We start from the raw sequence: 119,713 nt of genomic DNA, 5'->3' as shown, positions 1-119,713 counted from the left end.
GAGTTCAGTGTCACCTCAGAGAACCTGGTGCTTGTCCTATACACGAAGAAGCCCTTCATTCCCACAAGGAGCAGCGGGTGCAGTGAAGATTGTGATCTGGTCACATAGATTTCCTGTCCAGAGCTGGGTGCCCTGCCTTGCCCTCCTCATACCCATAAGTCTTTGCTCTTCATCACCGTGGGTTGGAGCAACGTGCTCCTCCCAGCAACAGAACCATCCTAGCTCACAAAAGAACCCATGCTCTTCTCTGTGTCTTCATTTGAGGGGCTGCCCAACATCCCTCTCCGGAAAGGGAAAAGAGTTACTCTCTAGTCAGAACAGTAAAAGTTCTGAATAAGCCATTCCTCAGACACATTCCTCCTGTCCCCTCCCTGTAGCATTAGGTAACCCTTAACTCCATAGAGAATTTTAAGAACCGCTCTCTAGGAACTGAAGCTGTCGCGCTAACCCTGTTGCCAGGCAATGGAGAGCAACGTCCTCAGTCGATGCTTGCGGAGTGCCTAAAATACTTCCCCGTGGCTCTTCAGACATTAATGCATTAGCTGGGTTGCATTTGGGTGACCTGTGCGCAGGAACAATCCTGGGAGCTGCCTTTGTGTCTTTCTCCAAAGGGGAGCAGCCCTACCCCAGCCTCTCCACTTCCTGTTCATGCGCAAAGAACCAAGAAGGAAGTAGCCCTGTGTTGTGTACAGCGTCAAGGAAGCCCCACGTGACCCTCTTCACAGGCGCTTCCCTTACTTGAGCAATGTTGCTTCACACACACAAACTGATGAGTTTTCTTTCTTCTGAGTATCTGTCAGGGTCCTTCCACCTAAACACGGAGTCAGTCAGGGCCTTTCTTGTTGTGTGTGGGGTACACGTGTGTGGAGTATACCCTTCTGTGTATGTGTACACGCACGTGGTGGTATACACTCCTGAGCATATTTACATGTGTGCACACTCATGTGTACATGTGTGGGGTATACGCTCCTGAGTGTGTACGTGCATGTGTGTATATTCTTGTGTGTGTGCCAACACTCACCAGAGGTTGGCCTTGGATATATTTCTGTATCGCGTCTCAATTTTATGCTTTTGAGGCAAAGTCTCTCACTGAACCTGGAGTTGTTTGGCCCGATTGGCTGACCAGTGAGCCACTGGGATCCTCCTGTGTCCTATGTTCCCAGTCCTGGAGTTACAGGTGTGCTCCACCCCACGCAGCTTTGTTTGTGGATGCTGGGAGCCGGAACCCAGGCCCTCAGGCTTCTACAGGAAGCACTTTACCCCACCCCAGCACTTTCTTATTTTAGTCCTGGGGGAAAGTTCTGGCTTCAGAAAAAAATAAAGTTTAATTTTACTTCAGTTCCTCGAATCAACAAGGCTTTCCTTTTTTAGTTGTATTTTCTTTTCTTATAGTTGCCGGGATGGAAGCTGGGGCCTTGCACATGCTTGGCAATGAACCTTATCCCCGCCCTGCCCCCCTCCCCCCAGCTGCTCAACAAGAATTCCCCTCAGGGGGCTGTGGGCGTGGCAGGGTTGGAAGAGGAGGAAGATTAAAATAAAACAGCTACGAAAACACAAATAACCCTTCTTGGTTTTGAGACTCACCAGCAACCTCTATAGATCTGGACAATGTGGTCTGACACTTCTCTATTTATGACAGGCAACGAAAATAACACGGTTCTTAACCAATTATTTTAAAAGGTGGAAGCACAGGATTTCTGTGAATGTCAAAAGAAAAAAAGAAAACAAAAATAGAGCCTTTAAGAATTTCTCCCATCTGCCGTCCTGCATGCACACTGGCTGAATAGAGACGTAAACAGTACAGGCGCTGTAGAACAGGCCTCCCTGCCCTAGATAGAAAACACAGGCCAGGGCTCCTGTGTGGCAGGCAGAGAACTGGATCCCGATGCTTCCGCCACCCTGCACCTGCTAACAATCATGGACTCACTCTAACTGGGTGGCAGTTGTGGCCCTGAGATATGCAGTTGCGGTGACCTTTACAGACATGAGCACAACCAAGGCCCTGGGGACGACAGCCTGTCCCAAACTGAGGCTGCAGGGTGGAGGCCACCAGAATGTCCTGCAAGCCATTTGTTCGTTTCAGGGACTTCTCTTTGAAGGAAGAAATAAGAGGCAAGAACTGGGTCGTAGTCTTGAGGTTTCAAATGTCTGTTTGGATTGGAAAGTGCTCAAAAGGAAACGGGCATTTTCTGGAGTGAGTGCGCCGAGCTAGGCTTGAAAAGAGAGGAGAGGCTTTTGCATTGAGACAGTTTATTCCACCGAGACAGTGAGTGGGGCAGTCAGAACTGGGGGGGGGGGGGTCTCTATACCTAGGAGTTTGCTGAACAAGGAGAGAAGAAACCTGTATGCTGATTTCTCCCTAGTACTAAGAACATTGTAGCTGTCTTTTGCTACTTTGTGGGTCATTTCCTCCACCCTTCTCCACCCCTTTCCACCTCTCAACCTGCTGACACTAGATAGGACAGAAACAAGGATAGAGGAGAAAGGGGGTGATGTTGTCCTAAGACTACTTCCTGCTGATTAGGGACGCTGAGTTTCATGGGGCAGGGTTGATCTTCCTCATCAGGAAATCTAAATTCTTCTTGTTGTTTCTTCTTTTGCATCACCTCTTAACAAACCGTGACCAACCAGCAACCAACCTACAGCCACACCTCTGGGTGTGTGTGTGGGGGGGGGGTGGTGGCTAGCGTCTATATACCCTCTAAAGAGTTCCCAGAATTCCAAACACTACATCATTGCAGCTGACAAAATCACAAGGCAAATCTTAATTGGCTGCTGTTCTGAAGCAGCTCATATTCCCATACCTGGAATTAAAATGAAAGTTCCCCCCCCCTCCCTCCTCCCTCTTCCCTCCTCCCTCCTCCCTCCTCCCTCCTCCCTCCTCCTCCTCCTCCTCCTCCTCCTCCTCCTCCTCCTCTTCCTCCTCCTCCTCCTCCTCCTCCTCCTCCTCCTCCTCCTCTCTTCTTCTTCTTCTTCTTCTTCTTCTTCTTCTTCTTCTTCTTCTTCTTCTTCTTCTTCTTCTTCTTCTTCTTCAGAAAACAGAATTCTTGCTACAGAACAGCCAGGAGGAAGCCCTGTCTTGGAATTAGATTTGACCAAAATTCAAGATCTCAATGCCACAGCTTCTTCAGGGTCACTGCATAGCTGAAGGAGAGGTATCGTGGTTGGTGGTGGCTCTTTGGAAGTGAGAGGCACTGAAGTCCTGTTTGTTATGTAACTGGACTCTGGGTGCACAGCAGGGAAGGGAGCACAGTTAGAAACACATACTGTCCAGGTGAGAAGCAGGAGGCAGCTTGGTGTACTGTGTTGTTTGAGATGAGGCAAATGTCTCTTTCTTATAGTGCTGCACCAGGAGTCTGAGACTCGGTGTCCTCAGAAGGGCATGACTTTAAAGAGTCACTTTAAAAGTAGTGTCCTCCTTGGGGTTGGGGATTTAGCTCAGTGGTAGAGCGCTTGCCTAGGAAGCGCAAGGCCCTGGGTTCGGTCCCCAGCTCCAAAAAAAAAAAAAAAGAAAAAAAAAAAAAAAAAAAAAAAAGAAAAGTAGTGTCCTCCAGAAGATCCCCCATGACAGGAAAGTGAGGCTGGTGACTGCCGTGCATCTGGGAGGGGACCCTTTTGACGGAGGTTAGATGTTTCCTCTGCCTGGAATTCTGGGCACGACCAATTTAGCATCTAGTATATGGTTTCCCCCCTCCCCCCATACTTGAATTTTCTCTTTGCTTTATAAGATCCACGAGTATGCTGATGCTGTTATAGCGTGGAGACAGGACAGCAGTGGAGAAAGTGGCCTTCTGTGCATTACCTTGCTGGCAGCCAGGATGAAGAACATGGATCTTAGGGAATCAGTCTGCTCTATACCTGCATATTTCTCCCAGTCACTAGGGAAAACAGTGTCTTAGTTAGGGCTTGACTGCTGTGAACAGACACCATAACCAAGGCAACTCTTCTAAGGACAGCATTTAATTGGGGCTGGCTTACAGGTTCAGAGGTTCAGTCCATTATCATCAAGGCGGGAATGTGACAGCATCCAGACAGGCACGGGGCTGGAGGAGCTGAGAGTTCCACCCCACCTCCCACCCCCAGGCAGCCAGGAGAAGAGTTGCTTCCAGGCAGCTAGGACAGGGGTCTTAAAGCCCATGCCCATTGTAACACACCTACTCCAACAAAGCCACACCCACTCCAACAAGGCCACACCCACTCCAACAAGGCCACACCTCCTAGTAGTGTCCCTCCTCGGGCCAAGCATATTCAAACCATCATACAGAGCCTTAAAAGGGGGGCTGTAAAAGACATGGGCACTGTGTAAATACCCAAGAAAGGGCCATTCTTAGCGTTCCCTCAGCTGAGGAGTTACAGGTGTGCACTCTCCACCTCCCTGGTCTGACAGCTCAGTTGCAGCAATGCTTCCGGAGGCTCTGGCATCCCTGGATCTGCTTCCTGCCTGTTTAGCAGTTGTCACAGCCACTGGGTGGAATCCCTCGCTCGAGGCCTTCTCTGCACGTGGTGGAAGGGCCGCCTCACTCGCATGCTGAATGAGCAGCTCCTGGATCCTGGCAAAGTCAGGGCCCCACACTCTAAGAACTGACTCCCCAAATCCCTCAGACTTTCCCCTGCAGCTCCTGGGTTTGCCCCTCTTTAGAAGCCTCCTCGCTCAAGCTGTCTCGTGGGTGGCAGTGGAAACTAATAGGAAGACAACCAGAGAGACACTGTAACCCAGGTGTCCTTGGGTTCACTGTGATCCTCCTGCCTCGGCTCTTGGGCTCTCAGAATCTAGCCGACTGCTCCCTGGTACAACTGATTCTAGAAAAAAAAATTTTTTTTGGGTTATGCTTTGGCAAATTCCAGTTTACTCTCATGTAGACCGCACTGACCTTTAAGATTGCGTGAGCGGAATCTTTCCTTCCTTGGTAGCCACTTTGCTCACGGTTCCTTCACTCTTCCCTCCGATCCCTCAGTCGCCATTTTGTCGCTGGTAGGGCTATGGCCACGCTGTACTCTGCCAGGCTGAGTTCTCTTATACCCTCCCCCACGCTTGCCCCCTTCTTTGAACTGACTCTTACTCATCCTTCGCCTTAGCCATGACGTCATTTTCAAGAAGTTCCCACACCCGGTGTCTGTGATGACTATCCCCAGGACAGACAGTGTGTGCCGTCTTCAAAGGACGTGACTCAGCACCTGTAACTGGCTCTCGACTTGTCCATCCCAGCACCACGCTGCGTTCCTTAAGAGTAGGAACTGTGTCTGCTGTTAGTATTGTTTGTCACTTTATCACAAGAGCACAGGATTGCAAATTAGTTGTTAAATTTGTATCTCTTAGGTGTCCTGCACAGACAGGTTCTCCCGCTGTGGGAGCAGTCTCAGTCATACTCACGCTCCTGAGAAACTTATCCCCACCTCCCTCGATCCCGAGTCCTCTGAGTGTCTATTAACGATATGAAAACCCAAGGTGTCTTTTTTTACTGTCATCAACCATCCCTCCTCTGACGCCTGATAAATGAGTTTCCTCCTCACACACCAAGCAACTCTGATGCCAGCTCCCCAGCAGATACCAGCCGATTGTCCCCTGGTTCAGCTCTGACACCACCTCCCTGAAGGGAGAGAAGGATCCCACAGGTGGCTCAGCCCAAGTATGACCTCTCCAGAGGTCTGGTGGCACAAACTGACCAATCTGGCTCAGACTTGCAGGCTGCTTTTGCTGACTCTTCACTTGGGCCTGCAGGTGATCTATGAGAAACTAACAGCGTCTCTGCCGCCATTTTGCAGCTGTCTTCTTTGCTCTGGATATTTCTGTTCTGCAGTCACCTTAGGTGCCAGGAACAACAGGTTCCTGAGCAACATTTGTGACTGGAGTGGAATCTACCACTTTCTTCTTTCTACAAGGCCCACTTGACTAATTCTGAGAGGCTGGAGAGATGGCTCAGAGGTTAAGAGCACTGACTGCTCTTCCAGAGGTCCTGAGTTCAATTCCTGGCAAACAAAAGGTGGCTCACAGCCATCTGTAATGGGATCTGATGCCCTCTTCTGGTGTCTGAAGACAACTACAGTGTGCTTATATATAATAAATATATCTTTTTTAAAAAATAGACTAATTCTGAGATAATAATCTGCTAGCTGGCGCTCTGAGGCGCCAGACATGCCTTTTGTCCTGTTTCTGTCTCGTCCTTCTACGTGAATAAAATCCTTTCACCACCATCTCTTCTTATTTGGCTTTTTTTTTTCTTCCTTCCTTCCTTTCTTTTCTTTTTATAGATAAGGGTTTCGCTCTGTGGTCATGGCTGGCTTGGAACTTGCTGTGTGCACCAATTATTTTGTGTTTAGGCAAGTGGCTGAGCCTGATTTTGGGGGTTTTTTCTCGTGTTTTGTTTTGTTCTGTTCTGTTTGTTTTTGAACCCTCAGGATAGCCAGACATCAGAGTGTGACACTATCTCAGAACAAACAGTGGAGGGTGAGCAGGTTGAACTGAGGTGGGGGTCTGAGCTGCTACTAGTCAGTAACACAGCCCTTGAGTGACAGGTCATGAAGCAAAGTCGTGTGCACTTCCTTTCCACTGACTCCAGGATTCTGACCTTTAAGTGCCAATTGCACGCACACGCGCGCGCGCACACATACACACACACACACACACACACAGACACACACACACACACACAGACACATTCATACACACAAACACGGACACACACAGACACACACACACACAGACACGAATACACACAGCTTCTTAGGGGTGTTCCCTTCACTGAGTATGCAGAGGTATTAAGTGGATTCTTTTTATTTCTTGTCCAGTGTTCTTCTCCCTTGTTTGTGTAATCTAGAGTCTATTAAAGCTCAAAGCTCTTTCCCCAATCTCCCTTGATGCTCTGGGAGCACACAACACAGAGCACAGAGCCAGGGACTGCAGGGAATCCTTGTTGTCTTAATTAAATGCTGGTCTCATAGTCTAAGCAGAACTTGTTACAGCAGTAGTCAGGTCAGCCCAACGTCTGTGGGTCAGCCTTTCTCCTCCTCCTTTTCCTCCTCTTCTTCTTCCTCTTCTTCCTCTTCATCCTCTCCCTCCTCCCCCTCCCCTTCCCCTCCTCCTTCTCCTCCTTCACCTCCTTTTCCTCCTCTTTGTCCAAGATAGGGTCTCTCTGTAACCCTGGCTGTCCTGGAACTTACCCTGTAGACCAAGATGGCTTTAAACTCAGAGATCCTCCTGCCTCTGGCTTTCTAGTGCTGGGATTAAAGGTGTGCACCACCATGCCTGGCTTACACTTCTTTTTAAATGTTTTTTTTATGTGTATGGGTGTTTTGCCTGCATGTATATCTGAGTACCATACGCATATGGTGCCCACAGAGACCCGAGAAAGGCATCATATCTGAAACTAGAGTTGCTGCCAGTTGTGAGCCACCATGTGGGTGCTGAGAGTCAAACCCGAGTCCTTGGACGTGTAGCTGGTGCTCTTGACCACCGAGGCATTTTCTCAGCCCCTCTTTCATATTCTCACTTCATGGTCATAGAATAACTGCTGAAAGGAGATCAATCATCTCTCAATATTTCCAACAATATCGTTATTTTCAAATGATTTTCTTGAGATTTATCTATGCGTATTGTCTGCATGATTGTTTATGAGCCGTGTGTGTGGTGTCCACAGGGCAATAAGATGGTGTTGGATCTCCTTAGGACCGGAGTTACAGATGTTTGATAGCCACCACGTTGGGTGTTGGGGATTGAACCCTGAATCTCTGGAAGAGCAGTTAAGTTCTCTTAACCACTGAGCTATCTATCTCTCCAGACCCTCAGATTTTCTTGATCGCAAAGAGATGTGTCTCCCGGACACCGGGTGGATATAAAGGATTGCAGGGAAATTGTTAAAATCACTGTTGCCATTAGTGATAAGTTCTAAAGCTTTATGTTTATTTTCATGTTAAGAAGCAAAGATGTTGAGGGTGTGGCTATTGGACTCACTAATTTGCAGCTGAACTTTCTCTTATCGCCAAGATGCCTTGAGCAAAAGGGCTGCCCATCTAACAACTACCCACTTGGACACTCCATCGATGCCTCGAGACAACTCTGCAGAAGACAGCAGCTGAGAGACAGCGCCTCAGTCACTGTTTGGACAGTTTGTGTCAGATGTGCGCAATCGCCAAGCCGGAAAGAACAATTCTTGACTTGGCCACAGGGGGGCACACTTATCCAGTAGCGGGACTACTATGACTGATGAGACGCTCGTGATTGGTCCCAAATCAAAGCCTTAAAGACTGGTTGATGCTGTATGACAAGCTATGGATGAAGGCTGCAATGACTGGTCTAAGCAAGCCATCTCTGGATATGTAAGCAGGTTACTTAAGCTCACCTAGTACACTGACGCGGAGACATTTTCCTATGTTGCCTCTCCTGGAAATAAAACATCGTCCTGGAGGGAGGCACCTTAAGATTCACGAAGTCCTAAGGTGAAAGTTCCTTTTGAGAAGGAGCCAGGAGCTTCACATGAGACTCAGGAGGATACAAACTTCACTGTCTGGGAAAACTGTAACTCACACGATTCAAGACATAGAAGCAGAAAGCTGACTCAGGCAGTGGTGACACATGCCTTTAATCTCAGCACTCAGGAGGCAGAGGCAGGAGAGTGTCTGTGTCTGAGTGATACTAGCTAGACCCAAAGCCCAGTTGCTAAGGACCACCCTATAGGTATCTGGCTCCCAAATGCTGTCCTAACAAAGGCAAGAACCCCTAGTTATCCATCCTGCTAGCAACTTTGGACACCTAAAGGACCAGCTGAAGGTTCAACTGTGACCAAGAAAAAGGAAGGGGAGTGGAAGAGAGGTGACAAAAAGATGTTGAAGTGACAACACTGGCTGTGGCCCAGAACCAAGGGACCTGATACTTGAGGCTGGCACGCCAGCTGCTGCTGGAGAAGACACAAGCTTCTGGGGACCAGCACGTGAGCGGCTTTCTTCCCGTCTACCCAAGATGTCTCTCTAAGCGGAGCAAAGGTGAAGATGACAGCAGTATTTTCTACCGTTGGTTCATTTGAATAAGAGTCTACTTTGTTTGTTTGGATAGTACAACACATTTCAAGCTCTAGACTTTTTTTTTTTTTTTTTTTGGTTCTTTTTTTCGGAGCTGGGGATCGAACCCAGGGCCTTGCGCTTCCTAGGCAAGTGCTCTACCACTGAGCTAAATCCCCAACCCCAGCTCTAGACTTTTTATGCTAAGACCAAAGCTGTTTGTGTAGGCAAGCCTTAGTAGAAGTGTGTGTTCCTTACAATACACACAGAATGTACAGTGTGTGATAAGTTTTTGTGGGGTACGTGCTGGTTAGTTTTTGTCAACTTGACACAAACTGGAATCCCCCGTGAAGCAGGAGCCTCGGTTGAGGGACTGCCTCCATCAGATTGGCCTGTGGTACATTTTCTTGGTTGATGACTGGTGTGGAGGGGCTCAGAACAGTGTGGGCGGTGCCATCCCTATGCAGGTGGCCCCAGGTTAAATAACAAAGCAGACTGAGCAAGTCAGGGGCAAGCAAGCCAATGAGAAGCACTCCTCCATGCTTCCCCCCCCCCACTTCGGTTCCTGCCACAAATTCCCTCAATGAGGGATCACCGTATACCAAATTAACCCTTTCCTCCCCAAGATGATTTTGTTTAGCTTTTCATCGCAGCAATAGAAAGCAAACTAAGACGGGGATAGCATTAAACTACGTAGCCCAGGCTAGCCCAGAACGCCTGTGCTCCTCAGATCTCCTGCTTCAGCTTCCCAAGTAGCTGAGACTGCATGCACCACCCCCTCCACACATACACACACTCACCACACACACCACACATACACACACACAAAGCTAGTTTTTAAGTTATATTCTCATTAACAAATTAATACACAGTGTTTGTAGAAATCTTTAAATCATGCTGTGTTTTTCTCTCCTCTCCTATTGTGACACCTTGATAATACAGTACAATCTGTCCTTTTTGATTACCATTTTTTAAAAAAAAAGCACGTTGGGGCTGGGGAGATGGCTTAGTTGTTAAGAGCACTTGCTGCCCTCGTAAAGGACCCAGGCTTGGCTCCCAGCAGACACACAGTGGCTCACAATCATCCCTAACACCAGTATAGATGATCTGATGCCCTCTTCTGCCTCCCACTGACTCCAGGCATCACATCACACACATGCATGCATCCAAGCAAACACTGTCACATACAAAGTAAAGTAAGTTTAGAGAAAACTTCAGTTAAGCGCGTTCTATGGTAATCTGGGTATTCATGTTTTAGCTACTCCTACATCTCTAAGAGGCAATGTTTATGCTTGTTAGACCAGTCCCCAGGTCTATACCTTTGTACAGGATTTGTTTTAGCTGCCATAAAAATTTGCTATAGGACCTCTTCTTCTTCTGAGCCTGGCTGGAATCCAGACCTCACACTTGCTTGGCAGAGCTCAACCTCTGACCCCCTCTAGCCCCAACCAACCTCAACTGTGAATGACTGAGGCAACCTTTCCCATGGTGGCTCCGCCCCAGCAGTGCCTAGCTGATCCTCGTTCTTCAGCATCGCATGGACTCACCTCTGTCCTTCGAACTGTTTCTTGCAGATTTCCAGGGTCAAATGATCCCTGGTCAAGAAAACACGGTCTCCAGATCGAAATGGGAGGAAGGCTTACAAAACCCGCCAGACATTTTCAATAATTCACAGGAATCCTACAAGGTTCATGAGGCCCCTCTCTGAGCTCATAGGACTGTAAACAACTTCCAGAGAGAAGAGACTCTTCTGGAGGAGCTGCCTGGACGCTGTTTGGGAACTCCAAAAGCCAGCTTTGCTGAGGTCTCACCCGTGCTGGGAAAAGGACTCTTAACTCAGGCGCCTGTAAATAGTCACAGTAAGCTAGATTCGTTAACCTAGACTGGATTGCTAGATTGTGTTTTAAAGGTCTGTCCTCTGTGTCCTATCTCGGGGAGACATTAATGTGCATCTTCTCAGGGTAAGTCACGAACTGCCACCAGAAAATCAGGAGCAGAGATAAAGTTAGGTCCAATGACTAGGGAAGGACCCATCTGAGTCTGAGGGATTGCTGCTTTGGAAGCAGAGTTATGCTGTATCAAGGTCACTGTCATCAGCGTGCCAAACTGGAAATGTCACCACTACCTGGACACTTGGACATATTTTATTAAGAATATAATTTTCTCCTCGTTTCTATGCTCTGTAGTTTGAAAGTGATCTCAGTCATCAGAATATGAAGCCTTTTCGGCTGGGGAAACCGGAAGGAGGGCGGAGGGCGGAGGGCAGAGGGCAGAGGGCGGGAGGCCCAGGCAGTTTCCCTTACAGAAGAGCGTTCTGATGTATCAGCACCTTTAATGATGGCTTACTTGGCTTACAGACCATCATGCACCACCATGCTGCCTGGTTCTGCCCTTGCTCCTCCACCTGGCTGAACCCAGAAACAGCCAGGAGAGCCAGTGTAGGGCGGGGAGGGGTTGCCTGGTTGTAGCCATGGCCCTTCAGCACAGCTCTGTGGTTCCAGCTAAAGATCCGAGCACTGCAGACGCTGCTTTGCTCCTCAAGGGCTTAACCGAAGAGCGGCTTCTTTTCCACAATTATGTAGACAAACAACACAATAAAGAAAATCCCAAGGATGGCCAGCTTCAAGCCCCATGGGTCGCTGCTCTCGGGGTTCTGGCTTAGGAAGTAGTTCCTAGGATACTGGTCTAGGAAGCTGCTCTCGGAGCATTGGTTGTAGTCGGTGACGCATTGGTTGTAGTCGGTGACACACCGACGCTTGTTCCTCGGACTTGGTCTTGCAGCGCACCTGTGGAAACATGTAAGAGGCTTTTAAGGTTGTAATCAGCTGTTTCCTGATCATCTCTGAGGGTAAATGTGTGCAACTCGGAGGCCCTAGATCCACTGAAAACATGTTAAGTGTCCATAGCTTTAAACCTACATCTGGGCGTGGGAGGGCTCTCAGTGCTGCAGAGTATTTCTATCCACTCTTACCTGCCTTTGCATCACTCAGTACTGGCAAAGTCTGGCTCCAGGAATTTATGGTCTCTGGGTCCCCAGTGGAAAGTTTTACAAGAAATGGGGACGAGCCATAACAGACCCTGTACTTCTGTTTGCACAGGCTCAGCACGGCCTTCCTGGGCGGACATGCGAGTGCTTTTCCATTCTCCTTAAAATTGACATTTAAAAGAATAGGAGGGGTGTTGGGGATTTAGCTCAGTGGTAGAGCACTTGCCTAGCAAGCGCAAGACCCTGGGTTCGGTCCTTAGCTCCAGAAAAAAAAAAAAAATAATAGGAGGAGGGTTAGCGCTCAGTATCTGCAGAATCGTCCGTGTGACCTTTGATCTTATGTTCGGGCTTCTCTAATCCTGCCAGACCAGCTGAAGTTTCTTCAGAAGTTAGAGAACCTCAACCAGAGAAGGCAGAAGGACCAGAAGTTCAAAGTCATCCTTAGCTAAAAAGCACCCTGGGTTGCATGTGACCCTGTCTTAAACCAGCCCCCAAAAACAGGAGTTATGGAATTTTCTAGGACATTAGGGGTTGTTGTTTGGTTGAGTCATTGGCTGGTATTTGGAGCCTGAACCGAGGGCCTCATGCCCTACCCATGACTTGCACCTTAAACCCCACGTCTGAGTAACAGAGTCACTGTCATTTAGCTTTTATCAGAGCCACGTCCCTTCTTTTTTTTTTTTTTTTTTTTTTTTCGGAGCTGGGGACCGAACCCAGGGCCTTGCGGTTGCTAGGCAAGCGCTCTACCACTGAGCTAAATCCCCAACCCTGCCACGTCCCTTCTAAAATATGAACTCTTAACCAGCCTCAAAACAAACAGCAACGTCTCCAAGTGAGGGTTTGGGTTCTGATCTGTGCCCCTGGAGACTTTTCACATCTCCTTCCCCCTGCCAACCCCTGTTTTCTTTTCTTTTCTTTTTTTTGTTTTGTTTTGTTTTTTCTGGAGCTGGGGACCGAACCCAGGGCCTTGCATTTGCTAGGCAAGCGCTCTACCACTGAGCCAAATCCTCAACCCCCAACCCCTGTTTTCTTATCTCCAAATACGAACGATAAGAGGTAGACTTTGGCGTTGATGTATTACAAGCCTGTCCTCTTTCCAGCAGGTTCTCTCCACGTTCAAACTCTTCACAGACATCTGAATAACGAATTTTACCCCCCATTAAATATCTATGTCTTTTTGTGCCACATAAGATTTTGCTTGAGGCTGGGAATGGCCTTCAGGGCAGAGCTCTTGGCTAGCATATCCAAGGCCCTTGGACACAGAGGTATCAGCCTTTACCTGACTTTCTTTGTGGGCTTCTGGCTCAGGTAGCAGATGTCTAAGATTCTTCTTTTATTAGTAGAAGCCTCAAGTCTCTGCTATAAGCAGAAAGAAAATGCCAACAAGAATTTATTTGCAACATCTTGTAATTTAGTTGTTACACTAGAAAAAAAAGAATCAATCTATAAACTTGCCTAAGTTTTAAGTATACCAGGTGGTTTAATAGTCGTTGGGTTTGTCTTTCCTCAATGGTCAGAGAAAGTGCCCAGTGCCACGAAGTGGTATTTTACTTCAGTGACTCACAGGAGGACAATAGATAGTCACCGGGGTGGCTAAGGTCACGTGGTGAGAACAATTACTGTTACTGTGTGTCATTTTCATGTAAATCATAAAGTTATTGAAAAAAGCTGTCTGTGAACAAGTACTAGAAAAACGGCTTAAGAAAAGAGCCGTTTCTCTTTAAGAGCATGACTTGGGACAACTGTATTCTCTTTTTCAAAGATTTGTCTTATTTCTATTCGTGTGTGTGTGTGTGTGTGTGTGTGTGTGTGTGTGTGTGTGTGTGTGTGTCAGGTGTGTGTAGGTACTCAAGGAGGCCAAAAGGGGGCGCCAGATCTCCTGGAGCTGGAATGAACTGCTGTGAACTGTTGTGAACTGCAAGGCATAAAAGTTCTGGGAACGGGGGCTGGGGATTTAGCTCAGTGGTAGAGCGCTTGCCTAGCAAGCGCAAGGCCCTGGGTTCGGTCCCCAGCTCCGAAAAAAAGAAAAAAAAAGAAAAAAAAAGTTCTGGGAACTGACCTGAGTCCTCTGAGAGCAGGATACATTCTTAAATGACAAGCCATCTATCCAGCCCCCATCTTTTCTTTTTTTCTCTTATTTTCTTTTCTTTTCTAATTAAAAAGTAGTCTTTGTGAACCACTGAGATGGCTCAACAGTGAAGAGCACTGACTGTTCTTGCTGTGACCTGGGTTAGGTTACTAACACCTACATCAGGTGCATGTAAGCTCACATAGGCGTGCGCGCGCGCACACACACACACACACACACACACACACACACACACACACATAAATAAAAATGAGAAAAATAAATAAATATTTTTAAAATTACAAATATGTCCTTTATGGCATCATATTTTCATGGAGATGTGTGCATGGTAAATTCACACATTTGTATTTATGTATCTGGATGCATGGGTGGGGTGCTTGTGCCAATTGCGCTAAAGGTTGGTGCTGCCAGAGGCTAACATCAGCTGCCTTCCTCACTTGCTCCCCGCCCCATCCCCGTGTATTTTGGGGCAGGGTCTCTCAAGTGAACCCACAGTTTTTACTCTCTATGTGGATGCCTGACCCCTGACCCCTGACCTCTGACCCCTGACCTACACTTGTGTTGCGAATGCTTTACCCACGAAACCATCTTTCCAGCCCGTATTTGCCAATAAAATGAAAAGCAGTAGCCTTTTGTTCCTTGTTTGTGAGACAGATCTGTCAAGATTGAGGCATTAACATACACAGATTGCTAAAATACATCCTGGTAAGGAAGGAGTAGTCAATAAATATTGATAGTAACAACTGTGTTCGTTATTGTTAATTCTGAAGCAGAAATACACGGCACACAGAGACATTTTCTTCTCAGCCTTTTATAACTCAGGGACTGGAGTTTCTAGTTGTTTGCTGGCCACGAAAAGCCTCCACTGAGGCAGGCTTCAGGGCCTTGTCTAGGAGTGAAATTCGGGACAACGAATTTCTAAAATCTCTTATTATACAGGAAGCTTAGAGAACAACGAAATCCCTTACCACGTCCTAAATCTTAACTTTAACCCCACACAGAAATGTGTGGCTGCCACCACTCAGCAAATAAGAGACCATCACAACAAATAGAAAACCATCACGGAAAACCACAGCTGGACACAGTTCAGGGAGGGACAGATTGTGAGAGCCTGGCTCCTGTGGGTACATCGACAGCACGACCCCTGTGTCTGCTGCTGAGGGGCAGCTCAGGAGAGGGATGGAAAGCTAGTAGAGTCAGGTTAGCAGGAAGTCTGCTGTGAAGCAGTCTCTCACAGAAATGGCTGCACAAACAACACATAAGCCATGGCAACAGCAACAGACATGCTAACACAAAAGCGGAAGCATCCCATGGGGTCACACCTCTGGACAAGGAGCTGCAGGCTGACAGCTGAGAGAGGAAGAGCTATTAGTCTGTGGGTGAGGCCCCTAACTGATAATCCAACACAAAGTGAGCCTCCACACCACACACACACACAACAAAATTGACTCAGTGGGTTGTGTTCATGCATTTTGCGCACACACACACACACACACACACACCCATGTAACAATAATTATTGGGAAGAAGAGGGTATCGATTTGAGACTAGTGGGGGGACAGACATGGAAGGAGTTAGAAAAGACTGAGGAGGGGCTGGAAGAAGGGAAGAGAAGAAGAAAGTGATATAGTTATATTTTAATTTCAAATAATTTATTGGGCTGGAGAGATGGCTCAGTGGTTAGAGCACTGACTGCTCTTCCAGAGGTCCTGAGTTCAATTCCAGCAACCACGTGGTGGCTCACAACCATCTGTAATGGGATCCGATGCCCTTTTCTGGTGTGTTTGAAGACAGCGACAGTGTACTTACTCATATAAATAAAATGAAACTTTAAAAAAAATAATTTATTGCAGAAAGAGGCCTTCAAAAGAGGGTGCTTGGGGGGTTGAGGATTTAGCTCAGTGGTAGAGTGCTTGCCTAGCAAGCGCAAGGCCCTGGGTTCGGTCCTCAGCTCTGGGGTGGGGGGAGGAGAAGAGGGTGCTTGGAAAGTCAGATTAGCATCTTGAGAGGAGCCCCTGAAGGGAGCTGTCCCTGAGCTTCGTGGAGGCTTTCCTTCTGCTCACCGCTCCCTTACCCAACCAGCAAGGTGCCCAAAAGCAGTTTGCACACTGCTCACCAAGTTAGGAGAGTAGTCATGCTTTGAAATCCCTGCTGGCTAGGTGTTGACCTTGGCTGGCCCGATAACTGCCAGCCTTGGCCACCGTGGCTGATCCTGACCTTGCAGAAGCTGCTGATTCCCGACCTTGGCAGGGTCTGCCGGCTGTCAGCCTTAGATGCAGCTGCAGCTCATATTGGGCTCCTTGTCTAGGGGTCCAGGGTGGCCCCCTTCCGGGAATAGGTGGAAACTTTACACAAGCTGTTTTTGTGCCTACAATGTAGAGTATGTAGAAAAGGTAACAGGCGTCTACATGTGTTTCTTGTGGGACATCGTGGTTGCTGGTGTCTGCAGGCCTTCCGCATCCTGGTCACCCAGGTTACCTCACACCCTCACACCTAGCTGCAATCCTTTTTATTTCTCATCCCTAGTGTTTCCAAACTGACTTTTGAAACCAAAATACCAGTTTTTACTGTAATAATTTCATTTTACTGTTTATTTTTTCTTCCTCCCTATTGTGGTGCTGGGGAATCAAGTCGTTCCTCACTTGTCCATAGTTATAATTTAATCCTCAAGGAATATCTGGTCTATTATTTGAATATATATATATATTCGTATTCCATATAGTTGCTGGGAATTGAGCCAAAAATCTATGGAAGAGCAGTTAGCACTCTTTTTTTTTTTTTCCGGAGCTGGGGACGGAACCCAGGGCCTTGCGCTTCCTAGGCAAGCGCTCTACCACTGAGCTAAATCCCCAACCCCTAGTTAGCACTCTTAACTGCTGAGTTTTTGTTTAGTTTTGTTTTGTTTTGAGACAGGCTCTCTGTATAGCCCTGGCTGTGCTGGAACTCGATTTGTAGACCAGGTTGGCCTCAGACTCAGAGGTGCGCTTGCCTCTGCACCCCTAAGTGCTGGGATCAAAGGTATGTGTCACCACCACCTGCTCGTTAACTCCCATCCACCCAGCACAGGTCCCATGCACCCCAGACTGACAGAGATCTGCTCAATGAACCATGCCCCCTTTTTCTGATAAAGCTGTTAGTCCATTTTGGAGATGAACTGAGACACAGAAAGGTTAGGAGCCCCGACTGGAGTCATACAGTGTCATACAGAGAATCCTGTACACAAACACAGGAACAGCCTCCTTTGTACCTCTCGGTCTCCAAGACTAACTTCTGTAGGGATCTTTGTTACTTGTGTCCGTGCATGCTGCTCCTTTCTCTGTGTTCTGAGGCCCTAACCCACTCATGCTATGGCACACTTAGGGATCACTCTTATTTACCCACTCAGAAAACATGTGGTTCCTTTTTAAAGGTTTATTCATTCATTTAATGTGTGCGTATACATTCCTGAGTTTGTGCATACACACCATGTTTGTACCTTGCCTAATTAGGCCAGAAGAAGATATCAGACCCCTTGGAACTAGAGACAACTATGAGCCATCATGTGGGTGCTGGGAGATGAACCCAGGTCCCCTGGAAGAAAATCACTGAGCCACCTCTCCAATATGATTCGTTGTGTTTCGCTGACATGCCGGAGTCCGCAGATACCGAGGCTACCACACTATCCAAGCCACAGACAGCTAAGCAGGAAAAGATACTGCGTAAGCACTGCATTGGTTGGACCTTGGTCAGTTGGCTCTTACAGCACTACGTCCTGTTTTGCTTATTCCCTGGAATGTTGGGAGCTGAACAAGAGTAGGCCTCATGTCAGCATTGTGCCGCCTGAGGCCCAGAGCAAACAGCCAGTCACTGACTGAAGAAGAGGATTGGCTACCTCAACAGAACAATAATTCAAGGCTACCCAAGTGGACATCTGACCACAAGACCAAGAGGCTGGACCTGGGTGTGTCACATGGGACAACAGAGGTGGACACTGGCTTCTTGAGGTTACCACAGCCAAATGCCTTGGTCTCTGAATGCTGTCATAATGCTCACTTGAGCACCTAATTCTTGTGACTAGACTGTCACAGACCCATCAGCTGATCCAAGGGCTTTGGCCTGATAGGGCGAGATGATATGAACCAGTTCTGACCACACCCACGGGAAGGCTGCAGTCTGTCTGCTACACCTTCCCTGTCCTTCTCAGAGGCACAGGGCCTGCAGCTGTGTCTCTTCTCATGGGCCTGCTGGTTCAGTCACCTCCTGAGCAAAGGTTCTCAGGGTCAGCATTCCTCCAAGATTCCCTCAGCCATGCATGCTCAGCAAGAGGTGTTTCGTGCTGTTCCCAGGGGTGCTGGAAAATCTCTTTATTGAGCAAATCCCATTTTTAAAAGCCTTTGATTTAGAGAAAATTTTTAACATACACAAGAGTAGACAATAGTGTAGGTAGCCTCCACACATCTGTCCCATGACACTTTTTCTCTTGAGGTTAGAAATAGAAATGTTTAATAAAGCACTTAAGATAAAAGTCTATTGCAAAATAAAATTATAGGATTTCACAGCTCTTAGGCAATCAAATACTCCCCCCTTCTCTTCCTGTCCTAGGTAGGTTTAGCTCCTTTGTTCCTTCCCTTCCCTTTGTGTTGAGATGACATCCTGCAGTGTTGCCCAGGATGGCCTGAATCCCTGGACTCAATCCACTCCTGAGCCTTAACCTCTCCTGACAAACTGGAGCTACAGGTGTGGGACACTGTGCTTCCCTACCCTATTTTCTGTTTGTTTGGAGACAGGGCCTCTCTATCTAGCCTGGGCTGTCCTAGAACTTGCCTTGTAGACTAGGTTAGCCTTGAGTTCACAGAAATCCTATTGTCTCTGCCTGCTGAGTGTTGGTCTACCCTATTTTTTAATAAATTGTTTATGTATATATGTGTATAAATATATATATATATGTATGCACATATATACATATATGTATGTGTGTATATGTATATACAATTCACATATAGAGTTCTCGTATAGTATGTAAAGGGTGGACATTTTTCCCAATATAGAGCAGTTATCTATCACCTGTCCCCTTGACTATGTAGCCACCAGAATCATTACTACTCTATTAATAATGTCGTAAACTTATATCTCAAGGAAAGGGTCACCGATATGTCAGCTGGTGAACACTAGAAAATCTTATGTAAACATCAGTGCCAACTGTCTACACACTGGATCTCCACACAAATGAATCTAGAAGGAAATAGCAAAACCAAAGCCAAGCCAGATTTTGCAACAATTGGCATCTTACGATTCGCTGTCTACACTATTAGCTGATTTATAATTTTCTTTCTTTCTCTTCTTTCTTTCTTTCTTTCTTTCTTTCTTTCTTTCTTCCTTCCTTCCTTCCTTCCTTCCTTCCTTCCGTCCTTCCTTCCTTCCTTCCTTCCTTCTTTCCTTCCTTCCTTTCCCCTTTGAGACAGGATTTAGCCCTGGCTATTCTGGAACTCACTCTGTAGACCAGGCTGCCCTGGAGCGAAGGGATCTGCCTGCCTTTGCCTCTCAAGCGTTGCGCTTGGAGACATCACCATCACCACTCCCTTTATATTTCATCTTTTTAAAAATCCCTCTTAACGTTCTGCTTTGATCTCCACCACAAACACCATTTACAATGTAACAAAATATACCGGACTTCATTGCAATGTCAGCTGGGCCAGGGTAGAAGCCCTGGGGGAGATAGAACGTCTTTGCTTCCTTTTTCGATCTTTATTTTTATTTGAGAGGAAGTCCTACTACGTATCTGCAGCTGAGCCGAAGCACAGGTAGAGTAGGCTGACCTTGAACTCACAGACCCCTGCAATTAAAGGCATGCACCACCATGTCCAGCATATATATCCATGCTTCTCTCCCCCAGTGTCCAGGGCTGAGCTCTATAACACAATCAGAGTCCAGTGAAGCCCTGGGTACAGTGAAGCACACTTTGAATGCCAATTCGTGAGAGGCTGAGGCGAGGGTATCCCTTCAAGTTCAAGGCCAGCCCTGACTGTATGTGGAGGACTGGATCTCTTTATGTAGGCCTGGCTGTCCTGGAATTTGCCCTGTGAGGCTGACCTCAAACTCACAGATATCCACCTGCCACTTCCTCTATGCTGGCATGACGATTGTGAGCCACCACCGTGCTGGAGAACAAACAACAAGGGAGGTGTCGAGCAGGGGGAGTGTGTGGTCTCCCCTATTTCACCCTCTTCACCCTGCACTCGAGGCAGAGGAGCCCCGTGCTGACCACGGCTGTCACGATAAATACGAGAAGTCAGAGATGTGCCGATACAATAAGTCACGTGCTCTGTAACACTAGCAACGGAAATAAACCCAATCTCAAGACTAGCCTATGAGAAGGGCTTCTGTTAAGCTCGTCCACAGACAAGGAAACATAAGCACAGAGCACATCAGCAGCTTGTTGTGGTGACCTAGCTGGTGAGGGGGCCATGCCAGGAAGCAGCCCAAGCTGTACACTGAGTCCTGGCTAGGCATCCCTGTACCAAGCAGTAGGACAGTGCCGCTCCGTCAGGCAGTTAGAAACGGTGCGTTCCGAACATCTATTATCTTGGGTATGCGGCGTACCTCAATTCCCTTAGTCCTTCTAAGATCCCAGGAACTAATTATAGACACTATTTTGTACATGGAAAAACAGAAACTGAAGACATTAAACGATCGGTCCTAACACAATCAATAAAGAGCTAGTTAGATTGTGAGGTTTGGTTTTGTTCTTTCTTTTTCTTTTAATTTAATTTATTTATGTGTGTGAGTACACTGTAGCTGTCTTCAGACACACCCAGATCCCATTACAGATGGTTGCGAGCCACCATGTGGTTGCTGGGAATTGAACTCAGGACCTCTGGAAGAGCAGTCAGTGCTCTTAACCGCTGAGCCATCTCTCCAGCCCGGTTTTGTTCTTTCTTTCTTGTTTGCTTTTTGTTTTGCCGCTAAGCATAGAAGCCATAGCCTTGAGCATGCTGGGAGAAACTTTCTGACTGAGCTCGGCAGCCAGTACGTCTTAAACCCAGATATTATGGCTTCAGACCTTTGAGACCTTTTTTTTCCCCCCGCCTATTAGGAAAATTTGTCATTGAAAACAGGTCAAAACATTTCTTAAAACTTTCCATTAATTAGTAAATCATCAAATCATTATTTTTCCTGTGGAAGCACTACATGCAGCCATTAGTTCTGTTCCTACGTGTTTCTGGAACTTCTGAGAAGTAGCTTTTTTCTTAAGATTTTCCCAGGTGGACTGTTTTGTACTAATTCTGCATATATATATATATACATATATATATGTACATATGTATATATATATATATATATATCCTATTGACTCTGAAAGTGGATCGTATATAAGATACTGAGTCACACTGTGTTATATTCCAATTAACCACAAAACACTGGGCTACCACCTAGCGCCAGAATGAACAATAATCAGCCTGCAGTCTCCTTAAGTCACATTTGTGGCTGAGAGACAGCTAAGTGTAGAAATTGAGTAGCCACCGGCTGCCACCAACACAAGGCACAGGCAGGGCGGGTGCCACTACTGTAAGTATGTGTTTGAAAGATAAGAGAGAAAGAGAAGCAGACAGGTTTGTGCACTATGAAGAGAGGTGGAACTGGAAACATGAAGGCTGTAAGAAATGACGTGGTGTGAGTAGTCTGTGCTGCTGCCTGAAGCCATGGTGATGTCCCAGCCTGGGCTGCTACTGGGGGCCATATTGGGTCCGTGGGCCTGCGGCAGCAAGGGTCTATGTTGATGTCCATGGTCCATGTTACCACCAAAGGCCGTTCTTACATCATTAGTCTGGGCTACCGCCTAGGCCCTGTTGATGTCCAAAGGCTGTGCAGAGAGATAGCCCCACCTCTTGCCAGGGCAGTCGCCCCACCTCTTGCCAGGGCAGTCGGAGAGAGCTGGCTATAGTGTGGGTGCAGGAAAGCTGGCCCCAATGGCTCCAGCCCAGGAGAGTTAGTCCTACCCCTTGCCAGCTGCCACTGGTAGGGGAGCTGACCCTTACCTGGACAGAGTGGAAGAGCTAGCCCTGGTGACATGGGGCAGGAGAGCTGGTGGAGTGAACACCACAGCTACTACCCAGCCCCAGATCCAGGGCTTTGAGTTAGCCCACCCCAACATCTAACCCATTTATGAACTGTGTGTAAGGGGCCAGTCCTATGGAACCAAAGCTACAGGATCTCCATGATACAGGGCAACAACAGGATATCTGAGAGGAGTCTCCGTGAAGTTCCTGTATTGATAGTATAGCAGAAGTGTACACACACTGCAGCTTCCGTGCAAGATTTTTGTTGCTGTTGTTGTTTTGTTTTGATTTGGTAGAAGTTATAAGTGGGGAGGTCAGATATTGGAGGCGTGTGGAGATTAGTGGGATTGGGGTGTATGATAAGAAATTGACAAAGAATCAATAAAAATGTTTTTAAAAGGAGGGTGGGTCAGTGTTAGATTCCCACCACCCATGTCACAACCATTGTTAACTCCAACTCTAATAGAGCCAAAGTCTCTGGGCTCCATGGAATCAACTTACAACCCCCCATCATCCCCCTGCACATAATTAAAAATAAAAATAACTCTATTAAAAGAAGAATTATGAGCTGGAGAGGTGGCTCAGCAATTAAGAGCACTGAGTGCTCTTCCAGAGGTCCTGAGTTCAATTCCAACAACCACATGGTGGCTCACAACCATCTGTAATGAGATCTGATGCCCTTTTCTTGTGTGTCTGAAGATAGCTACAGTGTATTCATAAATGAAATAAATAAATCTTAGAAGAGGAGGAGGAGGAGGAAGAGGAGGAGGAGGAGAAAGAGGAAGAAGAAGAGGAGGAGGAGGAGGAGGAGGAGGAGGAGGAGGAAGAAGAAGAAGAAGAAGAAGAAGAAGAAGAAGAAGAAGAAGAAGAAGAAGAAGAAGAAGAAGAAGAAGAAGAGGAGGAGGAGGAGGAGGAGGAGGAGGAGGAGGAGGAGGAAGAGGAAGAGGAAGAAGAAGAAGAAGAGGAGGAGGAAGAAGAGGAGGAGGAGGAAGAAGAGGAAGAAGAGGAGGAAGAAAAGAATTGCACTTGATTTTTTTTTCTTGATACAGGGTCTCTCTATGTGGTGCTGGCTCTCCTGGCACTTGCTATGTAGATCAGGCTGGCCTCAAAGTTAACTGCCTGTCTCTGCAGCATAAGTGCTGGGATCAAAGGCATGGGCCATTACACCTAGATTACACTTGATTTTTAAAAAATGGTCTAACTTGACTAAAGTCACCACTAACTGTCTACAGAAAAGCACAAGGCTGGATTTTTAAATGCTTTGTATACCTCGGACACAATGCCAGCCAACATTTTACAGGCGGATACCTGCAGTTACAGATGAGAGGAAAGAGCTGGACAAATTGCTGCCCTCTCTGGTTCCTGTTCTTCTAGGGACTTCTTGCCCTCGGACTTGCCAGGATGCTCTAGTACTTAGACACGGCAGTCCCTGCAACTGAAACAGCACACAGTCCTGCCCTCCCCCAGCTCATTAATGCTGTACATGTGTATGGCTTATATGTAGAATCGGGCACTTTCATAGATGATGTCGCAAACCTGAAGTTATAACCAGAGATAGCAACAACAAAATGTCCTTCTGATTTACAGCTCTTTAAAACTTGGCTAATCCTAGCCCTAGGGAGGCAGGAGCAGGTTGATCTCTGTGAATTTGAGCCAACCTGGTCTACGCTGTAAATTTCAGGATAGCCAGAGCTACATAGTGAGACCCTGTCTCAAAAACAAAACAAATAAAGAACGGGTCCATCTCAAATCCCTGCTTTACTAACATGATTATCGCAAAAGTTCTCATAGTAACACCACACTTTTACTTCAGTGGTTTTACCTGAATCTTCTTAAAAGCGAGTTTCATTTAGAGGATAAATTCACGCTTGTAATGGCAGCACTGGGGAGGTAGACGCTAGAGGATGAATTCAAAGACAAGGCAGGATACGTAGTAGGTTGATGCCAGCCAGGGACAAGAGTTTGGATCCCAGAATCCACATCACAACAAGCCAGGTTTGGTCCCACACATGACTGTAACCAAGGCAAATGAGACAGAAGGATCCCTGAGGCTCACGGCCCTACAGCCCAGCCAAAAGAAGTCAAATTTCAGCTCCAGGAGGAGAGCTTGCCTCAAAGAAACATGGCAGAAAGTAATAGAGAAAGGAACCTGGCACCCTCCCCTCCGAGTGCGACTTGTGCACAATCCCACACACACTACACTCCCACACACGCACAATATAAATAAATCAACAAGTAAGAACGATTTATAAATAACTATGTTGCAAACAACCAGATGCAGTGGCACGTACTTGTAATTCTAGTACTTGGGAGGTGGAGCGGGAGGGTCAACAGTTCAAGGCCAGCCTTGTGTATATAGCAAGCTCAAAGCTATCCTGAGCTGGTAAGACTCCATATCCTCAAAACCAAAAGCTTATGTATCACGGCTCGAGGGCACATGTCTGTAATTCCAGAACTCGGGGTGGAAGCAGGAGAACATCAATAAAGTCAGTTTAATCTATGAATAGGTAGATCTATGAATCTATGAATATGTAATCTATGAATATGCAATCTATGAATACGTACCCTTTGAGTATGTCGATCTCATCTTAGAAAAGCAAAAGCGAGCTTTCTAGCTTGGAATGGTGACTCATGAAGAGAAGAGTCATTCTCCCACTGAGGAGATGGTGATGTGAGAATGACCATGGAGTGGCCTTTCAGGAATGTGACCCCCCCAAAGCCCTGAAGAAATCCAGTCATTTTCCACGAAAGATACAGAGATTCAAATGGTGCATCCACACCAGGCTCGGCAAAAGCTGTCTTGGACAAAGAAAAAAATGTCCCATACCATATCATACCTGTGTACATTTATCAAAATAAAACCATCATGAGGACGAGGGCTCACCGAACGAGCTCTACACTGTGGTGACCTGCTACCATGGTCAAAAACCTATAGTCAGTGTGGTTGGGAATTAACGCTGGGTATCAAAGTATAAACCTGTCAAGGCAAATCAAACTAACGAGTGTATCTATGGAAAATTGACATGTGTCAGGCACAATACTAAAGATGGAAACGGGTGGAATATTCCATGATAGGATAGATGGATATCTTGGGCAAAGACAGACCACATCTCCAGATATCATACGTGAGACAGGCATACAAAAGTTCCTGTGGAGAAAAGGCACTGGAAGGTAGCCTGCAGGAGCAGAGTGCTAGCGATCTGTGAGCTTCTTAACCTCGGATATCCAGGAGAACATGATGGAGCAATTGTCACCTTAGAGATGACAACGGATGAAGTCCTCCCAAAATTGCCCTCAGAAAAGCCATGAAGAAAGGGTCAGTCTGGTAAACTAGAAAACTTTCTGATAGTAACTGCCCTGTCCCAGCCAAAGAGACCATCAGTCAGAGTGAACAGAACCTGGGATATCATATCTGTGTGTGGTACCTTCTGCACACACCCACATGCACTCATGCACATGCAGCATGCCATGGCTGTCCCCAGTGTTGAATCTGGACTTTTACCCGTGCCTGGCAGATAGCCACCTCAAGGAGTCAGAGAGGACTGCCAGGTAGGTGCTCAGCAGGAGAATTGAGAGCTCCTGGCCTCCGCTACAGAACCCTATAAACACTGACTAAATAGCCATCAGTACCAGGCTAGCACAGACACCGCTATTATCTCACTAGGGGTTTGAAGCAGCCATCATAACATGCCTCACTGAACATGTCCGAGCCAAACAGAAAGACTCTCTATAGAGAAACACAAGCTGTGGGAAGCAGCCAGGTGTAGGCTCTAGAAATTAATTAAAAGAAAAGAAAAAAGCCTCACTAGATGAATCAATGAATTCTAAGACAGAGAAAAAGAAATCACCCAGCAACAGAACTGACCAAGAAACATTAGTTGGGTCTCAGAGCCACAGGGAGCCTTAGGCAAATATCTCACACCCATCCCATCAGAATCCCTGAAAGAGAAGGATAGAGTGATCCCAAAAGGAATGTTTGAAGAAATAATGGCTGAAATTAACCAAACTTGATTAAAAGACTTCTTGATTTAAGAGGTGGAGGGAGTCACAGAGAGGAGATGGCTGAAGACATCCAGGCACAAATCATCACGTGATTTCTGCACCAAAAGGCATCAGGAAGGTGAGGTGGCAGGTTTCAGAGTGAGGAAGAATACTCAAGTCATATCCCGACAAAGACCCACCATATGTAAAGAGCTCTGACATCCCAACAACATAAGAATAAAATCCCCTTTTAAAGATGAGTGGAGGATTTGGAAGGACTTTCTTTCTTTGAAAGAAAGAAAATATTCAGTATTGGAGAGATACTGAAATGCACAATGAGCCCATAAAGACATATTCAATACCATTACTAATGAGGGAAATCCAAATCACATGACTTCATCATTAGGAGTACTTACCTAGCACACACAAAGCTGGGCTCAATTAAGAACTAGGCATCCCGGCACACATCTCTAATCCCAGCACTCAGGGATGGAGATGGTCATCCTCACCTATACAGCCAATAACAGGCCAGTCTTAGCTCCTCGAGAATCTGTCTTTAAAACCAAGCAAGCAAACAAGCAAGCAAAGGGATAACAGGGCAAGCAATGAAGACAGATTAGGTGTGTTGGCACACACCTGCAATCCCAGCACGTGAGAGGTGGAGGCGGGGGCGGGAAGCTTTCATGAGTTCAAGGGCCAGCCTGGCCTACAGAAACAAAACTAAACGAACCAGAAACCACAAGGACTCTCAAAGAGGAAGAGGAAGAGAAGGGAGAAAGAAGGGAGATGGACATTGTTAACATGTGCTGTACACATTTACAGAAATATCGCAATAGACCCCAGGAAACCGAGCAATTAATATACAGTGGCGATTGTAAGATAATTATGATATGAACAATAGAGAGGAGAACAACAACAGGTGCTGGCAAAGAAGTGGGGTCATCCGTAACTTACATGTTATTGGTGGGAATGTGACCTATGACAGCAGCTCAAGAAAGGAGCTTGGCGACTCCCCTGAGAGAGTAAACACACAGCTACCATGTGCCCTTGTGTGTCCTCTGCCAGGTCCCAATGCACTGCAGTCGGGCACTCAAACACTTGAGCAACAACGTTCACAGCAGCACAATTTGCAATACCCCAAACATCAAGACACCTAAATGTCACTGAAGGGTCGTTGAATAATAAAGTGTGGCTTATACTTGTAACAGAATATTCCAAGCAAGGAGGTGCTGAGGAAAATGCATGTAACTATGTGGACGGAGCTCAGAAACCCGGTATAAGGTTAAAAAAAATCACACACTGAAGGGTTACTTGAAATATACAGAGGAGATAAAGCCAGGGAACAAAAGGCAGGTCTGCAGTTGCAGCGCAGGCAGGGAGGAGACTGGGGAACTCAGGTTGCACTGCACACCAGCCTTAGGTGTTTTAAGAATGAAGGTTGCCTTCTCTACGGTAACAACAGTACTGCATAGGGAGATTTTAGATCAAGGTGTTGGTTCCACATTCTGAATGCACTAACCGCCTATAACTGTGTGCTGTAAAGCCTCTAAGCTTCATCACAATAACACATTCCTGTGTGGGGCTAGGGAGATGCTCCATGAATGTTTTCGTTACTTTTCTATTGCTGTCGTAAGATGCCATGACCAAGGCAATTTACAGAAGCATTTACTTGGGTCTTACAGTTTAAAAGGTTAGAATTCATGACCATCATGGTAGGAAGCATGGCAGCAGGCAGACAAGCGGGCGGGTGGGTGGGCAGGCAGGCAGAAAGGCAGGGAAGGTGCTGGAACAGGTAGCTGAGAGCTACATCTAATCCATAAGGCTAAGGCAGGGAAAGACTGGAAATGGCATAACTTCTAAACCCTCAAAGCCTGTCTCCAGTGACACACCATTCCCAACAAGGCCACATCTCCAGAGCCTTTCCAAATGGTTTCACCAACTGGGGAACCATGTATTCAAACATAGGGAACCTACAGGGAGCCTCATTCAGAACCACCACACTGGGCAAAGTGCCAGTCATGCAAGCCTGACGACCCATGTTCAGATCCCTAGCACCCATGTAAAAAGCCAGGTACAATGGCTGTCTGTAACCTTAGCCCTGAGAAGGCAGAGAGACGGGCAGATCCATGGAGCTCCTGGGCAGCTACTGTAGTCAAATGGTCAGCTCCAAATGGTGATGCAGGTTCAGAGAGACCTTGCCTCAGAAAATCAAGGCCCAGAGCAGGAAGAAAAACATCCAACATCAACTTCTGGCTGGTTTGCTTCTCTCTCTCTCTCTCTCTCTCTCTCTCTCTCTCTCTCTCTCTCTCTCGTTCTCTCTCGTTCTCTCTCTCTCTCTCTCCCCTCTCCTCTCTCTCTTTCTCTCTTTCTCTCTCTCTCTCTCTCTTACACACACACACACACACACACACACACACCTATCACAAATAATCAAAAAACTATGGGTAAATCTGGATTAGTACCATATAGACATTCTTTAAAAAAAAAAAACATTTTTGAGGGCTGGAGAGATGGCTCAGTGGGTAAGAGCTCTTCCAGAGGTCCTGAGTTCAAATCCCAGCAACCGCATGGTGGCTCACAACCATCTGTAATGGGATCCATGCCCTCTTCTGGTGTGCCTGAGGACAGCAACAGTGTATTCATACATAAAATAAATAAACATTTTAAAAATATTTTTGAAAGGCAAGAAAAGAGTGGAAAGAAAAGAAAAGCAAATAGAGGGTATCGCTACATTCATTGCAAAGAAATAACAGAAATCCACAATATCTAAGTCACACCTATTAACCAATAAGGTAAACAATCTACTAAAAAGGACAAAAGACATGAACAGGCATTTCATAAATGTGAAAGTACAAATGAAAAATTAATGAGAAAAGATGCTCAATCTTATCAGAAATTAACAAGAGAAATTCCATTTACAATCACGAACAACACATCCCATCACCACACTTATAAAATTAGATCTCTGTCTCTGTCTCTGTCTCTCTGTGTGTGTGTGTGTGTGTGTGTGTGTGTGTGTGTGTGTGTGTGTGTGTGTGTGTGTGTACGCTTGCATTCTCACAGCTTTAATCCCAGAACTCTTGAGACCAAGAACTCTCTGAATTCAAGGCCAGTCTGGTCTTCAGAGCCAGTTCCAGGATAGCAAGTGTGTTACACAGAGAAACCCTGTATCAAAAAACTAAAAGTTAAATTAAGTTAAATCTAGCAATGCTGAATTTCCTTGTTGGCTTGTTTTGAAACAAGGTGTCACTATGCAACCCTGGGTGTCCTCAAACCAGCTTCATAGACCAAGCTGTCTCTGCCTCCCAAGAGCTGGATTGAAGGACTGTCACCACATCCCACTTAGTAGAACTCAACTTTTTTACTCTCCACTTAGGCAAATTCCATCTCTTGATTTGCATATTTAGATGTGTCGACCTGTGTCCCATAGCCTTGGTCTGCAACTGGACGGGTCCACCATCAAAAAAAACCAATAATCCTAAAGAAGCCTTTGCTGCCAAATCCTCCTGCACTGCCTAAAGTCAGACACCAGGGGGAGCAATTTCATCACTAAGACAGCCTTTCCTCCCCTTTGGTCATTTAATACAACTGGATGAAGATTGGAAATAGAAATTCTATTCCAGTTTTTCTTCCGGCTTTCTATGTGTTCTTGGGGACATCACCTCCTTCCTGTACATTTCCTCATCTATAAGGAGAGCCAAGGAGCTCTTTCAGGGAGGAAGCCCCATGATCAATAATTATCTCCAATAAATCATGCCTAAGTTCATGAGTTATGATGAATGGTATCTACTGCCCATGAAGCTGTCCCGTGAATGTCCTATGGAGAGGACAGCAGGAAATTCCTTTCGATAAAATGAAGACAGATGTATGTTCTCAGGAAGGAAATGATAGGAAAGTCCATCAGTAATTAAGAAAAGGCCCCAACAGGCTTCCCTACAGCCCGATCTTATGGATCCGGGTTCCCGGTTGAGGTTCCCTCTTCTCAGATGACTTTAGCTTGTGTCAAGCTGACACAAAACTATCCAGAACACTATGCCTGAGGTCTGTCAGTCATTCTCACCAATTACCAGGTCTATGAAAGGGTTCGTAGGAACCAAGGTAGCTGGTCCATCAGAAGCACAGTAGAGTCAAGGATTGGGGTCGGCACCTATGACAAAAGCCCTTTGGGAGACTGAGCTCTCAACCTGTGGGCTCTGATGCTAACGGCAGGGAGCGGTCAAAATTGAGTCGAATTCTCCATTTCTTTTTGAAAAGAGTATAGGTCTCTCTCTCTCTCTCTTACACACACACACACACACACACACACACACACACACACACACAGTTGGTACTGAGAATAGTTTGTAACTGAATTAGAGCATACTAACCCAACAGAAGGGAAGCACTGATCTCTAAAACTGATCGGGGCATGAGTTATAGGGAGAGGCTCAGGCATTGCTATGCCAGGATGAAGGACACTGAAGGGATCAGAGAACTAGAGGTGACAGGCGTTTCTGGAATGAATGGTGGTAGACCAGGAAGCAAAAGGACACTGTTGAGACAGTAACTGAAGCCTGGCGGGGTCTGTGCGTTGGAGGTACAATTGGTTTTAGCTGGATCTCTGGAGCCAGACAGCAGAGCGCCTGTCTGAGGGCTGGAGGCTTCTTGTTTCTTCTTCCTCTTCTTTTTTTTTTTTTTTAAAGATTTATTTATTTTATGTGTATGAGTACACTGACTGTCTTCAGACACACCAGAAGAGGGCATCAGATCTCATTACAGATGGTTGTGAGCCACCATGTGGTTGCTGGGAATTGAACTCAGGACCACTGGAAGAGCAGTCAGTGCTCTTAACCCCTGAGCCATCTCTCCAGCCCTGGAGGCTTCTTGTGCAGTTTGCTCTCAAGAGGGTTCAGAGACAGGACCCATGGAACAGCAAAAGTGACACATGGTAGCAATGGCCTCGGGCTCCGGTAAAAGAGTACAGACTTCTCTTTACTACTCTTGCCACTATGTACCTGTGAAATGAGTGCAAAGTAACTTAACTTTTAAAAGTTCAAAGAAATGGGCAAGGATGTAGATATGAGGTTTCAGAGGAGGGGTCCTCAAGGGGGGAGTTGAGGGGGGATGGAGGGGGACATAAGCTTTTCTGAATGTTGTCTTATTTTTTTGAGCCAGAATTCTCATTCTGTAGCTCAGGCTAGCCTGGAACTTGGAGTGCTTCTGCCACAGTGTCTTAGGTGTTAGGTTTGCAGGTGTGCGCCACTGTGACTTGTTTATTATACAGAGTTTTAAAAAGTTCAACATGTTTCAGTCACACGCAGAAAGCCGCCCCCTCCCCCTTTGGAGCTGAGAACCGAACCCAGGGCCTTGCGCTTGGTAGGCAAGCGCTCGCTAGGCAAGCGCTCTACCACTGAGCTAAATCCCCAACCCTGAAAGCAGTCTTTAATTATGCCTGAATATTTACTTTTATAAACATCCCCCGGGCATGCTGGTAAGTCATATTCTGCATCATCCAGAGCTTGGTGCTGAAGATATTATTTTCATTTCCTTGCTTTTTCCCCCACTAACCGCGTTATTGTGTATTGCAGATAATTAAATAGTGTGCTTTTTATAGAACAACCCTGCTAACAAAAACAATAGCTCTTATTTGGAGCTAAGTATCTTTTATTAGGTGGCATAACTACTCTGTTCCGAGCTATGTCACCAGTCTGATTTATATGGCTGAACTCAAGCTCCACGACTCACTACAAGGCAGAGGCCATTATTAACCCACTTTCGGATGGCAAGCTCAGACACAGCAAGGTTGGGGACTTATCCAAGTGAGTGGCAGAGCTGGGATTGAGCCCAGAGAGTCTGTCTCTAGAGCCCATAGTTTTGAAATGTCTTATTGTGTTTAGAGCACATTTTAAAGTTTTTTTTTTTTCATAGCAGGGCATGGTGCTGTACACCTTGTAATCCCAGCACTCAGGAGGCAGAGCCAAGTGGATCTCTGTGAGTTCAAGACCAGCCTAATCCACATAGCTAATTCCAGACCAAACAGGGCTATAGAGAGAGATGCTGTCTCAAAACCGAAAAGGGTTTCTTCAGGTTAGAAACTATGCCTCTCTCTCTCTGCACCCTCAAGCAGATTTAAGACAATGCCTGGTACTCAGAAGTGACACTTAGCTCATGGGCTGAGCCTGGCTGGAAGGATTGTCTGATCATATTCTGAACTTGTCCACCCACTGTGACCGAAGCTCTGTCTCTCCAAGTCGTAATGTCTAAGAGGCAACGCATCTGGTGAGGAATAGGAAATCAGAGAGAGACCATCTTCCTCAGGGTAGGACCAAGGCTCCTTCCAAACAGGCCGGTAGAGACCAAGAAGTCAATTTTCCTATGCATAGAGACGAATTGAACTCAGGGCAAAAAACGAAGAAGCTTGGTCCGTTCAACATTTCCCAGCCTAGAGGCAAAGTGTGTGGAAAAGCAGATGATTCCCTAGGCAGGGGGCACATGTGAGAAGCCAGGAGTGAAATGTTTAGGAAAGGTGGCAAATGAGAGGAACCCACCCCCCACCCCCAGGCTGGAGACCAGGGAGTATTGAGGCTATGGTCACAAACAGCAAGTTATCTCTGGGCAGAAACAAGAAAACCTCAGAGGGGTCGGCAGAGCTCCATCTCTCTCTCTCTCTCTCTCTCTCTCTCTCTCTCTCTCTCTCTCTCACACACACACACACACACACTCACACACACATATACACGCACATACACACACATACACACACACATACACATATATACAAAGACTCAGAGACAGACAGAGAGATACAGACAGAAAGACACCCCACCTCATACCCATGCCCATGAGCTCCCCAGCCGCCCTGTGGCTTTTGCCTACAGCCATGCTCTTAAAGTGAGGTGTGCACACCCATATACTTCAGTCCTTGGAACTGGCCCTAAACCCAGAAGACCATGAGTCTCCTTCTGACCTAGTCAGTCCTGCCTTATTCTTGTTGTTCTAGTCTCCCTGACTTGTAACCCCCTTTTACTCTTCATCTCCATTTGGATGGTAAAACACAAAGTACCTTACTCAAACCCCACTTTACAGGAGCTGCTACTGGAGGCCGTTACATCTCGGTTGACTGTAAATCCCTTTGAAAGAGGAGACAGGGGAGCCTGAGTTATAACTGCAAACCTAGCTCTCGCCCCAACAGTAGAAAGATGAGGCATTTCCAGTCCCTGTCAGAGGAATAGCACCACTGACTTCTACTCAAGGACCTGGCTAGTTTGTGTCCCTCACTAAGCATGCACTTGCTACCAGGCTGCACCTCATCCCTGACCCGGCTTTTGTGAGTGGTCTTAATGACTACATCAGCAGGCTATGTCAGTGGTTTGACAACCTACGCGGTCACTAGGTAAAGAAGGGTGCACCAGCTGCCATAGACCACGTCTCAGGAGAGCCGTGCTTCACTATGGAGCCCTCTAAGATGAAAGGATGTTTTGAACAAACACGAGCCCTCTCTTTCTAGACGTGGACAAGATTATTTGGTGCAGGCCACTGCTCCAAATAGCGGTCTAGGTACAAGTGTCTGAATAAACACACTCTCTGCATCTTTACGTGGCAACCTGAACGTTTGTTTACCTCCACTTCCAGATTTAAAGTGGAGCAGATGTGCCGGGGCCCCTTGAAGAATCCGAATGGCTTATATAAATTCCTCACGTTAAAGGATCCTCCGCCATCACATACTTCCTACTTAATTCCACCACCAGTCGAAATATCAATGCAGCTTTGTCTCGGGTTTGTGTAAAAGACTGCGGGCCCCTGCTTCCAAGCTTAGGTGGTTTAAGTATGCAGGTTGCTTTTTCTACTGTAGCCATCTTTGTAAGATCTAGACAAAAGGGTTTTCTGAGGAACCGGGGTTTAGTGAATAGAAAAGATGGATACCTTTGTGAGCCATTTAGTAGACTTTTTTTAAAAAAATCCTTTTAGAAAATGCGGTACTTGCTCAGAATCACCTCATCAAATGCGAGCTGTTTTTGAATGGGAGCTATCGCCATGTTTATACCTGGGGTTTCTTTTCATTTATCTAAGTTCTTCGGGTAGTTTAAATACTAGAATCCAATTGCAACTAACCCATTTGTTGGTAAAACTGTGTGTGATAGGCTCAGCGGAATACATTTTAGGCTCCCGTCAGGCGCAGGACCCTGTGACGGTGGTTCAGCTAATGAGTGAGGTAAAGTGTCTTTTCAAAGGGATTCAGATGAGTGGCCTTTGAAGCATTTCTTACAAAATCACAGGATTTTAACAGTGGGAGGAAAAGAGAGCCGGGAATGAGAAGAATGAAGAGAACTCCAGGCACAAGCAGCAGCTGGCACGGAGGCTCAGGAGACACTGAAGGAAATACCAGGTGCACCCACTGGGCGAGGGTGAGGAGGGAGGAGAGCCACAGGAAGTACGGAGTGTCTCCGGAGGGTGGAGCAAGCGAGTGGTGGGACTGGCTAAGCCTCTGCTGATTGATCTATGCTAGGACTGGGAAAAGTCAGGGGCAAAAACCAATTGGGGATTTTGCAATTGGTTAAAAACAAATAAACAAACCAGTAACAATACGGGTTGGGGTGGAGTACGGGAGAACAGAAGAGAGGTCTCTGTCGGGTGGAGGCTGGGGACGGAGTCCCAGGCTTACATAAGCCAATCAAGTGTTTGCTTTGAGTTACATCATCAGCCTCTGGTTTTTGGTTGGTTGCCTGGGTTTGCAAGATAGGGTCTTGCTATGCAGCCCAGGCTAGTATGGCGCTCACCATCCTCCTGCTTCAGCCTCCTGAGTACTGAGATTAAAGGTACAAACCACCCAGCCCTGCCTGGAGTAAGTTTAAAAACATGATTCTAATCTCAAGAATGTAGAAACCTCTATGTATACATTGCTATGAGAAGTGGGCATTCCACAAGAGGTCCGGGGGCTTTGATGCGGGGCAGCAATGGCCACCTGTGCAGCTGGATGGAAACGGGGATGTTTGCTCCTGATGTCTGTGCTGTACACAGTAGCGGGGGGTGGGGGGGATGTAGCAAGGTGTAAACGCATCCCTCCAATCTACAAAGTACTCGAAGCTGTGAGGGGTCATCTGTCGAGTGGATGCAGCAGCGGGGAGGGAAGGGCAGAGACTGTGAAGGAATAAATCAACTTGACACAGGCCTACGCCTGAGGAGGATCTTGGAGGAGTTAGCACAGGAGGAGGTAACAAGGGGTAGCCGCATAAGAAACGAAGACGAGAGGGCTAAAGCTAGGGGTCTCGAGCATGAGGACATTTATTTAGAGAGCAAGACATCCATCAAGAAGCAAGCCCTTGGGGGTTGGGGATTTAGCTCAGTGGTAGAGCGCTTGCCTAGCAAGCGCAAGGCCCTGGGTTCGGTCCCCAGCTCCGAAAAAAAGAAAAAGAAAAAAAAAAAAGAAGAAGCAAGCCCTTGGAGTGGGGAAGCTAAGAAAGCCAAAAAGCAGAGGCATCAGAGAGATGCCTCAAAACAGTAAGAGGCAGGGGTTAGGAAGAGAAGCCAGGAGAGTCCAGTGTGAGAATTCCTCAGTATCAGCTCCTCTCTGTGCGCAGCGCCAGACAGCACAGGCCTGCCTCCACTTGACAACAGGCACAGCCTGCTAACTGGTTTCCCCGAAGCATGCCACAAACCATCAGTGGACAGGGACCCTAACCCAGCCAGGTCTCTCCTGAGGGAGCCGTCTCACATGCCTGGCCTCCAGTTGCACTGTGGTCAGTTGGAGGGGAAGCCTCATCTCAATATCTAGCTGGCAAAGGGAACGAACACATTTATCCTGTGTTCTTAGTGGGCCTAGAATTCAGTGTGTGAGGGCTGAGGGCTGAGGAGATGGTGTGGGATAGGGTGACGCTGGAGGGCCCATGGCAACGATTTCACAGTGGGGCAAAAGGGACATCGATACTCTGGGTCCTGGCTAGCACACACACACAAAACAAACATTTCAAAAGATGAATTTTCTTTTTCTTTTCTTTTTTTTTTTTTTTGAGCTGGGGACTGAACCCAGGGCCTTGCGCTTGCTAGGCAAGCGCTCTACCACTGAGCTAAATCCCCAACCCCGAATTTTTTTTTTTAAAATCAGGTCTAAACTAGGACTTTATGATTCAAACAGAATGTCGTGAGTTTTTTTTTAATGTGTCTGAGAGTGCTAATTTTTATTTCTAACATATGTGTAGAAGTATTCATGCATTAGAATTGGTCCTACCTTCTTGCCTTCCTTGCCTTTGTTTTTTGAGAATTTGATATTTCCTTTCAAAATGATATTTACGGATGGATCTGGGGAAACAAAAGGAAAACAAGGCCACGAGAACAGATGAGGCAGCAGAAGAAATAAACACCAAGTGTTTTTTTTTTCTCAGCCACAGGGCGCTTCCACTAGGGGAAGAAAATTCACAGTGCCCTTTATAGAGAAAAGCGCCTTCCTCTGGAGCTGCGGGAGCCTTAGTGAGACACGCTCAGGCCTCCTGTGGGGACATAGCTGACTGTCATGTTTGCACACCTCTGAGAGATATAAGCTAGCAGGCTTTCTGAGGGCTGTTGTTCTCAGTTTAGCATTGTCCCTGAAAGCCAGCTGTGAGCTCTGTGTGTCCCCAAATGCCAGGGTAGGAAGGACTTTCTGCCTCCTATCTAGAGCAGCACCCTGAAGAAAGGGAAGCCAGTAGCTTTCTGAATGGCAGGATGGCCGACAGCAGAAAGCAGACCATAGTGACACTGGGATGTGGGGGGAACTCTGTGCTGGGATTTGTGTGTGTGTGTGGTGGGGGAGTCCACAATGGGATGTAGGGAGGAATAAATGCTGGGATATAGGGAGGACTCAGTGCTAGGTGTGGAGAGAACTCTGTGCTAAGATGTGGGGAGGACTCTGTGCTGGGATGTGGGGAGGACACTGTGTTCCGGGAATGTGGGGAGGACTCTGTGCTGGGATGTGGGGAGGACTCTGTGCTGGGATGTGGGGAGGACTCAGTCCTGGGATGTAGGGAGGACTCAGTCCTGGGATGTAGGGAGGACTTAGTCCTGGGATGTAGGAAGGAGTCAGTGCTGGGGTATAGGGAGGACTCTGCTGGTGTGCATTCAGCCTAGATGCTCATGAAGGCATTTTATTTTGCTTTTGATGTTTTGAAGCAAGGTTTCACTACTTGTTCAGGCTCCACCTTCCAGCTAAGGCCCTCCTGTCTCAGCCTCCCCAGGGATGGGATTGTAGAGAGGCTCCACTGTAGGGGCAGTTCTAATGCTAAGGTCCTGTTCCCCAATTGGTTCTTGATCTGTCAGTAAAGAAAGCCATAGGCCAATTGCTGGGTGAAAGGCACAGGCGGGACTTCCAGGGGCAAGCAGGGAGCTGCAAGGAGGAGAGGAGTTTCACCAAGCTTCTGATGGAGAAAGGTTGAAGACCCATGTGAGATCTCAAAACAGACTAGCCATATGGGCAGCTTCTACAGGCGGATGGTCAGGGGCTTTTAGCAAGGGCTAGATGGGACTAGCCACTAAAATTTAGGGCAGGTAGGAGGTATGGAGATAAGAAATTGATAAGGGTACATTTTCCAGGTCAGAGATAGCAGCACCCAGCTATTGTGCCAAGAAGGCAAGTTGGAAATGAACAACTGTGTGTCTTTTTTTTTTTTCTTTTCTTTTTTTCAGAGCTGGGGACTGAACCCAGGGCCTTGCGCTTGCTAGGCAAATGCTCTACCACTGAGCTAAATCCCCAACCCCAACTGTGTGTCTTATATCGGTGGATTCAAGGGGAGCTAGGCAGGGGCAGGTAACTCGGCCCAATTTCAGAGCTAGGCAGGGTAGTGAAAAGCTACACACAACACTCCATCACAGCAGGGCATTTGAACCTGAGAATTTTGAGAAGAGGTTGCTGACCAGGTGTGGTGGCACACACCCGTAATTTCATCGATAGTGAGGCTGAGACAGGAGGATCACTGCGAATCCAAGACCGCTCTGTTCTATGTACTGAATTCCAGAACTGTTAGTGCTACACAGTATTAAAAAACATATCTCGGGCTGGAGAGATGGCTCAGCAGTTAAGAGCACCCGACTGCTCTTCCAGAGGTCATGAGTTCAATTCCCAGCAACCACATGGTGGCTCACAACCATCTGTAAGGAGATCCGATGCCCTCTTCCGGTGTATCTGAAGACAGCTACAGTGTACTTATATATATAATAAATAAAATAAATCTTAAAAAAAATATCTCCTGGGCTGGAGAGATGACTCAGTGGTTAAGAGCACTGACTGCTCTTCCAGAGGTCCTGAGCTCAATTCCCAGCAACCACATGGTGGCTCACAATTATCTATCATGAGATCTGATGCCCTCTTCTGGTGTCTGAGACAGCAACAGTGTACTCACATAAAATAAATCTTTAAAAAACAAAACAAAAACATATCTCCCATCCTCCCCTTCAAAAAACCAAAAGGGGTCAAACAATTAAACCGAAACCCCCACTGCCCAGAACAGTGACTGAAAGTGAGAAAAATCCAATAACTGGTTGTTCGTGAGACCTGAGGAGCTTTCTGTCCTTGCCGTCCTCTAGTCCCACTGCTCACCCCAGCAGGTGTTTTTGGAATCTATTGGATCCAGGCTGACTCTTCATAGGCCGTTCCCAGGTAAAGCCTCCATTCCACACACTGGAGTGGGGTGGAATGGTTCAACCCTCCATTCCAATGTGTTAGAAGGCTCAGGTGACAAACTTGACCTTAAATACACAACTCAGGCCTCCTCTGGACGGTTTTGTGACTGGGGCAAGCACTGGCAGTTGGTAATCCAGGGCTTCACCTAAGCATACGGTGAAGCAGAGCCTCCACTCTGGCCTCGAAGTCAGCATCCGGGAGACCCAGTGGAAACAGTCAATATCACCAATGGGAAGCAATCTTCTGCAGTCCCAGCAGAAACACACCTTTGTGGAGGCTGTGCCCTGGAAACCACACATGCAGTGAAGAGGGGATCCTTGGCCAGAACTAGCTTGGGCTGACTGCAGGTCCCCCAAGCTTCTTCCCCCAAGGAGAAAATGGAGACGACCCCAGTCTGAGACAGCCACTTGTCCCAAGGTCCTTTGTATATACTGGCTATCCCAAGGTTACCTGTATGCTGGCCTACCTACTGGTCAGTGGGGTATATCCCTAAATCCTGCCATCCTTTTGAAATGAGCTCACTGTGCCAATTGGGAAAATCTCTGTGTCCATTCAATATCAAGTTTTTCCCCCATACCATTTGGACTGTTTAATCAAACTGTTAATAAGTATGGGAAATTGTCCTTTTGTACAGATCCCACATGGTCCAAAATACAAAATGTTTATGAAGTACAGGCTATTAGATAGTAAGCACAAGTTTAAGAGGCAGTCAGTCCTGAGTTCAGGTCTTAATTTTGTCACTGTTTGTGTGTGCATGCACGTGTGTGCACAAGCGAGCGCATGTGTGTATGTGTGTGTGCTTATGCACTCATGTGTGTACATGTGTATGCATGTGTATGTGTGTGCACATCTGTGCATGTGTGTATGTGAGTGTACAAGTGTGTGTGCAAGTGTGTATGTGTGTGCATGTGCACACGAGAGCATTGTGTATGTGTGTGCTTATGTGCACATGTCTGTATGTGTGCATGTGTATGCATGTGTGTATGTGTACCTGTATGTGCATGTATGTGCATGTGTGTGTGCCCAAGTGGTCCTCAGGGCCTTACACACACTAGTCAAGTGCCCTACACTGAACTACATGAACTACACCCACAACCCTGACTGTTCTGTTCTTTACTCTCAAACATCCACTGAATTCCTGCTCTGTGATGCTGGACAGAGTGACGTTATTGAAGATGGATGTTCTGGTTCATTGTGCTACATCGAGAAGATGTGGCTCATCTTCTCGAGCCACACCCCAGTGATGTGATTTGGGGCCAGTCACTCTTGCGCTCTGACTTCAGCTAAGTGTTGTGAGGGATAAAGGGTCTGGTTCACATCCTGTCTGGAAGACAGGGGTGGGCCGAATTAGGTACTGTTTCCCAGGGGCTCCGGGGAAATGTTTGTGGGATCTAGAGTGATGTTCTCCAAGGCCATCCTCAAAGCGCGCTGAGGACAGAGACAACTACAGGTGCATGTTTTATGCTGCTTATGTAGTGTGCTTGCAGGGGGAGTGGGGGCAAAGTTAAGGTACCCCAGGGGCCACGGCTTCCCACCCACCCACTCTTCTCCAAAGCTGCTCTAGGCAGTTTGTGTGTGAGAAGTTCCAGAGAAGTACAAGCTGGTTCATCCTTTCTGGGCATGAAATCACTTAATTCAAACAAAACCGTAGTAAAAAAAAAATGTATCCGTTTGAGACAAAGCAGAGTTTTTGACCTCTCGGAAGGCTGGAAGCTCTCGACTCTAGGAGCTAATCTTAAGGACTCCCCATACATAAACTGACTCTGGTTTAGGTGAAGGATGTGCACACCAGCCAGTCCTCCCTGCCCCCCCCCCAATATCCTACCCAGCCCGTCTTCGGTGTGAATAGAGACTTCGGCGCACAGATTCCTTTGCAGCCTAGGGGAGCTTATTTTGTAGGCTGTGTGCGCAGAGGCCACACGGCTATTTCACAGGTCAGCATGCGCATCACTTTCGGTGTGTAAGTCACGCTGGACGGGGTATTAATAAATGTGAAGCTGCCATCTGGCAGCACCGCAGACAACGGTACCTTCACTGTCATCGCTGTCCTCAGAGCCAGGCAGCCTTCTGGGTCTCTTCATGACAGATTCACAGGGAGACGAGGCCAGCAATTGCACTAGCTTTCTTTCATATATTTTTCTGGTGGAAGCTGAGAAGAAACACGGAGAATTAAACCGTTCTGTGTTGTATATTCAGGGTTTGAAATCTTTTCTAACCCAGACCTCTCTTCTAGGAACTTACATTATTGGCTAAGTACGGCTTTTAACAATGAGACGGACCCCAGAGCCACTCAACTCATTCTTACCATTACGCAAACAGGTAATTTCTACAGGTTATCAACAACCAGGTCCTGGGTCCTTCTGAGAGCAGCGGGGACAAAGTCGTGTATGAGGGAGAGACATAATGAAAATAGAGGGCACATATAAAAACCCAAGAGGGCTAATATGATAAAGAATTGGACTTTTTAGCATTGAGAAATTAAAAAATAAAAACAACCCCTCTCCCTCCCTGGCCTTGTATCTCCTGTCTGTAAGGACCTAGACTGTCTGTTACCTCTTCCCTCCATATGGCTGTTTTCCTCTCTGTTTTCAGTGGTTTTTACCACATATGTTCCTTCTACTTTTCTGCTTTAAGTTTTGGAAGTAGCGTGTAAGCAGCAATGAAGCGCCCCCACCCTGCCCCCGATATTAACCGCAGGCATACGTAGTATTGGGCCAGGCGTGAACCCAAGCGTCTTAAGATGCTTGTGCAATTCATAGTCACTCAGACATTTCACATCCACCATGGTGATCAAAAAGTGGCCTCTTCTCTGACAGCCGATTCCCTGAAGCAGGAAAATATTAAGATCATCAAGGTAATTTCACAAATACCACAGCTAGACTCATAGCTGCATCCCCCTGCCGGTCCACAGGGCTAAGGTATTCCTTGCCCCCTCTTGCTGTCTGCCAGTCTCCTGCTTGGGACTGGTGGTAGCCTTGGTAAACCACTTGACAGGCTTCCACTCTAGCCCAGGTTCTTGAGGGTCAGTGATTTCTAACTTTTCTGCTCAAGTAAGGTGAGAAAACTTACCTGGATAAAATGAGCAAAATATTTCCACAACTGCTCTCTGCCCAGGCCTCAAGCCGCCCCGAGGATAAGCCGTTAATTAAATATGAACGAGGCAAGAGAGATTTGTTTTCGGTGAGCTAGAAGAGTTATTTATCTCTGCCCTCTTTTTCATGAGGCTGCGGTGGGGGACGGGGGGGGGGGAGCTTAGAGCAGTCCAGGATTACGGGCTGCAGCCGGTTTCATGCGTGCATTGAGCACAATGAGATGCAATTTTTTATAAGATTTTACAATTTCCACTTACACGTGTTTTGTGCATGTGTGCATATACACATGTGGAGATGGGCGGGTACCACAGTGCATGCACACGTGGGGGGTCAGTGGACAACTTCGGAATCAGTTTTCTTCCCTCGCCACGTGGGTGGACAGGCAAGGGTACTTAACCAACTGAGCTATGTTGTCGTGGTGGTTTTCAATCAACCACAAGGAAACTGTGTGGTTGGTGGACTGGCCTTTGGCAAAAGCCAACACTTAATTCTTAACTCAGATTGAGGCACATAGGTTTGCGAGGGCTTGGTCTGTCTAAACCTGTATAACCTAACTCAATTTGCTTTATCCCCTTTATCTCTTGATTCCTACTCCCCCCCAAAAAACTGACTCCATCACCCATTTAATAAAGTTGGGAAAGAGGTAGGATCACCCATTCACAGAACCCTTTTGAAGGCTTTGCCACACGGGACTTGTTTACTGCTCCTCGTTTCTAAGAGGTTTTCAAGGAATTTTAATATCGCAGGGAAAACAAGCTAAGCGCTCGGCACTGGAAGATCGGGCCCCGTTCGAAGAAATGACTTTTTAACCGGTGCTCAGTCAATGTCCAATTAGGAAGCACATCATAAACGAGCTGGAAAAAAACAGGAATTGTGACCTAGGACAGAGCGCCCGGGCAATTTTGTGCTTCAAACTATGCTTCTTTTCACAAACATAGTCTTGGTTAACATTAGCTTCCTCCTCCTCCTCCTCCGTGTGCTTGGGAGCTTGATGAACCTTTCAAGAAAGCAGAAGTCTAACCCCGGAAAGGTAAAGGGCTCAGCAGCTCAGGTTTTTTTTTTTTTTTTTTTTTTTTTGTACTGGAGGCACACTTAGGCAGATCCGGCCGACATTTGTTCCAGAGAACAGTTGTCTGTTGTTTCCCTTGCTTCCCCAAAATAACCTTCCAGAGAGCTCTCATCAATTTCAAGTGACATTAGACAATTGCCCAGAGGGAACACACATATGGAAGACAGATATTCAAACGGAATCCAACGGGATGATTAACCCACTCACCCCTTCACATGGTTGTCTGCAGTCTATGCACAATCAGTCTGGTTACTTTAGCGGGGCGAGTCTCACCCAAGGGTTGCCACGGACGATGGCCCCTTCTCTGCCTGTTAGACATTGTGGTACTCATAATACTGACAGTGTGACATCAGCACCATACCCTCACCCCAGCAACACTGATGACAAAATCAGATGAGGGATTAAAGCTACGCTCAAACAGAAGGAGGCGCTGGCCAGCGTCAGAGGTGGAGCGCCAAGGAGAAAAGGCGAAGAGAGACTAACTAAAGGCACCATGGAGCACAGGGAGCAAGGAGCTGCACGCGGTACCAAGGAATGGAGGAGAAAAGAGATGGAAAGCAAATGCCAGCATCCAGGCCACCAACCAAGACCCACAGGGAAACAGGAGAGTGGAAGAGACTTGGATCCACATGAAGGATTTTTCCATTAATAAAATAAGAATCATGCTGGGTGGTGGTGGAGACACACTCCTCTAATCCCACAGGCAGAGGCAGGCAGAGCTCTGTGAGTTTGAGGCCAGCCTGGCTGGCCTAGAGAGCAAGTTCCTGGACAGCCAAGGTTACAGACAGAAACCCTGTCTCAAAAAATAAAAAAAAATAATAATAAAAAAATAAAACAGACTGGCGAGATGGCTCAGTGGGTAAGAGCACTGACTGCTCTTCCAGAGGTCCTGAGTTCAAATCCCAGCAACCACATGGTGGCTCACAACCATCTGTAATGGGATCTGTTGCCTTCTTCTGGTGTGTCTGAAGACAGTTATAGCAAACGCATATACATAAATAAATAATTAAAAAAATTTAAAAACCCAAAGACACAATAAGACGAAACGGAAAGAAAAGAAGAATCAAGATGGTCCGGCAGGTAGCTCAGTGGGTAAAGACATTCGCCACCAAACCTGAAGACTTAAGTTCCATTCCTAAGGCTCGCATGGTGGAAAGAACCCACACTTGAAAGTTGTCGGTCGGTCCTCCAAACTCCATACCCACACTGTGGCACACAAGTGTCCACGCATACCACACACATGCACATACAATAGATAAATGTTGTTTTTTTTTAATTAGAAGAATCAGGATGAAGGGCCTGTGCTGACCATACAGAAGTCATGGTTTGGGCCTCGTTAAAACATGTTCAAGTCTCACTCCATTCTCTGGATGTGCTCAAGACAGCTGAGACACATATCATTACATTGCAAAATGTAGATCTTAGCGTTGCTTTATTTTAAGGGGATATCTGTCATACTAGTAGCTGGAATCTTTCGAGAAAAACTGCTGTGATTTTTCCAAAACGATTATGCGAGACAAAATGTAACTGTGAGGAAACACAATGTGTTCATTAAACAGCAGGGGAAGGGGAGCATCTGAAAGGGTTTAAAGGGAACAGAGGACGCCTACCTGGAGTCGAAGCTCAGCTCTGTCCCTTACCATCTGCCGGTGACCAAGTCCCCCCTTTATCTGCTATGGCAATGGCAGCAGAAACTGTCTTTATGCAACTGACAAGAGGCAAGGACTTGAAACACAGGAAGTATTTGGCACCTAGTATATTCTATACGTTTCCACTTCTAATTATCTGTGCACCCTGGCCTCAGAGCTTCAACATCGTCTCCTCCCCCGAGAAGCTCCATCCCATTTAGACTTCCTATGTAGCCCTATGACTACAGCCTTTTCCGGGCCTTGGGAAAGAGCGGAGCATCTTGCGGTGGATGGCCAGGGAGGCTAAGTGGCTCCCAGACTGTGACTCCAAAGTTTTGAATAGAGCAGCAGTTTCCAAACATATGATGTGATCATTTTTATCAACATCCAAACACTGGATTCACCAGACAAAGGCTTGGAAAATTGACACATTTGTTTCAATCAAAGCAAATAAATGATAGGCTTGCCTTATTAGGATGCAGAAGCATTTTTGTTTACATGGCCCAGCATCGCTTTCAACAAAAATCAGCCAGCAGGTGGAATCGCTTCCATTTTAAACAGTGAAGCTGTTGGAATGAGACAGGCATGGTGTGTGTGTGTGTGTGTGTGTGTGTGTGTGTGTGTGTGTATGTGTGTGTGTGTATGTGTGTTTGTGTGTCTGTGTCTCTGTGTGTGTTTGTGTATGTCTGTGTGTGTATCTGTGTATGTGTCTGTGTGTATATGTCTGTGTGTGTGTGTCTGTGTGTATATGTGTGTGTCTGTGTGTGTATGTGTGTTTGTGTGTATGTGTGTCTGTGTCTCTGTGTGTGTGTTTGTGTATGTCTGTGTGTGTATCTGTGTATGTGTCTGTGTGTATATGTCTGTGTGTGTGTCTGTGTGTGTATGTGTGTTTGTGTATGTGTGTGTGTGTCTGTGTCTCTGTGTGTGTGTGTTTGTGTGTGTCTGTGTGTGTATCTGTGTATGTGTCTGTGTGTATATGTCTGTGTGTGTGTGTGTGTTTGTGTTTGTGTTTGTTTTTCTTGATCAAACCCCTGGCATTTGAAACCAGTGGGTTAAAAAAGGATCAATTAGCAGGACTTTGCCAGCCTGTGTGGGTTGAGCCTCCTGCTCTATCTTCGACAGACCTTGGGGTCTACAGCTCTCCCCTCCCGAGCTCCCCTCATGCATATGCATGGTACCATTGTCAGCATTGTTCCATCGAGGATTCCTGTGTGAGATCCTGAAATACTCATCCTCCGTGTGCACAGCCTTTCTGTCAGTCTTATCTGTGTGGTCCTGGGCTTTGGCTTGGTTTTGTTTTTATTCTCCCCACAGCCGAGAAGGCATTCCACCCCATTCTTAAGGCAGGTTTAATTGCCAATCGACTAGGTATTCAACACGATAAGGTATCTAAGTCCTGAGAGTTTCCTCCTTTCATTAAAATGTAGATCCAATTTCTCTTCTCTTAATGCCACATGCTGTTATTAAACCAAAAGAATGGAAGTAGTAAAAGCCAGATGTCACTTCAGTCTCAGATTTGATAGGGGCACAATTTCCTCTCCTCCAGCTTAATCTGCCAGTTATTTACTAACCCCATCCTTCGGAAGAATATACAATTTAAATGTAAATGCAATTTACATAGGGGAGCAGATAGTAGATTTGCAGTTTCAATTGCCAAAAACCATTTGCAAAGGGGGAAATCAGCCAAAGCAAAGACCAGCAGCTGTCAGCCTCAGGTTGAGCCATTCACCGTCTCTGCTCTGTTCTGGAAGCCACCTGCCTCAGAGCCTCAGCTACAAGGCACAGGGGTTACCACAGCCACCTCAGGTATTCCAAGCTGAGTGCACGCCCCTCCTCCAGGGAGGCTGGGTAAGCTTGGGTTTCAATGAGCAAAGCCTGTTGCCACCACCTCTGAAAGAACTGAAGAATTCCTCTCAACAATTATCGACCATCACTTACACTGGAGTTGGCATGATGCTTGCCTTAAATCAGGGCAAGGAGCGGGGAAAGAAACAAGAGTATCATTGAAGAGCTCGGCATCCCTGCTAAGAGGGAAAAAATACAGATCATTAAAAGAAAATAAGACAAGTATCAATAGGAAAGCCCTAAGTGTCATTCAGGCTGAGCTTTCCAGAAACCATGTTTTTTTGTAACAAGGGCCCCTGGCAACAGCCAGGAGGACAGGGAGTGAGAAGGAAAAGCAGTCAGGTAGCCTAGGGCCAAACTGTCGGGAATTTGTGGGAGACATTAAAGGGCTTGGCCTTTTACCTTTAGGCACATTTTAGAAGTTTCAAAGCCGGATGTGGCTCTCATGTCCCTTTTAGATTAAACAGGATTTGACAGTAAAGGGCAACGAGCAAAAAGTCTAGAAGCTACTGGGGGTTGGGGGTGTGGGGGGGGCCTAACACAGCAGGACGAAGGATAATCCTGACCAGGACACCTGAAGGGATGTCTTTTCTGCTCTCTCAGATAGGCACCGCCTGTTGCTGTCTCTTGTCTCAGAACGGAGCCTACCCAGTGTGGTCTACGCAGCCCTACACTTCAGAAGTGAGTCTGCACAAGTCTTCTCAACCTTGATGGCACCCTCCTTGAAGGCACCGGCGACACGGATAACCACGGTCTCTTCTGTTTGGCTCTGGGATTAATTACACCTTCTAGACAAATTTGCCTCCCTAATTAATCTTTCTTCGGCTAACATTAAAATTAACTAGTAGTCTTGGAGCCCATGCCAACTGGGCAGGGATGAGGAGCAGCGGAAGGCAAGGGGAGGGGCTGCTGCCGCTGCCATTCACCTTGGGTCAACACAGCAGTGCTGGGAACTGTGTGCTGGGGGGGGGGGGGCTCTATGGTTACAGACTCCAGGCAGGGGAGCGTTTGGAATCATGAAGTGGCTGAAGGTGAGATGGGAGTAGGTGGAGGCCGAGAGGGGACTTCCCAGTAACAGACATGGGGAAGAGGGTGGGGGTATCCCAACAAAGAAGTGTGAAACCAAAGAGAAAGTCACACAATGACCACTGATGTGTGAAACCAAAGAGAAAGTCACACAATGGCCACTGTATAAACACCGTGGTAAGTATACACGCAACAAACTCACCACTGGGGCTACAGAGAAGGCTCACCAGCAAGTAACACTTGTTGCTCTTTGCAGAGGACTGGGTTTGCCTCCCAGCACCAACGCGGAGACTTGGAAACACCTGTAACTTAGGTCCCAGGAGATCCAGTCCTCAAGTTTGACCTCCGAGGACACCAGGAAAACAAAGGGACATTAAATAAAAATTTTTAAAAAATTAAAAACATGCGTTTTTTTCCCTTTCAGTAAATCAAATTGGTAAATTCTAACACAAAACTAGATGTGAACTTTCCCTAGTGATTTTCTTTCCTCTTTTTCTTTTTTCTTTTCTTTTCTCCACCCACCCCTTTTTTGTTCTGTTTTATTTTGTTTGTTTCCTTGCTTTTTTTTGTTTGGTTGGGGTTTTTTGGTTTGGTTTGGTTTTGGTTTTGGTTTTGGTTTTGGTTTTGGTTTTGGTTTTGGTTTTGGTTTTGGTTTTGGTTTTGGTTTTGGTTTTGGAAACAGGGTTTCTCTGTGTAGCCCTGGCTGTCCAGGAACTGGCTCTGTAGACCAGGCTGGCCTGGAACTCAGAGATCTGCCTCCCTCTGTCTCCTGAGAGGCAGGGTTAAAAGTGTGCACAATTCCGCCCTGATTTCCCCTAGTGCTGGGGTTCACTAACCCAAGGAGTTGTCAGAGATGTTTGGATGGCACTGGGGACACAGAGAAGCAGCCTCGGCGACTGTATGTCAGACCCCACACACAAAGTGCTCTTTTGAATATATTTATTAATTCTTTGAGACTATCATGAGAACATGCAACTGATTTTGATAATATTCACTCCAAACTCCTCCTAGCTCCTCTGCTCCCACTCCTCTGCCCGTTCTTTCCTATGTTTTTGTTTTTTAAACCCACTGAGTCTAACATGTGCTGCTGATGTATTCACGGGGTGGGGACCACACACTCCTAAAGGATGGTTGACCTCAGGGACCACACTCTTAAAGAAAATTGTTTCCCCAAAAAGTCATCTATTGTCCATAGTTCCTCAGCTGGGACTAGGAACACGTGAGCCTCTACCCCCTATGTTGGGGTGTTGATTGACTTAGTCGTATGCAGGCGACCACAGCTGCTGTGTGTTTCTGAGTACGATGGTGCCATCCTGCCTAGAATACACTTTGTTTCTGGTCCTCCTCAGCCTCTGTCTCTTTAAATCTTTCTGACCCGTATTCCGCAATGGACCCTGAGCTTTGGGGGAAGTATGATATACCTGTCCCACTTGGGGCTGAGCACTCTAAAGACAATGTCGTGGTTTGAATATGCTTGTCCCATAGGGAATGGAACTGGTAGGAGGCGTAGCCTCGTTGGAGGAAGTGTGCCACTGTGGGGGTGGGCTTTGAGGTCTCCTATATATGCTCAAGTCTGGCCAGAGTCCGTCTCTCCTGGCTGCAGTTGGATCAAGATGCAGAATTCTCAGCTCCTACTACATACAATACCATGTCTACCATGATATTAATGGGCTGAACCTCTGAACCTGTAAGCCAGCCCCAATTAAATGTTGTCCCTTATAAGAGTTGCCTTGGTCATGGTGACTCTTCGCAGCAGTGGAAACCCTAGCTGAGACAGACACCCTACACTCTAAAGAAAGTTCTCTGATAATGTCACAGTTGTACTAATCTACGGGTGTGGCGATATGAGGTTAGAGGGCAGCTGGAGGCCATGTGCATTTAGTAAAATATAGCGGTAGGTTCACCTGAGGCCTGTATGCTCCGGTCATGATCCTTGGTCAGATTTACCAGGCATGGGTTTCCTCTTGTGCAGTGGTCCTTGAAATCCAACCAGAAGGCAGCTGGCTATCCTCATAACATTCATATCACCATCACACTCACAGCCTGTTGTTACTGTAGCTCGCAGGTCTCACAGTTGAATAAGACTGATGATTACGAACCATGAGCCCCACCCCGCCAAACGCTTAGCACCTTACGGTACTATGAGCGCTCTCCAAAAAGGAGTAAACTTCCTGGTCAGTTCCAACTTGATTTCTCCTGTGACCGAAGTGGAAGGCATCTTCAATAATAGGGTCATTCTATCAAGTGTGGTTGGTGGGCAGCCAAGGGAGTTTCTGGGAAACCACAGAAAACATGGATTCTAAGGAGAGATCTCGCTGCCACAGAAAGATAGGACGCTACCCATCTGCTCTGCTTTCCAAGCCGCTGCTGAACACCAACATGGTTCTAGCCTCCAGGTCTATCCTGAAGACAAGCAAGGCAAGGCTCTAATGCTGGCAAGTGACTATCTTGGGGGCTCACGGCCCACCGCCAGAGGTTTTGGGCACAAATCTACATGCAGGAAGTTTTAGATAAGCTGTGGGTTAGAAAGGCCTCTAAGGAGGCTGGAGAGACAGAGCAGTAGTTGGGGGTGCCGGCTGATCTTTGGGGGGACTCAGGTTCAACGTCTTGCCCCTACATGGCATCCTGAAGCTGTCTGTGACTCCATCCAGTTCCAGGGAATCTGATACACTCACACCAGTGCACATTAAATAGAATTTTAAGAATTGAGAAAGAGGGGCTGGAGAGATGGCTCAGCGGTTAAGAGCACCCGACTGCTCTTCCAGAGGTCATGAGTTCAATTCCCAGCAACCACATGGTGGCTCACAACCATCTGTAAAGAGATCCGATGCCCTCTTCTGGTGTATCTGAAGACAGCTACAGTGTACTTATATATAATAAAGAAATAAATCTTTAAAAAAAAAAAAGAATTGAGAAAGAGAGAGAGAGAGAGAGAGAGAGAGAGAGAGGAAGGAAGGAAGTTAGGAAGAAAGGAGGAAGGAAAGATAGGAGGAAAGAAGAAAGGAAGGAAAGCAGCATCTAAGATGGGCTGTAGGGGGTTGGGGATTTGGCTCAGTGGTAGAGCGCTTGCCTAGAAAGCGAAAGGCCCTGGGTTCGGTCCCCAGCTCCGAAAAAAAGAACTAAAAAAAAAAAAAAAAAAAAAAGATGGGACTGTAGACCCAGAAGGATTATATTCTAAAGCATTTTTTATGTTCAAAATAAACAAGGGGAAACAAACGTAAGTGTAAGGTCAAAGTTCTGGGGCTGGAAGTAGAGCCCTGGCATCCACTCTGAGGTCCTGAGGTCCCCAGTGCATGGACGTTCACACACACTTAGCAGCAGAGCCTGATCACCACTGACGAAGGATAACTTTCTGGAGGAGGTCAGGCAAGCATCAAGCAGAGATGAGCATTCTAGCCAAGGGCACGTAGTTAATACTTGAAATGGGGACAGGACCTGGCTGGCTTTAGAGAAGCAGCTAATAGATACAGTTGAGATAGCTGGCAGAACACTGGGCAATTTCTGGGAAAGATGGCAGCCCCCAGACCTCTTCTGTTTCTACGGTCTTTCTATTATTTGGCCTGCTACTGCTGAGGGGAGGCACCTGGAGGTGTCTGGAGGGTGACAGCTGTACAGCTGAGGTGAGCAATGACAACCCTGGGCAGGGCAGAACAGACAGAAAGCAGAGAGGGACGTTTGTGGTTCCTCCCCCGCTCCCACCCCTCATTATTCCATGAACAGTAGTGGAGGGATTGCAAAAGAGCTCTGGACTGCCAGGATCTCCTTTGGGGTTGGGCAAGGTACACCGGAGGACTCTAGGATAGATCTATGGAGGCGTTAGAAACTTAGGCTTGGATGACCCTGCCTCATTCACAACCTGGACCTTTTGTAGCAATGCCTCCATTTGTGTCAGACGCCTACCCTGCCACTCAGGGCCAGGCACAGTCCACACTATTCTGCAAGTGCTCACGATGGGAGGAAGACATCTTACTACACCGCCATGGAACCATGAACTATGTCTGGACGCTTAGTGAGAGAAGACGCCTCTCCTCTCCTCTACATAGGAAATTCAAAGTGGTTCCTCCCCCTTATAAAAGCCAGCCTAGCCAGGGAGCTGCTTTCTGTCAGTGACATTTGAGTGAGAGCACGCCAGAGGACTGGGTTTATACCCCCCAGAAGCACTTGGGAAAGACAACACCTATTAATAAGAAACAAACCAAGATGTTCTACTGAGGGCATTATGGGACATCTACTCCTGTCCTTACAACTGCAAAGGGCACTCAAAGTGAGGATTGTCACCGCCAAAGACAGACAATAATAGTGGAAGCAAAAGAAACCAGAAAATAGCAAGCACAGGAAGGAACGAGGTCTACGCACCTAGAGGAACTTGAGAGGGATCTCCAGCAAGACAAAGTTCTCTAGAAGCACACAAGTGTGCTCGTCCGTTCTGTACTCACCAAGGGAAACGGAAAAAGCATCAGTTCCCGGGAACCATAGCTTCCCCTACAACTCTGAGGTGTGGATGTCTCCTGAGCATTGTGAGGGTGGGAGGCATCTGGACAGCCAGAAAGGCTGACTGGCAGGGGCCAATCTGCAAAAGGCCTCAGATGCTGGCCTAGCAGCTTTATTCTGAGACGGTGGGAGCTACTGAAAGCTTTTGTTTGTGTCTGTAATTTTTAAAACAACTTAAGCATATTTGGGGCTGTAACCGACATTCACATTTGATTAAACCAACAAACAGAGCACTTGCCCGGCTCCAATAGGTGTCAACATTTCAACAATCTTGTCACCAAAGGGCTTAGGTTGGAGGAGTGACATGACAAGGGCTGCATCTGAGAAGGACCTTTAAGCTCTTCTGGAGAGGATGATAAGGATGCGGCAGAGCAGGGTGCATGGGTTGCATCAGGTTTCAGCAGGCCACTCATTCATTCATTCATTCATTCATTCATTCATTCATTCATTTGTTCAACAAATGTTTCCTGAGCCTTACTACAGATCTGCCCCGGTTCTTGTTGCTATGGATTCAGGTGTAAAGTGTCTGAGGTTCCTGATCCCCGGAGTATTTGGCATAGGAGGAGAAAGCAGATCAGCAAGCAGAAAGGAGTGAACTAGGAAATTTCACAGAACAATATGGAGACAGGATATTAGGAGGGGAGGAGTGGGCTAGGAGGATGGATGGTTTAGAATTGGAGAGTCAGGGTGATTAGAGCAGCATAGAGTGAGGAGCAGAGGGGCCTGGAGAGGCCGGGCAGGAACGGGTCCTTAGTCTCAGGCAGTAGCAGATGGGAGCAGTCCATGTAATGGGATTTAGAAGGAAGAGACGGTCGGAACTGGCGGTGGATCCCAGGCAGAGTGAGGAGATGTGAGGACTTGGGTATGTGGCTTGAAGATCGTGATGGACATAGGTACCTTTCCTCACAGAAGGAAGAGAGGTTATGGGAGACTCGTATTCCACAGGGTTTCCCCTCATCCTTTCCCAGTGAGGTCCAGGCAAGGGAGCCTCTTCTCCCCATCCCTAGTTCCCCAGTCAAGATGCTAAGCGGAGAGTCTGGACCAGCAGTTACCACGGCAATTTCAGATGACTCCAAGCCCAGCTGAAGCTGGCACTCCTCCATCCACCTTCCAGCACCTACAGCAATCAGGATACTTAAAAAAAATCTTTTTCTTTAATCAGTTTCCAATGAAAATTGTAAGACTGCTTTATGCCTGAGTCCTCAGTCCTTATCTTCCCTCTTCCCCTCCCCTCCTGCCCCCCCGTGTGTGTGTGTGTGTGTGTGTGTGTGTGTGTGTGTGTGTGTGTGTCCATATGTCATATGTTTAGGAGCCAATAATATGTTTAGGAGCCAATGATATGTTTAGGAGCCAATGGCATTTCCAGTTGTGGTGTTATATGCATACATTCATGAGTGTGTGCACACGTAAGTGCAGGCACACGTGCAGATGTGTGCATCCATGTGGAGACCAGCAGTTGCTGTCAGGAGTCTTCTGGGAATTCCGAGAAGGACTATCAGAGGCCACGTCTCTTCACATTACTTTTAAACTGTATTTATGTGTATTTTGTGTGTGTGTGTGTGTGTGAATATTTTGTCTCTATGTATGGAGGTGCACTGCATATGTGCCTGGTCCCCATGGAGGCCAAGAGAGGATGGAGCAGAATGTGGGGTAGTTGTATGCTCCCATCAGGTACCGGGGGCCAAATCCCGGTCCTCTGTAAGAGAGTAAAGTACTCTTTAACTACTGAGCTCTCTCTTCTTCTTCACTTCGCTGCTGGTGGCAGGGTTTCTCTGTGTAGGCCTGGCTGCCCTGGAACACCATCTGTAGATTAGGCTGATCTCAAATTCACTTTAGTTTTTGAGACAGTCTCTCATCGAACCTAGAGCACACCATTCCGGCCAGACCGGATGGCCAATGGGGTCCAAGGATCCTCGTGTCTGGGCCTCCCCCAGTGCTGGGACAAAAGACACATGCAGCTTTAACATGGACGCCGGGGATGCAAACACATGTTCTTATGTTTGCACAACCTTCTATCAAGCCTGGCTTTATTTTTTCTATTTTAAAGTTTTTTTTTTTTTTGGTTCTTTTTTTTCGGAGCTGGGGACCGAACCCAGGGCCTTGCGCTTCCTAGGTAAGCGCTCTACCACTGAGCTAAATCCCCAGCCCTTTAAAATTATTTTTATTTTATGTTTATGGTGTTTTGCCTGCATGTCTATCTTGCCAGAAGAAACCATCAAATTGTCTGCAGTTAGATGTCTGCAATTACACACACTTGAGCTACCATATGGTTCTGAGACTCAAACCCGGCTCTCGCCAGCTCCCTGCTTTGGTTTTTTGAGACAGGGCGTCACCGCACAGTCCAGGCTGACCTGAATTTCTTTTTTTTTTTCTTTTTCTTTTCTTTGGTTCTTTTTTTCGGAGCTGGGGACCGAACCCAGGGCCTTGCGCTTCCTAGGCAAGCGCTCTACCACTGAGCTAAATCCCCAACCCCCTGACTTGGATTTCTTGATCCCCTTTCTCGTCCTCCTGGGTGCTGTGACTGTCTTTAGGTCCCTTCATGCTAGCCTTTTGTTTTTGTTTTCCAAGACAGAGTTTCACTGTGCAGCCCTGACTCATCCGAAACTTTCTCTGTAAACCAGGCTGGCTCGAACTCAGAGAGATCCATCCACCTGTCTCTGCCTCCTGAATGTGCCATCACCACCCAGCTACATGCTGGCCTTTTTTTAAGGACAAATTTTATGAGGAAAAGGGTCCTATGAAGCCATGCCAACGTCTCCAGTCATTCTGTGGCTCTGCTCCTGTGGCTGCCCCATTACGTCAGGAGGACAAGAAGGTAAAGTATTAAAGGGAACAGGGGTTTGCTGGGAGACATGTAGGCCTGGGATAGACAGAAATCTAGAATCAGAACATCTGTTCCAATCTCACTCTGTGACTTGCATAGCAAACAGATTTATTAGAAGAGAGAAAATGATGGGCTGTGAAGATATTTGGAATGGTAGAGAGGCAGAGAACCCCACAACCCAGCCCAAATGGGAGAGCAGAGGCAAGGGAAGGCACCGGTCCCAGGAATTTGCTCCTCTGTTCTCTTTAGCCTGCTTTCTAGCTATTAAACTGTCCTTGCTGCACCTTGCTCCAGAAGGACATTTTTCTCAGCTGTCTATTTTGGTGTTTGTTGGGGGAGGGGGCATTTGGGGTCACTGTCTGCGAATGAATCCTGGACAGCAGGAGTCTCTGCTCTCACTCCTCTGCCTGTCATCTGTCACTGAGCCAGAGCGGCCTGCAGCTAGGCTGCGGACTGCCTAATGAAGACAGAGAGGTGGCTCTGGCTGTGCACAGGTGTCGCTTTCCCATTAATGGAGGTGACATTCCGAAGCACTACTCATTACAGAGCAGACATTGGACAGGGCTGGGACACATATTGATGGCAGCAGGGCCAGCCAGCGTCTGTCTCAAATCCCATTGCCCCTGAGCAGGGAGCGAGAGAGAGACAGAAGCATCCCGAGAGCGGCAAATCCTCAGGCCCCTCGCTTTCCAGAGAAAAATGAATTCTCTACAGGCCTGACATTGAGGAGCAAGTCATTCTTTGTGCTGTTTGCTGACCCAACAGTCCCTAGTTTCAGACCCACCCCAGCGCTGACCAACCCACATAGAATTCTTCAGCTTCTGTCCTCCGAAGGGCTTACGGGGACCAATGGTTATGGGGCATGTCTGATCCTCAACTTCAGGCTTCCATAGAGAGGCTCTGATGGCTTCTTGGCGGTGGAAATCGACCCACCCTGTAACTAGGAGAGTACAGCTGCAAAAAACTTACAGGTTGGGGCTGTCAGGGTCCAGGGCGGCATGGACAAGAACAGAGGAAGTGAAAACTGGACAGTTTCTTCTTGTCCTTACAGACATTTAGTTGGTTCCTGTAGGACAGGAACGACCAGCCCATCATCTTGGAAACACAGCTCCCAGAGCCAAGAGTAAAGTGGCCAAAAAGAAGAGCTGCTACGTGCAAGCACACACCCCTCCAAATCCCGGACGCCACCCCTCACTGGGCCCAGGCACCGCGCACGCGCAGTAGGCCGCCCCCGCGCAGCTTGGTTTTAAACTCGTGGCAGACGGAACTCAACTTAAAAATAACTATTTTGACAGTTGCGATGTAAATATGTGAGTGACGCGTGGGGATGTTTTTCCTTCGAGCTTCCCCCATTACCGGGCCAATCCTAGCCCCCACCCCTCACCCCAGGCTCCGCTGAGGCTGAGATGACTAGAGCGTCTCCTGCAGGACACTCAGCGCACTGCAGCGGAAGAATTCCTCTCAACATTCTACACCGCACCACTCCTGTTTTTGCTGTTTTGAGACGAATCTTGCTATTTATCACAGGCTGCCCTTCAGTTCACAATCCTCTGTCTCGGCCTTCCCAGTGCTGAGATTAACAGGCGTGCACAGCCATCCTCAGAACCCCATACCTACCCATCTTCAGTTCAGTTCTCTCCTCTACTCCCAGCACTGCGCTGGCTACAGTGGAACATGTGAGAGACACTAAAGACAGCCATTTGTAATGCTTCCAACCGAGCGTCTCAATTACCCCGTATCTTGAACACCTACCTACCCAGGGCCAGGCACTAAGCTAGGAGAGCGCCTGAGCAAGTTACCGTTCTCAGCACGCTGCAGTGGAAGAATTCCACATACCACACTGTCTGTACCTGTCCCAAAAACTTAAGGGGCGTTTTACTATCTGCATTTTACAAATGGCTAGGAGACGTGTGGGACACGAAGCAACTAGAACGTTGAGATGGGCACCTCAGTCTCATCCAGTCCCCATAACCCATCTTGTGATGGAAAGAGCAGTAGTCACCCTCTCTAACAGGCAGGGAAATGAGGTCTATCTGGACACCAGTGCTTCGTCTAAGATAAAGCCAGGACTATCAAGGACACTCTGAGTGTTCCAACCTGCTTTTTCTGTCTTTCTAGTCACAGACAATAGAAGGAAGGGACAGAGGAGTGTACAATAGATTTCCAAACTACCTCTTACAAAAAGTGAAAGAAAGGAGGAGGGAGGGCTGGGGTGTAAACCAGTGTGTGCTGGGATATTTACGGCCCAGCACGGTATAGGTGTGGGACAGAGCATGTTCACGCTGAGTGTGGTTTGTCCTTCAGTGTCCAGAGAGTGTCCTGTGCCCTTGTTAGGTGTCCACTGAGGCTCTCAGGTACTTTCAATTTTATTTTCATTTATGGGTATCTGTCTACACTTGCCCATGAGCACCATGTGCATGTAGGAGCCAGAGGAGGCCGGAAGAGGGCATTAGATTCCCTGGAAGTGGAACTCCAAGCAGTTGTAAGGGGCCCCGTGTAAGGGTCGGGAACGGAACCCAGGTCCTTTGCAAGAGCAGCAAGTGCTCTTAACCATTATGCCATTCTCCCCAGCCCTGTTCTTGGGTTCCTTCTCCCTTTCCTGTCCCAGGAGAATCTCCAAAACAGCTGCTAGTGCTGGAGGATGACCATTAGCCACACAGCAGTCATCTCCCTGCTGGATTCTATCCCTGTAGGATCAAAGGTTTATGTCAAAGCACTAATGCAATGCCGGGAGTCGGGCTTTGGGAGAGGAGAAGAACTCGGAACAACTGGACCCACTAGTGATGTAAGAGGCTCCCATGGCCTCTGATGGCAATATCATGCTGGCTTTCGCCTGTGCACATAGCTAGGCTCGGCTCCGAGTCCATGTCCTCTGAGAAGCCTTTCCCGGCTCCCAAGCCCAAAAGCACTTTGCTTGACCTCTCCCAGGGATCTTGTGTTCCTCGAGTCTTGTCATGTTACTTTCTGTCACATTGTGAGTTCCTAAGGAGTGGGGGCACTCTCTCCTGCAGTGGCTCTCACAGTGTTCTGCTCAGGGTCAGAATTCAATACTGAGTTAATGAATTCAGTGGACAATAGCACCCATTTCTTCAGGGTGAGAGCTGGGAGGTGGAGAGCAGCAGGCAGGCATCCGAGCTGACGTTTGAACCAAAGGCAGAGGATGTAGGTAGGTCTGTGTGGGGTACGCCTTCATGAATACCTTGGGCTGGACAATAAGGGAGCTCAGCTTAGAGCGCCATCGTGCCCATGAGCTGCAGTCTCCAAAAACTGCGCATCATCTGCAATCCTCTGCCTTCAGGAAGCTCAACTAGGATGATCACATGTCTGAGGCCAGCCCCGGTAACAGAGTAAGACCCAAGGCCAACCTGGGCAATAGAGAAAGATCCCGTCTCGAGATCATAATCAATTCACGTACAGCTGTTATGTGACTTGTCTTAAACCAGTCCTTCTTATAGAAGGCTGGCTTTGAGGTTAGGGCTGATGGCTTAGGCTCTCTGTCCTTTCTTCGGGGCCTCATTTCTTCACAGTAAGTAGAATGTCTGCCCTGCCCCCTCAATCTTTTTAGAGCTCTATTGATATATAATTCATACCACCTGGTAATCTTTGTTCTGAATGCAGTGCATTCTTGTAAGACCGGCAATCGTGCATTCTGTCAATAGTTCTGAGAAGCCCAAGTAAAGATCTTTATTTTATATTAAAGTAGCTGTAAGTCATGAGATCACAGTGCAGTTCTAAACCATTACCCCTCTCCAGAGCAAGCCACTTTGACCCACTAGTTCCCTGAGATGCTAGGAGGCAGGAAACTGGCTTTTTCTCAGTTTATAGATAGCACACATGCGGCTCACAGTGCCGGGGCCTCAGGTGTCCCCCAGGCCTCATCACCTGTGCACACACTCCTGACTTACCTACATAGCTTCATTCTCCCTCCTCTCAGATCGGTGGGAAGGCGTTTGGCTGCTGCTATGTATGATAGTGTGAGATCAACACGGATGCCCCACACGCCTTGACAACATAATTCACTTGCTGCAAAGGGACGTAATAAAGTGTGTTTATTACAGCAATTATCAGAGCAGAATCTGCCAGCATGCTTTTCAGTGGCAACCAGAAAAGTGCTTACTCCAGATGCATAGATTTCGGAAACTTTAGCTAGAGCCAAAATAAAACCAACGAGGCTTAGTAAATGGGTCTCAGTCACCCTAGGAAAACGAACCATTCAGGAGCCAACTCAGCCGAAGCAAAGGTTAACAAGATGTAGATTGGCTGGGTTAAGATCCAGACCCATTTCCAGGATCGAGGTGTTTGGGATATACATAGAATGCACCCCATAACCCAGCCACCCCACATGCTGAGTTCACACCCTCCTGATCAACATAGGAGAGTATAGATGGAGACCATTAGCACCAATGATTCTCAGGGATTCCCTGCCACTGTAGTGGAATTTGGGGCACAGGAAAACAAAGGCTGGGCCAGGAAAGGGCGGCAGAAGGAACAGCTAAGAATGCCTTTCGCTAAATGCAGCCTTCAAGAACACATTGTGCTCCAGGCTAGAGATGCAGCTCGGTGGGAGAGCATTTGCCTCTAGTGGTTCTGAGGCCTTGGGCTTCATCCCAGCCCCTTGCAGCGGTATGGAGTGGGGATCTCAAGGGGATGTAGCTAAATTGGAGGGAGTCTGCTTTCTAGCCTGGGGAAGAGAGGCTGCCTTGCTTTGGGTAGAATGATTGGACAGAGATGCAAGTGCCTTTGTCCTGGCTCCTTGGTAGAGGGATGGAAGCCTAGATTCCACAGCAGCATTCAAGTTACCTGACAGCTAATTAGCCAGGCAGAATTCTTCACGTATTGCTTATGCCAACAGGACATTCCTCAGAATGTTCCCAAGAGAGGCAGCAGTGCATGTCAGGGCTCACTGGGGAGCCATCCTGAGCAGTGGCCCATCCTACTCGATCACAGGCCGAACCTCTCAGAAAACACAAAACTGGTTATTTAAGCCAGCAAACCAAATAGGTCCCTCTGGTTAAGGGACAACTTAAATGTGCCCCCCCCCCTTTCTTCGTTATCCCTTCGCCTCCTTGAGAAGGTGCTATGCTGAGGGATGGGGGCAGAAGGCAGCTGGGCTCTCTGGAACAGAGAAAGTCAGAGCTTTGAGCATCATGAACAACAGGATAAAAATAGCAGCGTTGCCATGGCAAGGGAGGCTGGGAGAGTCCTGAGGATGTGTCTAGGTCCTGCCATCTCCCCTGCTGGTATTCCTCCCGCCCCTCAGAGAGAATACAGGAATGAACTAAGGGAGAAGGCTGCTCCAGCAGGGAAGGAAACTGACCAGAAGCCCACTAGGAAACCCCTTGGATTTCAAACCCTGGCTCCTTCTGCCAGGACCGACTGCTCAAGTTACAGGATCCCTGGCTTCTGAACTGTTTTCTTTGGTGTAAAGCTGCTTTGGGCAGCCCCCGGCTCATTCTACTTGTGGATAGCCTACTCTCCTGCCTTCCCTTTCTGTTTGTTCCTCCTCTGAGGATCCAATGGTTTCTCACAAGAATCTAGGGAAGGGGCCTGTGCAGTAACCCTAGCATGCATGGTGGGTACCGACTGACTCTAGCTGGTCTAGGGAACCAGTGGGTTTGCTCTGACAAGCCAGGCATTCTGGTGTTAGACTGGTTAGCAACACATTGGAAGTTGAAAACTTGCATTAGGACCAGGTGACAGAAGTGGTGGCTATGACTGGTGGTCTTCTTTGTGTACTGAAGATACAGCAGGTTCCTTTCTAGAAGAGACTGGTTCTTGAGGTGACTCAGCCCAATCACTTGCCAGACACAGCAGCAACCTTCAGGGTGAATGGCAGACTTCCTGGAGCAGCAGTCCAGACTCCCTTTCCAGGTGAAGGCCTGTCTCGGAGGTTAGGAACCAAGGGTCCATCTCTAAGTTTCAGCCATGCCTGGCTACATCCATGGTGAGGTGCCCTTCATGTGGGGTAGGGAGGGCAGGTGCGGCACTCATTCTTTAGTGGAAGCAGTTTCTTCGGTCACTCAGGAGTCAGTGCAAGGGGACCACCAGGGGAAGAAGAAAGTTGTCCCATCCCACACAACACCACCTCCCATCCACTCACTGCTGTATAAATCACACTGGAAGGGGTGGGGGAGGATGGTTCCATCACCTTAAGAGATGGTCTATGGGCTGCTGTACAGTGAACCCAAGCGGGAGTCAGGCCCTCTGACTCTCTTCAGCAACTGGGCCATAGGACAGTCCAAAGATGGCAGCTGTCATGGCCTAGACAGGGCCTGGAGTCAGTACCGGCCACAGACTACTCCCTTTAGTCTATCTAGGAGGGAGGAAGGGTGTCCCAGCCCTCCCTGGAGGAACGTTGTAGAGGAAGCTCTGATCTAGGCTTTCCTCGAACAATGCACCACTTCCAGGTCTGCTTGTTACTTTATGCTGTCCTCTGGGGCACAGGACACCTGACATCCCACAAAGACCTGGCTTCAGAGGACATCGGTGCCATCCCTTTATAGTTGAAGAAGCCAGTCCCAGAAATAAGGCCTGACTCATCCAAGGTCACAGGATCATTGGCACTCAAGCAGAGCCAGAACCCGGGAGACCTGCTCTTGGCTTGGGCATCCTTACATCTCATATGTCCATTTCAGTTAAATTATTGCTTTTTATTCTCTTCTAAAAAAAATTAACAATTTCTCTATTGATTTCTGTGGATCCATACATTCAAAGTGCCTGCCTCCTTTAGTAGAAACAGGAAACGACATTCTACTTAACTATCGTCAACCCGAGACAAGAAGCCCTTGGGCATACTGGGCCATGGTCTGAGAAGACACTCAAGTCCCAATGACCCCAAGTGCCATCTATTCACCACTCCCATTGACTAGTTCCGCAGCCCAAGAGTTGAACCCTGTTTAAGTGAGAACTCGGAGGGGCTGGGGATTTAGCTCAGTGGTAGAGCGCTTACCTAGGAAGCGCAAGGCCCTGGGTTCGGTCCCCAGCTCCGAAAAAAAAAAAATGAACCAAAAAAAAAAGTGAGAACACGGAGCTCCACCCCCTAAAGAGCAAGAGCGTCAAGGTGTAAGAATGGAAGGTATGTACACCTGCCTCACCCTATGGGTACAGGGCCACCGAAGTCGGGTCGAAAAAGACCCACGGGCTGGGCTTCCCTCAGGCAGAGTGGAGGGAACTTTAAACAGATAATACAAAATCTACTGAACCCAGCCAGACACAGAACTGGAAATGGATTTCCAGCTGCTTCCTAGATGCTGAGAACACAATCCCCATCTCCCGGAGAAAACAGTCAAAATGATGAGTGTGTGTTTGCAAGCTGCTACTACTCCCTCCTACTCAGGCCACGTCTACTGCAGCGTGGCGACACACCTTACCCTGGATGAAGGGAGGAGCAAGGACACCGGGCCCGCAAACAGTGGTGGGGCCTACACTCAACAAAACCTTGAACCACCCATGTTCCTACAGCAAGGTCTCAAGATATCCAGTGTCTCTACTATACCAAGGGCACGCCTGTTGGGGGGATGGGGGGAGCAGCTCTCTGCCAACCCCAGGGGCTGCTGGGAAGTGAGCACAAGTGTGCTGCCCCTCCCAGACCTTAGTTCTCTGTTATCTGACCTGTCCTCTGGGTGAGCCTATGTGGTTGGGACATAACACCCGACCCTTCTTAGTGACGGGATATGATTTCCTCCTCCAGTTCCAGAGAGACTTCTCTGATTGCAGCCTTGAAGGCAGGCTGCAGCTAGCAACGCTAGAGAGGGGGCGGGGAGAGGATCTGTGGCTTCTGTAGCAAAGTAGCCCCCAAAGCTTTTCTGTCATTTCTGCCTCCCCCAAGGCCTCCGCCATCTCAGAGGACAAAGAAACTGGAAAGTTGGCTTTGTTCTCTGTGACCTCCACTGGCCTTTGCTGCAGAAGCTTGTTATTTCCCTGAGGGAAGGATTTGTTTATGAATCTTTGAATATAAAAGCAAATAACAGACAGTAGGTGGTTCAGGTGGGAAAGCAGAGGCGAAAAGCCAGTGGAGAAGAGTAAAGCTCTCGGTCCCTGCTCAGGCTCCACCGAGACAACCTCGATCCCAGTAAATCTGCAGAAAGACCAAGAAACACGCTGACCAGGAGTAGCACCCTTCCCTGTTTGCTCAGTGTCCCTTCTGAGTTCAGACCTTCCTCCACCTTTGACCCTGACCCTCCTTCCTACCAGGCCTTTATCTGTCCTGTCCTTGATGGTGGTGGAGATGTGACTCCTATGTGTGCAGAACTGCTCGTCCCAGTGAGGAGGGCGGCAAGCTAGCAGACCAGAAGCTGGTCTCTGCTGCTAAGAGTTCATTCTTAATTCCCAGCTCTTCCTCTAGCACCTGAGAGATCCAAGCACAATGAGCAGGGGAGGAGAGGGGAAGGAAGGAGGAGAAAGGAAATGCTTTTGCCTCTGAACGCCTAGAAATGGACGCAAGCTCCTGAAGCAGGGAGTTGACAGTGGACTGGGAGGACGGGGGGTGGGGGGGGTAGTCAAGGACATTCCTTGAGTTCCCTATCCTTGGAAGGTGTCCCCATGCCAGCATAATACCCTCTCCAGTTTCCCAAGGACAGGAGAGAAAGAGGCAGGGGGTAAGTAAACAAAATGGGGGCAGTGGTGTGGCCTAGTTCTAGGGACAGTCCCTGAGGAAAGGTCTTGCCACATCTGTGTGCTGTCAAGGTGAGGGCTTCACGCAACTGGTAGGTCAGGGCCAGACACACAGAAGAGCCTTCCGCTGCCTGACCCCTCGAATGTCTAATTCTGTCCTCCATCTCAGTCCTGGCCCACAAGGATGCAAGGAAGGGGCTGAGACCCTGGGGCTCCAGCACAGACCCCATCTTGTGCATGGAGGTGGCGTCCCATACATCAAACCCTCCAAGGTTTGCAAGAACAGCTACTTAGCTGTTTAGCAAGCACTTTGCCCTCCCAAGGTCATGTAAGCTTCTTGGGAGGGTCACCCTGAGAAGAGCCCCAAAGCCTCGTTCCTTGATCCCAGCGAGGCCGTCCAGTCTCCAGAAGGCAAGTGGCAGGTCCTGGGAATCCCCTTGTGTGGCTGAGGCCTCTTCAGGAGCACAGATGATTGGTAGCTAACGGGGCTGGGTATAAGAAGAGTCAAGAGACTGATGTCTCTCAGGTTGGTCAGGTACCAGTTAAATAAAGATAGAAGACACAGGCTCTGAGTGCCACAGCTCAGAGCCACTGGGAGCTGACAAGGGGGCCCTGGTCACACCGCTGTCTCCCTCTCTCTGTGAACTTCTTCCTTCTTCCTCTTCATCTTGCAGAAGCCGTGAAGACCACAGAAACAGGCGAAAGTGAACTGGGGCATGCCCTGGGCTGGGCAGGGGAATAAGGCTCACAAGATGTCTGTAGGGAAAGGCAGGGTAGAAGAGTGGGAGAAGTAAGCTGGGGTTATCATTCCCAGAAGCCTCAGGGCTCCCTGAGGCTGCCGCCTGTCCTACCATGGAGTAAAGGAGCTCCACCACCAAACCACGGCTTCTCACTTCCTGAAACTTAAGTGTTGTGCCAAGCCTTCTACCTCACCTCAGACCCACACAGTTGTGGCTAGGGAACAGGAAGTAAGCAAGCTTAAAACACTTCCTGGACGTGTCATTTCACGAAGGTTCCAGGATCAGGTGTGGGCTGGTGGAGTGTCCACTTGATTCTTGAGGTCACATAACCAACCCTCCAGATGCAGGACTTTACAGGATTGAGGGAGCCTCTACTTAGACCTCTGTAAGGGAGTCTCAGATCCTGTCCTTCTCTAACAATCCCAAGTTGTGTGACACTCTTAGGGAACTCTGTAAGGGACAAACGCAAGATGGGAAACAACTCCCCTAATGCCAGCCTGGTTGTGTGGAAACCGGGTAGTAAAGAAAGGCCCTTCAGCCAACAGGCTTTGTATGTAACTCCTGCATTGCATGATGGGCAGGGAAGAGGCCAGAGAAGCACGCGTCTCATCTCCAGTTGCCTTGTGGTACTCATCTATGTGGCCGCCACTTGCACTCCTCTGCCCTTCAGCTCAGGCAGGGAAGCTTGGGACAGGAAGGCAGGCACCCTACCCAGAGGTCAGGCCATGGTGGGAATGGCTCCTCTGTCTAGGAAAAACAATGGGAGAAGGCAAGTAAGCTAGGGAAGAGGGCTTTGAATAATGAAGCAGAAGGCGCTCGCATGCACGTGCGCGCGCGCGCACACACACACACACACACACACACACACACACACACACACACACAGTCTCCAGCAGAGATGGCACAGTTAGGGCCACACCTCAGTCACGGTGCACCTGGAAAGTGGCTCCCCCATCTCTTGAGGAACCTGGCATGATCCACCTGGTAACTGTCTATCCTGAGGAACTTCTTCAGGACAAATGTCCAACATGCTTGTCCTGCACAGATGAAGGCCTGCTGTGAAGCTGGTCCCGTCAGGATCTACCCCCAGTCCTTGGGTGATACCTCCAATCACTATAATTAGTTGGGAGACTGCATTTCCAGTGACCAGCTGGATGGGCAGGAGGCCCAGCTTGAGTCAGCATGGGTAGGAAGGCAGGCTGCTATTTAATAACCTGCTTTCCAGCACCACTTACACACCCACTCTGTTGGAGTATATATAGTGAACAGAGAGAAGTCTCTAGGATATATATAGATAGAACCGAGACACAACTACTATATTTCTAGATCTATCTACCGCAGCAATTCCTGAATCCCTCTCATGACAAACCTGAGGAAGGGTGCTGTCCATGCCAGGGCCTATTCTTGACTCCAAGGTGGGCACACCGTCATCCTGGGAAGTAGCTATACCTCTCTGGACCTTCAGTTCCCTTTTTCTGTATACCAGGAGGCTAAGTGAAGGCTTGACATTTAGAGACCAAACTTAAGGGAATACTTGGGCACTGGGAGTTCTAGCAAGATCTGGAGGAGAAAGAGAGCTGGCAGGGTCCCTTGTCATCAGTTAACTGTAATGCACACACTCTGTGCTGGGGTGTATGTGAAAGGTACAATCCAGAAAGTGCTCTCAAGTTGTCAGAAGAAAAACCAGCAGTGGACACACACAACAAAGGACACAAGCCTGGGGAAGAGACCTGTGCTTGCAACAGCTTCTGCCATTCCAGCTCCAAAGGAAGGGCTAGTCTCTCAGGCTCCTAGACCCAGGACACCAAGATGCTCTTCCCCGTCCTTCCCCTTTGATGCTGCCCCTGCCCAGAGTCCTTAGAGGATGAATGAAAACACTACTACGTTTTTGCCCACCCTCCCACCTTGGAGTAAGTTAGGGCAGGTGTAGGGAGAACAAGGGTTTGTCTACTTCGGGAAGGATGCTTTGGAAGAAGTCCCTCCAGGGCTGGGCTGCTTTGTGTCTGCTTAGTGGGATTCCCAAGTCTTTTGCTCCCAAAGGCAGCAAGAAGACAGAGGACCACAAGCTCTTGGCTCTTAAGTTCTGAGGCTTCTCCTTGTTACCTTGCTAAGGGTCTCAAATTGACAACTCCCAGCCCTAGAAGCCGGGACCCGGTCCCCAAAGTAGGGAAGGCATGGGGCAGAGAATTCCATGTCAGTTGTACATAAGTGTTGTGGCCTCATTTCTTCTCTCCAGCAGGGACCTGAGAGCCCTGCTACCAAATGTCTGCCCTACCCTAATCTACAACCTCCACCCTTGGCAGTAAGCTTTACTGCCAACATGGGCTGGAGAGCCTCCCAGAGAAGTCAGATCTCATGACCCCTCCCTTCACTGGGTCAGATTGTCTGGAGTAGTCCCCCTCATCTGTACTCCAGTGGGAGTCCCCCCAAGTCACTGTCTAAAAGTGGGTAGGGAATGGACAAAGAGCTCTGGAAAACTCCAAAGTGAAGGAAGGGGTCTGACGTTAGACAACGCTCCTACTGCCCCTCCCCCACCAGGCTCATTCAGGATGGTCTGGGGTCTAATAGCCAGGATGTCCCTCTGCCAGGTCCCTTTGTGGAAGCCGAGCAGAAGAGATGCCAAGCCACAGAGCATCCATCCTCCCAAGCCACCTATAGGTCCCCAGCCTCACTACCCACCCCAGCTTGCTCTTGGCCTTCACCCCACATTTTCTTAGCCATTCTTTCCTACTACTTTTCCAACTCAAGGGAAAGTGAGGGAGTCCAGAGAAGCTGGACTTGCCCAGGAACCCAGGGGCAAGAAAGCATCTCTACAGTGAAGAGGAGTGGGAGCTTCAGGCTGGCAGACCTAAAATTCCTGTGTCTGTAGAATGTTGGCAATGTCCCCCATCGAAGCTGAGGATAGGGGGATATATGATATTCAGATGTTGGGGCAAGCCAGGACTCTTTAGCAATTGTTTCCCCCACCCTGGTCCCCGACACACACCTTCTAAGGCATGAGCTGAGGTACTTCCAAAAAGACCCGCCCCAGGTAACCAGCAGAAGTGAGTCAGTTAGGAGGGGTGCCCTCGGCCCCAGGGCAAACAATGCAGAACCCTCTACCCCCTCCCCTGTGCCCTCCACACCCGAGCCTCGGTAATTAAAATATGAATTCACCTTCCCTCCCCGAGCCATTCATCCCTGCAAAGGGAGGCAGCTGCAGCTTAGGAGACCGGATTTGGGGATTAGCTCGGCCGCTGCAGCAGACACACCAGGAGAAAGAATTCAAAAGGAAGGGGGTGAATTGGGCTTTCTCCCACCTCCTCCCTCCCCTCTCCCCAGCCAGCTCAGTGCTTCACACCCACCCCCTTCCCCCAAAGCCGGGCCTCCAGGTTTCTGGGAACTGTAGTCTGCAAGGCAGTGTTGATAAACAGGCAGACCCAGGGTGGGTGGTGGCACAAACTACAGATCCCAGGACCTCTTCTCAAAGCTGCCATCTGCCAAGCTGGGCACAGGGCACTTGTCTGGAGAAGCCCGTGTTCTCCTTGGAAGTTAACCCCTTCTTGGATTGGAAGAGAAAGAGCTCCAGGAATCTGGGACCCAAAGCCTCTCTGCCTCCCATGACCTGTAGAGGCCTCAGTACCTGGCCCGCAGGTACAGCCTTCCCTCCTCCTAATAGCTTGCTTAGCTACTTATTGAAAAAGAAAAACCCCTCCTCAGGACTACAAGGACAGCCAAGTGGTCCCCACAAGGACAGACCGTAGTTCTGAGGGACTTAGGGGGCACGGTAGCTGGGGGCAAAGGTCAGGATAATACCCTTAAGTAATGTCACTGCACCCCGAATCTGGGGTCAGCAGAGGCTTACCACTGACTCCTGGCAGGAGAGGAGGAGCCAGGAACCTGATGTAGAAGGTGTTGTCCCCTAAACAGAGGGAACCAGCCAGAAATCTTTCCAATCTTCTTTGCATCTAGAAGTGAAGCTTAGCAAGCAAATTCCATTTCCACTAGAAACGGACCAAAGAAATTCGCCCGGTTCTCAGTGCAGTTAAACACGGACCCTCTCCCTAGGGAAGCCTCATGTTGGGTCGAGCTGATACTGTAGGAGACTAGACTGCTCAGTTATGATATTTTTGGTTTCGGCTGTCTGCAGGCAGGGACAGGACAGACGCAGGGCTGCTCTGTGAATCCTCAGGGAAAGAGGGCACGAGGCCAGCTTGCCTATTCGGAGGATCTCAAAGATTATGGGAGATGCGCCATTGCGGACAAGCCAGCCCCACCCACCATGGCAAGGCACAAAGACTGTAAGAGAGGCCGGAGGCTGTAATCCCAGAATAGGGCCTGCCCCCCAGCCCCAGGCTAGAGGGGGCCTATCTCTTACCTCTTTTCCCCAGCTCACGATTTCTTTCCCTTAAGATTTATTGTGCAGTCCTACTAAGTACCTTGCTAGAGCTTCAACACGAGGTAGAATCTTTCTTTGAAGCCGCTCCGGGTCCACTTGTCCCCAGACCCGGATGCCGGGGCTTTTCTAAACAAACCGTGAAACAGGATTCCTGAGACAGACCCAGAGGCAGAGGGCAGGGGAGGTGACTCTTCTGCTCTAACTTTCCAATTAAGAAAACTGGCAGCTGGGAGAAGCAAAACAAGAGGTTCCTGGAGCCAAACAAAAACAACAACAGAAAAACCCGCGGCCCACTCAAGAGCCTCCAGAGCGGGGCTGGGTCAGGGGCTAGGCATCTCTGACTCTTTCCTGTATGGAAACCTAGCCAAGTGGGCAAGTCGCCTTATTGAGCCACAGCAAAACTCCAGCTGGTACCGGCGTTTGCTTTCCTTCTGCTCTGATTTGCCCCCTCTCCCCACCCTAGATAAAGAAAAACCAGTCATATCTAACCAGTGATGGAACTGGGTAAAATTCAAGGCCACACATCCCCTCCGGGCCTCCGGAGAAGAAGCGCTCCAGTGCACCGCACCACCCAGACCCAGGGCATTTCCAACACACTGCTTTGATTCCCACGTGCCCCAGTATGGGGTAAGATCACGGGGGAGTTCGGGCACTGAGACTCTGGCTTCCATTCCCAGCTCAGCACCTTACTAGCCATGCGCACAGTTTTCTAGCTCCCTTGTGCTTCAGATGCCCCATAAATAAAATGGACTAATATTAAATAGGGCTGTCTCGGAGACCGAACAGGGTAACATAGGTAAGTAGGCTAGAACGGTGGTGTGCGGTAGACACTTGGTAAATGCTAACTGAGGACAGGAAAGCTCTATCTAAATAAGACAAGGAAGTAACCTGCCTTCTGATTCTGAAGTACGCAGCAGGGTGTGGCCTATGTTAGACAAGCTGGGACTGGAATGGGGAGCCCAGTGTAGGAGGTGGGGTGATTCCCTTGCCATTCCAAGCCAGACTGCGTGTTTTTGTTTCCATCTGTGTAGTTTCCCAGGGTGGCAGGGATGGAGTCAGGCCATTTTCACGGAGTGGGAACAGAACCGGGTTGGTGGAAGAAGCAGGGAAGGCTGAGATCCCAGCAGGAGAGAGCAAAAAAGGCAATGCCCTCCCGGAGCCCATAACAGAGCAGAGGGGCAGGGTAAGAGCTAGAAGCTGGAAACTCTGGGCTCCAGCGTGGTACCCTGGGGAGGTATGGTCTTCCCAGTTTCTATTCTGGAACAAACCGATGCTACTACCACCACCAGTGTAGCTAGCCTGACACCCATCTCAGCTTCAAAAGAGTCCTAAGTGTCTGGACAAGAGCAGCTCTGGATATGGAACCACAGAGAGGGAGGAGAAAAACCAAGACCAGGAAGCGGATTATGGCTGGACAGAGGAGAGGTGAAGACATTGATGATGATATCTGCTGCACATCTCCACTAGGCCAGACCTCAAAAACTTGGGAAGAGGAAAACAACCCCTAAGTATGACCTTGCATCTCACCCAGTAGGCTCACCAACCTAATCCTTCACAGTGAAGGGACCAGATGCAGAGAGAAGTGACGTGGGCAAGATCACACGGCCTAGCCCCAAACCTGGAGTGACTAGCGACGCCGGCCCCTCCCTCTGGCGCCCTCTGTGGCTGGTCCTTAGGGAAGTGTAGTTGTGCAGGAGCTTGCCCCTCACTGTAGCCCATGGCTTTTAGCCCTACATGAGTTCGGAACAGCAATCACATAGGAATGAAAAGCCATAGGCCACAGCAGAGCGGAGGGGTCCAGTGGCAGGAATCTCAAAGAGCAGGAAACTGAGGAATCTCACACCTCCCTCCTCCCCACCTGGCTTCTCTGGGAGCCCAAGCCTCCCCTCGCAGATAGCATTCCCTCACCATTCCCCACCACCTGGTGGGCCCCAAGAATACTAAAGCTATGTCAGTAATGAGTTTCCAGTCTAGCCCTTCAAAGGCCCCACACAATGGCCCTCGTGGTGGGTATGGGGAGGTACGGCTTTCTGGCCATAAAGGACCTCCTCAGATCCCTCTAATTAGCATCCAGCCCCCTCCCAGGTCCCTAACTACCCTCTCCTCTAGCAAATGAGGGCAATCTTTTCAAGACACCCAGGCCCCATAGTGGGCTCCTCTTTTGGGGGGGGGGCAGAATTAACCCTTTCCTTACAGCAGTGTGCTTTGCTTAGAGGAGGAACAAGTATTGAGCTCCCCTTCCCCTGAGTTTTGGGTGTCTCAAGCGTCCAAAATTGGTGCAGGGAGTTACACCATTTTCTAAACCAGTGGTTCTCAAACGTCCTAAAGCTGTGACCCCCTTAATACAGTTCCTCATATTGTGGTGAACCCCCACCATAAAATTATTTTTCACTGCTACTTCATAACTGTAGTTTTGCTACTGGTATGACATGCCACCCCTGAGTGGGTTGTGACCCACAGGTTGGGAAACGCTGCTACAGACTTAGTTGTTTGAGAATGGGTCTGCCTGGGCTGAAATCCCCACCTGCTGAAGGCAGCCAGCTTTGAGCAATCCATCTGGTGAGCTGGGGGAGAGAACTCACCAAGGTCTCAGGACCCTAAGAAAAGTATGTTCTAAATACAGGTGAATTTCCTCTCCCCTCTCCCACTGTGGACCAGCGGTCAGCATGTGCCATGTTTAGAGTATGGCCCCAAAGGCACCTCTTCATCTAAAACCAGGAGAGCCCTGGGGGGTGGGGTGGACTCGGACCTCCAGACTCAGTCTGGACCCCTCTCTCTCTCTCTCTCTTTCTCTCTCTCTCTCTCTCTCTCTCTCTCTCTCTCTCTCTCTCTCCCACGAACCTCCAGTGGGAGGGCCCAGATCAGAACATTTCTCTTTCAAGAAGGTAACTCTACTTCAGTCCTAGCCCCAACCTGTGCCAGGGGTGCCAGGGGCTGTCTGCAGGAGCATGGTGAGGCAAACCTCTTAACTGAACTCCCAGTGGACACCAACAGTACAGAACACACACACACACACACACACACACACACACACACACACACACACACACACACCCCAGACTCATCCTACCTGAATGTCAAACAGGAGGGCATCCCCCAGCAGTTCCACACTTGAACTCTTGGCTCACCAGTCCTTACTTCCGTGGCCTCTGTCCTTCTCACTGACCCCAGAATCCCAACAGAAAGCCGTGGGCTCCAGGACAATGTCCGATCCCCTCCAAGGAACAGAGGCCAGGGGCCTAGGATGGCAGATTTACCAGGTGAAACCCCCTTCCCCTGCGGTTCCCTTTATAATTCTACAAGAGCTACTTCCTGCCTCCCTGGCAGCCGCTCACTCCAGCTCACTCCAAGCCCAGGCCGCCTCCCTCCTCCACCCACTCTTGGCTAGGCCTAGCTGTGCCCAACTTGCCTTGACTCTCTGGTGACCTACCTCTCCCCCTACCAGGCTGGAGGGGGCGGGCGGGAGTCAGGTATTCCTTCAATCCTGACTTGGGCCTGGATTAACAAAGGTCTCATTGAGCCTCTGGCTGTCTGGTCGGTGAGGCACAAACCTCTTGTATCTACTAGCTTTTGATCTCACTCCCTCTGAACCAGCCGGGTATTACTCACATTCCCTGCCGGGCTATTGGTGTGGAGGGGCTGTTTGCTCCCTTCCCTCCTCTCCCATCTCCTTTTTTCTCCTTCCTTCTCCCACCACTCCCCTCCAGCTTCTTTTTTTTTTTTAATGGTTTAATTTTTGGCAGGAGACCCGAGGCAACTCTCTGCAGGTCCCTTCCCTTCTCCCTCCCCCACCCCCCACCCCCACTCTGTTCCTGCCATTCCCCTGTCCCAGAAACCACAGGTTAGCCCTGGTCAACCCTGTCCCTTCTTCAGACAACTCAAGTGTGGCCTCTGATTTCCAGAATATGCCCTGACAGCCAGACCCAGCACACACAAGACAAGTCCCAAGAAAGCTCTGGAATTGTGGGGGCCAGGGGACTCTCTGAAGACCAAAGACTGGTGGGACTGGAGGTGGTAGGAACAGCCTTTTGGTGTCTGGCTCAGATCTAGCTGGACCTCACTTGAAACTTAGATAGGAAGGGGAGGCAGGTCAAATGGACCCTACCTCCTTTAGTCAGGAAAACCCTGCCTCCTCAAGCCTGCTTTCTCTGTCCCCAAGGCAGTACAAGGCCACAGTTCGCTGAGAACACAAGGACTCAACCTTTCTCACACAGGTGACACTTCCGCTGTCCCTACACTCCTGAGTTCAGCCCTGAGCCCACAGCTCTGCTAGTGGCGGGAGCCTGAGTCCAGGTGACCAAAGACACAGTCACTGTACATACAGGCTCTGTACAGGGCCACTGGAGGGACTCCTCCCAGCTCAACACATCCTCAGGTCTGTCTCTCCAAAGTTCTAAGAATTCCCAGGGTAAATGATTCAAGAGCTCAAACCAGGGCCAGTGAGAAGGCTGTTTGCCACCAAGTCTGATGCCTGGCCTTTGGTCTCCGGGTTGTCCTCTGACCTCCACATGTTGCATTATGGGTCACAGGCCCACACATATACATGCTCACAAAATAAATAAACGTAGGTTTTTAAAAGCTCCACCTGCATCCTGTCTCTGGTGCCTACCACCTCAGGCAGAGAGCGGAGACTCTGCTGAACCCCTCAGGTGTTCCATTCAGCGAAACCCAGGATTTGGGAAAGTTCTGATGTGACAGAGGCCCCATTCTTCCCCTGACTGGCTCTCATTGTGTCCCCCCCCCCCCCCCATGACTCCACACATTCTTGGGCCTCTAAATGAGAAGCGGAGACTGCCACCAGTTCTGCCCTGCCCTTGTCGGCATCTGCTGTGGCCCTGCAGCAGGTGCTGGGGGAGGGGCGGCTGAGAGCAGGGTCCCCAGATGGTAGGTCGAGGCAGAACAGAGCCGCCAAGGGGAAATGAAGGGGACACAAGGCGTGGAAATGTTAAAACATCTTTTACAAGTAAAAGGAGCTTATCTTTTCTGCATGGGAACGCTTGTGCACGTACCGGGCCAGCATCTGTTAATTATATCCAGTAATGTCAACACAATAGTTACAGCTAAGGAAACTGAGACTTTCCTGGGTTTCCCACCCCCTTTACTAGAGGGATGTGTGACAGGGAAAGAGTATAAAGGGGTTGGGGTGGGAGAACACATAAAAGCACAGGGCACTGAGAACCCCAGGGCTGAAGCAGCACTTGTAAGTGCTAAGGAAGCAGCAGAATGAGCGAGGGAGGAAGAGGGTCCAGTGTGGAGGCCTAGACTGTCCCTGACCTGCATTCCCACAGGGGCCCTCTGCCTGTTGGGAAAGCTGACACTGATGGCAGGTGAGGTACCCTTTCCTCAACGGCGCAAACTGGGTCCAGCTAGAATCGAACCTGTGTCGATGGGGAAATACAAGCGTTTAGGATCCCTTCTCATAACCTTAAAGGGCTCCCAGCTGCTTCTGGGTTCTCGGGATTAACAATGGTTCAAGCTAAAGACAAGACAAGGAGAGTCAGAAAGGTCAGGAAGAGACTTGGCTTGGCCCAACAGCAGGACAATAACAGTGTTTCCACGGGGGTTGAAGGGCTCAGCATTCCCAGAGACAGCCAAACATATGGGCACCATTCTCCGATCTACATGGGACACCCAGTGAGCCCATAATAAATGGGATGTTTCTGCGGCGGTCTTTCAGAAGTTCAATTAATCAACCCTACGGTTCCATCAAGACTCATGGCTCCACAACAGAACTAATCTTCAGAGGTCCTTCTCAACCTGTGTCTTCTGGGGAGTGCTTCGAGCCCAGCAGACCTGTCTGAGCCCATGGCGGCAGAGCAATGGGGCATTAGGAAGATGCTAGGGTACTTGCTCTCCGCAGCTTGCGTGCTTGTAGGACCTAGGCTGTGGGATGCAGTGAAGAGCAGGGTGGCGATCTGATTCCACCCACCATGGTGGGAGGTGCTACTGAAGGTTCAAAGGAACCTCCAGAGATTCAATCTGTTGCTTCTGCTCCAAATAGACCTCCCAATTTGGAACTGTGTTTGGGATGGATCCGTGAGTACATCCTTGTACATCCTGGCCCAGTAACTGACCCAGACAGCTAGGTCCTGAAGGACCTTCAGCTTCACATGCACTATCCTCCAGACTGGACCAGATTAGCAGTGGGCTTGCCACAGGGGACAGGATGGACGGACTCCCTCTCTCTAGGCCACTAGTTAGCGTTCTCCATGGTTGCGGTCTGCCCTGTGCACCCTCTGTTTCTACCCCAAAGCATGAATAAACAGCTCAGGTTCTCTCATTAACAGCTTGAGATCCCCCCCACCCCCCAAGGAGGTAGATGCTGCTCTGTTGAACAGGAAACCACAGAGAAGCCAGGCATGCAATTTCTTTTGCCCAAGGGCTTTCTCCAGTTGTCCTTTTTCTGAACATTTCCAGGCAAAGAGAGGCAGCTTCTAGCCTGGCAGGTCCTGGGCCTCTCGGAGAAGAGTGAAGAGGAGGAAGAGAGGAGGAAGAGGAGGAAGAGGAGGAAGCAATAGCAGACTGATAACAGCCTTGAGCAAATCAAAGTAGAGAAGCCCTGAGGAGACAGCAGGGCGGAAGCCAGAGGCACAGGTCGCTCCAGCCTTAGTACCATCAGCTCTTTAAGCCCTACCAAGCCTGTTGGCTGGGTGAGAGGAGGAAGAGTTCGAGGAGCTTATGTCGCCAGAGTTCCAGCTTCCTAAGCACAGAACCCAGGCTCCAGTTCTGGTTCTCAGTCAACCATGTTGCTAAAGAAAAATGCGATACTGGCCCACGGGCAAATGTGCACGCAGTTTGCCTGAGAATATCACGAATAATATCACAAGGTTCTCATGTCTGCCCAGGCCTGGTCCTGCCCTTTCAGCCATGTCCCCTACCCCTCAAAAGATGGTGAGGCACACTGGGACAGCTAGTCCTTCAGTGAATGTGCATTAAGCTCCACATACAATGGGTCAAATAGGACTCGAGCTGGCAGTCGTGGGGGAGGTGTGTGTATGGGGCAATCCACCAAACATGACTTTAAGTCAGAGATGCCGGAGGTCTCCATCCACAAGTCTTATGACTCCAGAGGACAGGGTTAGACATGGTCATGCCTACTCTCAGGCCTCTCTGTCCTCATCACGTCTTTAGGAGAATGACCCGGCTTCTGAAGCCTTCCTCCTGATAGTCATATCTGTGTGTGTGTGTGTGTGTGTGTGTGTGTGTGTGTGTGTGTGTGCGCTCTCGCGCGCATGTGTGCATGTCTGTGTGTGTGTAACCCCTTGGAGGAAGGAAGCTGTGTCTAGAGTCTGAGGAGGGTTCATGTAAGAGCCTGTATCTGTCACAACTTCGATGGAACTGGACAATTTGAAAAGTAAAAACTGTTTCCAGCCCTTATGCCTCAGCTGGGGCACCCTTGGAGCTCGATAAACTGTCACCATGGGGACTTCTTGGAGGACAATCCTTTTCTCTCAATACAGAACCCAGTCACCAAGGAGCTGACTTCCCTGCTAAGTTAGCCCTGAGCTGAGTTGCTCACTGGCAGAGGAAAGCACCTTTGAAAATTCACCAGGGAATATTGAATCAGACCAGGGGAGAAGAGTCTGCTAATGAAGATTGAGGGCTGAACACCGGTGCTTCCAAAGAGAGGCTGTGGAATGTTGTTTGGGAAGGAGGGCTCTCCCTCTAACCCCCAGGCGCCCTCTCCTGATCAGCTCTGGAGAGGCAGGGGCCTTCCTTTAAGGGTACTCCGTCCGGGTTCAGGGACCCTTTCTCAGGAAGGCGAGTATCTATTTTCGCCAAGGCTGCCTTGCTGGGCCTCTATCCTAGCCAGGGTTTCTCCTCCTGGGTGGCCTCTCTGCGGCCCTTGTTAGGTATGCAAGGGCCCCCGAGGAGGAAGAGGGATGGGAGGAAGCTCAAGGCACAGAGGTCCTATTAGACCCCCAAGCCACAATGACTGGAAAGCATTGGAGGGAGAATGAAGAAGCTTGTCTATGCCTCCCCCTCCCCGGTACACATTTGTCTCACGTTCGCTGGAGTTGGTGGTTTTGCACTGGACATGGCTCCTCCCAGCCTCTTGCACAAGGGCTTCCAGGACCTCTCTCTGCTCCTGGGGTACCAGACACCGCCGTTTCTCCCTTCTATGGGCCAAATGCACAGGTGCCACAAAGTCCTGGTCCTTGCCTCAGTTACAGCCCCTTTCTGATCTCATTCCACCAGGCGGCGAAGGAAAGAGGGGAGCACTCAGAGTGGCTTTCACTCAGCCAAGGGGAGATAGACCCAAGCTTTTAGAGAGCTAGCTCCCTCGCATTCCCTCCTGAAGCCCACTAGCTGTGAAATCCTTTAGAAGGAACAAAGGCAACGCAGCCCGGATGGGGGGCTTCCTTTTAGCCTAGCCAGGACAGTGGTTGGCGCAGGCGACAGCGGGGCAGATCTGGCTTTCAGGTAAGCCTGCGGGAGCTGGAGGAGCCCCTGCCCAACCCAAAGCAGAGACGCCAGTCCTCGGCGGTTCCCGGCCCCCCAACCCGGCCCGCAGAGGGGTCGCCGACTCCCAGCACTTTCTGCCTGTTTTCCGCTCAGTACTCACAGTTCGGATGCTGAGCCGGATCCTCTCTTGCACTCACTTCCTTTGTCTCCCTCTTTCCCTCTCCCTCTCCAACCTCTCTCTTCCCTCCTGGTCTCATTCTCGACTGTAGCTTCCAGCGGAGAAAAATAATTATTCTTCTCAATGGGTTCGCACGGGGCGCGCGCGCGTACACACACACACACACACACACACACACACACACACACACACGCACTGCCTGGGTACCCAATCAATGCACAAATCTTCGGGGTCCCTTTAACCTCTGCGAATGACTCCAGGAGTTAATTATGAAGCCTATTTCGGCATGGCATAAATATGCATTAAGGGATGAAATGACAACCGACGCGCTGAACTTCAGGGAACTGGCATTTAGACAGACTTCGTCTAGCCCCCGCCCCTCTCCCGCTTGCTCCCTGGCCGCACGAACCACCTCCAAAGCCTCGCGCCCTCCAGGGCTCGCAGGGGCCGTCTCCGGCTCCTCCGGGAACTCCCCGCACCTCCGGCGCCCCCTGCGGCGGGGCAGACCCCCGCGGGCCGCCTCCTTCCAGCCCTCTCCCCGCAGCCCGCCCAGTCCCGGCCTGGGTTGGGTTTCCATCTGAAAGCAGCCACTAGCTGCGTCTCGGGAGGAGCCGGAGCCGGCCGGCTACCTGCCCGCACGCCCGAGTTCTGCACGGGCGAGAAAGACCGGGAAGCGGGTCCCGCTCCCTGCCCCGAGCTGCCACCTCGCGCCTTCGGGTCCCGACCCGCATCCACACACGCGCCCTTGCACACGCGCGCGCACACACGCACATTCACACGCACCGCCCGGCGCGCATCGGCACTCCCGCGCGCGCTCACGCCCGCTCACACTCAGGCTGTAACAAAGGAAGGGGCCAGCGCTGCCTTACTTTTCTTCCGCTTCTCTTTTGCGGCCCCCCTAGCCCGGGCCCGGCGCCCGGCCCACCCGCCCTCCACGCCCCCCGACGGCGGCGGGCGGCCGGCAGCCGGAGCGGCGCGGCGCGGCGGCAACTTTGCGCCCGCCGGGCGGGAGACAAAAGCGGCGGCGCTGCCGGAGGCCGCGCGGCCAAGGTGTGCTCGCTAATTGTCAGGAAATGTGTGTGTGCGCGGCCCGAGCCCGCGGGCGGGGGAGGGGTGGCCGCGGGAGCGGGAGAGAGGACGAGGGGACCACCCCACCCCCCAACCCACGCCACTCGCCCGCGCCCGGCACCCGAACCGGGATTAGAGAATAAATTATCTGCTGTTTTCTCATTGGGCCGCGGTTGAGGACGCCGTCGGCGGCGCCGGGCTGGGAGCTCGCCCAGCTCTTTGCATTCACTGCACAGCTCCGGCTCGCCTCTCTTCGCGGGGGCTGAGAGCCCGGGGCTGGACTCCAGACACCAGAGGACACCAGCCGTCTGGCCACTCCGCCCCTCCTCCGACCTAGCCTGACCCCTACTCCCTTCCCAGTGTGTCTAGTGACTAGAGACGGGGGGGGGGGGGGTCTCGGGGAGGTAGAGCTCGGTATCTCTCCTCTTTCCCATCACATCCCCTCCTCTGAAGGAGGAAAGTGCTAGGTAACTGAGGACCAACACCTGGGCCTCAGCCATCACAATCAGAAAGCTTAGAGGGCCGTACTAGGGAATCACATCAGTGACCTGGGCCCTGGCCTTCATTCCTGCAGGACAACAGTAAGAAAGACAGAGAAAGAAAGGATTCTTCTATCTGTCCTCCAGCCTGTTCAGCTCCAACCCAGGCTCGTTCTGCACACTTCCTGGACCTGCCTTTGACTCTCCAAGGAAGAAAACTTAAAACTACCTGCACAGGAAATGCCTTCTAGGAGCTCCTTGCCAAGAACCCATTCATTTATTTAGCAAGCAACACTAGGACCATCCTGCATGGTGGCATCTACTAAGGAAGCGCCAGGTGTACCAAGCAAAGTAGCAAGACTGAGAGGAGGCAAAGCCCAGCTGGGGAGGGGGTGCCCCTCTACTGTTCAGTCACAGTCTGAACCCCAAAGCAGGAAATGATTCCTTTCCTTTCAGTTATTGATACGATAAATGATTTAGCTTGTCTTATATGCCAAGTTCTGGGCTGAGCATTGAAGATTTGCCCAGTCCCCTAGAGCACGGGGTCTGGTGGCAAGATGGCCACTGGTGTTATAGGAGCTAATTAGGAAGTGTGTATGTGTGTGTGTGTGTGTGTGTGTGTGTGTGTGTGTGTGTGTGTGTAATGAGGAGCCCAGAAAGGTTCCTCCGAGAAAAGGAATAGCTAAAGGATGAAGGGTGGGATGTGGAAGAGAAGAGACAGTTCTAAACAGAGGAATTTGTAGGATAGGTCTGTGGGCTGCTGGTTACTGCTCATTTTAAGCAACCACATGTCCAATTTATAGACAGGATGCACAGAGGGAGGGAGGCCTGGGGAAGAAGCCTGGGAAGTTAGGAATGGTCCTTAGAGTTATTCTTCAGGTTCTGCAAAGTAACACTCAGAGGCTCACTCCTGTATTGCCATCATTCAAAGTAGCACGTGTCCTACTGCTGTCTGCTGCAACTGAGCCACGTGGATGTTTGCTAATCCAGACATCCTAGAGGCTCACTCCACTTCTTCCAGTAATACTGGGCCGTCGTGTGGGAGAAGCTACCATGCATTAGCCTGGACCCCTTTCTTTGAGCTGGGATAGCCTGGACCCCTTTTCATGAGCTGAGATAGCCTGGGCCCCTTTCCATGAGCTGGGATAGCCTGGACCCCTTTCCATGAGCTGGGATAGCCTGGGCCCCTTTCCATGAGCTGGGATAGCCTGGACCCCTTTCCATGAGCTGGGATAGCCTAGGCCCCTTTCCATGAGCTGGAATAGTTACCTTGCTCAGAACTTCTGCCTTTGTCAAGTGTGGGTTCTCACATTAGTTTGTGACTAAGTTTCTGTCCTGCAGATAAGCAAGAATCAACAAGAGAGAGCAGCCTGATACCACACACAGATCCAGTTGTTCAAGCAGAGTGTGTGGCCTTCTGCCTTCCCTCTACAAGCGCATTGTATCCCTTCCTGCAGCTGTCAGATACCTGTTCTGGGCATGGGCTATGGGATCCTCTGGTTCTACCAGAGCCTTCAGCACCTGGGACAGGGCTCTGCACGCCTTTTCTCACCCCAGCCAGCTTCCCTGAGACAAGGGAGAGTTCAAGAATAAATTTAGGAGCAAGTCTCTGGGGGGCACTGGTTGAACCTTGAACTTTGGATTTGCTCACTGCCTTTCTGTGCCATGGGTCATTTCTTCATTCGCCAAATAGTACTCACAATATGTAGAACCTTCTCGTGAAGACTAAAGTTGTAACGTGTGGAGCATCTGGAAAAATACACACGCCCTTGATCGGAAAGAGTAGTTACTTCTGGGAAGGACTGGGTGGGGGCAGTGCCTACATATAAAATATATCGTTTAGAGGTTGCAAGGCTGTGCCTGTATTATCTGTGCAAAACAAATAATGCAGCATTTTATAAGATGGTAAAACAATGTAACGATACCACTTCATGCACCTTTGTGGAACTGGGAGGGGGTTTTGTAGTCTGAAACAGCAAGGTGAGCTGTTTGGGGACGATTACTGTCTCTTTTAGAAAGTGAATGTCACCTGGGCATTTGCTCACAGCCTGGGCACAGGTATAGACGGTTAACCAGCTCCTATGTTTCCTAGCCTAGAAGCGCTGCTGCAGTTCAAACCCTGGACCGCAGAGGAAAACAGTGTCTGCAAGGCACGCTGCTGCATGGAGAGGCCCAAATCCCTGCAGAGAACAGAAAAGTCAGGGCAGAGCAGACAGAGGTCTGAGCCAGCCCCCACCCCCACCCAAGTGGGCCCTTGTGTCCAGAGAGGATAGATGGGAAGCATTTAGGTCTGGAAACTTACGTTGTGCTTCTCAATCCAAGTAATCCAGTTTTCCTGCCTGGCAGCCTGTGGCTAGCAGAAAAGCTGAGCACATCAGGTGCAAACCTAAGGAGAGAGAGGGGAAACTTCTCCTGTTACCTGCCTGTTCTGAGTCCTGAGCCAGGACAGGGCAGCCATTCATTGGGCAGCACAAAGAGACACTCTCTCAGCTACATGAAGATCAGGCCAGGTCACCTCAGACACTGGCATAACATCAGTGGGAACCTTAGAGGCCTCCTAGAGGAAAGAAAGCTTTGGACTGATAACTGGTGGTACTGGGGGAGGGGTTGGAATATGAAGGAAGCATCCTGGAGGACAAGCCTGCTGTGGTCCCAAGGGAGGAAGGGCAGATATGATGAGAGAGACTAGACTTTTTTAAGAAAAGTACAGGGGAGCTGGAAAGATGGCTCAGGCAGTAAGAGTGCTTGGTAGACAACCTTGAGGACCCAAGTTCAAGTCCTAGAACCCATGTAAAAAGGCAGGTGTGGTAAGGCCCACCTGTAACCCCACTACTGTGGGTAGTGGAAATTTCTGGTTTCTTTGGAAACTCAGTTGTGTCACGTATGCTTTTCTGGAAGCTGCCTTGAGAAGGGATGTTTTGCTGTGATAGACACATCAGAGGATGTTCTGCTGGAGCAGATGCTTAAGAGGGCACATGAGGTTTAAAAAGAGTATAAGTAGACCACACAGTGGGAAGACACTCTTGCAACGATTCACTGGTCTTCACTTCATAGAGAGAAATGGCGACAAAGAACTTCTTGTGGTATTCCCGCTGACTTTTGCCATTTCAGCTGACTCATGCAGATTCAGCAGAGCCTTGTGGTTTCTGTTGGATCAAGCCAATACTACCAATTTGTGTTTGGTGTTTGCTATTGGACTGGACTGCTGGTATCCTGACAACAAAGGGTTGAATCACCTCGAAGAACCACTACTAAACAGGTCCCCAGCCCCCTTTTCCTATTAACCTTCTTTCTCCCCTACCTCTGGTCAGTGGGCTAGAAGGGAGGTTGAAGCACTTAAGAACCCTAAAGAAAGTACATTTAGAGAAAAATCTAAGCCTACAACCGTGTGTAGGTAGAGACAACATGGTTACTGAGCACATTGGCTGCCAGCCTATCTCTGGGTTCAAAGAGAGACTCCATCTAATAAGGTAGTGAGCAAAAAGGCAGGACACCTAACATCCCCTCTGGTCCTCGCATCCACTCCTGTGCGTGCGCACACACACACACACACACACACACACACACACACACACATACACAGGAACACACACACACACACACACGAACAAAGGAAAATATACACACTACACATAAAGAAAAAATGTAAGGAGGCTGAGGAAATGACTTGGTGAGTAACTCATGAGGACCTGAATTCAGATCCTAGTTACCCATATGTTAAAAAGGCAGGGGAAGGATGCCTTGCCCCTAGTTCTGGGAGGCAAAGACAGTATGGTCCTGGGGACTTGCTGGACAGTCATGCAACCTAGCCAGTCTGAGGTCAGTGAATTTAGTGAGCTTCAGTCTCGGTAAGAGATCCTGTTTGAAAAAAAAAACTAAAGCTAAAAAGGAAGACACTTGACATTGACCCATGGCCTCTATCGAATGATCCTTTCATAGAAGTGCCAAATATGGTGGTTCAGCACAGTAATTAAACATCTGAGAGGTGGAAGCATGAAGATCATGAGTTCTAGGCCTGGACTACACAACGAGACCCTATCTTTTTAAATTAATTAACTAATTAATTAATGTCATGTATGTAAGTACACTGTCACTGTCTTCAGACACACCAGAAGAGGGCATCAGATCCCATTACAGATGGCTGTGAGACACCACGTGGTTGCTGGGATTTGAACTCAGGTCCTCTGGAAGATCAGTCAGTGCTCTTAACCGCTGAGCCATCTCTCCAGCCCCTCTCTCTGTTCTGTTTTGTTTTGTTTTGATTTCAAGGGAGAGGGTTGAAGTGAAGTCATTTTAATCCCTGCATTTAGGAGGCAAAGGCAGGCAGATCTCTGTGAATTTGAGGCCAGCCTGGTTTACATAGTAAATTACAGGTCAGGGAGGGACGGCACTGTGAGACCCTGTGTCCAAGAAACAGACAAATAAGTTCAAAGGCCTTGGGAGGTCTCAAATGAATATATAAATTAACAGATTAATCAATAAACAAACAAACAAACAACGTGTGAGCAGCCTGGGGCTGGGATGGCTATTTGTCAGAGTGAAGAAAACATCTTCTGGGCTGGTGCGTCTAAAGACAGCAACAGTGTACCCCCATATATAAAATAAATAAATCTTAGAAAGAAAGAAAGAGAGAAAGAGAGAAAGAGAGAAAGAAAGAAAGAGAGAAAGAGAGAAAGAGAGAGAGAAAGAAAGAAAGAAAGAAAGAAAGAAAGAAAGGAAGGAAGGAAGGAAGGAAGGAAGGAAGAAAGAAAGAATCTTTATCAGCAGTTTCCCAGACAAAGGCTTGTGTTGAGGCTGGGTTGTTTTAGGTGGGCCAGGCTCTGGTCAGAAGATGGGGAGGTACTGCAGTTTCAACATTGCTTGCTTGTTTCTTTCTTTTTTGTTTTTTCCCCTCTTGTCCTCCTTGTCCTAATTAGGAAAAATCTAACCAGAGCCCAGCCTTCAGTTTTGGAAACATCTGTGACTTTCATGGAAGGAACAAAGTACAATTTTTTTTCCATGTTAGTAAACACACCATGTACCTGGCATAGTTATTGACACAAGGTACAAAAATCAGTTTCATTAACTTTTGATCAGGCTTCATTCACACAGCCCAGCTAACTTTGGGCTTTAGCTTTCGTTCATTCCCTATGCTGATGACTAAACTCAGGCTGAACTACTGTCATATCCCCTGTATGTAGCTTTAACTGATAAGCTGCCATGCTCAGCAACGGTGTCAGGAGAAGACCCATCACTTCTCTTCTCACATGTCCTCTCCTCCCCCGTGTCCTCCACAATCATACTCTAGAACCCGCATACCTCTCTCTATCAGAGCTGCTGATCAAACCCCACACCCTACTTCTCAATACCTTCTCAACCCTTCCTAATGTGTCATCTGGAGCTGTTCTTAAACTCTGGCCTTAGCATCCCTTTTTCTGTCCTACCATGCTGACCCCTGCCTGCTGACCACCAAAGAATGTAAAAGGAATTTTGGCTATTTTTTATGGGTCTTTCTTTCTTTTGGGGGGGGGTCCACCCTTCCTCAACCCAATCCCTTCCAACCCTCCCTCCAACACTAGGGAGGAAAGAGAGTGTTGATCTTGTTAGACGACTTCCTGCTGATTAGGGCCAAGTTCCTTGTGGCAAGTTTGTTCCTGAGGAGGAGACAAACAGCAAACAGCACCAGTAACCAGCAATAGCAGCAGCAGCAGCAGCAGCGAGAGCAGCAGTGAGAGCAGCAGCAGCAGCAGCAGCAGCAGCAGCAGCAGCAGCAGCAGCAGCGAGAGCAGCAGCAGCAGCAGCAGCGAGAGCAGAGGCGGCAGCAGCTAGAGCAGCAGCAGCAGCAGCAGCAGCAGCAGCAGCAGCAGCAGCAGCAGCAGCAGCGAGAGCAGCAGCCAATGAGCCTCTTGGGGCTCCAGCACTTTCACACCCTCTCAAGAGTCCCCAGAATTTCAAATGTCACCCAGTTGCAGAAACTACCTGAAGCCGCTGCAGTGTATCGCGCCCCTGCCAGAGCATAAAGCCAATCATGGTCTGATGTGGACAATTTAAAGCAGCCCCATATCCCACACCTGGGATCAATACAAAACCACATTCCTATAACATTCCTGTATTTAAAGAAACCAAAATTCTCACGAGAGAAGACACTCCTCCCATAGACAGGGCTGAAGTGCAGAGAACAGTGAGGTGGATCTGAGCCATTTGCTGACCTCTTCCTGCAGAAACGCCAGCATCGCCCAATGGGAATGCATTCATTAAACACCTGCTTAGCTGCCATCTTGGCCATTCGTCATGTGACCGGAAATTTGTCGATGTCCAGGAATACCATCTCTGCATCTTCAATATCATCCTTTCCGGGCATCTGTCACTGATTCTCCCGTTTTTCCCCTAATACCTTTCTCGGATGTGTTCCTTCCAACTCACTGGGATCTAATTCACGGATAAAACTCGCTGTTTGCCACGCCCATGCAAGACCCTCCCTGCATAGGTCAGTCTCGGTGATTCCTATCCTTCTTCCCTCACAGATCCCCTGCCCTTTTATGCATCTTTTGCTCCATTGATTTGCCGGACAAAGATCCACTTTTGGTTAAATCTAGACAGCTTCTCACCCTTTTTCTGTACTGAAGGAAGTCTCAGCATCACTCTGAGTGACTGGTTGACAGCCTGACTCCATTTTAAGATTAAAAGCCATCTTGTAACAAGGTCAAAAACTAGGTTCATTCCTGTTTCCTGTAAAACTTGGATTTTACCAGGTCTTAACCCATTTTCTGGAATTTGACCCTATACCCTGACCTCCACTCTGGTAAGATAAAATGTTCTGCCCAATACTTTTGCAATGTTCAGCCAAGTTCCTACATAACCAGATTTCCTCTGGGAATACCTCAACTCTTGAAACCCCCTGCTCTTGCATTTTTTGGGCGGCTATATAAACCCCACCTTCTCCTGTGTTTGATGCTATTTTCTCAAACCCCACTTTAGGGAGGTAGTCCTGTCCAACAGAAAATAAAGCTTGCTTAGTTTAACCAAACAACTTGGGTAAAAGTCTTCAGTCTCACTCGGTAGGATTAACAATTGGAAGGCCCAGCAAGATCATGACCCCAACCTAAACTCTGAATCCTGACCTTCACTCCCAGACTCTGGGACCAGACCAGAATGCTGCCTTACCAGGTAGGTGGTGTGCTTCTGGAAGATGTCCCAAAGCTCCAAGGCATGCTTTTGGCTTGTGGGATTACAGCAAAATGTCATACTAAAACAAAGCCAGTGGGCACCTGTCTGAGGAGACCTCCATTAGTAAGTCATAGAAGACTCTCCTGGGCTGGAGAGGTGGCTCAGCGGTTAGAGCACTGACTGCTCTCCCAGAGGTCCTGAGTTCAAATCCCAGCAACCACATGGTGGCTCACGACCATCTGTAATGAGAGCTAGCGCCCTCTTCTGGTGTGTCTGAAGAGAGTAACAGTGTACATACATAAAATAAATAAATAAATCTTTAAGAAAGAAGAAGAAGAATCTCCTTGTATGACTTCTGGTACTGCTCCCGTTGGGATCCTGGCTGGGGTGTAGAGAAGTTCGGGAAAATCCTGTCTAGAGCACTAGCAAGATGTTGCACGTCCATCTGCTGCTGCTGCTGCTGGTTTCCTTCGTGTGTGTGTGTGTGTGTGTGTGTGTGTGTGTGTGTGTGTGTATCTTTGTTTCATTTATTTTGTTTCGTTTTTGTCTTGCACCTGGTTCTTGGTCTGGAGTTGGAGCTTTGTTCTGTGTTGCGTTTGTCTCCTGCCCAGGATGCTCTGCCTGCCTGGTTCTTGGATACTGAGACCCGAGGTGGGAATTGGTCAGATGTGGCTAAAACCTATGAATGAAAATGGCTGCACTGGCCTCTGTGACTATGTGAGTGTTCGGCAGTCTATGTTTACCGGTTGCTGACTCTTTATCCCCGTATCCCTTGAATGTTTTGTGTTTACAGGTTCCTTCCTTTTTCCTTCCTTCCTTCCTTCCTTCCTTCCTTCCCTTTTCTTTTTTCCCTGTATCTATTTCTTTAAATCAGCTATGGAGGGTCACTGCCCTGCCTCAGCTGCCTGAAAATTTTGTGCTGCTCTGTTTGCCTTTCCTGAGTCTGCTGCTGGTTGTTCCCGGGGATAAAATGCCACACTGTGGCAGGCAGAAAGGTGAGTAGTAGCAGAAAGCACTCAAGGGCTGGGAGAAGTCAGAGAAAAAAAAAAAACTGCAGCCCAAAAATGGGGGAGGAGGAGCTGACCTGGCAGGAGAAGACAGGCCACCAACAAGCCTGGGGGAGGGGCAGCTTTGGCGGCCTGCCAGGACTGCTTTAATATCAGGACTTGGATTTTCTGTCCTGGAGCCTCCTCTATTCTCAGGTTGCTCTCCCTGATCCCTGAATTCAATTTTTAGATATGGATAATGTTGAAATATTGTCTTACACTGTTCTGTTTTATTGAAAAACTGGCTGTGGAGGTTGGTTCTGGCCCCTCCTCCTCCAGACCCAAGTGTGCTTATTTAAGTTTCCTGTCTGTCCTATGACAGGTGAGACATCTGATTTTGTGACAAAGAAAAAGAGAAAGAGCAACACAAAACAAAAATAGACTATGGGTTCATTCGACTTTCTAAGACTTTTGCTAAAATATAAGTTTATCTCAAAATTTTATTAAACTATTATATGAACTTTCTGTACCTGAAGATTTATAAATATTTTGGGTATGATTATTGGGTACTAATAGAGTCTATACAAAAGGTTAACTTAAAACTTATAACAGGGCTGGAGAGATGGCTCAGCGGTTAAGAGCACTGTCTGCTCTTCCAGAGGTCCTGAGTTCAATTCCCAGCAACCACATGGTGGCTCACAACCATCTGTAATGGGATCTGATGCCCTCCTCTGGTGCGTCTGAAGACAGCGACAGTGTACTCACATTAAATAAATAATATTTTAATAAAAGCAAAATAAAGAGCTGAGGTGGGAATAAGGATTTTAAAAATGCTGGTCCCACAGGAAGCTCAAGAGAGATGATGGCATTTTACTGTTTGTCTTGCCTTGAAACAAAGATGGTGACTGGCGAGGTGCACAAGCCTGTTGCTGGCTCTGCAGGAGCATATGGTAGATGGAAGCCCAGACGCTTTGCTGTGCAGGCACTGTCATTGGTAGCAAACTGTCCAAATGCTAAGGACCGGCTCTTACTGCTGGACATAGAGAGGGCATCCATTGCTACTGTGTTTTCTGTTCAATTCTACTGTGCCTACAGCACCCAGCCTAAAACTTTCACTGCAGGTTCAACATTCCAACCAGCTAGTGTTAAAATGCTAATCAATTTAGAATTGAGTTTAAGTACTAACCTTGTAAAAGCTACTAACTCGTTATAAAAAAAAATTTAAGACATGCAAGTTAAGGGTCATTTAGAAGTTAACCTTATAAATGATCAGATTCCTTAATGTGCTCAAAATTATACTTATAGCCATGCCAATAACAAATGTATTTCATTTACGGGGGTTTTATTGAAGCTTCTGTATCCTTTTCCTAGATTAAGCCTCAAACCAGTACCTAAAACCAAATAAAGTTTATTTAAAAATCAGGTATACGGGGTTGGGGACTTAGCTCAGTGGTAGAGCGCTTACCTAGAAAGCGCAAGGCCCTGGGTTCGGTCCCCAGCTCCGGGGGTGGGGGTGGGGTGGGGTGGGGGGGTGGAGAAGAACCAAAAAAAAAAAAAAAAAACCTAGGGGCTGGGGATTTAGCTCAGTGGTAGAGCGCTTAACTAGAAAGTGCAAGGCCCTGGGTTCGGTCCCCAGCTCCAAAAAAAAGAACCACAAAAAAAAAAAAAAAAAAAAAAAAAAACTAGAAAATATTCCAAGATAAATACAAATTATTAAGGTCTGAGGATATGAAAGCTTAAATAAGTTATGAAGGTCTAAAACTATAAATAAAACTTATTAAGGTCTAAGGAAATCATTTAATAGATGTGTTACGTTGTTTTGCTTAAAGATTTACTTATTTATTTCAGGTGTATGAGTGCTTTGTCTGCATGTACACCTGCATGCTAGAATAAGGCATCGGATTCCATTACAGATGGTTGTGAGCCACCATGTGGTTGCTGGGAATTGAACTCAGGACCTCTGGAAGAGCAGCCGGTGCTCTTAACCGCTGAGCCATCTCTCCAGCCCTCTTAAGATCTGCTTTGAGAAAATGAGAAATGTTTCAGGTTCCTTTTCCTTCTGTGCTATAGTTATACTAAGATTTTAAAAATTCAAAGTTTAAAACATTGACCCCTGAAGTTCTGACAAGTGGGTAAAGCACTGACTGCTATTATCATTCACAAGAGCTCAAGACTTTAAATTTCTTCTGGTTGTCTTCTAAATATAGACTTGAAGATGCTGTTCATCACGCTAAGTACATCTCTGCCCCCTTCTATCTGCAGCCCTCTGGACAGAAGAGAAAAGAAGCATGTTCCTGCTTTTTAACCCAAAGCCAGAGCTTTTGCTATGACTCGAAGTTGTGAGTCTATCCCAGCTGTCTTACAGACACCTGAGAGCTGCTTTTTCTACAACGTGGGTTTCAGTACAGATTACAAACAATGGTAATGCAAAGATCTAAAGCATTATCTTCTTTTTGTAAATGCAAACATTCATATGAATTTCAAGGAATCACAAGTTGAATCCACCTGTCACAGGTCAAATGGACTCCAGATCCCTACTCCCGTCAATCAAAGGTCATGTCAATCAACAACCTAAGCTTTCCTTCCCTATTGCCTCTTCCTAAAGGGGAAGCTCCAAATATGATCTGCCTTTAAGTTTCTTTCCTTTTTTTTTGTTAAAGATTTATTTACTTACTGTATATGAGTACACTATAACTATCTTCAGACACACCAGAAGAGAGCATCAAATCTCATTAGAGATGGTTGTGAGTGTGGTTGCTGGGATTTGAACTCAGGACCTCTGGAAGAGCAGTCAATGCTCTTAACCACTGAGCCATACCTCCAGCCCACCTTTAAGTTAACTTTAATTTCTATTCTTAGTCTTTATCTGTCCCAGCAGATTTTTCACCCGCTGACAGACAACATCCAGGAATCAGTTATGAACTACAAATTGTTCCCAAAATGATCCACACCAGCCTCAGGTATTCCTACAAAACCAGTGAGACCTGGACTTGCTGAAAGATGATATGAACTGGTCCCCACCTATCACCCCACCCCTGACATAATTGTTCTCTGTCTTTTCAGCTGGGTCAGCAAATCAGATACTTCTAATGAATGCCCCATTGTCTGATTCCCATTCTGGCCTTTAGGTAACATTCCAGCTTTCCTGGGCCCTAACAATGACATCATAACTTCAGCTGAGAAGCAGTTACAGAAGAGAATATGTTGTCCCTTATCCTCTACAGTGGCTGGAATGTTAGATCCAAAAGAAACTTCCTGGAAAAGGGGACAAAATAGCTACATATAATGCCTGTTGGCATACTAGGCTCTCTCATTGCCAAAAAGATACCTGTTACAACCAAATAGAACAAGATATATCAGCAGGTAGATTCATTAGCTGAAATGGTTCTAAGGTATAAGGTACTTGACCTGTTCTTTGAAAAACAAAGAGGATGGTATATATATATATATATATATATATATATATATATATATATATATATTTCCTTTAACCAACCAGACATAATTAGAGAGGTCCTAGCCAGAATGATAAAAATCTGGCTCCTCATCAAGTAAAAGAGTGCCAAAATACTTCCCCCACCCCTGGCATTATCAGCTTATACAACAGATAGAAAAACCAGTCCTTACTGAGGATTTGAAAGGGACACATAAAATAAGGTGGGAATGATGGGCCATCCTGACTCCATCTTAAGATTAAAAACCATTTTGTTAGAAGGTCAAAAAATATGTTTTCTATAAAACGTGGATTTGACCAGGTCTTGACCCATTTTCTAGAATTTGACTTCTACCCTGGTAAGATGTTCTGTCAAATAATTTTGAAATTATGGGTTAAGTTCCTTTGTAACCAAAATTCCTCTAGAAATCCCCCAACCTTTAAAAACACCCTAGTCTTGCAGTTTTGGGTGACTATATAAACCCCACTGTCTCCTGTGTTTGGTGCTAATTTCTCAAACTCCACTTTAGGTGAATAGGCCTACCTGACACAGAATAAAGCTTGTTTAATTTGACCAAAGTATTTGGGCAGAGGTCTTTACTCTCATTTGGTAGATTAACAGGTTTCACTCTGAGCTCAGCATTTCAGATCTTAAAAAACATGGAGCCCTCCCTAGACGGCTTTCTACAGGTCCCCAGAATATTGCTCTCCCTTTCTCCACAGACCAGGTCCTCTCTGCTCTGTCACTGCTTCCTCTTCATCTCCAGCACTCTCCACAAACACCCTCATTCAAAAGGTTCTTCCTTAGCTTCCACCACAATATCCAGCCCCACCCTGAGAGGTCTCCATTTGCCACATCCTTTTAGTCATGAAAGATGACGTCTCCAGTCCTGAGGCTGATCCCCATCTGTGTCCCCGGATGCTTCTGTTTCTGCTTCTCACATGACTTTGTGTCTGCAGATATCCTCTGCGAACCTCAGGCATCAGTGTCCTCTTTCTCCCAAGGTCATTGCCGTGAATGGAAAACTATGCCTTCACGTTTTCCACCTTCAAACACTACCTTCCGGGTGCTGGAGAGATGCCTACTCAGGGAAGAGTGTGTATCAGTCTTGCAGGGGACCCAGTGTGGTTCCCAGCAACCACACCCTGGCTAATAACTGTATGCACCTCCAGTTCCAGTGGATCCAACACTTTCTTCTGACCTCTGCAGACACCAGGCAGATTCATACAGGCAGACAAAACATCATACACATTTAATAAAAATAAACAAGCCTTTTAAAAAAATAGAATAAGAAAAAATAACTACTTTCCTTTGACTCCCTCATCTTTTTCCAGGTGAAGCTTCATATTTTTGTTACACACATACACACCAATACTATATAAATTTTTTAAAGAATTATTTATTATATATAAGCACACTGTGGTTGTCTTCAGACACACTAGAAGAGGGCATCAGATCTCATTACAGATGGTTGTAAGTCACCATGTGGTTGCTGGGATTTGAACTCAGAACCTCTGGAAGAGCAGTCAGTGTTCTTAACCACTGAGCCATCTCTCTAGTCCTAGATTTTTTTTTTTTTTTTTTGGTTCTTTTTTTCGGAGCTGGGGACCGAACCCAGGGCCTTGCGCTTCCTAGGCAAGCGCTCTACCACTGAGCTAAATCCCCAGCACCCCTAGATTTTTTTAAGTAACTTTTTTCAGTGCTTAGGACAAAACTCAAGACTGCCCACGTACTGGGCAAGACCTCTGCCACTGACCCAAACCCTTCTTTGTAAGTTTTCAGCAAAACTCTAGTTCTCTGTAGTTTGCACATCCCTGCTTCAGCCCACTCTAGTTTATGTCTGTCTTCAACACCATTGCAATTATTTCTTGTAATCAGCCCCCATCTTGCCAAATTTGAAGGTCAAAGCAGCCTGATTTGCACCATACTCACTGTGCATCACAAAGGACTGTCTTTTTCTCGAAATGTCCTCATGCCCTGTCTTTCTGGCCAGTCCTATTCTTTCCCCACCAGACCCTCTTCCCTGCTTTCCTAACTCACTCTCCTGATAATTTTTTTTTCCGGAGCTGGGGACCGAACCCAGGGCCTTGCGCTTGCTAGGCAAGCGCTCAATCACTGAGCTAAATCCCCAACCCCCAGTATCCTCTTCTTACGAAGAAGTTTATCACATATTAGGTCAGGACCACTCTAGTGATCCCACACTGACTTGATTATTACCCAACAAGGACCTTACTTTCTCTCTCCCTTCCTTCTTCTCTCCCTCCCACAACATGACCCTCTATTTCTGACAGGGTCTCTTGTAGCCCGGGCAGGCCTTGAACTCCTTGTGTATTCAAGGATGGCTTTGAACTTCTAGTCTTCCTGCTTCTGCCTCCCACATACTAAGACTAAAGGCATGTACCACTCTGACTGGTTCACTGGGTGCCAAGGATGGAACCCAAGACTTCATGTATGCTAGACAAGCACTCTTTTTTTTTTTAAAGATGTATTCATTTATTATAGATAAGTACACTGTAGTTGTCTTCAGACACACCAGAAGAGGGCATCGGATCTCTTTACAGATGGTTGTGAGCCACCATGTGGTTGCTGGGAATTGAACTCAGGACCTCTGGAAGAGCAGTCGGGGCTCTTAACCGCTGAGCCATCTCTCCAGCCACGATAAGTAAGCACTCTTACCAACTGAGCTACATCCCCAGCTCCCTGACTGCTGAGTAACTGGACTCCAGCACATGCTTTTGGGCAACCCACACCCACAGTCCACTATGTATGTCTAAGTTAGCATGTCTGTAATAGCTTCTCTTGTTTCTATACCCCTTGCCTCCAGCCCACTCCTCTCCCAGTTTATTTAATATTTAATAGTGCTATCTGCTCTATTCAAAAAGTAAAGAACATCCCAATCTCTCTCCTTCATCCTTCATAGCCAGTTTATCGATAAGACCTAACCAGCCCCCTACCTCCCATACCCACGGAGTCTAGAAACTTCTCTCACCCAAGCTGCCACATGCCCCCATTTTCCTACCTCTATCCACCTCCCCGTGTGGTCCACCTTCCCCCTAGAGCCAGAATGAGTGTTATGAGGCATAAATTAGATCACAGCCCTCCCACTGTTTAATGCCTTCCAAAGAGTTCTTACTGGAATTAGAATAAAACCCAAGCTTCTTAACTGGGTTTATGAGGTTTTACATGGCCTGACCCCTCTCCTCTCATTTCCTACACCCCGCCCCACCTCACCTCCTCCCCAGCTGCCCAGCCTTTCTTGGCTCCCTGGAATACTCCAAGTTGTTCCTGACCAAGACTGTGGGCTTTCTGTTTCTTTTGCCTGAAGCACCTTTGCCCTCATTCCCCATGCCAATCTGCAGAGCTACCCCCCTCCCCCCCTTCCCCCCAGGCTCCCGGTACTGGCTACCCCGCTATTCTATCTCATTTCGTGCACTGTCTTACCTGCCATCATTTCATTTGCTGCTTTCTGTGCTTACAATGTGACTCTTATAATAATAAATTAGAGCTCTGCCTTGGTTCCTGCTGAACTCCAGCTTCTGTTTCGAAGCGAGTGTGTAGTAAGTGCTCTGGGATAGTAAGCAAATCAGTTTGCTACTGTGTCCTGGGCACTGACTGTAGTGGGGACCTAGCAATAAGCAAATGACAAAAATTGATGTACTTTGCATAAGCCTGACAATGACCCTTCCTTGTCACATGGGACAGAGAAAACCATCTGCCGAGCCACCTCTCAACTACGGTGTCTCTGAGGACATCTCCCCATCCCAGAACTGCAGAAGCCTTTTCAGACCAGCACCCTGGCCTCACAGCCCTTTCCTCTTCTCTTTCTTCTTGCTGGCCCCTTTGGTAAGAGTGGGCTCATTTATACTCACGTCTACGTTGGTGCTGACTCTGGGTCTGTACCTGACCGAGGATTAATTTTTCCTTTGCTGCTCAGTTTTCTCGTCTAAAAAAAAAATGAATAAGATACCCTCAGTCACCAGCCTGTCTTTTCACGGATGCTCAGCGATCATTCCGCCAGCACAGCGTGATTGACAGACTGGCCTGAAGGCCAGTCCAACCTATCAGATCTGCCAGGTGCCTTCCCTACTCAAGAGCAGACCCCAAAGAAACAAACCTCACATCTTGATCTCTAGTCCCAGGATTCTCTGCTATAAAAGGCTAACAGAAAGACAATCCAATGACATTTTAATGATGCCACATTAATTAAGATTTTCTTCCGTCTGACGGTTTGTTCATCCCGTTTACATAGTGTCATATATATATTACACACACACACACACACACACACACACACACACACACACACACTTTTTCTTACTTAAAAAGAATGCTAGCTACACAAGATCCCTTCCTTCTACTGGAAAATGGATTTAGGTAACCTGGACAGGCTAGCCCTGCCTTGGCTGGCCCTGCCCTGGCTGGCCCTGCCCTGGTTGGGCAGGACTCAGGACTCCCATAATGGAGAAGCAAAGGTAGTGACTGACTGGAGGTCAGAGATTCAGGGACGATAAAGCCTACTCAGCTGGACAGAACTTCTTCAACTACCAGGACAGGCTTCCTCCTCCTGGACTGGCTAGAGCTGGTTTCTACTTCTTTCTTCTGAGTTGCTCCCAGCAGGCCCATGGGAGAAATTCTGGATTTGGATGAAGAAAATGAAAATGTGGTCAGCATAGTGCCCGGATTCTTTTTTATTTGCTTCTCTCCATGCAATGGGCCCCAGGGGGTGGCTGAGTAGCTAACCTTGCCACACTAGGGACTTCCCCTGATGCCTGAGTCTCCCCTCAGGGCTCAGCAGGGAGCTATGAAGGCACAGGCTGGAGGCTAGGCCCCTACCTCTGTGAGAAAGAAGATGGAGGAGGGTCAGGATGAATCCGTGAGGGACAGGGTTTTGTCTTTGTGCAGTAAAGGAACTGGATCGTGCTTGCTTTCTTTCTCTCTCTCTCTCTCTCTTTCTTTCTTTCTTTTTTTTTTTTTCGGAGCTGGAGCCCGAACCCAGGGCCTTGCGCTCACTAGGCAAGCGCTCTACCGCTGAGCTAAATCCCCAACCCCTCTTTCTTTCTTTCTTTCTTTCTTTCTTTCTTTCTTTCTTTCTTTCTTTCTATGTGTGGGTTGTTTGTTGTGTTTTTTTGAGACAGGGTGGTTTCTCTTTATAGTTCTGGTCATGCTGGAACTCACCCTGTACACCAGGCTGCCCTCAAACTCAAAGATCCACCTGCCTCTGCCTCCTGAGTACTGGACTTAAGGGGGCGCGCCACCATCTTTTGGCCTGGATCATGCTTTCTTCATAGACTTCCACGTCCTCTTGGACACCAAGTGCAGACATGGTCAAGCAGGTGACAGAAGAAGCTGGAGGGGCAAGGAGAGGGAGAGCTTGGAGCACTGGGGATTGTTCACCTCACGGCAGCCAGGGAAACAGAAAAGGGCCAGGGACAAGACACCCTTCAAGTGATCTTCCACCGACCTGGCCCCAGCTCCTGATTTCTATCACCTCTCAATAAAGCCACCAAATTAGGACTCCATCATTGATTAAGTCAGAGCCATCATCAGCCAATCACCAGTTTTGGAGCAAGCGTGCAAGATGTGATTCTTTCCAGGCCATTATAGGCCATCAGGGAAGAAAAGTGTCCAGAGATCCCCCAGCTCCGTGACCAGCCTCTGCAGGGCTCTCGGTTTACTGAGCACATTTCCTGGGAAGCTTGATGAAGGGTGGATGGAGACTGCTCCTCCCTCCTAAACCATCATCTATTGGGTGGCTTCCTGGGAATTTTGTTTATTGCCAAGACAGGCAAAGTGTCAGCCTGTGGGTCACAGGTGTGTAAACCACATGTGACACTGTGAAAGTCACAATCTGCCTCTGCCCTCCAACAGTTCACAGTCTGACTGCAGACAAAAAGATGACTCTAGGAGCCTCCAGTGGTTGGTCCGCCATAGTATTCAGACTCTAAATTTCAGAGGCTCCCTGACCCTATGGAAGGCCCTGGAAGGAATCATGGTTTGAGCAGGGGCCAGGGCAGTCAGGCTCAGGTACTCTTCCCCCAAGCAGCTAAGATCAGCTTCTGAGTGGAGCCCAATTAGCTCTACTCATGAATTCTGCATGTGGTGCTGACTTTCAACCACATCCCTTCCTCCCTTCTGCAAAGCCCTTTGCTCCCTGGGAAGTAATTACAATATCTGGCCCATTTTAATGAAGGCAAAAAGTATTCCACGTTTGTATGCTGCTTCTCCCGGGTGGGAGAAGGCTGGTAGGGCGGGGCAGGGGGAAGGGCTGGGAGGGCGGGGCTGGAGAAAGGGCTGGGAGGGCGGGGCTGGAGGAAGGGCTGGGAGGGCGGGGCAGGAGGAAGGGCTTCGGAATGGGATTGAGTGAGGAGCCAACCTGGCATTTCCAGTGAGATTCTCAGCTCACAAGTCTGTTCACACACAAGTCTCACGGAATCACTGCTCTGCGTGGCAGCCAAGGCAGACGTGTGCTTTAGGAATACTGGTGCCTGAGAGCTGTGCCCGCTTGGCTTTGAAAATGAGGTTGACATCATGTCAGCTAGAGTAAGTCAGTATTTCCACCTCACGCAGCTCATTCAGCAGGGAGCTCACAGACCAGAAGACAGGCTGACAGACTCGCTCCCCACCACCCCCCTCGGGACCGTGCTTTCTTAGGCTGTCGGCTTCTTCTGGTTTTGTTCCCCTGACCTGCGCCTGGCATATCACACTTACCTAGAACCATGCTGGTGGTAATAAGCCCAATCAAGGGGCTGGGGATTTAGCTCAGTGGTAGAGCGCTTACCTAGGAAGCGCAAGGCCCTGGGTTCGGTCCCCAGCTCCGGAAAAAAAAAAAAAAAAAAAGCCCAATCAAACCACCGAAAAAGCAGTGAGCGTTCCCAAGCTGCGTGACAATCTCAAAACTATGAAAGCTTGAAAATCTATGTGATAAAGCTGACGAGGGGCTGAAGAGACGGCTCTGTGGCTAAGACCACTGGATACTCTTCCAGGGACCTGGGGTTTGATTCCCAGCACCCACATGGTGGCTCACAACCATCTGTAACTCCAGGCCCAGGGGATCTGATACTTCTGTCCCTTCTTGGACATTGCACATACGTGGCACACATACACATACATAGGCAAACACCAGTACACATGAAGGAATAACCTTTTATAAAAACTGTTAAGGTGATCCAGGTGACAGAAGGCAAAGTAGCAGACATTGATTCAGCTGTCTTCGGCTCTTGAATCTTTTATTGAACATTGATCCCAAATTCCATATCAAATAAGAACAGGGTCCAGAGAGTGAGAGGCACTGCCCAGCTGCTGAACCACAGTTTATTTTCTATTGTGCTCTAAAGAATACCAGTGATTTAAAGATGGATGGTTCTACAGATAGATGTCAAGACTGAGCCAGGCCTTTCGTGATCTCGCAGACCTCAGTGACCAGAGGCAAGGGGAGGCTCCAATAATTTGAGCACAGCCTAGTGTCTATAGTGAACTCCAAACCAGGAGTGCTATACCGTGTGATTCTGTCTCAACTGGTGTGAGTATTTGTTTGTTTGTTTGTTTGTTTGTTTGTTTGTTTCAAGACACTGTGTAGTTCTGGCTGTCCTGGAACTTACCCTGTAGATCAGGCTGGCCTCGAACTCTCAGAGACCCACCTGCCTCCGCCTCCCCAGTGCTGGGGTTAAAGGCGTGCCTCATTAAATTCTGCAATGAGAATGACTGCTAAGCCTCAAAGCTGTCCATGGTACACAGCTCCTCGCGGCCACACAAATATGGGAATCTCAGCATTTGGGTTTATGTTTCAAAATGGACTGTCTGAAAACAACCCATTTCTCCTCCTGTCTAAGTCAGGGTTTCTATTCCTGCACAGACATCAGGACCAAGAACCAAGTTGGGGAGGAAAGGGTTTATTCAGCTTACATCTCCACATTGCTGTTCATCACCAAAGGAAGTCAGGACTGGAACTCAAGCAGGTCAGGAGGCAGGAGCTGATGCAGAGGCCATGGAGGGATGTTACTCACCGGCTTGCTTCCCCTGGTTTGCTCAGCTTGCTTTCTTATAGAACCCAGGACCACCAGCCCAGGGATGGCACCACCCACAATGGGCTGGGACCTCCCACCTTGATCACTAGTTGAGAAAATGCCTTACAGCTGGTTCTCATGGAGGCATTTCCTCAGGGAGGCTCCTTTCTCTGTGGTAACTCCAGCTTGTGTGAAGTTGACACACAAAACCAGCCAGTACACCACCAATAGACTGATGAGTAATGAAATACAGCATAATCCTACAGAGAAATATTTTTCAGACAGACAAAAAAATGTATTGACATGTATTAAAACAAGGGTGAACTTTTAATATATCATATTAAATACAGGAAGCTAGACAGGAACAGTTAGACATACACACTGGTGATAACACTCGGCAATGTCACCAGTTAGCTCTCCCTCCCTCACTATGACAAACCCCTGAGGGAACTTGCCTGTCAGCCCTGTTGTTCCTGTGGAGGGTAACTAGCATGGCAGAATGTCAAAGTAGGGGTGGGCACAAAACCAATCATTTCATGGGCAGGAATCAAGAGAAGAAGGAGGAGGAAGAGGAAGAGGAGGAGGGGAAGGGGGAGGAGGAAGACCTGGGGTGCTGCACTCCCCTTCAAGGAAAAGCTGCATGCCTCAAAGATATCCCAGTAGGTCACACCATCTGTCAATGGCACCACTCTGGGATTGAGTTTTCTTTGCAGGGGGTGGGGGGGGTGGGGCAGAAGAGATGGCTCAGTGGTTAAGAGCACTGACTGCTCTTCCAAAGGTCCTGAGTTCAAATCCCAGCAACCACATGGTGGCTCACAAACATCTAATTTTTTTTTTTGGTTCTTTTTTTCGGAGCTGGGGATCGAACCCAGGGCCTTGCGCTTCCTAGGCAAGCGCTCTACCACACAAACATCTATTAATGAGATCTGATGTCCTCTTCTGGTGTGTCTGAAGACAGCTACAGTGGACTCATATACATTTAAAAAAAGTTTTCTGTGCCTCTGTGCTCCACCTCAATTAAGGTTTTAATGCCTGAGCCTTTCAGAACCACCCAGGAGGCAAACCAATAAACGTACTAAATGCCATTCGCAGTGAATTTTATATTAGGAGGTATTTTTGCCACAGTTATTAGAGGAAAAGGGGGCCCTGGGGATCTGGCTCAGCCACTGGGAGCACTTGCTGTTCTAGTGCGAGTTCTAAAGGGAACTGTGTTCCTAGCACCCGCACACCGACTCATTCTCTCTAAAACTCTAAATCCAGGGGTTTTGCGCCCTCTTCTGGCGTCTGCAGGTACTGCATACACGCGGCATGCATCCAAACCTGCAGACTCAGCACTCACACACAATAAAAAAAAAATCTTTAAAGTGAAGGACAGATTAGGATAGTGGGATGCATTTGTAATGCCAGTACATGAGAGGCAGAGACAGGAGGATTGCTGCAAGATCATGGCTAACATAATCTGCACTGCAAGATCCAAGCCAACTATGGCTATGTATCAAGCACTGTCTATGAAACAAAATATTTTTTTAAAAAGAAAACAAAACCCTATGCACAAAACCCTGCATCCTATACCGTGCTTAGCAGTGCATGCCTACAATCCCAGCACTTAGGAAGCAGGAAGTTCAGAAATTCAACGTCATCCTGGACTTCAAGGGATTGAGGTCAAACCAGGCTACAAGAGAACTCATAAAAAAAAAAAAAAAAAAGGATAGAAAAGAAGAGGAAAACACAAAACCACAAAAGGTAAATGAATAAGGGAAAAATTAAATTCCAGGCTCTTTGCTCCTTGTTTATAGTCTATGAGCGAGTGCCACCACCCAGCGACAGTCAATACATACTGAGAGGTGTGAGAATTGGCTGCTTATCAGAGAATGGGCAGCACACAGGGTCCCTAGGAGAAAAAGCAGTGGGCTCTTCTGGAACTGTCTGGAGGCTGTAAGGTGAGGTAGAGAGGCTGCCTCATCCTGGGGAGGGCGGGCGCGCGGGGAGCAGGGGAGAAGGCGGGTGGAGGGAGGCTGAGGAGAAAGCAGGGTAGCAGTCTGAAGCTGGGGCAGCTGGTGAGCTGCGATGCCAGAGGCGAGGACAGGGCAGGCGCTTGGCAAGCCCTCCCCCCCCCACCCTAACCTAAGTTGTGACTCTCCCCGCCACGGGGAGCTGGCAGGGCTGGCCCGGGATCATCTGTCTTCATTACACTACCCCTACCAGCTCTGTCACTTCTTGCCAGAAAGCTCATCAATATTCCCCTGTGGTTGTCAGCCCTAAGGTCCTTCCTCGCGCCTCTCCCCCTCCCCTCCGCCCTTTCTTCTCTCCCTCCCTTTCCTGCCCTTCTTCCTTTTCCCTCCTCTTCTCTTCCATCTCCCCTTCCTGCCATTTCTCTCCCACCCCACCCCACCCCGTTCCTCCCCTTCCACCTCCTCTCTCTCCTTCTTTTCCCTCTCTTTCTCTTCCCCATTCATCTTCTCCTTCCTTCCTCTTTCCCCTCTCTATCCTTCCCTACTTTTTCCTCTCCTCCTTTCCTCCCTTTCCCCTGTCCTGCTCTCTCACACACGCCCCTCCCCCTTCAAGGCTGTGTGCCTGGGTTCAGCTCAGGAACCCAAACCTGCACCTTCACTCTGAAGCGCCCGCCGGTATCCGGCCCCCTCTGGAGATTCAGCTGTGGCTTTCCCTCTGCTACAAATGGAGGGGACACGTTCTCTGGAGGAGGGACAAAGGCTCCTCTGGACACTGTGTGACTGCTTTCCAGAAGGAGTCTGCTGGTATACAAGCTTGTGTTGCACTCTCTTTTACCCTTCAGCCTCCCTCCCTCTCCTCCCCCCTTGAGGGCCATCTCCTGCAACAGAGCAGCGTCTGGCAGGAGAGCAAGGTTTTGGTATGGCCTGAGGGTCTAACCAGCTAACTAAAGGTTGGGACCTGGAGCTCCCAAGTTTCTGAAATCCAACAGCAGGAGAGAAGTATATAAACAAGATCAATCGTATCTACCAGGTGGGGTGGCTGGTTACCTTTAGAATAAAATCCAAACAATTGCTGGTCAAGGTGCCTATAATCAAGCACTCAGGAGGCTGAGGCAGGAGAATAGCTGTGAATTTGCAGCCAGCCAAGGCTCCATAGTGAGACATTGTCTCAAAGACAAAAACAATTCAAGAAAAGGGTTCCCAAATCTATTGTAGTTTGTCATTTATCACCCCCCTACCTCCCCTGCTCCCCCACCTCCTCACCCCCTCCCCTCGGCTCCGCTCTCTCCTCAGGACTCTACCTCACTGGCTTGAATTTCCAGGGACTCCACAAATCTGTTCTGTGGATGCTTTCTCTCTTGCTGTTCCCAATGCCTGGCTTCTGAGGCAGACACGCAGGGCTCCCGGCAGCCTACTGCCTACGAGGGTCTCTGCTGACAATCTCCCTTATCTGGAAGATGCAGGAACACCCACCATGAGCTCTCGAAGCCTCACACTCTGTCCTCTGCACACTTACCTGCTTGCATTTTCTTTCTTTTGAAACACAGTCTCAAGTAGTCCAAGCTGACTTGGAATTCAGTATATAGCCAAGGGTATCCTTGAACTCCTGACTCTCCTACCCTTGACTCCTGAGTGCTGAGGTTATAGATGTGTGCCACCATCACCCATACCTGTTTTCTTTTCCCATGCTACTTCCTGACCTTATCGCTCATATGTTTGTCTGTAACTCTCTCAGGAAAATGTAAACCCAACATGAGAAAGAACTTGGGCTCTGCCATGTTGTGGGTGATGAAGGTACCCATTCCCCTCACCGTGATCTGACTTGCATTTCTTCTGCTCACAGTGAGACCTCTTTGCCAGGTGGGTTTCTCCAGCAGAGCCTGCTTCCTTACCTATGCATCTAGCAAAAGAGGAGTTGCAGAAATTAACACACACATTCAGCTGTCCCCAGCCAGGGGATGCTAGAGTTGGGGCGGGGAGTACATTTTACCCATGCCCCGACTGCTTCTCAGTGCTGAAATTCAAGTTCCCTATGCTGGCTTCAGAGTCTTGTAGTAGACGGTGTCTCCATGACTGTAACCATTACTGGCTGGGTCCCCTTCTCCTCCCATACCCCTCTGCCTGTATTCTGGGATCTCTCCTTAAATAAAAATCTACAAAGAAAACTTCACCTCAGCAAGGGCACATTGATGTGCTCTATAACCCCTGTGCTACGAAGATTAAGGCAGGGGGATTGAGACTTCCAGGGCAGCCTGGGAGGGGAAGCAAGGCCTTTTCTCAAAAACAAGACCTAAAATAAACCCCAGACAAACTGGTCAATTAAGAAGGGTTCAGGGCCTCAGCCGTGGCTGATGAGAATGTACAGTGGTACTAACGCTTTGAAAGCAGTTTGGTCCTGGGCAGTGGTGACACGTGCCTTTAATCCCAGCATTCAGTAGGCAGAGGTAGGTGGCTCCTCTGAGTTCGAGGTCAGCCTGGTCTACAGGGTGACTTCTAGGACAGCCAGGGCTACAAAGAGAAGATGGATGGATAGATAGATAGATAGACAGACAGACAGATAGATGTAGGTAGATAGATAGACAGACAGACAGATAGATGGGTAGGTGGATAGATTAGATAGATAGATAGATAGATAGACAGACAGACAGACAGATAGATGTAGGTAGGTAGATAGACAGACAGACAGACAGATAGATGGGTAGGTGGATAGATTAGGTAGATAGATAGATAGACAGACAGATAGATGTAGGTAGGTAGATAGACAGATAGATGGGTAGGTGGATAGATTAGATAGATAGATAGATAGATAGATAGATAGATAGATAGATAGATAGACAGACAGATGTAGGTAGGTAGATAGACAGACAGACAGATAGATGGGTAAGTGGATAGATTAGATAGATAGATAGACAGACAGACAGATGTAGGTAGGTAGATAGACAGACAGACAGATAGATGGGTAGGTGGATAGATTAGATAGATAGATAGATAGATAGATAGATAGATAGATAGATAGATAGAGATAGATAGAGGTAGATAGATGACCAATAGATGATAGGTAGATAGATGATAGATAGATGGATGATATGTAAGGAAAGAAAGCAGTTTGACAATTTCCTTAAAATGTAAAACATGGAGTTAGCCTATGACCCAGCACTATGACTCCCAGCTGAAAAACACGTGTTTAAACAAGTACTTGTACACACGTGGTCACGGAAGGAGAATGTGTAAGAACCAAAAAGTAGAAATGGTGTCCATTAATTTATAAATTAATATAGGGTAGCAAAGTAGATGAGAGGTGGAAGCCACTCCTAGAAGTCTCTGCCCCTTGGGGTCCTTTAGTCTACTCCACACCTCAGCTATGTGGTTAAAGGCTGTGAGAAGAAAATAGGTTAATGTAGGCTGTTTCCTGAGCAGGTCTGGGCAGGTATGAGTAGGAAAAAAACAGCCCTTACCAGAAATCAAACATTCATTATCTTTCTTGACCATTCACAAAGAAACCCCTCCATTCCCTTCCTTTACCCTGCTTTATCTTTTTGTTTTGTTTTGTTTTGTTTTGCTTTTTAGGTCCCGGGGTTGAACTCAAGACTCGAGGCCTCTCACGTATTAGACAAGAAGAAACTAGTTCTCAACGTACTCAGAGCACAATCCCCAGGAGAATGTGCTACCATCCTCCCACGAGGTGTGCCAAGAGCCCCTGCCCGACCTGAGCTCACTCAGGGATCTCCTGAGCTTCCAGACATCAGAGTGGGCAGTCTCTCTGTGCTCCAGGAAGCACAGAGTGACCAGAGCCCGAGCCCTGAGCCAGCTGGGACACTGAAGGACTCCTCTACTCCTCTGCCTTTCAGGGGGCCTGCTCTGCTGCACCTCATTCACATTCTGTCCACATAACCCTCCTCCCCTCTTTATTGTCATAACTACCAGGTGTACCCTGTCTTTCCTGGAGCCCCAGAATTCCTATGGTAGCCTTTTACAGTACCTAATTGGCAGGCTGCCCTCCTCTGAGGAGGGCCATGCATATTGTCCTTTTTCTGCCCCAGGTCCAGAAGCTCGGTGGCGGGCCAGCCAATCTTCTAGGCTGGCTTCACTTTCCTTCCTGGGGCACCTGCTTCAGAGGATGCACCTACCCTGCCCTTCCATGCAGATGGCCAGGCATTGCCTCTGCCTGCTCCCTGTGCTTGCAGAGGACCCCTGCCCACCCCTGGGCAGCCAGGGTGCTCTGTCCCCAGCCAACACTCATCCTGACCGTTTGACGTCATTCAACAAGTATTTTGAGCCAGCCTGCTCTGAGTGAAGTTCCACGCCGCCCCCTGGGGCTCGAAGAAGATTGAGGATATCAAACTATTCTAATGCTTGAAACAGGAAGACAAGTCCCACACATACAATTTAGCAAAAGCAAGGGCAGTCCAATTACACAGGGCTAACTAGCAGGCACTCACCACTGGGCAATGTGTCCAAGGTCACATAGCTAGTAAAGGGTTGAAGTGATATTAAAATCCAGTCTGTCCAGCTGCAGGGCCAAGGTTTATACAATGTTTGATCTGTTCTAGGTGAACACAAGGGAAAGGCACAGAGGCAGAGGTCACAACTGCTTTGGGGCAACTGGGTGATGGCTGGAGCTCAGTTAGGCTTTACTTTCCAGATTCATTGGTCAGCTTGATCCTGGCTCGGGACACTTAGAGCCAGAGGAGCCTGGTAGCCTCACATTACCTTAAGTAAGCTTAAGTATCGCTACCAAGGTACTGAGCTCTGGACCGCAATGGTTGTGACATGCACAGTGCAGCTTCCTTCCCTGACACTTGTCCCTCATGACGTTTTGCATCTTGGGGGGTGGGTGGGAGGCAGCGTGAGCAAGTCATTTATTTTTTTTAAAGATTTATTTATGTGCGTCCACCATTGCTGTCTTCAGACACACCAGAAGAGGGCATCAGATCCCATTCCAGATGGTTGTGAGCCACCATGTGGTTGCTGGGATTTGAACTCAGGACCTCTGGAAGAGCAGTCAGTGCTCTTAACCACTGAGCCATCTCTTCAGCCCTAGTGCCCTAGTCAGGACTTGTTGAGACCAGGGATTCTAGTCAGGATGGTTTTATTTATTTATTTATTTATTTATTTATTTATTTATTTATTTAAAGTACACTGTAGCTGTCTTCAGACACACCAGAAGACGGCATTAGATCTCACTACAGATGGTTGTGAGCCACCATGTGGTTGCTGGGATTTGAACTCAGGACCTCTGGAAGAGCAGTCGGTGCTCTTAACCACTGAGCCATCTCTCCAGCCCCGTGCATGTCTTATTCAGTATTCTGTTTCTTGGACCTAGTGCCATGCCCAGCTCCCAAATAACGATGCAATAAAATTAGTGAGTGAGACTAGGAGGGAATCTCTGGAGACACTTGCCTAGCAAGCAGGAGGTTGCGGGTTCCATTGCCAGAAGTGACTGACTACGGTGACCATGGTAACATAAACGTTACTGAGGTGTTCAAGGTGTAAGCATGAGGACGTGAATTGGGATTCCTAGCGCTCGCATAAAAAGCAGGCACCGCCATTCATTCGGAAGAGAGAGACAGGCAGATCCTGGGGTCTTGCTATCAGGGTAAAGAAAAAGACGCCCAAAGTTGATGCCTGGTGTCTACGTGCACATGGCACACCAGCACACGTGTGTGCACACGCACTCACATATGCACAACGTTCCTGAAGGGTGGGTTAGATGGGTGAAGAAGCGTGAATGAACGAATCTGAGCCCAGCCCCAGGAAGCTAGTCTAGCAGCCATCACCGGTCTCTGGGCTCTGGGCTGATGTGGCTGAGCCTTGAGTCTGACTCTGATACCAGCCCCGAAAACATTGTTGGGAGCAGTCCCAAGGATCCCAGGATCCTCTCATGGCCTTGGAAAGTAAGAGCCAGAAGCCTCTGGCCACATCAGATTGGTGTCCCTTTCCTTTTGCCCCATCCCAATGCGCGGCGCTCTGCTCAGAAGCCCCCAGGGGATCCCGGAGGCCGTGATGGATTCCCTTCTTGCCTGGTGCACATTGCATCCTCAGTGCCCTAAGCAATGGAGTAGGTACAGAGCCCAGGAAGTGCGCAGACACGCTGCAAGCATTCCTGGACTGTAGCTCACAAGATCCCTAGACTGAGAGCTCTGGGGACCTGGGTCTGCCGCAGGGCACCATGATGGGAGCAGAATACCATGAGCAGAAGAGGAGACAAAACATGCTGGTCCTCTGAGGGAGGTACGGCAGGGGAGGAAGAAGAGGATTGAGCGTGTGGAGCGAGGGGAGGCAGGAGAGGAAATGAAGGCGGAGCTAGAAACTCAAACACAGAAAAGCATGTTATTTCTGCCCGCAGGAGACCTCTTTTGTTAAGTTCTGGTTTCGCCTGATGAGGAACAGCAACAGAGAGGCTCGCCCAAGTATGAATTTGCAGGGTGCATTTGAACCTAAGACATCTGACTTTAGCACCCAACCCCACACTGTGCTACCTAGACAGGCAGAAGAGAAAGCACAGCATCCCCGTTAGCAGTGCTGAAGAGCCTCCCGCCATCCGGGGAACGGGAGCAGTTAGGGAAGGCGGGAGGCCATTGCTGCAGGCAGGCAGGAGGAGGAAGGCAAGGAGCTGCTGAAAGAGCGAGCGAGGGGTGGATCTGAGAAAACTGAGAGGTAAACTTGGCAAACTGTGTAGCTGGCAGGGAATGTGGAGCTGGGAAGAGGGAGGTGCGAGGGGGATTTGCCTTGTTCCTGGCTGAGGGCTTAGAGGAGGGTGTGCCATCAACCAGCCAGGCTGCTGGAACAGAGATAGGTCTTCAGGAGGTCACTGGGTTCAATCTGGGACACATTGACCTGGGAGATGCCTGTGGATCACCCAGAGAGAGATGCTACCTCATGCTCCCCCGTACCTCCCTCCCTGTCCCATTTTCCCCAGGTCCTCTGTTCCCTTACAGCACAGTCCCTATTTCTTGAAGAGCCCTGAATTTCCCAGACCCTCCGTACATCCGGTGTGGGGGTCCCCCCCCCCCGCTGCAATATGCATCTCCTGTGGTAGAGCGGGGCGGGTCCTCCACCAGTTCCTGCCAGCCCACGAGCTCTTCAGAGGGTGGGATGTGCTTTTCCAAGGTTTTCCCTTATACTGTGGGACACAGTCTCCTTTCGTGTGGCAAGATCATGGTGTGAGACTCTACCCCCCAGAGTGAACATGCAGCAAAAGACTCTGTGGCAAACCGCAGCAGGAGTTGCAAAGTGGCCCACTGAGAAGTCCCAGGGGGCATTTCCATGTCGGTGCTCGGATTGGAGAAGCTGGGAATATGGAGTCAGGGGTGGAGGGGTGTGGTAGATGGGACAAGCAGACCTTTGAACTGGGGGGAAGGGGGTTCCTCTGAAAACAGCCTAGACTCTCCTGACTGGCTCGCCCTCCTTCCTGTAGGGCAGACAGCTCACAGGACCTGAAGCATCATAGCCCTGCAGTGGGCACCCTTGGTTCAATGAGATGTTTCCGGAATACTCTGAGCTAAAGCACTATTCTACTTTCTTACCTGTCAGGCCATGCCAGGCTCCTACCTGTGGGGAAGCCCTCTCTCCTCCCCCGAAGTGGTCTGTTCTCCGCAGTCGGTCACGTACACCACAATGCCAAGCTGTTTAGAAGAGCCTACTCCTCGTAGCAACTTGTGTGCAATGCTGAGGTCAGGGTGCCCGCTGCCTCTGGAACTGCAGCTACTTGCCCGCCTCCCCCTCGCTGATCTCCCTCACCCAGCATTTCATCCTCGGGATCCCTACAGCCCTGCCAACAAGGATGGGCTGGTGGGAGGGAGGCAGGCCATTCTCTGAAGAAGAGAACGGAGTTCGATTGATGCCGAACTGTCCTGGTGTTGGGATGTGAATGAAGAGCTCTGTGCCCTATATGATTCATCTTCCTGTCTGTCCTGCTTCCCCTGACCACTTCAGCCCCATGGCTTCTCTCTCTGTCTGATCTTTGACTGGTGTGTGTGTGTGTGTGTATGTGTGTGTGTGTGTGTGTGTGTGTATGAGAGAGAGAGAGAGAGAGCATGGACGTGCACATGTGTTTTTTAAAGTGTTTGTGACTGTGCACATTTGCTAGTGTGTGTGTGTCTGTCCATGCGTGTGAGTCTGTAGGTATGTATGTGAGTAAGTGCATACATGTGCATGTGTGCAAAAGTGCATATGGGGCTGGAGAGATGGTTCAGTGGTTAAGAGCACTGACTCCTCTTCCAGAGGTCCTGAGTCCAATTCCCAGCAACCACATGGTGGTTCACAACCATCTGCAATGGGGATCCAATGTCCGCTTCTGGTGTATTTGAAAGACAGTTATAGTATACTCACATACATGGAATAAATAAATCTTTTTTTTTAAGTGCATATGAGTGAGTGTGTGTGTGAATGGGAGTAAATGTTTGTGACTTTGAATATACATGTTTGTGAGTGTCTGTGTGTAAATATGAGAATACATGAGTGTGTCTGTGAGTGTGTGTGTGTGTCTCCCTTTGTGTTCTCAATTCCTGAAGAGCCATCCCAGTTCCAGGATAGCCCAAGTCTGCAGAAATGAGTTCCCATCTGAAGCACCTGTGGGTGGGAATAGAAGGGAAAGTTGGGAAGTTTTGCCAGATTTCCTCCCATCGTGGGAGCAGGAGCGCAGCCAGGAGCTATAGAAGGAAGATGGAGTCAATCTCTCTGGAAAGTGTAGTCCGTATGCCCAGCTGTCTGTGTGGTCACTATCCCAGCTCTGATCCCCCACACCCTGCTCTCCAGCTCAAGGCTTTGGGAAAGTCATCAACCTCTCCAAACCTCTTCTGCCAAATCACAGGGACATCGGAGGATCTTGCAAAGGGCTGAGAACAAAAGGATTTTGCAAACTGCAAACAGACCTGTGCAGGGACCATTTACCTTGATGTTTCCTGTCAGTCTGTTCTGCAAGACAGAAACAGAGAAAGGGCAAAAGAAGGAAACCTGCCTCGCCCCAGTGGGAAGCTCTGCATTAGCCTGGTCCTTGGCAGGCTGTGAGCTGATCAAAGGGCACCGGTTGTAAACAGCAGGGAAGGGCATCTCTCCCCAGGTCAGGAACCCTGCAGACCTTGGAGCAGCCAGCAGGGCCTTCCTGCCCTCTAGTGGACGAGCCTGGAAGTACATTTGCCTCACAGCCCGGTTAGCTGCTGTTATCTTTCAGAAGTGTCAACAAACCTTCAAGGTCTGCATTATCTTTCCCGCTGTGCTGATAGAAATCTTAAGAATTAGAGGTATATAATTGCCTTCATAGTGGTGGAGCAGGCTGTAGGAAACAGGACCGGGAAGATACAGGTTCTTTACAATGTTTCCATTGTGGCAGAATCTGGAAAGGCTCTTGGAGAGTCGAGCCCAGCCCATCCACTGCTCCTGTGCCTCCACCTCCAACAGAAGCCCAAGATCCCCCTTCTTTCCCATGGCTCTTCTCCAGGGCCCACCACCCCTTTATTCTTTAAGCTTTGCAGTCAAGGGACAAATAATAAGTGCTTTAAGTCTGTGAGCCCTATGTTGGAACTACCCACCTCTGCCCACCGGTATAGCAGAAATTAGTCAAGGACAAAGCCTACTGGCATGGCTGTATGCCAATAAAACTTTATTAACAAACACTGAAATTGGAGCGTCACACTATTTTCGTTCATTAACAAAATTATTTCTTGTATCTTTTTTCAAGCACTTAAAAATGTAAAACCTTGTCCAGAGCCGTGGGTTCGATCCACGGAACCCAAAGAAAAAGAGCAGGTGAACAAAAACCGGAAGCTGGCTGTAACCCCCAACCTTTGCTCTAGATGTGGGAGCCTCCACTGTCTTCATTCGTGTTCAGCTCCCATCTGGCTCCTTCTTGTTCCCTTTCCGTTGTTCAATTTCTTGTTGCTCTTACCAGAATCCATGGTCCTGACCACCACCCTGTCTTCTCTTCGTGGGACCTATTCCTTTCTAGTTTCCACGCTTGTGGACCTAGGCATGCACCCTTTCAGGCCCCGCCTCAGCCATAGCACCTGTCCCCAGCCACTCCAAAAAGCTTGGGCTCTCACTTCCATCTCTGTTTGGTTCAGGGGTCCCTGGAGTGACCCAGAATGCCAGAGAAAGCAACAGTTTCTCTGGTTTGGATCTAAACCCTGCTTCGCCACCAGCCTGAGCAGGATCTGTGTCATTTCCCTCTGAGGAACTCCTGGTACGATGAATACGCAGTCCCCTGGCCTACTCTACACTCGGGAGCATGCTGCTTGGTGGCGGTGAGGAGTTATGGGGTGCTGAAGGGGTAGAGCCTTTTGCACTGGGATATACCAACCTGGATCTCAGAAGAGAAGGAGGCTTGGGAGTCAAATAGTCCAAGAGACACCAGAAATGGTCTCATAGCTAAGGAGAAAGAATGACGTCACGTAGAGAAAACTCTAAAATGCCCCAAGACTGATCTTACCCTCTACGGCCAGCAGGTGGCAGCAGAGGCCATCGAGGAGGGTTCTCCTGAACTGAGAAGGGATGCTGTTGTTCTAAACTTTAGGTTTACATCCTATTTGGGCAACACAAGGCAGGAAAGGGGACACTAAATCAGAGAGAAGTGGTTGTTCTGGTGCTTTTCAACTAAAAAGCTACTGGATAGGCTCAACTGGTATATGGACGAGGACACTGCGGTAGGACTCAAAGCCGCAATCCTTGGAGCAGAGCTGGGGAGAGTGGGCTCTCCACGCCCAGGTTGTCTGGGTCCAAATCCCAGATGGATGACCTGCTAGCTACTGTGTCCTTGTTTCAGTCTTTCCTTAGAGATAAAGAGCCGGGGATAGAGCATGTGGGTGGCCCCAGTGCTTGGGAGATTGAACAGGAGGATTTTGAGTTTATAGGCCAGCTTGAGACTTTCTAATTAATTCATTAATTATGAAATGTACGAATATGTATGGTATATGAACAATTGAGTACATATATACGGACAATGCTGATTGTTGGCATTTAGTCTAGGCTCCGCCCCACAGTTACCTGGCAACAGCCAGGTGTGCCTGACTCATTATAAAAGGAGTTGCTTTCCCCCTTCTCTCTCTGTTGCTCCTCCTACTCCTTACCCTCTCTCTCCCCATTCCCTCCCCGCGCTCTCTCTCCACGTGCTCATGGCCGGTCAGGATCTCTCTCTCTCTCTCTCTCTCTCTCTCTCTCTCTCTCTCTCTCTCTCTCTCTCTCTCTCTCTTTCTCAACTCCCCTCCCTATGCCCTGAATGACCTCTTTTCTATCATTGTGTGGCTGGTCCCTCAGGGGAAAGGGATGCCTCAGCATGGACCCGCAGAGAGAGGCACCCCTTCCCCCACTACCGAACCTCCACCAAACATCCCTGGTTTCTCTTTCTTTTTATAAAGCACAACACTGATGGCATTAGCTCGTGGGATTGAGAAATGGCTAAACATGAAAGTATCTGGCAGGTGGAGAGTGCTTAGAAACATTTAATTACAATATTATTTACTTTTTTTACTTTTACTTCTATTTTCAGAAAGTCTCAGCTGCCCAAGCTGACCCTGGAACTCATTTCTATAGCTAGGCAGGCCTTGAACTTGTGGCTTTCCTGCCTTGCACCACCAGGTCCGGGATAAGATGATTATTTTTAAGAGTCATTCTAAATGGGAGCTCTCAGATCCCACCTTCCCAGGAAGATGGCCCAGGATCCAAGTCTGGCATTCACCTAAACCTCTGGTGTTGTTCCAGTCCAGGAGCCTCGGGCTTTGGATGGTGAGATGGGATAAGCTCGGTGGTACCTGGCTAGGGTCAGTTCCCTCTCCACCAGTCTCCCTCCCAGCCTCACCCTGTTTGGGACCCTTAGCGATGTTCTTTGCCCAGACTCCTTCCTAATTCTGACTTGGAGCTAGAAGCTGCCCCCAGGTCTCCTGACCCACGTGTTGCTTTCCAATAGCGTCAGCTATTCAGACATGCAGAAAGACACGGAGCTCGCGCTGGCTGGAGGAGAGGCTCGATTTAGATCGGAGAGTGGTGACTTTCCGCTCAAGAATTTCCTATCTTAGAGTCCTGAGATTCTCCCAGAGGCAACTTGTTCATATGTCTCCTCCCTCAGCCCTCACAGTGGGTGGCACTGTGAAAAGTGAAAGCTGGCACTCCAGGGTCCCCCTAGAGCTAGAAATTGTTTTTTTTTTTTTTAAAAGGAAAGTAGCCCAGTCCGGTCTCCCTTCCCGCTTGAGCCCTTCCAATCACCATCCCATCCCCCACCCCCCGCCCCCACAGGCAGTCCGGCTTCTCAGGAATAGGGAGGCCCGGACTGCCAAATTAGCAGCTGCAGGAACCCCTGGGAGCAGAAGTCTAAAAACAACTAAGAGGCAACAGAGGAGGTCAGAAGCCTGGAGCAATATAAACCAAGAAAGGCAGTGGTGGGCTCCCCACTGGCTCCCGACCTTTATTAGCTTTAGCTCCTGTCTGCCCTTCCAGCAGTTCTTGCCACAATACCCTGGGACCCGCAGACTCTTCACTTGATCCCTAATCCAGCGGATGGCGTTTGGAGAGATCCTTCTTGATGGCCAGGTAGCAGCACTCAAGCTTTGGGTGAAGTCCCTCTCCTTGGCAGCATCGTCCTGCAGGGTCCACACGGCCAAAGGCAGGTGCAGTTCTGCTCGGCTCCAACTTCTTCTAAGTGCCGGAAGTGTGCTGGAGAAGGGCAGAGTCTATGTTTGCGGGCATCACAAGAGGGAAAGATAGAGCCTTGGTTTCCGGCTGGATACCATAATCCTGGGTCCAGGGAACTGAACACAAAGTGAGATCCAGGATGAGCTAGGTAATTGGTGGTGGTGGGGGGACACACAGGAAAGTGAAAGGTCAGGGCCTTTTGTCCAGAGGGCTGACGAGATGGCTCAGCAGTTGGGAGCACTGACTGCTCTTCCAGAGGTCCTGAGTTCAGTTCCCAGCAACCACATGGTGGCTCACAACCATCTGTAGTGTGATTTGATGTCCTCTTCTGATGTGTCTGAAGAGAGCGACAGTGTACTCATATATAATAAATAAAATATTTTTAAAAAGTAATTTAGGGGCTGGAGAGATGGCTCAGCGGTTAAGAGCACTGACTGCTCTTCCAGAGGTCCTGAGTTCAATTCCCAGCAACCACATGGTGGCTCACAACCATCTGTAAAGAGATCCGATGCCCTCTTCTGGTGTATATGAAGACAGCTACAGTGTGCTTATATATAATAAATGAATAAATAAATCTTTAAAAAAATAATTTAGTCAGAAGCTGGGCACTCAAGAGGCAGAGGCTGGCAGATCTCTGAGATCAAGGCCAGCCTGGCCTACAGAGTGAGTTCCGAAGGACAGCTACACACAAGGCTAGAGGAAGATGCTGGGTGTCTTCAATTGACCTTCACCTTATTCCTTTGAGATAGTGTCTCTCACTTAAGTCTAGAGCTAGCTGGAATGCCTGAAGGATCTCCCTTGTCTCCACTCCACCCCAGCACTAGGATGAGAGGCGTGTGTGTGTGTGTGTGTGTGTGTGTGTGTGTGTGTGTGCGCACACACACTGGGCTTCATTGAGGGTACTAGGAATTCAAACTCAGGCCCTCATGAGTGACTGCACAGCAGGGAGCCAGGTCCCCAGCCCATGCCAAATGTTTCATAAGCAATATTTCATTTAACTGTCATGCATCCCTAGAAGTAGTCAGACCATATTTTCTCCATGGAAAGCATAGTTTAGAGAAATCAACCCCAGTGTCAAGGCCCCAGTAATCCTGAGAGCATCTAAGCCATAAGAGTATGGTCAGAGACTGTTTCTCTCTTGAGTGGCTCTGCAGTCTGTGACTCACGGAGTCTCATTGGGAATGGACTTGATGTGTGGCAGACAGAGAGCCACACAGCCTGGAATTTGATCTGGCCCCTGGCTGCCTTGCTATGGAACCTGGAGCCTGACCTCAGCCACAGACAAAGACCACACCTGCTCTGGACTTCCAGTTGCTCTCCTCTGCCAGCCCTGGCTTCTTATCTCTAAATGACGTCATAGCATTTGTTTAACCCTTGGGTTGAAGTGCCCTGCTGCATAACTGCCACGTGCACATGCGCCTCTTCAGGGCAGCACCCCTCCTGCATCTTCAGATCTCTCTCTCTCTCTCTCTCTCTCTCTCTCTCTCTCTCTCTCTCTCTGCCTTCCTTCTCCCCCAGGCGCACTGGCTTGGGTTCCTCAGCTGCCTTTCCTTAGCAGCTGCCAGTGCCCCTTGGATTTCAAGGGTTACTGCTACTCACACCAGGGTGGGGTGGGGGGAGTAAAAAAGATGTCAACTCTGGGGGAAGTAGCCATTGCTGGATCCTTACCGTCCCCACAGACCTTCCTTCTGAGGAGGCAGCTGCCTCATGTTCTCATGGAGGGGCGTCTTAATTCCATTCTACAACAAAGGCCTCACCCAGGTCCCTGTTTTGCACCTTGCCTCCTCTAGGGGGTTAGGGGGGAAGAGGTCACCCCATTCCCGTGGGGAGCCAGGACTGGTCTGGTTGTCTTTCTGTCTCAAGAGGGCAGTTTGCGATTCTGTTGAGCCCTGAAATCCCTCCTCTTCTCAGCTTTCATTCTTCTCAGGGACGAAGATCCCCTCCGGGTCCTTCCTATTCTGCCGGGAAGAGAGGGCAAATGGAGAGGTGGGAGATATCTCAGGTCTGAGACTGCTCTGGCACTCCAGGAGAGAGAGAAGCCCAGCCAACTGCCCTCCAGGCTGGCCAGATGACGTGTGCTCCCTCTATCTCTCCAGGAGTAAATATTGGATTAAATTCATTTACCAGCTGTTTAATTAAGAGCAAAGTCAGTAAGAGCTCCTGAGTGGTGGGAATCCTGGGAAGAAATGCTCAGAGATACCAGTGCCCAGAGGACCCGTGGGTCGTCTCCCTGGGGCAAACAGGAGTCCCATAAAAACCCTGGTTACGTGAGCCTCTGCCAGATGCTACCAACTTGTGAGGCTGGGCTGGGCACTTGGAATGCAGGCCTCTGCAGAGGTCGGTTTCTTGCCAGGCTGTTTGGCACGTGTCTAATTCAGGACAGCCTGCCTGGTATTTTAGGTATTGTACCAGGTCACGCCACCATCGTTTGGTTACCTGGGCGCTCACCTGTCAGTGACCGCACATTCAGACATGCCTGATCATTCAGGTATAAGGTCCCTGAACCAAGCCGATCGTTCAGGTGGGTCCTGGTGAACAGGTCTGGTATCTGTCACACCATGTAGTCAGGTTGTGTTCCTGGGAGACACTAGCGGCTTACGGTACTCAGGTCACAGGGCTTGTCCCAGACGAAACAGGATATAAAGCTAAACTCCTTCCTGTCCCTCACTCTTTTGAATCCTGGGCCTGTCCACATGACCCCAGATGCTGACCCCTGATGGCCCCTCCCTCTTCTACCTCAAGCCACACCCTGGCTGTGCTGGGGTCCCAGGAGCTCCTAGGCTTCAGAAAAAAAACAAAAAAAAAAACAAAAAAAACAACAACAACAAAAAAAAAAAAAACAGGAAGCTGTCCTGAAAGGAAAATAAGGAAATCAGCAATGACTCCAGGCTACAATCTTCCAGGGCTGGGGTTCACTTGTGACTGCAAAGGACTCTGCTATAGGCAGATCTGGTGCTGGCCCTCAGAGAATAGTTTCCTTCCTGACCCTAGGTACATGTCAGGTCTGGCCTAGCTATGTCCAAGACTTGGGACTTTGAGCAAGGGGCACATCCTCCCTGGGCATTTCTCTGGGTTGTGCTAACCCTCAGAGGCCATGACTCATCAACACAAGGCTATCTTCATCTCTCCAGCCTCAGATTGAGGGTTGGGGACAAAACCAGCATTGGCATGGTGCCAATCCAAGCCAGAATCACCCTGGGGAGTGGCAGGGCTAGAGAGAGTTCTGGGCACTTCCTGGCTGAGACAGCAGAGGCGTGTTCCTAGGCTCTGCCTAGGTACTGAGCACAGTCAAGGGCTTGGTTTTAACAGAAAATGCTACACAATTATATGCCAGCCAAAGCGGCCTCTTTTATCTCTGCTGCAGAGGACAGGGAGCCCTGATTGTCTCAGTAAATTCACCTTCTCCCATCAGCCGGATGGTTTCTTTATAGCTCTGGTCATCTCTTCAAATCTAGAGCAGGAGCATGGAGCTTGGCGCCCTGTGGGCCCAGAAAGCTCAGACAGGGGACCAGAGAACTCTGGGGTAAGGATAGGGAAGAGGTGCCTCACCCCAGGCCCGGGCCACTGACCTTTCTCCTCTTTTCCAGTCCATCCTTTCTCTAGGCAGCAGAATCTGCATAGGAGTTAAAAGCTTGGCTTGTCCATTCCTCTATTCTCTGGATGGTAGTCCTGGCTGGCTAGGGCTAAGAAAGTATTCACAGCAAGCTATTTACTTGGTGCTTTCTCACCAGAACGTCTTTTAAAGGTTTGTCCAAAAGAGTTTCAGAAGAGAGACAATGCATCATTTGGAGTGGGTAAGGAATTACGGGCTAGCTGTGGTCCACCTACCTCCCCTATCTGGTTGTTGATGTCTCTCACTCAACGAAGCCAAAGCCAGTTCACCGTTCTGTCTCAAGGGAAGCCTCGTTAGTGAGGGACACTCACCTGAACTCCACAGGCTTGCAAATCCATTTCTCTTACCAAACTTCTGCTTCTCGCCAGGGCGCTCTGTGCACCTGTCAGCCAGCACCTCACAGCTACGGCTCTGGGAGTAACCCAGCCGACTCTGTCAGTCACCCAGCATCCATCCATCCTTCAGTGGAGTGGGGAGTGGGTGGCAGGATGAGGGGAGGCTATGTGTAGATGATTCTATTCTAGGACCCAGGATTTCCCCCACCCACCCTCCTTCTCTTTTCCTTTAAAATTTATTTACTTTTATGTAGTATGCGTGTGCATGCGTGCATGTACATGTGTGTGTGTGTGTGTGTGTGTGTGTGCTGTGTGTGTGCTGTGTGCACAGTGAAGGTGCCTACCATGCAATAGCACACATTTGAAAGTCAGAGGACAGTTCAGGAGTTGACTGATTCTTCCTTTCTGTGGGATGCAATTCAAGGTCATGGGGTTACATGAAAGGGCTTTATACCTGCCCTGCCATCTCATGGGCCTACAGCCTATGACCCCTCCCTCTTCCTAGGACCTCCCTTCCTAAGCTCCATCCTCAGAATCCCCTAGAGGTCAGTCCACCGTGCAGGCTTTGCTGGGTTCTGGGTATCCATGTGTCAAGACTTGGGACTTCCTCTCGCCCTTCTACTTCGCCTCCCCAAATCTCCCTCGATCCCACAGTCATGGGAGGCCCAGGCTGGAAGCTTATAATTCACACCTTTACTTTTTCTTTCCCGGAGCAGGGTAAGGGAGAGGCCTCAACTCAGTTCCCCACCCCCAGGAGGGGTAGGTGGGGGTGGGGGAGGTTGGGGTTGTGGGGTTTAATTATGGAGCAGGAACGTGGCTGTCAGGTGCTCCTATAGGGCCTATGACACCTTCTCCCCGCACCCAGCTAATGAGATGGTGCCAGGCAGCTGCCAGGTGGGCTCTGTAATTTAGGGGCCTGATTGCAGAGGCAGCAAATGCCTTTAACTTGATCAGGGCAAAAGCCTCTGACTTTTTCTGACTCAACTAAGGGGTTGGGGGTTGAGTTCTGGTCTCTAACGTGTTGCAACATGGCGTGCTCCTCAGCGGTACCTCGGGTGAGTTCCAGTGGCCTTTAATTCAAAGTGGCTGTTCAAGGCAGAGTCCTGAGCTACTTGGTGAGGGATGATGCAGAAAGGAAATCCAAGGTCCCCAACCACACCTCAGGCCAAGTCTTCATCAGCACCTGTCTCAAAGCTGCCACACTCAGTAAGGGGGTCTGTCACCTACAACGGGGTGGGGTGGGGGGACCTCTGACAACCTTCTGAGACCCTCACATACACAAAAAAAGTTCTCTCTGAAACCTGACAACAGCTAACGATTCATCTTGGTTAGTCTGTCACTAAAATTCCTTCCCTGGGGGGAGACGCAAACAACACCTGCTCCCTCCTCCCAAGGACTTGATGACAAATGAAAGCTCGTTCTACCACACTTCATCCAATGAGTTTATTGGATTTCATTGGAGAGCATGGATGAGGGATTCCTGACCGGATCATGGGGTGACGCAAAGCAGCTGGACTCCAGCATGGGTGATGGTCTCCCTATAACTGCATCGATGACCACCTCCCCTAGTCTTTCCCAGTCTAGTCCCTACTCGAGACCCCAAGGCTGCATATAATTTGGGCAGAGTTGCAAATGATTGGCTGGGAGGAGTGACTGGTCCAATGACTACCCATCTTATCCTTTTAGGAGATGTGCTGGTTTGAATAGGAACAGCCCCCATAGACTCGTGTTTGAGTGTTTGACCCATAGGCAGTGGCACTATTAGGAGTTATGGCCTTGTTGGAGGAAGTGTGTCATTGTGGGGGTGGGCTCTAAGGTCTCAGGCAGTTCACTTCTGCTGCCTATGGTTCAAGTAGAACTCTCAGCTCCTTCTCCTGCACCGTGCTTGCCTGCACGCTGCCATGATCCATGCCATGATGATAATGGACTGAACCTCTGATACTGTGAGGCAGCCCCAATTAAATGTTGTCCTTTATAAGAGTTGCCTTGGTCATGGTGTCTCTTTCCAGCGATAAATCCTAATTAAGACAGAAGGGAACACGGGTGGTCCACAGGCCTTGAACATAGTGGACTCTCAAAAGTGGACGCAGCTGATTTCAGTTTGGCTCAGAGCACAGCGGCTTACATATTCCAAGAGCCGCACTGAGTTATTTCACTCATATTCCACCCATCATCATGTGACCCTGTAAAAACGGCACAAATCTACCCCAGCCTACCCTAAAGTATCGATTTATCACACGGATAGACTAGCACCGGTCAAGGGGACTGCGTGAGCACCCTAATACGCAGACACTTTCTCTCAAGGGGACTGCTGGAGCATCCTAATACGCAGACACTTTCTCTTTAGATGAACAAGTCTCTTGTCTCTGTATTTCATATGCCCCTCTCTCTAAGGCTACAGGATGGGTTTGTATATTGTTTGCCAAAGTCATATCCGGAGCCCTCCTATGGTTCAGGGATGTAACACTCCCCACCCTTAGGGTTTACCTGAGTTCTCCAGGTATGCCAATCTTGACCATTAAATAAGCAGCCCTCAGTGTTTACTATGGGAAGGAAAGGGGAGGCAGAGAGAGAGAAGCAGGCAGGCCCATCCTGGCCTTCATGCTTGGTCATCCATATGATTCGCTGTGCATGTGCATGAGACGGATGGAACTCAAAGCCTTTAGCATACCAGGTAAGTGCTATACTTACGACTGAGCCACACTCCAGCCCCCAAGTGAGATCCTAGACAACACTCTACAGAGACGAACTGCCTTCATTCAAGCAGGAATCATCGTGCCAACGGAATAAAGCCCACACAGGTGCTCGTGCTGGCCCAACATGTCAAAAGACACAGGGCCACACTATCCTATGGGTGGTAGGATACCTGTCCTTGAAGTGGTAGCAGGTAAGTGACCCAGGTAGCAGGCTTGGGGCCTGGCATTAAGGAGGAAGCCATTGAGTGTGAACAGGATGTTCCTACTTTGTTTGCTTTCTCTGCAGGGTGGAAGGCGGGAGAGAACCTGGGAGGCTGGCACAGTGTCCGGCTCCTCCTCCTCCTTTGGCTACAAGCAGCTTAGCACTGACCGTCTTCCT

The 119,713-nt window shown here is 48.7% G+C and overlaps 2 protein-coding genes and 1 non-coding gene across 18 annotated transcripts; all 3 read right to left on the bottom strand.

Moving 5' to 3' along the window:
- Positions 1–11,119: 11,119 nt before the first annotated feature.
- Positions 11,120–77,365, bottom strand: Lemd1 (LEM domain containing 1). Of its 12 annotated transcripts, none has more exons than XM_063271947.1 (6): positions 43,080–43,159; positions 41,265–41,535; positions 40,741–40,860; positions 36,288–36,358; positions 13,257–13,336; positions 11,120–11,777 (listed from the first exon to the last, which is right to left on the bottom strand). In XM_063271947.1, exons 2-6 carry the CDS (start codon positions 41,275–41,277, stop codon positions 11,537–11,539), a joined length of 525 nt encoding a protein of 174 aa, XP_063128017.1. In that variant the 5' UTR covers positions 41,278–41,535; positions 43,080–43,159; the 3' UTR covers positions 11,120–11,536. The 12 variants fall into 12 exon arrangements, with proteins under 12 accessions (XP_063128017.1, XP_063128018.1, XP_017454458.1 ...); NM_001402597.1 differs by having other exon boundaries at positions 11,307–11,777; positions 41,415–41,535; positions 43,080–43,128; XM_063271948.1 differs by lacking the exons at positions 41,265–41,535; positions 43,080–43,159 and adding an exon at positions 76,984–76,987.
- Blacat1 (BLACAT1 overlapping LEMD1 locus) lies at positions 58,719–72,134 on the bottom strand. 5 transcript variants are annotated; one of them, XR_010057006.1, is made up of 5 exons: positions 71,488–72,134; positions 68,458–68,543; positions 67,884–67,986; positions 67,196–67,275; positions 58,719–64,055 (listed from the first exon to the last, which is right to left on the bottom strand). XR_010057006.1 is itself a non-coding variant. In XM_063272680.1 (3 exons), the coding sequence occupies exon 3, from the start codon at positions 64,015–64,017 to the stop codon at positions 63,916–63,918; it is 102 nt and encodes a 33-aa protein (XP_063128750.1). In that variant the 5' UTR covers positions 64,018–64,055; positions 67,196–67,275; positions 67,884–72,130; the 3' UTR covers positions 58,719–63,915. The 5 variants fall into 5 exon arrangements, 2 of the variants coding, with proteins under 2 accessions (XP_063128750.1, XP_063128751.1); XR_010057005.1 differs by having other exon boundaries at positions 67,884–68,543; XR_010057004.1 differs by having other exon boundaries at positions 67,884–71,656; positions 71,848–72,134.
- Positions 70,111–70,207, bottom strand: Mir135b (microRNA 135b). The gene has a single exon (NR_031797.1). It is a non-coding gene; the product is annotated as a microRNA 135b (primary transcript).
- Positions 77,366–119,713: the final 42,348 nt, after the last annotated feature.

Source organism: Rattus norvegicus, chromosome 13 (assembly GCF_036323735.1).
Source record: "Rattus norvegicus strain BN/NHsdMcwi chromosome 13, GRCr8, whole genome shotgun sequence".
In the NCBI taxonomy this organism is placed as follows: domain Eukaryota; kingdom Metazoa; phylum Chordata; class Mammalia; order Rodentia; family Muridae; genus Rattus; species Rattus norvegicus.
The sequence above is the reverse complement of the archived record's forward strand: the minus strand, read 5'-3'. Positions and strand labels throughout refer to the sequence as shown.

What these genes read in the sequence shown, in the direction of transcription:
- Lemd1 (NM_001402597.1), bottom strand. Translation starts at nt 41,496, where the DNA reads ATGGTGGATGTGAAATGTCTGAGTGACTATGAATTGCACAAGCATCTT. An exon ending in AAGGCAAGGAAGGCAAGAAG is followed by an intron (nt 13,337 to 36,287) that starts GTAGGACCAATT and finishes TTCTGCTTATAG; the next exon opens with CAGAGACTTGAGGCTTCTAC. An exon ending in AAGCCCACAAAGAAAGTCAG is followed by an intron (nt 11,778 to 13,256) that starts GTAAAGGCTGAT and finishes ATGTTTCCACAG; the next exon opens with GTGCGCTGCAAGACCAAGTC.
- Blacat1 (XM_063272681.1), bottom strand. Translation starts at nt 64,017, where the DNA reads ATGCCCCAGTTCACTTTCGCCTGTTTCTGTGGTCTTCACGGCTTCTGC.